The 139703-nt window shown below is 37.5% G+C and overlaps 6 protein-coding genes and 1 long non-coding RNA gene across 7 annotated transcripts; 4 read left to right on the top strand and 3 right to left on the bottom strand.

Moving 5' to 3' along the window:
- The first annotated feature begins 10606 nt into the window (after positions 1 to 10606).
- LOC130091854 (uncharacterized) lies at positions 10607 to 10906 on the top strand. Its single transcript, XR_008807867.1, has 2 exons — positions 10607 to 10754; positions 10839 to 10906. It is a non-coding gene; the product is annotated as an uncharacterized LOC130091854 (long non-coding RNA).
- A 12546-nt stretch (positions 10907 to 23452) lies between these two features.
- si:dkey-85n7.8 (COX8 domain-containing protein) lies at positions 23453 to 24904 on the bottom strand. Its single transcript, XM_056259980.1, has 2 exons — positions 24637 to 24904; positions 23453 to 23617 (listed from the first exon to the last, which is right to left on the bottom strand). The coding sequence occupies exons 1-2, from the start codon at positions 24754 to 24756 to the stop codon at positions 23507 to 23509; spliced, it is 231 nt and encodes a 76-aa protein (XP_056115955.1). The 5' UTR covers positions 24757 to 24904; the 3' UTR covers positions 23453 to 23506.
- A 2169-nt stretch (positions 24905 to 27073) lies between these two features.
- Positions 27074 to 101369, top strand: btbd7 (BTB (POZ) domain containing 7). The gene is made up of 11 exons (XM_056259977.1): positions 27074 to 27492; positions 65738 to 65954; positions 67940 to 69064; positions 85008 to 85216; positions 93454 to 93529; positions 95063 to 95223; positions 96051 to 96194; positions 96475 to 96664; positions 97247 to 97425; positions 98087 to 98494; positions 99335 to 101369. Exons 2-11 carry the CDS (start codon positions 65873 to 65875, stop codon positions 99989 to 99991), a joined length of 3231 nt encoding a protein of 1076 aa, XP_056115952.1. The 5' UTR covers positions 27074 to 27492; positions 65738 to 65872; the 3' UTR covers positions 99992 to 101369.
- Positions 101370 to 107675: 6306 nt separating this feature from the next.
- ubr7 (ubiquitin protein ligase E3 component n-recognin 7) lies at positions 107676 to 113689 on the bottom strand. The gene is made up of 11 exons (XM_056259976.1): positions 113503 to 113689; positions 112999 to 113132; positions 112273 to 112333; positions 112089 to 112184; positions 111424 to 111477; positions 111203 to 111308; positions 110513 to 110628; positions 109887 to 110078; positions 108740 to 108920; positions 108549 to 108610; positions 107676 to 108466 (listed from the first exon to the last, which is right to left on the bottom strand). Exons 1-11 carry the CDS (start codon positions 113632 to 113634, stop codon positions 108374 to 108376), a joined length of 1227 nt encoding a protein of 408 aa, XP_056115951.1. The 5' UTR covers positions 113635 to 113689; the 3' UTR covers positions 107676 to 108373.
- Positions 113690 to 114835: 1146 nt separating this feature from the next.
- On the top strand, positions 114836 to 116579 carry si:dkeyp-55f12.3 (uncharacterized protein LOC568418 homolog). Its single transcript, XM_056259974.1, has 2 exons — positions 114836 to 115044; positions 115580 to 116579. The coding sequence occupies exons 1-2, from the start codon at positions 114849 to 114851 to the stop codon at positions 115687 to 115689; spliced, it is 306 nt and encodes a 101-aa protein (XP_056115949.1). The 5' UTR covers positions 114836 to 114848; the 3' UTR covers positions 115690 to 116579.
- Positions 116018 to 118471, bottom strand: tmem251 (transmembrane protein 251). Its single transcript, XM_056259973.1, has 2 exons — positions 118335 to 118471; positions 116018 to 117867 (listed from the first exon to the last, which is right to left on the bottom strand). The coding sequence occupies exon 2, from the start codon at positions 117850 to 117852 to the stop codon at positions 117424 to 117426; it is 429 nt and encodes a 142-aa protein (XP_056115948.1). The 5' UTR covers positions 117853 to 117867; positions 118335 to 118471; the 3' UTR covers positions 116018 to 117423.
- Positions 118472 to 120126: 1655 nt separating this feature from the next.
- Positions 120127 to 137850, top strand: itpk1a (inositol-tetrakisphosphate 1-kinase a). Its single transcript, XM_056259972.1, has 11 exons — positions 120127 to 120362; positions 120530 to 120626; positions 123030 to 123054; positions 128343 to 128468; positions 128564 to 128681; positions 131798 to 131896; positions 132086 to 132126; positions 134155 to 134320; positions 136250 to 136317; positions 136590 to 136752; positions 137407 to 137850. Exons 2-11 carry the CDS (start codon positions 120532 to 120534, stop codon positions 137706 to 137708), a joined length of 1203 nt encoding a protein of 400 aa, XP_056115947.1. The 5' UTR covers positions 120127 to 120362; positions 120530 to 120531; the 3' UTR covers positions 137709 to 137850.
- The last annotated feature ends 1853 nt before the right edge of the window (positions 137851 to 139703 follow it).

The following is a 139703-nucleotide window of genomic DNA, read 5'->3' as shown; positions in this document are numbered from 1 at the left end:
TGTTATACTAGCTTTATAGGCTAAACTGTTTTTAGAGATAAAACTATTTACATTCGATAATCATGAAAACAAATCTCAGATAACGGTTGACTAGGTAACAATGTGTAATTAGACCAAAGGTTCATTTTGCGCCGGAGTTCTCCTTTAACATGGGGTCTATGGATATTTGCTCCCTTTTGGGACCTCCCTCTAGCGGATTTTCGATGTATTGCAGTTTTTCGCACTACCGGGTAGGCTTCATTTTTCAGATTAGAATGTTGCCGCTTGCTTAAAACAGACGTGCGAGCTGATTCGAACGAGTGATGTTCGATGGCGGCATCCATCTTTGTAATGTAGGCTACAAAATCTGCTTCAAAATCCCAGCGCTGTCGTCATCGTGTAAAGCCCGCCCCCAACATTTCTGATTGGTGCCTCGATTTCGACGGATTGGAAATGGGCTTGAATGAGCTCTTTGCCAGACTCTTTCAGAGCAGAAGTTGTCTGGGTTTTCCCAGGCTACTCAGAAGAGGGTATAGAAGAAAAAAAGTTTCCATTTCAGAATTGCTTTAGGGTAGCAACTGATATCTTGATTAAGACACTTTCTGATGATGATTGTCTTACCTCATTGCATAGGAAGAAGTAGGAACAGGTATCAACGCCCTGAAAATATTATCCATAAAAGCCAATGATGGTAAGGCTACTTACTGTTTGCGGTGCAGCTGCTGTCAGATGATCTGGATCTCAAATCCAATACATTTGGCTGCTTCATCTGTCAACAAAAGAATTTTTGCAAACTCTCCATTTTATTGCGCCTCGTTTTACAAAACAATCTGCAGTCAAATGCTCCGAGCAAACATAATCCTACAACGCGATTCAGGATGCAGTTTAAAATAAACCATCCACTTGTTTCTAACAAGCTGTTGTAGGCCTACAAAACGCGTCAAAGCGAACGTCCCTTTACTCTTCCATTTGTCTTGTTGTCAGCAGACTCAGTCATGTGCAGTACCTCAGAAATTGAGTACTGTATCCAGTGTAAACAGCATCAATGATTATAATGGCTTCTTCCATTTGTTTTTGACGCGACACTCGCATAGTATGCATGCTGCTTCTCCTTCATCTTGCCTCGGCACTGAAGAGAGCAACGGATCACATGCGATCCACTGACTTCACTCCTATTGGTTGTTGCTCCCGAAAGTCGCTCTTCATTTGCATAACTGTACGTTCACACCGCCGCCGACTTGAGCTTCCAAAGCGGCCGGAAGTCATTCATTTTCAATGGAAGCTGGCTTCTCTCAGCTGCAAGGAGCGTCAAATCCCTCGGAGTCGCGTTTTGGGCGTTTTGAGCGTTTTGAGCGTCAATCAGAAAGTTGAAAGAAGCTCAACTTTATGGTAATGAGCTATGACGCGGTTCAGCGGCAAGCAGCGGCAACCAATCGGAATATAGACGTCCTTCGCGCTGGCTGATTCCGGAGAAACATACGATGTAAACGTTCGTTCCTACCAAAACATTAGTTCCGAGAAAACGGAGGAGAAGCTAATTATCGCCGTTGCTGGGTTTCCTATCATTTATAATGACGTTGTTTGCATATAGATAACGGGCCTGGAGGGTGTCATGAACCCAAAATCTCCGAGTCCGACGTCTTCTCCTCAAATACAATAAAGCAGCACCAAACACAACAACTTCGCGATTATCCATAATGATCCAGTGATACACATTTGAGAATGAGCGCAACTTTTATTTGAAACATAAACGAACGCTCGTTTTAAGCGGGAATGCAATTCATTTGTTCACGCGACACCAATTTGACCAATTTGCCTAATGCAAATAATAATAATAGCTAATTATTCTTTTTTTGCCGGCCAAATCGGTTATAAAAATGCTGTCATTATAAAAGGTTTTTTTTTTGCCGGCCAAATCGGTTATAAAAATGCTGTCATTATAAAAGGTTTCCCTCAATGTGTTGCTTGGTTTTTCTGTTTATTACATTTTATGTTGTGACACTTCTCTTCTCCCTGCAACGTCAGAGCGTTCAAAGCGTCAACAAGCTTCCCCGTACTTTTTGACAAGCGTCCTTGACAGGGCGGCCAGAGCTTCTTTGACGCTCAAGTCGGCGGCGGTGTGAACGTACGGTAAGGTTGAACTGGGCTGCGTTCCCCGTACAACGACGACACAACTCGCTGCTTAACTACCAAGATAGTGATGCGTCGTTGAAGAAATCAACTAGATACTATAGTCACGACCATAGATATCCACAGGTTGTACTGAATGTCAGCTTGCTTATTTTGTTCAGGATACGGATTTATTAAGTCCACAGTCCACATGTCATGCAATAAAAACTAGGCCTAGCTCAAGAGCTGTCGTTCCAACCACACAACTTTGCGATGATGTTTGCGAATGGTTCGGGAAACTCGTTGAACTATGCTGATAACGACGGAACTTGCGACCATAAAGTTGCGACCACCGAACGATACTTTCGGGAAACGCACCCCAGTCATTTCAATGCTTTATTTATTATGAAGACGTTTTAAGCTATGAAACTTGTACGATGTTTTAATGGTACAAGTCCTATTATATATTTAATTTTAATATTGGCAGTCTTGCCTTTTGTAAGTTTGCCAAGTTTGTAGTGATAATGAAATGTCAAATCACCAATTGCATTTTATTTTTCAATTTGACAGGGATGATGCATTGTCACCGTGGCGTGAAAATGAATTAATTTCATTTCATTTCCATTTTGGCACATTTAATAGCAACATCGTACAGTTTTCCATAAGGAAATGGTTTGGTATGGTTTTAATTAAAAAAAAAATCATTTAATTGATTTAGGCTATTTAAAATTGGTAAAAAAAAAATGCCTTCCATATTAGTAAAAAGCAAAGTAGACTTATGTCATGATCTCTTTAAATTAGCATGTATTTATATTTTGAAATGTTTATATTTACATGTATTTTATATTTTATAAATATTGGTCACATTGATCCCTATTGCTTTAAAATCTAAGCTGCCTTGTGTTCATGGTTTCATTCACTACCAGTGTTACACCACAAGAGAGCACTAAATCAGTGCACTTAATGTTTGCTATTTTCACTACTTAAACCATACATTTCTGATCTTTCTGATATATTCAGAATATTATTTGTTTGTTAATGTGTTTTTAGTATTTAAATTCCTCACCTGTGTGTGTTTTCTTTGTATTATTGACTGAGCGCATATCTTATATCTTATCCCCTTTCTATAGTGAGTCAAACTGTTGATGTCTTAAAAAAACGTACATATAATTGTATCTGTTTTGATTGTTGATATGTTTTCATTACCAATCTTTTTCAGCTCAAAAATATTACTTTAGCTTTTTAGGTCTTTATGTCATATCAAATAAAATGTGTTTTTTTTTTCACAGATATGTAATATATGTCAACAAAAACAGTGTGGTAAATAGTCTTGTGATGGCAGAACAAATATAATCATGAAAATGTAATTAAATGTCAATTTCCCAGAGTGTGGGAAAGTGTGCGCCTTATGACACCTTAACTGTATGTGCATCCTCATAGCAAACAGATAGAAACACACAACTCAGAGAGCATTTTGCCTTGAGCTCACTTATTTATCATACACACACACACATACTCACACACAACTGGTGTCACACATCTTCAATCTTACTCATCCTCCTTGCCTTAAGGCAACATTGTGCGTGTTTAAAGCTCTGGTCACATTTAACCCTGATCACTTTCTATGTACATTATTGAGAAATAATTTCATGTAGAGTAATGCATGAATGCACAATCCTCTATATGAAATAAATCCAGTCCTTTCACAATTTTTTTATTTATTAGTATTAAACAGAAATGCTGTTAGTCTAAAGCAGACAGCTAGACAGTCCTGCACAGTCTTATTTAGCTGTGACCAGGAGGAAAAGAACATTCTGTCCCGAGTTGTGGGAATATCAGGAAACAATGTTTGCTCTAGAGACAGTATTGCCGCTATTTACATGTTAATCTTTGAGAGATCAGCTGCAGCATGCCAAAAACAGAAGGAAGCATAATTCAAGGGGAGGGGGGTGGGGGGGGGGGGGGGGCTGGGAGGAGGTTCAGTATACATCAGGTGCACATTATCATTAAATCATTCTAAAATTAATTAAATATATACAACAGCATCACTCGTCACAATTTTAATCTTTGTACACTATGGCATCTGAAAAGCAACAGGAAACACATGGGTTAGTGATCATGGGTAATCTGCTAATGATAATAAAGCTCTACTTGACTTTCCATAATCAACAGAGCCTAACAAAATAAGCAGTGTGTTTCTCTGGGGCAATTAGCTACAGGTCTCACAGTACTTGGGGGGTCTGGTTGTTCCACTTCACTGTGGGTCATTTTGGATTTCACTGGATGTAAAATTCTCTCCTAAATGAAGACACTGGGATGAGTGACGCACTATTAAGCCAGGGGTATTGTAATTATACAGTCAAACTGCTGCTTTAAGTAGTTAGCAACACTACTAGGTGGCAGGCGCAGAAAAAAGTTGCAAATTACATTACTAAAGGGGGTAATATTTACATAAATAAAAAATAGGGTATATAGACTATCAAATAATATAATTTAGGCCTATAATTTAATCAGATGCATATTTTTGCTTATTTAACAACAGTTAGGGTAACAGTATAAAACTTGAACGGGGGTGTATTCCCAGTGATGGGAATAACGGCGTTATAAATAAACGGCGTTACTAACGGCGTTATCTTTTTCAGTAACGAGTAATCAAACGAATTACTGTTTCCCCCGTTACAACGCAGTTACCGTTACTGACAAAAAAATGTGGCGTTACTATAATTGAACTCACTGAAGCGGCTTTCATCCGAGTAGGCTCTCTCTCCGCCATAGGACCTGCAAAGTTTTTTTCTCTGGTGTGTGTGTGTGTGTGTTTATGAGGCGCCGGAGTGGACAAAAGCGAAGCGATTGGCGCGAGCGCGCTCAATGCGCGAGAGAGACCGAATGTGTCCGAGAGCGCGCTCAACAGTTGCGCAAGAGAGACCGAGGGTGTCCGAGCATTATATAGTTTGTTTATAAATAAATGACACATATCTGCAACGTTAATTAATTTACATGGTTATACAAATAAAATCTAAAAAATTACCGTCAGGTAACGTTCTGTTTAGGTTATAAAATAAACCCGAAAATAACCTGCAGGGAACATTCACAGAAAACATCTTTGTTTGACCGGTTGTAAACACGTGCGACAAACATGTCTAGAATTTGGCTTAAATAATCTCTGATGATGACGTTCGCTATAGGTTATAAAAATAAACCCCCAAAATATTATATTTTAGTATTATATTTTTTTTGGTAAATTGTTCAGTATTATATTGAGAGAGCACTTGTTAAACTGTTTACTTTTGTTAGGAAGAAAATACTCAGGCTACAGTATGTCTACTAGTTGTGAAGTTGTGTAACAGTTTTATCATTTTAATATGCCCAAAGAGTATGTATATTTTTTATTATTTATTCATTTTTGGTACATTTCTTAAGAAGCATAATTTATTTTTAAACTTATTTGTTGGCCAGTTGGGGTCTGTGCGATATTAAGTAAACCATCTATAATGTTTTATTGTTCTACTATAGTAATGCTAATATTTAGAATAAGATATTGAATTTAATAGGCGTCTCTCACATTGTCCCACAGCAACATTAAAATAGAATAAATTATTATTATAAAACATTGAACACTAATCTACACTATTAAGTGTCCATTTCATTAATTTAACATATTTAATACTGGGGGCATCCAAATTATTTGACATAGGCCTATTTGATTTTTTTTTTTTTTAAGTAACGCAATAGTTACTTTCTCTGGTAATTAGTTACTTTTATAATGATGTAACTCAGTTACTAACTCAGTTACTATTTGTGAGAAGTAACTAGTAACTATAACTAATTACTTTTTTTAAGTAACATGCTCAACACTGTGTATTCCAGAAAGCAAGGTTAACTTACCGTCAGATAAACCTTGAACTCTTGGTTGGTTAACCCCAAACTTGCTTACTCTGGGTATGTCGGTTCCAAAACACCTATGTTGAGTTAGTTTAATCAACCTCCTATTGGTAACCCAGAGTTAATGCGCGCGCACGACGAGTACATAAAGACATTTTCAATGGATCGCCGATTTCAGGAGTCACCATGGAAACCAAGGGAGAAAAAAAGCGAGCTACATACGATACTTCGGTGAAACTGAGTTGGAGGTTTTAATGCTTGCTTATGAAGACTATAGCCTAAGCCCATTATAAAAAAAATAATAAATAAAAAAGCAATATTGCTGCATCAGCTAAAGAAAGTTGGCTTGGCAAATAATAATGGACAGAGTAAATGCTTGAGTTTAGAAAATGATAAATTGGGTATTTTCCCTTTGTGAGTCACAATGAAAGGGGAAAATAGCCTACCCCATTCATAATTTGTGACGCAAAAATTATTTGGGGGCATGTAGTAAAAATAGACAAGTATTTACTTGTTGGCCTCCATACATTTCTTAATATTACAGTAGTAATGCACATAATTGGCTAGTTATATGTTGGCTTCTAGTTTTATCAGGTGTAATCCTTCTGGAGCCAGAAGAAGTGTGAGCCAAGTCAAAATGAAACACAAAAACATTCTCCAGCAAGGTAATATTTTCTAAACTTACTAAACTTGTTACTGACATTTACAGTTTTTCTCGATTGCTTAAACACTATAACCAGGCTTTTGAACTAAAATTTCAAAACCATAATGCCATTTATCAAAAAGTACACCCATTTCACTGAACTATGAACACTATTCCCCTGTTTTGACACATTAGTCAGATTTGTTGAACTGTCACAGCAAAACTCTACACACAAATCCCTTCATTTCTCATTGCCTACACCACGTGGTCATTTAGAAAGCACTAGCATTCAATATTGTTCACTCAAGTCAGCTCAGCTTCAGCTCAGTTAGCACACAATTACCCAGGTGAAAACACTAAGAGTCAAAATTGAACACACATCAGTCAGATCCTTCAATAGATAGATAAAAGGTTATACAATATTTTATAAAAGATAAAAATCAGTTTACTGAGTTTTGGAACAATGGATCCACAGAGAAATTAAGCAATAGGTCGAGGAGGGAGAGGAGGAGGAGGAGGGAGAGGAAGAGGAGGAAGAGGAGGAGGAAGAGGAGGAGGAGGAGGAGGAGGAGGAAGGGCAAGGGCAAGAAGACAAGCAGTCTCGGATGAAATTCAAGCCACTTTAGTTGGCCATGTCCTTGTCCATGGTATGACTATGAGGGAGGCTGGGCAACGAGTACAGCCAAATTTGAGTCGCTTCACCGTCGGATCATCAGAACCTTCAGGGAGGTGTGGTGGCAAACACATTTCTATCACTGAATAAGAGACAAACATTTCCAATTGTCTTTAATGAGGTTTATCTTCTTGCAAGAAAAGGCAGTCGTACAGTCACACAGAGTGGCTGCAGAGTGTGACAGTGAAGGGAGGGCATCCTTTCTCCTTTATCCCCTTACTAGTCGGCCCCAATTTTGGCAAGTGAAGCATTCATGACATACCCACAATAAAAAGGTTGCTGCTCTTAAGTCATTCTGAATAGACACATAACCAACATATATTTAGAAAGCCAACCCTTGAGAGTTTACATTTCAAGACTCAAAATTAATCAGACTGTTATTAATATTGAGATATATAAGCTCAAACATAAAAACAAAAACAACAAATATTAAGAACATATTTATTAAATGTATAAAAATATTATGTGAATTTAGGATAGCAACTTGAAACCACAACTAAAGTGTAGCCACAATTGTGGTCATGCTTCATTTAAAATCTGAGGATGATATTTCTAAAATTATGCATTTTATTAAGCCTATTGTGAAACCATGTCAGGAGAGAGTTTAGAGAAGTTTTATAGGATGCTAATATAAGATTCTCATCAAATATTTTATTGCCCTGTAAACACCCATTTACAGTCTCTGACTAATGTCTGGCGAGGAGAACTGGCCCATTCATGTTCTTTTCATTTAATCGACCAACCTTTCACACCTATGCCGGTATGAGACTTAATCTTCATTATTCTTTTATCCTTATTCTTTTGTTTGAATTCAGCCATTATAGCCTATATTGGCCATCTAAACCTCTCTGATTCCACCCTACATGATCAATCCATCTATTATATTAAGTCTTGTTAGAAAACAAACAATTCTTGGAACTTTAAATGCGAATTATTATTTTTTTTAAATGATTGTATGAAATGGAATAGCTTCTGCAAGCAGGTGCATTAGCACAAGTAGCCTCGAGCTACATGACACAATTTAATGTATTAATATTACACTTTTATTCAAAGTTCACTTTAAAACAACATCTAGTATTTGTATCATATGCCGGTCGCGGATTAAAATGGTTTCAAGTCATGAAAAGATTTTGAAATATGTTATATTTAGCATTTCAGATGAAGCTATGGGGTAGCATTTCCTAGCATATGCATTCTGTAAACATTCTGTATTGATATGAAAACCCCAAATCGCACGAAAATCAAACACAAAACACATAATATTTCAATCGTGCATTTATTAGTTCCTTGTTTCGGGTGAAGAGATGTCAGTTTCGCTTTGTTATCACGGATGTCCAGTATGAGGAAGTGTACACATGACGCGTCATGCAGAAGAGGTCACGCTGGACCACGTGAGATGATTGACAGCTGTACAGCGAATGATATAGCTTTGAGGTCAAATGTGACGCGATTCAGGAAGAGAAGACACACATCTCGCTCCGTTCGCTGTCTGAGCTCTTTAGATCGCACATTTCAGTGGTAAATGAATAGAAATGTTATTCTTTATGAAGAAATATTTTACTAGCATGTGATAATTATTAATCATTTCTCCAAATATGCGCACCATTGGACTAATAGCCCTGGCGGATGCTGTATATTGTATGTATTTGAACACAAATAAACCGGAGAACACGAGAATTAATGTTTTATGAGTGATGATTTCTATTCAAAATAACGAACATTACAGATTAATTATTTTGCACTCCTGGCATAAATTAAGAAATTAATATCACTGCAAACCAGTTAAATCATAAACAGTGGTCAAACATCGAAGCTGTAGACTTCAACCTTTCTTATAATGCTGAGTTCGTCCAGATCAAGTAAGAGTGAGATGTTTTGACAAGTAATGAATTTTGAACAACACTAATCCGGGATCACCAGTGATCCCTGCCTATCAAGGGGTTATAGTCTTGACTCCCAGAATGTTATCTTTCTAGGCAAATGATGGTATTTCAACCATATGTGGAACATTCTTAGACTTGTTCATCATATTGTATCCTTGAGTGGAGGCATGTACCAACACTCTTTACCATTCCAATACAATTCCATATTTGAATAAGGTTTGTGTGTGCTCTTTTACTGTCATATGATGCTCACACACATCTTACGTAAGAGTAGGAGAGAGTAAAAAAAAGCAAGCAACATGACTTACCAGTTTTGGAAATGTTGTTTTGAATTTATAGCACCAGTGTGTAAGACTATGTTGTAGTGTGTGTATTTTTGAGGGCTTGTGTGTGCTGTCTGAGGGCAAAGTTTGGTTTTTCAGCAAGAGTGAATGGTTTTGAGTGTAGAGCTTCATTTTGACCTGAAAATAGGATGTTTGGGGAATTGGGTGAGACGTTATGGATTTGTGTTTACAGTTTTGAGAATACGAGGCATAGTTTCAAGAAATGTGTTTAAGCAATCGAGAAAAACTGTAATACTAATTTAGTATTAAATGTAATTTAGTTTTCTATGTAGCCAATAGAAAGAAGGGAGCTGAGGAGCTGGCACTGTCCCTTAATAAAGGGCGACCTGTGGTCGATGGGATTCCAGGGGGCAGTTCGTCAGACTCAGCTACCAAGACAAGTGGCTTAGTAAAATGTAGGTGTACCATATTAATACTTATGATTTATTGATGTTTACACTGTTTTTGTCAGTGTTTTAATAAATAAAATCATCAACACTGTCACCATTTTAAAAAGGCATTTTGAATGAATTTTACAGTTATTGATTCACTTGTGCAGTGTGCATGCTGCTTTGACTGCATATGCTGTATACTGTAATCTTATTACTAGTACTTAGATGCTCCTAATGTCCTTCTTTATTAGTTGTATTTGCTTAAGAATATACATTGAGAATTGAATATGCATGATTATCATGGTTTAATTATCTTGCAGTTGCTGATGGCCACATTGTATTATTGGATCCTCCTGCAACACCACACTCTGTCACAGTTGTAAGTGATTATTGTCTTTAGTTTTCTGTTTGCTAGACCAAGCATCCTTCCTTATTTTCACCGTAGGATGATGATGAAGAGACCACTTCTGCTGTGACAGAAACAGAAAATGTGGGGAGGCCCATAGAGGTATGATGCATAGAATGCATTCCCCCTTTTTTACACAAGAGAATAAATAAATTGTCATTGTCATTTTACAGAATATGGCAGGAGATTTTAATACAGATGAGGGTCCATCTACCTCCACACAGAATCTTAGCAGTGTAAGAAATGTTCTGCAGTTCTCCTTCCTCATTTAAATATTTGGTTTGTATTACAGACTTTTTCAGTCTTTCTATTTGCCTGCCAAAAAGCTGTATAAGGTCCACCTTTAAAAGCAAATCAGAAAAAGTGACATGGAGATGGACCTTATACAGCTTCAAATGGAGGAGAAAAGGCTTAACCTAAAAAAGGCCAGACTTGAAATTGAATTGCTGGAGCACCAGCTTAAGGTGGGAAACAGCATGTGAACATTAATCTGTCATTTGTTGTTGAATGAAATCTAAAGCAATAAATACAAATGTCTTTTGTTACAGGAAATAAAGAAACAATGAACAACACTTGACTGTTAACTGGTTTTAATTAAAGTGATTTTGGCAAATCATGTCTTGTACCACCCTGCCATCTCTTTGGTCTACTGGGTTCACTGGGGGTTCCTCTTGGCCACATATTACCTAGTTAGTGGGGACCAGTGATGAGGGTGATTTAATGGTTTAAACACCCAAACATTTAGCATCCAAAAAATCTATTGTCACCTGCACATTGATGCTATGCATTGACTTCCTATATACATAGTCTCCTTCATTGATGGAAGGAGCTTTCATGTGAATGTGGGTTCCATCAATGCACCCAATCACATTTGGGAACCCTGAAATTGAAAGTTATATAATTAGAAACATTTAAAATTATTGTGACTGTATAAAGTAGGGTTAGATTAAGTAGTGCTATATGTAACTAAAATGGTCAGGGGACGCCATGCTCTGTCACCTCTCTGAAACAAACTAACCCTGGAACATAACCTGCTCCGGAGCAGGTTAAGTTCAGAGAGTGAGTTGCTATGACTACTAACATACCCTGAAAGTTACCTCCATTTTTGGAACCGAAAGTTGAGGTTATCCGCTTACTTACTCTTAAACATACCCGGGTATGTCACATAACCTGCTTTCTGGAATACACCCCAGGTTTATATAAGGTTTATATTTATAAACACAACAACAACAACCGAGACGAAAACAGTTGTAGAATGAATCATAATTATTGTGAATTGTTGAATCATTTTTGTGAATCTATTCATTGAGAGGACCATTTGGGATTCACTAGAATGTATGGGACTTTCCATTGCTACATATTGAAGAAAAGACCGTTTATCATAAACCGATTCACTAGAATAAATCAGACTTTCCAACGATATGTGAAAAGAGAGATCCATTTAGGATGAACCAATTTACTAAAATGAATAACATTTTCCATTGCTATATTAGAGCCATTTTTAGAAGAATGAATCACACTAGTTAGCCTACTACATATGAGAGAGAAAGAGTTCTGCGTTTGATTATTCCCTTTACTCAATTAAAACAGCGATAACGTAAAGCGGCAAAGCTAAACTGTTATGACAATAGCTGTTTGCTGCCATGCTGCTATTAAATGTAACTAAGATAGCAGCATCTCTAGTTTTAGTTAGTCAATACCGAAGTAGGACCCAGAACATTATATTAAATGATGAAAAATTATGATGTAACAGACCAGAACTGACCAGATTAGGTTATTTTGTTATATATTTATTAAGACTAGAAACGCATCTTGCTTCCCTTATGAAGATTTAAGAAAATAAAGAGTTGTAAGGACTTATTTAAACTAGGTTAGAACATAAAAACATTTATGTTGCCACAATGAGGCTGAATCTCAACATTCCTACTGTTCTGGAAAAATAAACAAACAATGGGGATTCTAAAGTGCTTGAGACAAGGGTCACTAGCCTGTAGAAAATGGATGCATCCTAGCAACTCATTTTAGTGACTAATTGAGTCCCATGTCGAAATCTCCAAGCCCATGTATTCCACATGCTGAAAATTGTTGGTTCTATATCATTGTTCCAGGCCGCCAAAGGCGGTCAATACATGGTGGAAGGAGTCACTTCTCGCGCATCACATCGATAATCTCGTATCAATTCGGTCACACGAGACTTCGACCGATGACATATCAGAAGCTATTTCAGCTTCCGAATACGTCATGGCCGGTCTCTTTGTCATTCTCGTGGAGAGATCTCGCTCGAGGTTGCACAGCTTTTTGGGTTGGCATTTGCTCCTCGCTGTAGCTGTGTCTCGAGAAAACAAAGATACGCAATTTTGCGTTGGACTTTATTGGATTGTTGTCAGACCAATTGGTTGCATGGTCTTTACAAACGCGATGTTCCGGTCAGTGGAGTTGAGGTAAGTGTTGTGAGAACTTATTGGTTAACCAGTGTTCTTTTTTTCACCGCGTGTATTGCACTCAATTTGTGTTAAATCTGCAATCACTGGTAAACCGGGGCGTTAGTTATTGTGTCCGGTTACTATGACAACCACTTAACATGCATAATGCATATCATTGATTGGAGTGCTATATTTATCGCTGATATTAACCCATTGGCTGACCAGGGTTGTTTTCTTAAAGGTATAGAGCTGCCTCATGTTCCACATGCTTTGGTCGTATGGACCTTATGGATACCCATGTGCAATGTTCTGCCTGTCTAGGCATCGAACATCTCAGGGAGGCTTTAACTGACCCTTGCCCGGAATGTAATTTGATGCCTTTGGAGGTTAGGCAACCAAGGTTGGCAAAATTTGAACCTGTAGTAAAAAAAATTTGAACCAAGGTCAGACTGGTAGTAAAACTAAAGGGCCTTCAAGGAAGAAGCAGACCGGATGCAACACTATCCCACCAGGTAGCTAAGCTATCTAATGCTGTGCAGGGCATTCAGGCTTAGTTGGCAATCTGTGCTTAACCACTTGTTGACCAGGTTCAAACCAGCAGCTGAATATATTCTAGGGATGAACTGGACACATTATCTCTGGCAGCCTCAGATTCATTAGTCGCTGATTAGCAGGACCGTTATACACCCTTGGAGGAGACTTCTGCTGTGCATGCTCAGTCTCAGCACTCTCATAGTGATGAGGGTTCAAGGTGCTGGTTCTTTAGTGGCATTTTCATTGCAAGACACAATCAAGATGGCCCTTGCTAAGTTGAATTTGGACCTACCTTCTCCATCACTAGGGCCTTCAAACCTCTTGCATCGTCCAGTTGTTCGACCATAAGGATTTCCTGATACCTAGCTGTCCTGACTTTATTAATGTTGTTTTCTCAGCATTTCGATCTGCCCCTTCTTCCAGACAGGATCGAGTAGCACACACTTCGAGAAGCCCAGGCATACTGATGATTTATTGTTTGTGTGTATAACACTGTGTCAGGATTGACTCGTGTTGGAAATTCAATGACCCATCTTCTGCTGGCACTTCATTCGACCATGTCTACAGCAGCACCAGATAATACTGCATTGGACCTTCTGCAGGCATTGGGATCAATTGCCTTCTCCAGTGGAAAGGCTCTTGGGCTTGTTACGTAGACTAGACGGCAAGTGTGGCTTCCAGAGGTATGTCGCAACAACCTTCGTCAATTACCTCAAGTACCTGGTTGTGTTTTTGGCCCAGCTGCTCAGGAGGCTCTTGAACGCAGGGCACGGGCAGCGGAATCCCGATCCCAGCATATTCTGGGCAGTGTGAGTTACCCTGCACTGGCCGCACAACGGATGTCTGTTCGTCATTCTATTAAGTTCAATTAATGGAATGTTCAGTTCACTTTTTTAGAGCAGGACGTATCAGTTCAGAGTTCTTCCATTCGGCCTCTCTCTTATTCCCCGGGTTTTCACACGCGTTGTGCAGGTGGCACTGGAACCACTTCAGTGAGAGGGCATGCTGATCCTTCCATATCTGGATGATTGGCTGTTGTGCGCCAGGTCACCTCAGCAAGCTATCGACAACACGCACCGTCTGTTGTCTCATGTTGCTGCTCTGGGTCTGAAGGTGAAGTTTCAGAAAAGATGCCTAACTCCAAGCCAGTCAGTGTGCTGTCTGGGCATGCAATTGGATTCCAGGGCAATGAGAACTACCCTCACCGAAGGCAGAAGGCAGGTGTTGCAAACAACCTAAGTAAAGTTTCAGGTTCATTGCAAGCTGCCCTTTATCAGCTTCCTAAGACTGGCAGGTCTTCTCACAGCGGCGTCATCAGTCATTCAGCCAAGTCTGTTCCATCTTCGTCCGTTCCAATGCTGGTTGATAGCCAAACGATTGTCACCAGTTCACAATCGACACACGCTGGTTCAGGTCACGACCAGTAGTGCAGCCTCTCCGAGACTTTGGAGATGGGGCCAATTTCTTCGAAAGGGAGTGCCGATTGGGCTGCCTCCAGCACGCAGGGTGGTGCAAACCACGGATGCCTCCCTCAGTGGGCGCGGAGGACTTTGTCAGCACCGAGGTATTCGGGGCAGTTGGGACCCACAGTTAAGGACTGTTCATATCAATCTGAACTGTGGGCAGTATTTTTCACCCTGAGACATTTCAAGCAGGAACTGTCAAGGAGACACATTCTGGTAAGGATGGTGGACAATACCACAGTGGTATTTTTAAACAATCACTAAGGGGGCACCAGGTCCCTATCCTGTCTCTAGTTGACAAAAAAGGCTTCTGTTGTGGGCAAACAAGTACTTCTTTCAGTTAGAGCAACTCGCATCTCCGGTCGCTGCAACAGTGTGGCACTGTGAGTCAAGGGCACTGTGGCATTCCTTTCCGGACAGGCTGAAGCTGTGCATCTGGCCCCTGGGGTTGAGAGGGTGCTCTCTCAGTGTTCAGCGGGAGTAAGGAATACGGTTATGAGTGCTAGAGCACCTTCAACACGTCGTACTTACGCCAGTAAGTGGAAACTGTTTGTCTCTTGGTGCACAGATCGTCCTCTCAACCCAGTTGATTGTCACATTAGTGTGGTGCTGGACTTCCTGTAGTACTTGTTAGATACTGGACGTTCTCCAGCCACACTTAAAGTATTTCTGGCTGCCCTGTCTGCTTATCGGGATCCTATGGAGCAGGTGTCAATTGGTGCAAATAGGCTAGTGGTGGCTTTTCTTAAAGGTGACATATTATGCCCCTTTTCACAAGATGTAATATAAATCTTTGGTGTCCCCAGAATGTGTCTGTGAAATTTCAGCTCAAAATACCACCCAGATCATTTATTATAACTTGTCAAATTTGCCCCTTTTTGAGATGGTCTTCACTACAGAACACGAAATCCAGGGGGAGGAGTTGGATCCAGATCCAACTCCTCCCACCTTACATATACCTAAACCTACCCATCTCCGCCCCCTGATCCCTAACCCCACCCCTAATCCTACCCATCTCCACCCCCTGATCCCTAACCCCACCCCTAATCCTACCCATCTCCACCCCTTAGATCTGGATCCAACTCCGCCCCCTGGATCTCGTGTACTGCAGTGAGGTGCTACTGCCCTTTTTGGGTGTGAGCAAAAATATTTATTTATTTATTTATTTGTAGTTGTTGTGAGTTACATTAATTCATCTCATCGACTTACATGTATCGTCATGTTTAACTTTTAAACAAGTTGACAGTTCCATGAGCTCTTTATAAGACAGCTGTGACATTTTTTTGGTCAAATAGTGTTCTGTGCTCGTCTGTGCAGCCAACGACAGAACAGTTTGCATGCTTTGCTAGAACTTTTGCCATTTCGTTAGAGCTGGTTGCACTGTTGTCGCTTGAGAAAAGCAAATGGCAGCGCCGTGGTTGGAAACTTAACCCAGATTAAGGGGCGGTAATATTATAATCAGATCCCCTTCCTATGTCAGAAGGGGAGCGAAATCTGATCGGCTTATTTTTTTACATGTTTGCAGAGAAAGGCTTGCCAAAACAAAGTTACTGGGTTGTCACATTTCATCTTTTCTGGGCTGGTAAATGCACTGGGGAACCGATTATAGCACTTAAAAACGGAAAAAGTCAGATTTTCATGATGTGTCCCCTTTAAAGGAGCTGTACGGGTAAAGCCACCAGTACGTGTAGTGTGTACCCAGTGGGATTTATGGGTGGTGTTGGACAGTTTGTGTTCAGCACCTTACAAACTTATTGAACAGGCAGATATTAAAAGCCTTTCTATGAAGATGGCATTTCTGTTAGCCATAACATCAGCCAAAAGGGTCGGTGAGTTACATGCTCTGTAAGTGAGTCCACAGTGTCTCAGGTGGGGGCCAGAGGGCAATCAAGTTACACTTTGGCCGAACCCAGCATTTCAGCCCAAGGTTTTGTCGCCTCAATTCACAAACCAACCCAATCAGCTGGCGGCATTTATACAAGAGGACAAGGCGGCCGTATGTTGAGGCAGTATGTAGTCTATCATAGACTGCCCTATGCGGTACCACTGACCAGCTTTTTGTCTGCTCTGGGCCCGGAAGGAAAGGTGCACCCTTGTCAAAGCAAAGGCTCACTCACTGGGTAGCGGACACTATTGGTGAGGCATATCGTTCAACAGGCCACATATTGCCTACATCTGTTAAAGGGATAGTTCACTCAAAAATTAAAAGTAGCCCATGATTTACTCACCCTGAAGCCATACTAGGTGTATATGACATTCTTCTTTTCAGACAAATACAATCGGAGTTATATTAAAAAATGTCCTGGCTCTTCCAAGCTTTATAATGGGAGTGAATGGGCACTATTTTTTGAAGTCCATATCATATCCATCATAAAAGTGTCCCAAACGGCTCCGAGGGGTTGATAAAGGCCTTCTGAAGCGAAGCGATGCGTTGGTGTAAGAAAAATATTCATATTTAAAACTTTATCGAATAAAATAACTAGCTTCCGGCGGACAGCCATACGCATCGATTTACGGCGAAAGAGTAACTTGAACTTAGGAACAACGTAATGACTAACGCGATTACCCAGCCCTGTTTGTTTGAACTGCGAGAGGCGTCACCTACGTCCTGCGTCATACATCGTCAAGTGTTACTCTTTTGGTGTAAGTCGACTTGTGTACTGCCGTCTGCCGGAAGCTAGTTATTTTAGTCGATAAAGTTTTAAATATGGATATTTTTCTTACACCAACGCATCGCTTCGCTTCAGAAGGCCTTTATTAACCCCTCTGAGCCGTTTGGGACACTTTTATGATGGATATGAATGATGCACTTGTATGGACTTCAAAAAATAGTGCCCATTCTAGACTCCTACTACTTTTACAGGTGAAACTCGAAAAATTATAATATCGTGCAAAAGTTTATTTATTTCAGTAATTCAACTTAAAAGGTGAAACTAATATATTATATAGACTCATTAGGCCTACATGCAAAGTGAGATATTTCAAGCCTTTATTTGATATAATTTTGATGATTATGGCTTACAGTTTATGAAAACCCCAAATTCAAAATTATAATATAGTGAAAACGTTTTCAGCTGTAAGCCATAATCATCAAAATTATAACAAATAAAGGCTTGAAATATCTCACTTTGCATGTAATGAGTCTATATAGGCTAATATATTAGTTTCACCTTTTAAGTTACTGAAATAAACAAACTTTTGCACGATATTATAATTTTTCGAGTTTCACCTGTAACGTTAGTTCTGCTATATTGCCAGAAAACACTTGAGCTTCTTATCCTCGTGACTTGGCTATATTCGTCATCCACCATGTATTTATTGACCGTCTCTGGCGGTCTGGAACAGTGAAATAGAACGCTGTCTCTGTACTCTGTAGACCAGAGACTCTGTACCGCGAGTCTCTGGTCACTCGCATTGAGAATGACCAAGAGACCGGAAGCTGTTATAGTCATATGTGACTGAATTGATACCTATTTTTTTACAGTCTATGATTGATACGAGATTCTCCATGTGATGCGCGGGACGTGACTCCTTCCACCATGTATGTATTGACCGTCGCTGGCGGTCTTCCACCATTCATGGAACCACGGTTACGATCAGTTTAACAGTGAAAAGATACAGGGAATTTTATTTATCCATTTTGCTGAAATAAGTCAATTTCCTGGGTGCAATCCCCATTAATTTCCCCCTTATAGTAGACATGACTGAAACTAAACCCATGCACAGTGTTGGGAAGTTTTTTTTTGGAAATAGGTTACAGATTACAAGTTACCCAAATAATAAGTAGTGTAACTATTTCAATTACTTTATTAAAGTAGTATAACTGTATTGCTGATCCAGAGATGGCGAAGATGAAGACAGGTTGCAAGAATAATTTATTTAACAAGAAACTCCAACAATGCTAAAATAACAAATATTAGAGATGGCATGGTTACCAGAAAAAACGTTAGGTATATATTTTCTGTCAAATGGTTCATAAATAGAAGTGTGGCTGGTATGATGTCTTTAGCAAGCTAGAAGACTAGCTAATTTGTTATGAATGGAGATTAACATTGTTAAATAAACTACTGGACATGCACCAAGCAATACAGAGCTAAAACAAGTCTTGAATACACATTAGCAGCATGGTGTGGCAGGCGGGAGTAGGCAATGCCTTTCCTACTTTATTTAATGACTGCTTACAGTTAAAGGCTAAGTTTCATCCCTGCAGATGCTTCCTCAGGTTCGACATTGAAACCTTTGATGTCAATAGCATTTTAGTTGGCAAACATATTTTGCACTGAACTGTTATATTTGCACCCTTTTCTGATTTCTGGATGAAATGATTTTTACTTTTTCAGCACTTGAACTAATTGTTATCACTCGCCATGGTGGCAACTCTCAGACAGGTTGTAATTCTTCTTCAGGCACTTCAGATAACCAGCTAACAGGGAACGTTCTCACAACGTGGCTAATGTTCTGGCAATGTTCTTTCAAATTTATTAACAAAAATTCTCCAGTAATGTTAATAGAATGTTCTTTCGAAGTTATCTGGTCTTATTGTTGTTGTTGTTGTTTTTTTAGTTGGATGTTCATCTAACATGTTTTAAATGTTAGCCAACTACTTGTTTCCAAATGTTTCTAATGTTTGCAAAATGATCAAATTAAATGTTTCATTAACATTTGCATAACTAAGAACTGGAGGTTTGGAATGTTCAGAGAACATTCAGATTTATTTATTTTTAAACTTAATATGAACATTAGCAAATCATTCTTAGAACAAATTTGTTTTAGTTGTGTGGCTAAATATATCATCATATACTGTATATATCATGATTAAAAAAAAAAAGAAAGAAATACCGTTATGACCGTCCTTAGCCTATCACATAATGAGGTTTCCTTTGCTCCAAAGAGGATTGAAACACTCATGGACAAACATTGACCGTATCATGTTGTTTGGGATGTTATCAAGCACATCAGTGTTCTGTGTAGTTTCCTCAAGTATACAGACCTTTCGAGATGCTCAATGTGGGTGGTAGCTTGCCATTTAGCTGGCAGTTATGACCTTGCAACTCTACTGAAGCAGCAGAGATGAGTCAATACCTGAATGGTAGACTCCTGGGTAAACCTGGGTGTTATTTAGACCAGCAGGGGGTTTCTGCAGATCCCAAAACCCCTAAAATAGTCAGAGGGACACTGTGCTGTAAAAAGATGAAATGTTGAACTGAGGTCCTGACTCTTTGTGCTCATAAAACAAAAATCACAGGGTGTTTCTTAACATTAGTAAGGGTTTAACCTGATGCCCTAGCCAAATTTGCCGACTGGCCAGCTGCAGCTCTGTAAGGGAATGTGGGGCAGTGCCCCACCCAAATATTCATCCAAAACATAGACCTCTATATAAACTTAATCAATAATAAATTGTAAATTCACTCTCAGACAAAAAGGTACAAAAGCTGTCATGGGCCGGTACCCTTTCAAAAGGTACACATTTGCCCCTGCTGTCAAAGACAGTCAAAGACCCAGACCTCTTGTATTAACAGTCAAAGACCCAGACCTCTTGTATTTACAGTCAAAGACCCAGAACCAGAAATGATTAATTAAGACAAGAGTCAAAATTATAGTAAATTAAAGAAACGTTTTACTGAAGATAGTTTGCAGTTTCATCAGCAGAAGTCAGCTTCAAGACTCCCAAGGAGTTTGTAGGCCGCCCCGCTTACAATTACAAAGATCACAGCTGTTATACCCTTCACCAAGGTCGAAGCTACGTCCTTGCTTCAGGTTGAATGATTCTGATTGGCTAAGAAATAGATAAACATAGTAATTTTCCACACATATACAGATAGACTGAAGCATATCTCCATCGATTATACGGCTGACACTCGGACCCTGAAGTTAGGCACGCCGTGACCTTCCAGGTCGCAGATTTGGGTTGCTGGGCGCCAGCCTGTCCAGAACAACAACTCAGTCAATCTCCAATAATGCCAGTGGTTCCTTAACCTGTAACCAAAAAGACCAACACACACACCGACACACAGCTTTTCCAAGGTTGGATTTGGCCAGGCTCTATATAAACAGGAGAGTCAAGATAATAAGTTCTTTCTCTCAAGGATAGGACATACTTTAGTCTAAATGGAAGGCTTTAACTGAGAAATGGTCCCTTAAACTATAGACTTCAATGACCCCTGTATGTTTTAACACGTTGAAGACCTTTCTCAAACACAAAACGAGTCCATATCTCATTTCTGGAAGCCGGGCTAAATAATCAAGCACTGTTACTGCATTCAGATATCAAATACAGACATAAGAGAATACATGAAAAGAACAGTTCAGTAATCACACTGGTAACTTCTATAACAAAGTAAAATCTCAGAGGTCTAACACATTTGATATTTAGAAGAAAAAATATTGATTAATACCTTGATTATAATCACTCATTAGATATACATTTAAGCAGCAATGGATTCCAGATTCTCCCCTTCAGGGCATATTAGTACCTTAAAGGTAGGGAAGGTCATTTTAGAGAGGTTAGCAATAGCAAGCTAGCTTTGAAAGCATAAAGCTGCATCCCAATTCGCATACTATCCATCCTAAATAGTATATTTAAAATTGGAATTGGTGTGTCCCAAATGTAGTATGTTGAAATGAGTATTCCAAAGATACTCGGATGGTCTACTTTTTCCATTTAGAATCCTAAAGTGCAGATCTGTGCATACTCTTAATGGCTAATATTGCCCACGACCCATTGCGCATTGGACGAGGATTCAATTACAACTACAAACTCAAATAAAAAGTGTTAAAAAACTACAAACATGACGGATGTGCGAGTCCGACAGTTAAGTAGAGAGGTTTATAAAGGGGTTCGAGTGATTAATAATCAGTATATAACATGACGAAAAGATATTTATTCAATGTTATCCACATTATATTTCATCTGCAACAGCAACAGTAGTTGAACTTTTGTAAAGATATGTTTGGTCATTAACTTTTAAATGCATTATTATGCTAATTGAAAACACATGAGGAGAGTCTCCACATGAAAGACCTACGACTGGCAGATCAACATGCTACTACATTTCTCTCCGAAATGGTAGGAAATTAAATTAAATTGAACATGGAGGATTTTAACTGCAGTTTCAATGGTGACAGGATGCACGTAACTAAGCGGCAGAGCTGTCCGTTAAAGTTATGACGAAGTAGTATGTCCCAAAGCTCTACTCTTCCGCCACACACTCAAAAGTATGTACTTTTTATTTACAAAAAGAGTACATACTTTTAGGGAGTAGTAGGCTATAAGTAATGGAATTGGGATGCAGCACAAGATCCCACCCTCCCTTCAGAATGTCTCCAAAGCCACGCCTCCTCCAAAAGACATGAACGCTCACAGCAGAGTCTGCAAAGCATCACGAGAGGTGGCGTTAAATTACCTCATGTCTCAAAGCACATAACATTACAATGATAATGAATGTAAACAACTTAAAAAGCTCTTACTTGTACCACCTGACTGCTGCAGATTCATTTTGGTATTGATAGTGTTGATTTTGGTATTGAGTACTGTAATGCTTTATTAGCTGGTTGTCCTGCATCCTCAATAAACAAGCTACAGTTAGGGCAAAATGCAGCTGCTAGAGTTCTTACTAGGTCAAGAAAATATGATATAACACCAATTTTATCATCTCTACACTGGTTACCTATTAAGTTCCGTATCAATTACAAAGTATTACTGCTGACCTATAAAGCCCTAAATGGTCTAGCACCTGTGTATTTAATGGACCTTCTATCGCCCTATCCATCGCGTTCTTTAAGATCACTAAATTCGAGGCTTCTGGTCATTCCTAGGATATCTAAGTCCACTAAAGGAGGGAGGGCGTTCTCACATTTAGCTCCTAAACTCTGGAATAGCCTTCCTGATATTGTTCGAGGCTCAGACTCGCTGTCCCGGTTTAAAACTTTAAAGACGCATCTCTTTAGCCAAGCATTCACATAATGCTTACCTTTTATACCACTGTTGAATCAGATCGAATGCATTAATATTATGAACAGCAGCTATGCTAATTATTTCCCATCTGCTTTTCTGCTGTTATAGCGTTCGTCAGCTCCAGTTTGTATCTAGCCTCTCACGGACACTTCAGATGCCCCAACACCTGCGACGAGATGACTACGGTAAACGCCTGTGAAGAGACGACTCAACGCCGGCGATATGTTATGCCCTAAATTAATACATGATTAACTAACTGTATTTTTCTATGTACATTTCTGAAATGCACTTTCTGTAAAGCTGCTTTGAAACAATATGTATTGTGAAAAGTGCTATACAAATACATTTGAATTGAATTGAATTGAACATAGAAATGCAAAAATCCAAGGACTGATTAAAAGAATTTGCCTACCTTTAAGGCAATTCTATATATTCCGTGTATACTTCTAAACAGTGCCCCCAAGCCAAGAACATTTATCACAGTGAAACACAAGTTAAAAAACAGTTTTAAACAAGTTATCATTCAAAAAAAATTTATTACAGAAAAAAAGCAGTCATTTTGCATGAAGTAAGGGCCACTGCTTACAATGGCATTAAGGGCCACAGTCCTAAGGCATTAAACACCATGAAATTATATTTCTCATTAGATTCAAGTGGGGCCTTTTCTCCCTCTCAAACAATTGTTTAACTGTATTATTTTATTATTGGATAATTTTATTAATGTATTGTTTTACATACTATTATTATATTACTTGTGATGTTGCTCATGATGTTATAAAGATCTGGAGGTGAATAATGCTTTAGAGGCAGCCAGGTCTGTCTGTGGTACACCAGTGCTTTCTTCAGGATGGTGGGGGTTTTGCTCTCTGACGATATTCTGGGATGTGGTGCAGAATCCACCCGGCAGGGGCCAGGAGGGCAACGGCAAACACCGACATAATCAAGAAACTTTGCTGCAGAAAAACACAGGAATAAACGCATGAAATTGAACAGCTTTACATATACTTACAGAATTTGCACCACTATTTAATTAAAAAACAGTAATATTGTGAAATAATATTATTAAACTGTTGTCTATTTAATATATTTTAAAATGTAATTTATACTTGTGATGGCAAAACTGTATTTTCAGCAGCCATTACTCCACACTGTATTTTTTTTTTTTACAATTATCTCAACTTTTGGAAGTAAAATTCAAAAAAGAAACAAAATATAATGAGTTAAGATTTTTTACAGTGCGGTCTTCAGTCTCCCTTGATCCTTCAGAAATTATTCCAATATGTTGATTTGGTGCTCAAGAAAGATTTTACATTATTATCAATGTTGAAAACAGTTGTGCTGCGTGATATTTAGAAAAAGATTCCGGGATTCTTTAAAGAATAGAAAGTTCAAAAGAACAGCGTTTATTTGAAACAGAAATCTTTTTTAACTATATCTGTACTGTCATTTTTTTATTTAAATGCATATGGCTGAATAAGGTAATTTCTTTTTTTTTTTATTGTTTTAAATAGTACTGACCCCATATACAATGCATATATGTCTATCTATATCTAATTATCTGAAATAAATTTGATGTTTTAAATGTTTTAAACTTGATTTGACATTGTAATTATGTTCTTGTCCAAAATCAAGGATTATGTTCTCCAATACAAAGAGTCATCCGAGCTAATCCCACATTCAAAATATTTGTAAGCCTTTTTTCAAAATTTACACAATTCAAGAAAATTTATTTAAATTTAAGTTTACGATTCATAGAAAAAAAAAATGTATTACGTTTTTTTACTCATTTAATATTCTTAATTCATAATATGAACGGATTCTTTATTAATTGATTTTTACTATTAATTGAAATGCATAAATCTTGGAAAAAAGTTTTTTGAGTGCATTATCTCCATTGACCTCAGTTAAACTAACTTTGACTGATCCCATGAATCTTTGCAACCTTTTAGGATTTTGTCATTGTTTCACTCACCCCAGGTCCAATCTTGCTTTTGGGTGGCTTGCTGTAGATGCTGGAGTTCCGTTTCTGGACAATATCCCTCGCCCTGATGACTGTCACTGGCTGCACAGCTCCCCTCAGAAAGGCCAGCATCCCTCCAGCTGTATGGGTCAGCACTAGTAAGTCTAGTTGCGTCTGAGAGAGAGAGAGAGAGAGAGAGAGAGAGAGAGGTTAAGGGAGAAGGAAAGAGGGGATGTTCACTGAGTGCAACTGCTGGGTTTCCTGCCTCAGGACTGCTGAAGAGAAAATAGATGTATCCTGTCATATAATAGACTTTATCTTTCAAAACCAGCCCACTCTTCGGGAGGGGCCTAGACAATACGACCCCCACTAACTTTTCTTTAATGCCCCTTTCAACAAGATGTGAAATGAAACAGTAGCATATAACGTCATTATTTGTCAAAGAACCAAACATGACATATTATTGTCCTTGATTTACATCAACTCGGACCCCTAACCCATAAAATTATAAAAAGTTCTTCTTAACCTAATAGACAAGCAAAGCACATTTGGCTCATAATATATTTCTCCAGATCGTAATGTTTTCTTCTACAATTAATGTCTTGTGTGATTTACACCATGGTTTGCAGCCGCTGTTTGACAGCATGAGTTCACAGGAACATAGGTAGCCGAGAAACACCTGGCTCTCTGCTTAGTGTGGATTTAGGGCTGTGTCCAGTACAAAGAGTTACAAATTACAAGAGATCTGATTAGAGGAGCAGATTAAAGGGAGATAAAAGTGCAGAAAGTAGTGCAGCTGGCTGTGTGTTCTGTCAGCTGTCAGTGTGGCCTGTGGTATTGCACCTCATTCATGCTGGTGATCACATTACAGAGGCTTGTCTTTCATGTTAGAACACCGCTTGCCATTCAACACTTCCACAGTTTGTCCACAGGATACACCCTACTCTTTGTTTGGTTTATGTACTGGGTGTGAGCAATCTTTTTGTGTCCTGTTATTATGCTATTTTGATATCTTCTGTCGAAACAAGAAATTGTGGCTGAGGATTTTTTTTCCTCCCAAAACCATTAAACCTAGTGATCTGAAACATCCTGAAAACAAGGTAGCTTTTTGAAATCATAATCTCCATACCAACCTTTGTTGGTGATAGTGTGTATAAAGTTATTGAAATGACAAATAAGTCTTTTTTTATATTATTTTAAAAATAATTTAATCTACATTCGCATAAATTATGAATGATGTCATGAAGATTTATGAAAAATTAGGCCATCATTTGAAGTCACCTAGTGGACAAAGTTCAATAATGTGATGTTGTCGCCATCCAATGGAAAAAAAGCCTGAGTGAATAAACATATTATATTATATTATATTATATTATATTATATTATATTATATTATATTATATTATATTATATTATATTATATTATATTATATTATATTATATTATATTATATTATATTATATTATATTTAGTACGAATTATTATATTATACACACACACACACACACACACACATGAACATATTAAATGAATTCTATATTATTGGAATATAACAATTCTTAATATATATATATATATATATATATAAAACTAATATAATAGGTTATTATTATTATAAGTTTATATTATAACATATAATATATTATTATTATATGGCTATAATATATTATTATAATACAATGTATAAGAACAGAATTTATTTGTAATAGAACCTTGTCTTTACTGTCTCCTTTGATTGATTTAAGAATTAATAAAAGTAATATATATATATATATATATATATATATATATATATATGTGTAACTAATATAATAGGTTATTATTATTATAAGTTTATATTATAATATATAATATATTATTATTATATAGCTATAATATATTATTGTAATACAATGTATAAGAACAGAATTTATTTGTAATAGAACCTTGTCTTTAATGTCTCCTTTGATTGATTTAAGAATTTATAAAAGTAATATATATATATATATATATATATATATATATATATATATATATATATATATATATATATATATATATATATATATATATATATATATATGTAACTAATATAATAGGTTATTATTATTATTATAAGTTTATATTATAATATATAATATATTATTATTATATAGCTATAATATATTATTGTAATACAATGTATAAGAACAGAATTTATTTGTAATAGAACCTTGTCTTTACTGTCTCCTTTGATTAATTTAAGAATGAATAAAAGTAATAATTTATTGAAAAATTCTTACTAACCCCAAACTTTTAAACAATAATGTATAGATATATAAAAAACTAATCATTTTACTGAAAAATCGCCTTTAATGTATTGCTTCACTACAGTTCGACACTATTGTCTTATTTGGCCCATAGGTCCAACCAACACAGAAGGTTGATTGGACCTTTTTGCAGTGTGCCTCATCTGAGCTCGAGCAGATAGATGGCGTAGCGACATTGCTAACCGAATCCTGAAGCTTAGCCCTCCCCTCATTGTTTTACCGAATAAGAGGAAGATACAACACTACATGTAATATTTGCTCACGGGAAACTGAAAGCGAAGAGCACAGACTCTAATTGAGCTGTTTTGTTGTTGAACGAGGCATTAAAAGCGAGTAATGTAGGACGGATGGTGTAACGTAAAAGTACTAGCAGCCTGCTAGCGCGTCATATATGTGTTTGTATGTGTGTATGTGTGTGTGAACCTGGGACGCGCAGAGGCTTTTTTTTTTACTCAATAACACTACGAAAGAAAAGTGCAAGCGAATTTGCTCGGCTAAGCAAATATCAGAAGTCGCTGGCTTGGATTTTGGCTCGTTTTATGAGCAAGAAGAGAAGAGTGGAGCAGTAAACTTGACTCAGGTAGGGCATTTTTTCTCCTTTTTTGCTTTGCTTGCTAATCTGCCATGGCGAGCTGCTGAATTAGCTACATTTACAGTTATGCCTTGTGTATTAAAACCACTACAGTCTTTGACTGTTTATCCGCAATGTTGGTTATTATAACCTGCTAAAGTTCATATAGTAACCTATTTCACTCTTCGACACAGAACTAGTAAGCAAAGCTTAGTTATTATGGTTAGCTTGCATGCTAAACCAAAAGAAAACATTAACACCACGTAAGTTCTTTAGTTTACTGCACAAAGAGGTTGAAACAACTACAGAATCCGCATTTTGGTAACTTTTTCACCCAAAGGAGCTGTTAAGAACCACCTGAATGCTAAATGCACATAAAGCTAGGCTAGCTGAGAATGCGTAGTTTTCAGTTATTAGAGATGTAATGCCTTCATGTATGCGGACACGTCATTTAATAAAGAGGAAGAATCATACTAGGAATACACTTGCATGCTCAAGTGGAGCTGTCAGTAGCTACCAGCATGCTGTAACCAGTTTGGTTTCAAATATGTGACTTGCTTGATTTAGGAGATAGCCTACTCTTCCAGTTGCCCAGCATAACATTATTGATACTAATGCGATCAAAAAGCTTACTTGGCATGTTAGAGATGTTTCTGCTTGTAAAAAGCTTGTATAGTCCCCACGAGATAGCTTTTTCTGCATCAGGTTCTGCCTCACTGATCTGCCTTTATTTGTTTTTAGAAAAGAGGCAACTGGACTCTGCCTTATTTTGGACCTCTGTAATTGGACAGGGTATTGTTTATGAAAATTAGTGGACAGGGACATATTCCCCTGTCTTTGTCTCGACTGTTTATTTCCTCTGGAATTCTGGAAGTCATCAGAGTCTAATTAAAGCTAAGTTTTAACTGATGACCAAATTGGTTTACCTCAAGTCCCATCCTGTTTGGAGTTCATTCACCTCTACAGTATCTCTCAGTTTCCCACATGGAGCCTTACATTTTGTTGTGAGATTTGCTAATGAAGAATTGTTTTGCAACCCAAATTGCTGGATTTCAAGTTCCTTGGTTATCAGATGTCTCTTACTCTTACCCCCCATGGCCTTGTGCCTGCCCATGAGATTCAAAGATAAACGTTTAATGAAACAAAACCAATCCAATTCTGTGCGGTTTTATCTGCCGCTTCTTTGTTGAGAGAATGTCGTCCTTAATATAGCTCAATCAGCAGCATTGTTGTTCATCTACTTGGGTAATTCAAGAAACAATTGAGTGAAGAGAGCAGTTTGTGGTTTGTGTCCTGCAGTAGCCTATGTTGTAAACGTGTTGTGACTGTGGTCGATGTGTAGGGGTTTCCCCCTCTTTTTTCATCTTCCTGTGATGTAGGCCATCCTTTGCTCTGCTGCTGTGCTGCAATATGTGCTTGTGCCAACAGTTAAGTCAGATTTACGTCTGACGGTGCTGCAGTTCTGTGTTAAAGGGATAGGTGACCTGAAAATGTGAGTTCTGCCATCATTTACTCTCCCTCGTGTTATTTCCAAACCTGTAGGACTTTCTTCATGCGCCAGATATGACATTTTTTTGAAGTATTTTCTTGAAGATCAGTGACCACAGCTCAATTGGAAATATAAAAGTTGTCCATATGACTTGTGTGCTCTAGTCTATACTACAAGTTATATGGTTTTTAAAATCTGCAAGTCATATGATTTTAAAAGTCATTATTCATTGATAATCTTCCCATCCAGAGAGATTGTAAAAACCTGCTGAGATTCAGATCAGTCAGATTTTTTAAAAATTGTTTGAACTAGTTAATAGTTAAAGAACTAGTTAATGAATCAGCTTTTTTTATTCACTGATCCGGTTCCCAATAATTTGCTTGCTGCAGTTTGTGTTAGGACCTCAGTGAATAATGGCTTATATTTTGATCTTTTCCTCATGGCTTAATGCAAGAGTCAGAGGAACTGCTTTTGCTGTGTATTTTTTATGTTGTTTTTGGTGCTTCATTTAGTGCTATAATTGTGTGGAAATGAGCTGAGGAAAGATTCTTCAAAACGTTAATTGTTTTGTTTTTGTGAGCTGTTTTAGCCTAATATACTGCATAGGCTATTCTTTATTGCAAAAAGCACAATTCATAGTGTGCATGGCACTAGATGAAACATATGGGCAGGGCTTAACAATAATTTTTTTTTCTGCTGGTTTATTTGGGCCAGTCAATAAGATTTTTTTGAAGAGTCTTTTATGCTCACCAAGGCTGCATTTGATCAAAAATACTGTTAAAAATGTAACTTATTCCTGTGATTTTCAGCAGTCATTGCCCTAGTCTTCAGTGTCACGATCATTCAGAAATCATTCTGATATGCTGATTTGGTGCTTAAAAACATTTCTTATTTTTATCCATGTTGAAAATATTTGTGCTGCTTAATATTTCTGTGGAAACACTGTTTTTGGGGACAGCATTTTTTGAATCAGAAATCTTTTGTAAAATTATAAAGGTTAACGACTTTTGATTAATGTGTCCTTTTTGAATAAGAGTATTAATTTCTTTAAAAATATATATTTACTGACCCCCAAACCTTTTGGTTTTTAACCCAATCTTCATGGATATTTTCAAGACTATCTCCAGTCATTCTTGCAAACCTAATCTACATAAGTCAGCTGGATATAATGTTAACTTGTCATTAAAAAGCAGATTTTTCAATTCGTCCAATTCGTGACAAATGTTTTAGTTTGCAAGACATGAAAACACATGTACACAATCAGTGAATGCAAGATGTAGTGACAACGCAGCACTGACCTGATAGGACAAGTGACAGTTCGGCCAACTGTCCCGAAACTGTCTCACGTGTGAACCGTCAGGCCATCCTCATCTTGAGTGCTGCCTGTGGGATAAATGCTTCACAGCTGACAGTAGATCTAGTCAGTCCATCAAGAATCCTTATAAAATCTTTTGCTGTTATGAATTAGTTCACTGTCTCTCTGTAGCAATGTGCCAGGGTTTTGCAGACTGACTGTGTTCTGTGTTGTACTTGTGTACAATGTAACATGAGAAGCTTGCCAGTTGTATAACCTTGAAAAGCATCAGACAACTGCAAATCCGTTTGCATCGATTAACCATATCCCAGGTATGATTCAAAAATAAGGTTTTATTGAGCTTTTGTTTACAACGCATCCATAATCTTATCGCAACAAAAATATGATGATGTTATGATAAGATGTGTCCTCATGTTCAGTACAATGATGTTTCAGCTCATTTGGCTTTTGCATTTCAGACAAACAAGGAAATATGCTGCATTATAAGGACTGCATCCTTATTCATTTGGACTTTGCTGACATAATTGCTATAATGGTTTGCTATTTTTTTTTCCAACATTAAGCCAAAAATTGTAGTTGGCTGATGGATGTAGAAATATGAATCAAATATTTTTTTTCCAGTCTGCAGTCTTTGAAGGTCCCTGTAGTTCCACAAGCACACTGGCTTGACCTCTGGCTGCTGTCACTGGAGAGAGAAATTGGATGGGGAAAGGAAAGTGGGACATGTTTTCATTTTCCACTCCCCCTTGTTGTCCTTGGCAACCACTCCCCCTCCCCCTTCTCTTAAAATGACAGGCTGACTCGGGTCCCAATATTTCACCTTGTCCAATGGGTTGTTTGAGCTCTCTCTCTTTCACAAACACACATGGGAATTAAGTGCTCACTTCCTTTGTCTAGCCCTCACCATCATCATCTAATGAAACCTAGTGCTGTTCAAGACCAAGACTTCAGCAGTGGATATATTTCAAATGCTGGAAGTAAGCTTTAATGCCATTTCACTAATTCTCATAGAAATGCCATTCTCTAGATCTGCCATATCTTACAGGAGTGAAGTTGCATCATAAAAAGTAATGGTAAATTAAATTGTAGTGCAGAAGGGGTTTACTATATGAGCTTCTCCTATGCCTGTTAAAGGTAGGGTAGGTCGTTTTTGGTCTAAAAAACTTTTTCCCAAATTTGTTTAAACTTTCTATATATATCAATGCATAATTAAAATGTAAGTACTCTGATAAAAAGAGTATAAAAATCGAGTGACTCTAGACCGTTTAATCTGCACTAAACACAGCTCATTATTTCCTTCCGGGACGAAACAAAGGATTGGCTTAGGCGACTGTCACTCTCTCGCAACCATGGCAACACCCCCGCTGCTACATGCGCTGCCCACATGCGCACACTCGTTTGACTCGAGGAGGGTAAGAGACTAGTAAGAGACACAATTACATGCAAAACACGGCGTATATGTTATGAATCTTACACGAAATTCACCTTCATCACAGTGTAACTGATTGTAATGGGAAAACGTGTATCAATGCAACCTGTTTTTAGCTTTGCTTTATGTTACTAGCTCGTTAACGAATCAAACTCAATATATTTTAAACTTTACCAGTATCGATATGCTAGCTTGATAGTGAGTACTAACAGCCATGTTAGTTGTTTATATTCATAATGATAAAGTTAGGTATTTTATTACATGTGAGTCTGACATGATGTCACTACATGCACTGCTCCTCTCCGCTCGGCGCTGGTAAGCGCGTCCTCCAGCTGTGAGCTGTCGGCATCGCGCGTTCATGTGTTTTGGGGGCGTGGTTTTGGAAGGAGCCCAGAATGGAGGGGGTGGAAGTGAATGGAGATAAGTAGCTGTGTTTATTACAGCCCTGAGAGGACTACAGACACTCGATTTTTATACTCTCTTTTCCAGAGTACTTACATTTTAATTATGCATTGATATATATAGAAAGTTTAAACAAATTTGGCAAAAAGTAAAAAAAAAAATCCTACCTACAATACCTTTAAGTGTTAACTTGCAGGTTGACCATGATCACATGTAGCTATTTTTCATAGATGGGAATATTTTTGACATTTCAGGAAGTTAAACTTCTGTGCCCCACATTCAATAAAACTCTGAACACAGAGCATAGCTGGACATTTTATCTTCTTTTTTCACACACAAAAAAAATTGACTATATTGAGCATCATCAGGCCTGATATGGCAAGCTGTTTTAACATTTAGGCTCTAGGCTCATGCCACTAGTACTTCTTTTTTTAGATACTAGTATCTGTTCTAGTCACAATTGGAATACAATAGGGGTGTAAAGATATTTGAACCGAACCGAAAAACCGCGATACACCACCCACCCACGATACGTATCGCGATACTCTCATGGCGAACCGAACACGCCCCGCCCCCTGCTGCCCCGCCCAGCCCCGGCTCATTGCACCTCATGTGTTATGTGTTCACAACGAATACAGGGCTGTTGCCTAACCACCATTAACCACATATAATCGCAATAAGCTCAGTGTTTTGTTACTTTTGATAATAAGCAAGGTGTAATCTTTCAAATTATGTCTATTTGATCACGAAATGCAAACAATAAATGCCGTTTTGGCGCTCTTATGTGGCGTGACAGATATCACTGTATGCATGCGGCAGCGCGGAGCGCGATCATCTCTTCCTCAGTTACAGAATAAACATGAATGGACACCCGAAGGTATGTTGAAAGATACAGTATACTTACTGAAAGGCATCATAACTCGTGTAAACACTCAATCAGTGTTTCAACAGCGGAAATACGTCAATAAAACGCTTAGTTTTTCACATAGCTTTATATTTACCTCAGGCAAGTCATTCAGTGTCCACAGCTTGCTGGTTTGCTAACTCTTTCACTAAATAAATGCTATATATTAGCCTATATATTATATTTTACTTAACCTGTTTATGATATCTTGATTATTTAATGTATGTTTGAAATAGTTGTCATGAAAATAACAGCAACTGTGTAAATTATTATATAACAATAACAAATTAGAGTAAAAACATGTTAATGCAAAAATTGCCTTCTGTGCAGTTTACATGTTTTCATACAATTTGTTATTTGAGTGTTGATTATTATTATATCATTTAGGCTAAAAGTCTAGGCTCTATTGTTAAGCTTTAATGTTATAGTAATGTGCAAGTAAGGGCTGTAGTTTACAGCATTAGCAGATAATTTTGTTATCCTTGAGAAACGTTTACTTGTAATTGAATTAATTTAAAGACAAGGACACAATTTGTTCATTAAAGCACTGTTTAATAAAAAATAAAAGCAATTTTAGCTTTCTAAACCCCCCCACCCCACCGAAATGAACCGAACCAAACCGAGACCTCAAAACCGTGGGACGAACCGAACCGTCAGTTTTGTGTATCGTTACACCCCTAGAATACAAATACTATCCAAAACTGAATAGTTGATATATCTGAATGCAAGGGCGTAACTTTGGTTTGAGAAGTGGGGGGGGGCACAAAATGGGGGAAAATGTTTTCGATTTGAATCCCATTTAGCTACATTTAGGGACTATGCTGATACAAAAACCAGGAAATAATTTGATTATAATGATAAATTCTGCCAAAAAGAATAGTAGGCTATATGTATAAGAAAAATATGTCTTACTTTCTTTATTGTTTATAGGGACCGATCGCCAAAACTTTAGAGAATCATTTTATAAAGTCAAAATGTTAGCCATTAATGTTTTGTGTGTAAATAAAAATGTAAATAATGTGAGCCTCAATTTCCACTGTAATGTAGAAACAACATAAAGACAGTATAACCCCCCCCCCCTCCCCCCGCAAATTATTTTTTAAACATTTATTAGGCTTCAAAAAAATATAACAACTTATAATTTAAGTGAACTTAAAACAAATCTTACATGAACCCATAATAAACGTCATATTTACCTGTGCCAGGTATGAAATATACAGAAATTGAATAAGGTTATCAAACAGTCCGCAGACTCCGCACTGCATGAATATAAATTAAATATAGATGAATCCTTATTAAAGCTACAAGCATTATTTAGTAAAGAGCAGTTAGAATTTTTTTCTGTTCCCTTTGTTCTTTGGTTAACTTTACTGACAGAGAGAATTTGTGGCTGCTGTCACTTTAAGATCTGCCGCTGCTGACAGGATCTCATGCATCTCATTCTCTCACTACTCTTTACTTTCATTTAAGATTTTATTTAACTCATTTAAGACTGTTCTTGTGAGGATACTCGACAAAACGGACATTTTGGCATACATGTGTGTTTTTGTTCGTTCAAGTGGCGAAATAGAACTCGATACTGGCGCGCTGTCTGTGTGATACTGGCGCGCATCTTTCTGTGCGTCGTGTGTGTGTGTCTGTGTATCAGGAGGACATTCACTGGCAGCACGTTTTCTTTTGTTTTGTCGCGCATAAATGAATAAACATGAATAAGAATAAGAACAGGATCATATGACGCTAGCTTAAAGTCACCTGTTGTTGTTTCTGGCGTTTCATCGCTGACTGTGCCGCAACCGCGGAGGAGCAGGACCGAGCCTGTCGAAGCGCGCGTCCACGTCCAGGAACGTCGCGTGCACACTCTAAAAATAGCTCACTGAAGGTTCTAATGAGCAGGTATCGCGTTTGTGGCACAGTCGGCAATGAAACGACAGAAACAACAGGTGACTTCATTAATTTTAGTTAAAAATCATAACAAAACGAATTTGAAAGTGGGGGGGGGGGGGAATTTACGCCCGTGTCTGAATGACAGATCCCATGGAAGTTAATTGCAAAAATGAACGATAATTGCTGAAGCTTTTATCATCGTATATAGTATCATCACGTATTGAATTAGGTTATAATAAATTGTTGTCCTCCTAACAGGTTTAATAAAAATTCTTGCAATAAAAGAGCTCTATAGATACATTTGTGTATTGTTTTATTGTATTTAAATGTTCAAAGCAAACAAATGTTTCAAGCAGATTAAATAGCAAAAGAACTATAAAGAACAATAGGTAACACTTTACAATAAGGTCCCATTAGTTAGTGTTAGTTTTTGCATTAAGTAGGCATTTCTAAACAAAACAAACAAAAATCCTAAACAGTAAAAATAGTCATCAAAGATGAGTATATTGGACCCTCAAAGCAGTGGCTTCTGATAATTTTTATATTAATTTAATTTTTTTATATTTCAGCAGTTGAGCCCAATTAGATATGAATTAAACCACGAGATCAGATGTTTTATCAAGCTATTGTTATTTTTACATTTATACATTTGCAAGGCAGAAGGCAATGTGAAAGAAATGATACTCTACTATAGTAGTGCTGGGCGGTATGACCAAAAATTTATTTCACGGTATATGACGGTATTTTTCTTTTTTTTTCAAGCATGACTGGGTGTTAACCACATTTTCTACTGATTGAGAGAGGAAATACTGCAGTAGATTGACTTAGAATGCCCTATTTTACTGTGTAAATATTGTAGAAACATTCCCCACTATACAGGTTTAATAGTTGATGCCCCACAAATGATGCTGTTTACAAAGAGGTGCCAGTAGGAGGTGCTTTAGGAGCGGCAGAAATAGCGCTTTCCCCGGTAATGGCTGTACACAAACCAGCAGCGCTCATAAACGCTTTATCAGGAAAGATAAAGAAAGATTAAATGAAAATAACATTGAAGCTTAACTTTTCTAAGTATCATAATCAATCTATATTGTTTCTGCTTCTGTTAAAGTAACAGCGTCATCTGCAGCTTTTAATGTACTTAGAGATCTTGTTCTTACTAATAAATCAACCAGAAGGTATTTTGTTATTAATCTGTTTAGCTCTTTTGTGAGGGAAGCTGTAGGGGGTGAGTGCCTTTTTTCTTTAATACTGTTTTGACCCTGTTTTTGATATAGCGAGGGAGTTGAGGGAAGTTTATGTTGTTCATTTCTTTTTCTTTAATCTTAGGTTATTTAGGATTCCTCCTAAATTAGGTAGAGGGCTGTTTTGTTTGTTATTTTGGGCCTTGCTCTCCCCTGAGCCATTGCTCCCAGTTACCTGTGTTTTGTCTTTTACTTTGCTATTGTAAATAAAATCCTTTCTTTGATTCATATTAGGGATGCACGATATAGGATTTTGGCCGATATTCGATATGCCGATATTTTCAGATTAATTTTGCCCGATGCCGATACCGATATATTTGTGTTTTTTTTAAGTGCAAAAAAAGCTTATTAAAGCTTCTATTAAAGTTCTCAGTCAAGAGCAGTGAGTGATTTCCTCTGTGTTTTGTTGTTTTATTAACATTAACGAGATAGTTCTCCCCAAAATTTAAATTGTCATCATTTACTCTCTCAAGTTTCTTTCTTCTGTTGAAATTATAAAAGTTATTTGGAAGAATGTGGCTAACCAAACAGTTGCTGTACTTCAGTGACTTCCATAGTATATTTAAGCACAAGAAAGAAATGAATACAGGTTTGGAACAACATTAGAGTGAGTAAATAATGACAGAATTTTTATTTCTGGGTGCAGTATCTCTTTAAGGACAAGCGGCAGCATATTATTACTGTCTCTTTAAGAGCTGCACGCGAGTAACGCGACGCGTCTAATATACACGCATTTGACAAGCAGATTTTCTCTGTTTGCTTTCACTTTAGACATAACCAACTTTGTTTATGTAAACCGTGTGTGTATTTGACAGTATCAGCGCAATAAGACTCGAAAGATTAGTCCAGTATGCAGACTCTGTGACAGGCTTTTAGTTCCTGTGAGCGTCGGGTGTAACGCGCTCAGAAAAGCGGATGTTAGAACAGCGCATCAGCACGTGAATGATATGTTTACCTAGCAAGACTTTGACGCACATGCAAATAATGAACTTTTGTGAATTGCGGTGTCCCGTGACCGTGAGTGTAACTCTACCTCTGCGTTTACATGTGATGTGATGTGAATGTATGTCGCGTTGTACAGTATGTTGAAATGAAGGCGCCAGAATTGAACTGATAGAATGCACGATACTATGATTTTTCTTCAAAAGCAGATCGTGGAGACATTCTAATCGTCCACGATCAAAAACCGTGAGACGCACACCCCTAGTTGGAAGTTTAAGTTGCTGGCGCTCATGCTTCGTTCGCGTCACGTGCGCATAGGAAACACGCCACCCTATCGGCAAGGCTCATCGGCAAAAATATTCATATCGGCCGATGCCGATGATGGTCATTTTAAGCTTTTATCGGCCGATACCGATGTTGTCCCGATATCATCGTGCATCCCTAATTCCGATATCATCTAGTGTGGTCTTCACTCTGGGACAGAGGAATTGAAGTGTGTTCTCGCCTTTTTTTTAAATGTAAATTCTACGTTTTCTTTCCTTTGTTACTTCTCCTTCCGAATTTTTTCCAAACAAAATTATTACATTTATCTTGCCTAAATGTTTGCGCTCATTGCATTTTTACAATGGGGTAATATTGTTGTTAAGAATTTACACATCACAAGGAAGCTTGATTTAAATTGTTTAATTAAATGGAAAAAAGTCACAAATAAATACAATAGAATAAAGATACAGATACAAATAAAGACAAATAAAGAGAAGTTTTTGAATAGGTCTAACACTAGTATTCATATTAGGGGTCGACCGATTATCGGCGCCAATATTAAGCATTTTTATGGTTATCGGTATCGGCCATTTTCAAAACCGATTTGCCGATAAAATAATTTTATTTTGAAATGCGCTATATTTGGCTCTGACGCAGCCACCTTTGTCGGAACTCACCACTCTGTAGACTAGACTAATGTCGGCCCGCACATCTGATTTGTTGGGAGTCACGAGTCCGGCCAATCAGCGCGGAAAGCTGAGGCACTGAAAGTGTTGCACTCTCACACCGAGAGAGCACTCGCTGACTAGAGCTGCTTCACTGATCACGCTTCAGTTGTCTCTCAAAGTTAAGGCAGCAGCAGACTTTGCTGAAGAAGCAATAGATTACTACACTGAAGTTGCAAAATACCTCAATATAATAGAGCCCTGTGATTTCCCGCGATGCAGAACAGACGGAGTCGCGGAATCCAGTCATAAAAACGGAATTTACTGTATAAAGCGGAATATCACGGAATTTGTCAACTTTTTGATGAATTAATAAAAAGCAGGTCAGTACAAATCAAACCGCAAGAAGACTATTTAAATGTGAATCCTGCGTGTCTCTAACGTTAAATGAATGGCGCAGAGACGCGTGATTTCAGTTACCACACACACACACACACACACACACACACACTGGAGCACGCGTGACGCTTGCGCTGTTTTCAGCCTCAGCCGCATCATTATATGAGGACATGATTGCATAAACATCATCTCCAGAGCCGCTTAGTCACTTAATGAGCTTTTTAATGCTTCAACTGAGAAAAGTTATCGACATATCATAAACACACAGAAACTCAAAGATCTCCACGGCAACCCGTCAAAATAAAAGTTCGGTTTTTCACAAGGCCCTAAAAATTAAAATTTTGTTAAACTGTAAATAAATTGAATAAGTTTGATTTTAATTCATTAGAAATGCTTTTGATTACTAAAATTTTATTTAAAAATTAAAATAGAGTCTTTAAAGGAGAACTCCGGCGCAAAATGAACCTCGGGTGTAATAACACATTGGTACAGACTAAATCGTTCCCTGAGATTTGTTTTCATGGTAATCGAATATAAAGAGTTTTATCTCTAAAAACAGTTTAGCTTATAACGCTAGTATATTGGGCATCGAGTAAGCAAAAAGAGATCGCTAGTTAATACCATTAACAAGGCTCAAATTAGCCCCACACTAACACGGCAGCATAATGAGTGTCCTTACATGCAAACCGAAGCATTGAGAACTTTGTAAGTGTATAGACAGTTTAAGGCAGGAGCCATCTTGGCAAACAGTCTCGATCAATCGAACCACGAAGGTGAGCGAACAGTACGTGTAGATATTGAAGATAAGATAAATTATATTTATTTTCTTATTTTCTCTGTTGCGTTCAGTGCTTCTCTTATGCGCTCAGTGCTTTCTTCCGGAAACAACGGACCATATGAGATTCCAAGTCACAGTTCAGCTCACGTATCACCGTGTTCGTGGTTTGACTGATCGAGACTGTTTTCCAGGATGGCTCCTGTCTGTATGCGCTAACTGTACTGTCTGTGTAAAGTATCTTCTTATTAAACTGTCTGTACACTTACAAAGTTCTCAATGCTTCAGTTTGCATGTAAGGACACTCATTATGCTGCCGTGTTAGTGTGGGGCTAATTTGAGCCTTGTTAATGGTATTAACTAGCGATCTCTTTTTGCTTACTCGATGCCCAATATACTAGCGTTATAAGCTAAACTGTTTTTAGAGATAAAACTCTTTACATTCGATTATCATGAAAACAAATCTCAGGGAACGATTTAGTCTGTACCAATGTGTTATTACACCCGAGGTTCATTTTGCACCGGAGTTCTCCTTTAAGTTTTACTAAATGTTTACAGAATGCTGCTGGGTGCTCCCTGCACTTTTTACAAGTTATTATTATTATTATTAATAACAGTTCTCAGATTCAAAGATATGTTTAAAATCATTTAAAGAAAGTATTTGTCAAAAAACCCCTTTGTTATTCTTAATTTACATAATTTAATGACATTAATTTACAGTTTTACACCAGACATATATATATATATATCGGTTCAAAATACGGTCTATTTGACCTGTAATAATCGGCATCGGCCCTGAAAATCACATATCGGTCGACCCCTAATTCATATACAGAAACTGAATAAAGTAATCAAATGGAAAATAACACTGGGTAGTATTATAGTCCTGAATAAATTAAATACATAGGCTAGGCTATTAATCCTGATTCCTTTAACTTAAAGCTATCTTTTGTTGTTTTGACAACAAAATTAATGACAGACACATATGGCTGCCGTTACTTTAAGAGCTAGTGCACGGATCCTGTGTTCATTATACTGGGATGCGTTTTATGCGTATTAATAGGGCTGTCGCGGTGAAGGAATTTCCCTTGCGGTAATTTTGAGTGGCTCAATAGCGCGATATGCTGTATTACCGCCATTTATTTATTTATTGCTATATAAACACGTGTTATGATGTGGTCAGCAGACACAAAAACAATGTAACCAATGAAACTGAACAGCGTCTCTGCACATTGAAAGGCTGTCACTCAGCGTGCAGTTACATTGTTACGCCAACGGACTGTCTTTAAGTGAGTCATTAAACCGTTCATTCAACGCAAACGTTCAAAAAAGCTGATTCCTTAAATGATAGATGTAATGAAGGTGTTAATTATTTTTTAACTTTGAACTCCGCTTTTCAAGGCTCAGCTGGCCAGCAATGCTTCACTTTTGGGTAAAGCTGAAGCAATGCTTCACTTAATAATAGAGACCAATGGCATTGATTCAATGCGTGACTCGCTGCTTTCCCCCCACGGCTTCCTCGCGCTGTGTAATGCTGACCAGCGCTGACGCCATTCATGGTAAATACCCTTACACGTTAAAAGGATGATACGACAAATATTTCGCTTTCCTTGGAAACGGCAACCTTTTCATGAACATGACTTGACTTCAAAAGACAGACGCAGGTAATCGAACGCGCTCAGTCGATCACATTCACTGTCTGTTTAGGCTTAAGTCCAAATCCACAAAGCTTCTGTACAAATCACCATGATAAACAGTCTTGTTATCATTATTAACTTACTTAACATTCAATACACATGGTACGAACTACGAAGGGTGGCCTTATGAAAAAAGAAATCGCGGTTGCTGCGGTTACTTGCATTGCTCTGCGGTTGGCCTGTCAGTAGCGCGGTACTGCAATATTGCGGTTATCGTGACAGCCCTACGTATTAAAGACAAAACCGACTGTTTAGAGTATACTCACGAAGACCGAAATTGACCATTTTGCGTGTTAAAGCAATATAATCCGCGAAAAATAACTTTTGTTACTGGCCAGCTGTTTTTGAGGCGGATTTTCTATGAATGTGCGCATAGAAAATCATCTCAGAGAGCGTGCGAGCACTGATTAGTTTAAAATCGCTTGAATGTTTAAACTGGTAAGACTTAAAAAGACGTGCAAATGGTAAACTTCAGTCACGATGCACTGCTGGCCCGATTGTGCAAGTGAATATTTCGTCATGTCCCGACTCCTAAACGCAAGTGTGTATTATCGCCGCAGCGCTTGATGCTTGCCTTGCACAACACATTTTGAGAGAAGAGACGCGGCACCGCTGAACACTCACGCTGTTTGTGAAATTGCGTCTGGCAGAGAGTTGTTAAAATAATGATTTGATTTTATAATCTGTGGATTACGATTGCGGGAATTTCCCGCATTATAAGGCCATCCTTAAAAATATTCTTGTTTGCCGTAACCCGACCGACCCTGTCAAATTAGGACCGACCCAATTATTATAATTTTTTTCCCTTTTAGTCCGACCGACTTGCCGGTTGTAAACTTGCATTAAGACCGACCGATTTTTTTTTTACTCTTCAAACAACTAATACAAATGGATGCAATAAAATAATATACATTTATTATAGTAAGTATTGTGAATATAAATTGCGTAGGCTACGTTCTTTCTTTTAAATAAAAACCCGTGGCGTCATCTATTATGATTATGTTTACACCATTGGTTTACGCATGTCACACTATGGCCTGTGCGTTCGCTTCGTTTCATTCACTGTCAATGGTTCGCGCTCGGTGATGATGGCTGCGGCGCGGCTGCTTGTGAAATACGTCTGTATGAGCCTACATTTAGTCGCTCATTATTCGAAATTCTTAATGGTCAAATAGGGAATCGATGTTAACGGCCTTTTCTCGGAGCGCGTCCAGCTCGTTATGACATCCCCACCGCGAACGCGCGTCACACAGCAACTGCAGGCTCTGACAAATAAACACACATAAGTGTGGGAAGCCAAACACACCGAAAGGGGGACGAAACGGCGCGGTGTGTTACAGAGTTCGCGCTGCGCTGACTTGTAATCTGCGTGGCTCAATGGACCGAGACGCGCGAGCGCGACAGACTCGACAGCGCAGAGAGAAGTGTTTGCTTGCGGCAGCCAATGGTCAGAGCGGCGGGAACTAATCTCACCAGCGCCACGCTGACCAATAAAACAGCACATCCCATACCGAAATGTACTAAATTGTACAAAAGAAAATCGACCATTCCATAATATGTCAGGACTACTTAATCGGCCTATAGTTTCCTACAATGCGCCTAGCTATTTGACCACACTGATTTCCGTTAATAATAGCAGATGTTTATGGGTCAAATCTCTCACTCTCTCCCTGCAACTTTTTGTTACCCTCCTTTCCTGCCCCTAGACCAGAAAGGGGGCTTGTAACAGTATGGGTCAAATGTAAACGAATGGTGCCAAACGCGCTGTTTTATTGGTCGGCGCGGCGCTGGTGAGATTAGTCATTTTAATTTATTTGTTTCCCTCTGAAAATCCACTTTCATTGAAATCTAGTGGCTCCTTTTTTTTTTTTTGATTCTGCCTTTTTTTTTTTTTTAATGAATGCAGTTGGAATTAATGCAATAAATATGTTTTTTTTTTTTTTTTACAAAGATTTCAAATTGTTTGTGGTCTATAACCTGTATCAGAATGAGGTTCGCAATGGTGCGCCCGAAGGCATGGGGGTTGAAGACCCAGTCAGTGACGTCACGATATCCAAATTTGTTTAAATTCATACCGACCTAATCACCATGACCAAAATTATCCTCTTTTTTTTTTTACATTGAATCTTGAAAAAAAAAAATATAGACCTACCTACCGACCCTTTTTTTTTTTTTTTTTTTTGTTACTGCAAACCAAAATATTTTTAAGGATGGCCTAAATGGGAGACCTGCCGGAATGATTAGAATTATGCGCAATACCCGCAATCCCGCGCCGAAATTCGAGCCCTGGTTAGAAACGGTAAAATGGTGCTACCGTTGTCATTATGTCTCGTGGTCCGATTTGGAACCGCTGTCCGCTATTTGAGGATGGCTGCCTAATCTAGTGAATAAGTACTATCTTTTAAAAGGTACTAGTACCTAAAGAATAAGCACTAGTACAAAAAAAAAATAGGCACTAATATCTAAAAACAAATAAGTACTAGTAGCATGTAAATAGATACTAGTACATTTTAAGGATTAAATGTTAAAACTGCTTGCCATATGCCTGAGGGTTGTATCAATCATTCAGGAATATTGCGTTGTGAAGTCACTAAGTTAACTCTCATTCAGCATTACTTCTGTGGCTTGACATCACTCTTGTATAGAGACCTCAGATCTTGCAGGATTTTATTCATTCATTTTAAAGGCATGAAATAGGCAAAAGTGGTTTGTTGGAGTGTGTGTTCAGAAACCACAACTCACTGCTGGAATGCCGTGCTTGGAGAGTTGCGGTCAGGGTATTTAGGTTTTTTTTTTGTTTAGTTTTTTTGGCCTAGTTGACAGACTGGTTATTTACATTTACTCTGATTAAATCGGCTTTTAATTAGGGTAAGTTGTGTTATTGAGATATATATTTTAATTAAGTGTTTATATTTTTAGCACTGATACTTTTAATTGACATGTTGTGTTGTAGTTGTTTGTGTTAGTATGCTTAGTACACTACAGACCCTCTTAGAAAAAAAGCCCTTTAAAACACCGCCAATATAGTAATACATTAACAGATGGGCATCTTTGGCTGTTGCATTGTCTCACAGTATTTGTTTTTTGCAGTCTGATAAATAACTATTTGTTTATTTAACCCTCTGGGGTCGACGGACGCGCCAACGCGTTCTACAGATTTTTAATACTACAACTTACAACAACTTTTTTTTTTTGGTTGGGTTTATACAGAGAAGTGTAAGACATCATTAGAAACTTTAAAATGTGTACTTTTATTTGTGTACACTCACAATTACAACAAAACTTTGTGCTCTTGTACAATAAAGAATCAAACATGGTGCGCTTTTGTCTCTGTGAAAATCTTTCAGAAATGCGCCACAAAAATAAACTGAAACTTAGCGAATACTTGCCACACAGACGAGAGATATGTCTTTAGAAAGCTTGAAGCTTCTACTTTTAAATGAAGCAAGTCATATCAAACAACAAATATTCTGTAATCCGTATTATCCGTATAAACCAACGAGAGGTACAGTTTCTGCTCAGTATCTGTAATGTGTTATTGTTAGCCTACTTAAGGCCATCCTTAAAAATAATTTGGTTTGCAGTAACAGAATCTTTTTTTCAAGATTCTATGTAAAAAAAAAAAAAGGGACAATTTTGGTCATGGTGGTTACGTAGGTATAAATTTAAACAAATTTGCATATCGTGACATCACTGACTGACTCTTCAACCCATGCCTTCGGGCGCTCTTTTGCGAACCTCATTCTGATGCAGGTTATATATAGACCACCACAAACAATTTGAAATCTTTGTCAAAAAACATGTTTATTGCATTAATTCCAGCTGCATTCATTTGAAAAAATGAATCAATAGAAAAAGAAGCCACTAGATTTCAATGAAAGTGGATTTTCAGAGGGAAACAAATAAATGAAAATGACTAATCTCACTAGCGCCGACCAATAAAAGAGCGCATTTGGCACCATTCCTTTAAATTTGAGCATAAACCTCTGCTATTATTATTAACGGAAATTAGTGAGGTCAAATGGCTAGGCGCATTGTAGAAACTATATTAAGTAGTCCTGACATATTATGGAATGGTCGATTTTCTTTAGTACATTGCAATTTAGTACATTTCGTTATGGGATGTGCTGTTTTATTGGTCATCGTGGCGCTGGTGAGATTAGTTTGCGCCGCGCTGACCATTGGGTGGCGCAAGCAAACACTTCCTACCTGCAGTTGCTGTTTGATGCTCGTTCGCGGCATGCGTGATTTATAGGTGAGTTATAGGCTATAACAAATGTGTCTGAAAAAAATAACGAAGCATTTTAATTGTTTATTAATAATAATCAGTGTCGGCTAAAAACATATCTCCATCTCCGCTGTAAAGGCGGATGCACCTTTAGAGAGAAATGCACCTTTCATACGGATTACATAATCAGAAGGTAGTGATGCACCGATGTGAAAATTGTGACCGATAACCGATATTAATATTGCTGTTATGGCCGATACCGATATTTACCGATGTCGATATCGATATATATTGCGATATAAAAACAATTTCACCAGATGACTTGAATAGCTCTATTTGGAAAGAATGAATCATTCTAGAATGACTGGGGTGGTTTTGTCATGGAGTAAATCCGCATAGAAACTAATATTAATAGAATGTTAACTAATGTAGTTAACTAGACTTTAATAAATGGAACCTTATTGTAAAGTGTTTCTGATTTATGTCTCTTGAGTTCAGTGTTGGACAGATCAGTTGTTTTAACCATTCATTAAAGTGAATCGGTTCAAAGGAGTCATTAGTTCGCGAATCGGACGTCATTAACGGACCACAGCACACGTTGTGTGATTATCCAGGCAGTTTAGGACATCGCACAAGATTTGTCTCAACACAGAAAACCTTTCATCACTAGATAGATTTTTTTGTTTATTGAAAGTTTTCAGAGTTGTGAATTGTGCTAAAATAACGTTGCCTTTATTTTAGCACAATTCACAACCAGTGGTAGTTCAGAAAAAAAAACTTTCTTCCAACCTTTTACCATCGTGAAACTAGATTCAACAAATTCATTTAAGACACACTTAATCTTGTTGGTGATTTTGTTTTGTGTTTTTCCCTGTAAACTCAGTTTAAAAATGATTACAGGTAAGTTACTATAATTTGGTGATAAAAATACATTGACCAACCTTTGCGGTGATGATTTAAAAATCCTTCCCCGCTGGCGTCCAAATCAAAGAGTTGCTGACCCATCCGGACTCGTTATACCGATAGCTTTTGTATGCTTTTAATGAAGCTCCGGTGTAGCGTGATGGGAAGTGAATAAGGTAGCTGAATGATGGGTCATTCATGAACGATCCGTTCATTGCGTCTGTCACGTGACAAATGAACGAAAGACTCGGAAGGTAAATTAATTATTTATGTTCCCTGTAAATAATTTTTGACTGCATTATAATGATTTCTTTATTCAGAATATGATCAAGATTAGGTGGATGTGTTCGGGAAATTTGGCGGTTAGAAGTATAACGTTTAAAGCCACTTGAATGAACGAAATGACTCGAAAAAAGATTCGTTCATTTTGGTGAACGACTTCGAACAGGAGAGTCAGTAAAATGATTCGAACTTCCCATCACCTCAATGTCAGGGAGTTTAATGCCTGTAAAAAGAACTTGTGGTGCTTCATATGGATCTATGATTCCTAATTCCTTTATCTTCCTCTTGTATATTTCTTTTTGTGATGCTAATAATAAGTGCGATGACATGACGTGAAGAGTTAGCTGACGGCCACTGCGCTAATAATAGATAGTGGGGGAAAAAAATCTATCCTGTTTAGTATGGAGATATTTTGCGCACGCAAATAAGTATTGCAATATTTAGGCTAATTACACTAATAATTATTTTATTAGTATAATAATTGCTTTCTTGTAATTCAACAATGGCCAAGGTATTTGGCGGGCCAAAACCCCCTGGCCGTTGCTCACGAGGAAGCCCAGAGGAGGCCCAATCAAGCCCCGGAAGTAACAGTAGTTCATGACTGGCTCTGCACTAGCAAGTTCGCTTTTGGCCCGACAGTGGAAATGCGGCTACGGGGGGCAGTCAGAAGTCCCCACCTCCATACAGAGATCGAGTCCTGTGATTAGTATTTCCCCTACTCTAGAATTCAGAGAGCCCCCCAGCACTCCTCTGCTTCACAGAAATTAGGTTTCATGGTCACAATGACTCATCTTAATGAGAACAAAGTCATATGAACAACTTTTGTCTCGCCCAGTAAAGCCTCCTCACTTCCTTTGTTTCATCTGGATTGAAGCGTTTGTTCTGAGAAAGTGAACGCCTAGGCTACCTGTATCTGGACTGGCATATCAGGTCACGCTCAGCACAGAAATACTTCACAAAAGTCTCTCCTCAGGGAGGAAGAAGATCCAGTTTCAACTTCATTCTGGACACACTTTTTAGTTGTCCAATGTCGTTGGAGTTTTTGTTTTCTTATAAATTGCTCTGCTTTTCTAGCATGAAGACCAAAAAAGCTGCCTGCCCAATTTTTCCTGTCTTTGGATCAAGCTCTTAAACTGTGGACATAGTGGATGCAGATGTCAAATACATTATAATGCTGGTCAGTCCTGTGTTGATCTAATTCTCTGTGGTTTTTAAGAATAGCCAAGGTCCTGCTCTATTTAAGTCTTAAAGTCTTGTACAGCAGAGCGGTCTTCAGAAACGGCATGCTGCAGTGTCTGTTGGGTACGATTACATTTATTTATTTGTCTCTTGTACAACAGAAGTATTCTGCCAAGACTGATAGTCCAGTAATAACTTATTCATTTTAGTCAGTAGTACTTCACAAGCTTCAGGTGTCAGAAGTTCACAACTATGGAGGACTAGGAGTAGGGTTGGACATCGAGAACCGGTTCCAACTTGGAACTGTTTAAAAAATAACGATGCCATTGGAATCGTTTAGAAAATTTGTTTTCGATTCCAATCATCGGTTCCAAACGCGCAAGTTTTGGTCCATAGTGGCCACCAGATTTCTGTAAGTGCTTGCCGTGCCCGCTTGTTCTGTTGCAGCCATGGAGCACGGTAAGCGGCGCTCAAAAGTGTGGCTTTATTTCACCTTAAAAAGCCTGGGTCGGCACAGTGATTTTAATTTCACTTGAATAAATATACATATACGATTTGCGTGTGTACGTAATTGGTCCAGTGGCAGAATATTTGCCACGCATGTCACAGGTTCTGGGTTCTAATCCGCACTCGTATAGTTTTTTTTTTTTCTCATCAAAACCGAATATGTTCATCAGTGGTTGTATATCAAGCAGGGAAACATTTGTGTGGAATTTGTTTTGTGATTCCACTGGAACGAATTAGAGTCTCCGCAACGGATTGAAGCGCGCGTTCGAGAGAAGACTGTGCGTGAGCCATAAGAGAATACTGTATCCGCACCACTGATCGCACCGCTAAAAAAGATCTTTAGCGCTAGATCTTATTTTATTTAACAAAAGAACTAAATGAATGCTCTGCTAGTTTACTGGAGATGATTTATTTATTTGTATTGGTACATCCGTGCTGCGAGATGTTTTTGGTGAGGACAATATCAACCCTGGCAAAAAGTAGTGGGGACATGTCCCACCCGCAAATTACGCCTATGCCTGCATGGTGTACAAATTAACAAGGAGTGTAGCGTGTTCGACGTGCTGCGCAGGTCCACTGTCTCGTCCTCCTGGGGCAAGCCTGCGCTAACCAACGTTAGTAACGTTACCTCGTCACAATCAAGTAAGTGATTGTAGTGTAACAAAGCGCTTGACCAAATTGCTAATTGTGGTGAACAACAACAACGTTACTGAAATAATTTTTTCCGTCGTAGATGAATATAGCGTTATGCAAATTCCCCACACTAGTAGCAGTCCTAATATTACTGTTTATACATGTCCAGAGAGTCCAGAGGGTGCAAGTTCTGCAAATCTGTTTTTTGGTCTGGTGCAGAGGCATTCCTAATTTTCTCCCACATGGGCTGCAGCTCCCAAAACTAAAACTCATTATTGAATCAAAATAAAAATGTTCCTCTGTGAAATGAGCCTGTGACTCCACCCCTCAAAGAATCGGAATCGAAAAGAACCGAAATCGATAGGAAGAATCGGAATCGAAAAGAACCGAAATCTAGGGATGCACGATGATATCGGGACAACATCGGTATCGGCCGATAAAAGCTTAAAATGACCATCATCGGCATCGGCCGATATGAATATTTCTGCCGATGATCTTGCCGATAGGGTGGCGTGTTTCCTATGCGCACGTGACGCGAACGAAGCATGAGCGCCAGCAACTTAAACTTCCAACTAGGGGTGTGCGTCTCACGCGGTTTTTGATCGTGGACGATTAAAATGTCTCCAGGATCTGCTTTTGAAGAAAAATCATAGTATCGTGCATTCTATCAGTTCAATTCTGGCGCCTTCATCTCAACATACTGTACAACGCGACGTACATTCACATCACATGTAAACGCAGAGGTAGAGTTACACTCACGGGACACTGCAATTCACAAAAGTTCATTGTTTGCATGTGCGTCAATGTCTTGCTAGGTAAACATGTCATTCACGCGCTGATGCGCTGTTCTAACATCCGCTTTTCTGAGCGCGTTACACCCGACGCTCACAGGAACTAAAAGCCTGTCACAGAGTCTGCATACTGGACTAATCTTTCGAGTCTTATTGCGCTGATACTGTCAAATACACACAAGGTTTTTACATTATGTCTAAAGTGAAAGCAAACAGAGAAAATCTGCTTGTCAAATGCGTGTATATTAGACGCGTCACGTTACTCGCGTGCAGTTCTTAAAGAGACAGTAATAATATTCTGCCGCTTGTCTTTAAAGAGATACTGCACCCAGAAATAAAAATTCTGTCTATCTAATGTTGTTTCAAACCTGGATTCATTTCTTTCTTGTGCTTAAATATACTATGGAAGTCACTGAAGTACACTGTAAACCCCAATGTTATCATTAATAAAGAAATCAAGTTATCATAACTTAACATTACTTACAATAGCAAGTTTTTGCATCAAAAATGAAACAGTTGTGTTTAATGTACTCATTTGGCAGCAACAGTCTTTCAGATTAAGATTTTAAGTGTTATGAACTCAAAATTTCAAGTTATTTAAATGATTCACTATGTGTCGGTTTAATATGATTGGCCGTGCCTGAAATTCTGCCTTGACAACACGCTGATTGGTCGATACACAAGGCAGTATTTTTTTTTGTTCATCGTGAATTTGTTGATGCAGGCAGCAGGCCAGAGGGACTGACTGACACTGCATAAAACAGTCATTTAGGGGTTAAATCGGTCCTGTCCATCACGTACAGACATTTCAGGCCTCGCATTTGGATCAAGACTTTCAATTCCTGACGCCTGTAAATGGAATCTTTTTTTAATCGACGACTGTCTCGAGTCTCGACTCTCGAGCCTGTTCTCCCCCCTCCCCCGCAGCAGCCCCTGACTCACTGTAGTTCTTCTTGCGCGCGCAGAGCGTCCGGTATTTTCTGAGGCTGAGAAAACGTATGGTAAGTGTGAATTCATAAAACTATTTTAAATAACATGTTTGCCAGAACATAACATCACAATTTGTTCAATGTTGTAACAGTTTTTTTAAACTGTATTTTCTAGCCCGACGTTGTTTTCGAGCCGTTTATTCCCGCCCCTGCTCCATTCAAATCTTGCGCGCTGACAGCGCCCGGTATTTTCTGTGAGATTTACATCAGACTAAGGTAAGTGTGAATTAATAAAATCATTGTATAATGTTTACCATAACACAACGGCAAAGTTTTTCAATGTCATATTTTTTTCTGAACTGTATTTTTTGCCCATTGCCTTCAGTTACTGCGTGCACTGACAGCGTCCTGTTTTTCCTTTCCAGACATTTATATCAGACGAAGGTAAGTGCAAATAAAAACTTTTTCATAAAACCTTTTTAAATAGAGTATTTAACAAAAACATAAGATTGAGTGTTGTTGATTTAAATTGAGTGCGTTTATGTTTGAGTTGTTAACGTATTCTCCTTTGACAAATCAGCAGACACTTTCTTCTCAACTGTCCTCAGAGGCTTCAGAAACAGTAACTCACTGAAGGAAGAACTGCAGCTGACTTGATTCATGTGAGGCAAACAAGTTTTTTAGCAACATACTTAAAATGATATCATAATTGTTGAAGTGCAGTGTAAATTTCACTCCTTTTGTTTGTTTCAATGTTCTAGTAAGTGTAGAAATCTACCATGTACTTAGTTTTATTATGATGTAATTTACTGTGTATATATATGATTGTTTTTAGGCCAGGTGGTAAACGCTGCCATTCTTCACGAATAGGCTACTGCTGCTCTTCAAAGATCTGAGTCATCAATAAGGTAAAGCACACAGAAAGAGTTTTTGTTTGAATACAATTCAGTTTCCCAAGTTATCTTGTATTTTATTTAGTTACTGAAACGGCAAGAAAGCACTTTGACTTGCTTTGATTATTTCCATTCTTGTTGCTGTCCAACTAGCAACATTCCTTTGTATTGTTACATTTTTATTATTATATCACTCTAACCTGTGCTTAAACAATGAGTACTGTACGATGTATTAAAAGAAAATGCGTCTTAATTATTTTTTTTATTTTAATCACAGGATCCTTCGATCCCTGCCCCAACCATTCATCTAAAGGACTGCGGCAATGATACCCTTTGGACCAACAGTGGCAGTTTACCCAGGATGAGATCTCGCTGATGTTAGCCTGCAGTACTGACACATTTTTTGGTTTTCCAGCATATTTTGAAATTTTGAACCCATTCTAAAAGTGACTGTATGATGTTGAGATCTATCTATTGACGCCGAGGACAACTGAGGGACACACACAACTATTACAAAGGGTGAAAGATAAGTAGATGACAATATTTACAATAACAGACAATGTCTGTTGTTGTTCATTACACTGTGTTTTTAATTGTTCTGGTCAATTGTTCTGATCTGGTCAATTTCACTTTTCAATTAAAAATTTTAATCAATTGATTTAATTTACTGCAAGTATTGTAATTGTATTTTTTACTGATTAAATGTTAATATACAATGTTCAGTCAGTATGCATTATAGAAGTTAAGATATGTAATGTAAGCCTAATAAAGCTGTTGTGAAAAACAAAACTTGGTTTAATGATTTATAATTTATTTAAAATGTATTTAATAATAAGTAAACAACAAAATATAACCTGGAAAATTTGAGTTTACTCCATTTGCCTTTTAAGTTATCTTTACTTAAACATTTAAGTTAATTCAATGAGAAGACCACATTAGGTCAACTCAATTAATTAAGTTTGAATTTTCCCATTACTCAAAAAAACTTACGCAACCACTTTCCTCAAATCATTTGAGTAGTCTCAACTTATTAGGGTTTACAGTGTACAGCAACTGTTTGGTTAGCCACATTCTTCCAAATAACTTTTATAATTTCAACAGAAGAAAGAAACTTGAGAGAGTAAATGATGACAATTTAAATTTTTGGGAGAACTATCCCGTTAATGTTAATAAAACAACAAAACACAGAGGAAATCACTCACTGCTCTTGACTGAGAACATTAATAGAAGCTTTAATAAGCTTTTTTTGCACTTAAAAAAAAATACAAATATATCGGTATCGGCATCGGGCAAAATTAGTTTGAAAATATCGGCATATCGAATATCGGCCAAAATCCTATATCGTGCATCCCTACCGAAATCGATAGGAAGAATCGGAATCGAAAAGAATCGAAATCGATAGGAAGAATCGGAATCGAAAAGAACCGAAATCGATAGGAAGAATCGGAATCGTTCAAATCAAAACGATGTCCAACCCTAACTAGGAGTGACTTTTAAAAATAAAATGAAGCAATAAAATACCCATTTAATATTTCATAAATCAGGTTTTAAATGGACAAATTAATAGACATATTTAAAACTATTGAATTAATGTTTTAAAATGTGTATTAAAATTATTATTTATCTGCTATAAAGAGTTTAAAATATTTTATATTTAAAAATCATTTAGGCTATTCATTTATTATTTAATCATTTTAACTACATTTTAAAACATGATTTGAATAGTTCTATTTATTTGTCCATTTCTTTATTTCCATTTTTATGTTTGAATTATTAAATCGATAAGTGTCACTCCTAGTCCTCCATACACAACAGTTTGGAGTCATAATATCAACAAGGAGCTTCCAAAGAGATGTATGGTGGCCAAATCACTAAAATTAGTCTGGCTGATTGTGGAAAGTGCAGCTAAAAGCGTAGATGTAATTACATAGAAAGGACACCATTCATTAAGGTAATTGTCTCTATTGCTTGCATTTCTCTCTGACTTGCTGTTCTGGTGCAGAATATGAGTGGAAGGTGAAAAATGGATTTCGATATTGTGAGTTCCACATCTGGTTTAGATTTGGCTAGTGCAAAAGAATCCCACACAGGGTTCATTCATCCCAGGTTTAGTTTAACATTAGGTACGTTTCTTGCACTTCAGAGGTTTGATTTAATTTGGACTAAAGCATTAATTTGTCTTTTTAAAATGTCATATACTTTAGTACAACTGAAGTTCTACCAGTCAGTTTTTTGTGAAGCTGGACTAACAGAACTAGATAATGCAATTGTAGCTCGACTTCATCCCGCAAGACAGGTGATATACAAATATTTTTTCAAATATTAGATTTACGCATTTTCATGTGTATTTGAACAGACAGATGAAGACTGTAGTGTAGCTCAAGGCAAAAAACCTGCTTTAGCTCTATTTACTGCACATGTACATGCTTTCTGTCTCAAGGTTAATGAAATTGAGTCAAATATTTACATTTGGTTATAGATTTTTGCAATGGTTTATTTGCCACTGCCAGGCTGTACCATACTTTGCCTCACCATTCCTGGGTTTTAAGGAAGCACATCTGTCACACAAAAGGTCTGACTTGTGCATAACCGTGTTCTAACCACAGCCAAGCTATCTTCCACTGTCATATCATGTGGCTCAGTCAAACATTTGTATGATCCGGGAATTCCACCACACCATTCTCCTCCTCCTTTCCTTTCTCCTCCTCCTATATTCATTCATGCATCACTGAAAGGGTCATAGGCTGAGTCTACTGGGAGTGCGAGCTGATGAAAGTCCTTTTAAAAATTTAACAGTGGTGGAGTCTTGCCAAGGAAGGGGACAGAAATTGTACCGTTTTTCAGATTCCTGGTTTTACTTTATAATCTATTCTATTCCAGTGGCTTAATTCATTGAAACTATTTGGACACAGTGAAAACTGAATTATGCGACCCAGTATGCTTTGCACTCTCTAACGCACAACAGATATTTATACTAATTAATATTGACAATGATATTCCAGTAGACTCATTCATGTTGTCAGCTAAAATGGCAAGGGGTGATTTTTAAAGCATTAACAATAATGATTGAGTCAGTGAGGTGGTAGATTGCAGTATTGATCAGCTGGCTTCTCATTCGGTCCTTCTGTTCTTATCTGTCAAAGTGTAGCACTACCGTTTACCTCGAACACTGTGATTAGATAATCCCAACACCCTTCAGCTAAGTCCAGCACTTTTCCTTGATGGCTCGGTAACAAAGTGAAAAGATGCACACACAAAAAGAAGAAGAAAAAAAGAATACACCTTTATTTTATTTGATGTATATTTCTAAAAAATGTATATTGTCAAATAGGCCTAAGTAAACAACAAATTTATTTTATGATTGATTGACTCACACAAGATAATAGTGAAGTTTTGTTAAATGCATTTTATTGGGAATAGTTATTTGAAAACTCAAATTTGTGTGTAAATCCAAAAGCTATGTCGTTTTTAATCCGTTTTGAATTTGCTTAGGACACCAAAATGAGCATGAGTCATGATGACAATATATCCAGCCCAAGTTTTATTTATAGTAAAGACATTCTGAATCTCATACTGCCATATGAGTTTGAAGAAATTAATGAAGTCAGCATGGCATTTTTCTTTTTGCGGAGGAGAGAGAGATAAAGATGCTTAGATGAATGGAAAAATAAGCGCAAACAGGAAGCAGGCCAATTTGCCAATAAAAGCATCAAACATGGATACTTGTCCTTCTGACATGTATGTAATATCAGAGGTTGTTAGTGTAAACTAGTGAACCATTCTCACATCAGTGGAACTGTTCTTATGATGGTGCCATTGTGAAAAGTCTCTCTTTGTCATGCAGGCTGTAATTATTTCAAGACAAAGGATTTTAAATATGTTATACCCATAAACCTGAAACTGTACATGATATTCTAGAGCTAATCCCATGAAACCCACAGATCAAATTTCTCCCCGACCCCAACACCAAAAAAGAGAAAAACATATTATTTAGCATAACAAGTAATTTACTATTATAATCCCAGAACTTTTTCCATTGTTACTTTTTATTTATTTATTCAGGGCTCTGAAACCAGATTTTTGACCCCTAATTCTGAATACTGAAATGCATCTGGTATGGTCTTTTATGGTCTTATAATTCATTTATAAATTAAATATTTAAATATTAATTCATATTCATTTTAAACTGTTAATTTAAAATATTATTACAGTAAGCATATGAGAATCATCAAAAAATCATATTTCATGTTATTTGAGCATAGGACTGAATTTTACATTATAATAATGAGAGGCTATTAATAGTAGACTATATTTATGCAAAATATAATTTTTCTTTCTCTCTAGTCATCTTTTTTTAAGCGATGTGGGGGCTGGGGTAAAATGTGACCTGGAAAGCACTTTGTGAGATTTACCCAGTTACATATCACATTTCCATCAATGAATAACCAATAAAACACTGACGCTACGCCTGCGAACAGTGCTGCATTATTTAGAAGTGCTTATCTGACAATGAATGAATGAATGCAAAGAATGATGACAGGGAAAAGCTTTGGCTGATGTGTTTGTCAATTCTTTCCCTGACCGCTGTGGCCAAAGCATTTTGAACATCATCATCAGTCAAGATAAATCCATATTAATTACTTTGAAATTCATGCCAAAGACAGTTCTCGTATATATCCTGTTTATTAACTTTGGAATTTTTGTGCTTTTGCTTTACTTCTTAGTTTTTCTTACTTTTACTTCTTGCTTTACTTAGAACATTTTGTATTTGTCGTCTAAACATTGAAGTGACCCAGTGTTCCTCTGATGCTTTTTAGGCTCCTTGCTATAGCAACAAATCAGACTTGCCAATTCTGGCATCTATAAAAGGCTACTGGAATGTGTCCAATCTCCTTAGAAAACATCTCATTGTCTTGTACTGGTCTGACCTTTTAGGACCTAATTAGATGATGTTTTATGAAATTGTATTTGCTGAATCTCACATTTTGAGGACGGGTTGTGGGCTGATTGCTGTGTGAAGCATTCCTCAAGCTCCCTCCGGAAAAGGGCGAGCCTTGTCTGTCAAGGCACAGTGTCTTCTGATGAAATGTCATGCCTCCTCCTAGGGTGGGGGTGGGGGCGGGGGGTGTGGGTGTGGATGCTGTCCTTTTAAAGGTGCTAGCCTCTTTGTGTTTCGCTCACTGAATATTGTTGGACTTGACGGATAAAATTTGATCGCGTGGCATTTTCACTGTTTCTCTTCTTCGCCAGCTTTGCAAATCTCTCTGGAATTCCAGTAGAAAAGCAGGGCAGGGTGGACCAGACGACCTGCAGCTGGCCTGGTGTGGCTTGGCTGTGTCCACGCTCATTAGTTTCACATGAGCCAGACCGCCACCGCTCACAGGAAACTGCCATGGGGTGCCCGTGACCCCTCCCCACCCCCCATCTCTGTCTCCCCACCTCAGAGAGAACTACAGACACCCTGGAACAGAGAGTCCTTTATACCAGTGATTTTCAATGGACATTGCTTATGCTCAGTGGTCTGGTAAAGTGTTGTACCCCAAACACATTTAACTTTTCTCTCACACAGTCTCTTTACCCTCATGCTACCATGCAAACTGGATGTCATTGGCATTCACGTGTGGCAGTGGAATTGAGTGCATGTTATGGCACAAGAACCTAGGAATATATCCTACAATGTTTGTTGTTATTGGGTCAGGAATTCGCTTTGTGATTTGGAAGAGTAAAGCTTGATTGAAGGAATATTCAGGCTTCAATAAAATAAAGCGAAATCAACAGAATTTGATCTCAAAAAATAATTTGGACCAGTTCTTTGTCTTTTTTTACTGGTTACTGTGAGACACAATTTCGTAAAAATAACTACTTTTTAAAAGTTTGGGGTCAGTAAGATTTTCAAAGAAATAAATTTTATTTAGCAAATAAAAAAAATTAGCAATAAATTGTTCAAAAGTCGCAGTAAAGACATTTATAATGTTACGATATATTTCCATTTCAAATAAAATAATGTTACGATATATTTCTATTTCAAATAAACGCTGTTCTTTTGAACTTTCTATTCATCGAAGAATTTGTTTTCAACATTAAATGGGCTATATGTAAGAATTTATGTATTAATTGCTTTTTTTATTGACAAAGTGTGAATAGGTTGTAAGTAACGAAACTTAAAAAAACAAGACCTTCCCCAAGACCTGTGTTGTCAATGAAAGCCTGTAGACAATTTCCCGAATCCCAATATTACAGTTTTTACTGTATTTTTAATCAAATATATAAATATATCAAATGTGCATAAGAGACTTCTTTTTCAAATAGGCCTACATAAAAAAAAATCTTACCAACCCCAAATTTTTAAGTTTACATTAGTTCTGCTAAATTGTGTATTATTCGGGTGTGTAATTTTTGTGGTTGTTTGTCATCATGTTTGTCATCAAATTGTCAATTGCAACCACAAATGCTGTCGATTGATCTTAATTTGTATTGAACCTGTAATATTTCTTTAAGGCACTGTTGCAATGTCTGATGCCCTTTTTATGGTGTGCTAAGTTGTTTTGTGTAATGTTTTACTGTGTAAGAACATCTTTTTATAAGCATTGCAGTGCTGCTTCATTTCTAACCACAGGGCCTGATTTAATCTGAGTCCACAAACACCCACCATATGGGGCACACCCAGTTGGAGTGATGATGGCAGCCTTTTTCAGGGGAGGATCCACACAGAAAGCCCCTGTCATCAGACATAGTCAAGCTGAAGAACAACAACCGAATCTCTTCTCTCTGCGTAGCATTTACGAATAGCCCAATATGAAGACAAATCACAGTCAAGCACTGGCACTGCTTTTGAAACACTGTTTCAGGTATTAAGCGCCTGTTTAGACAGCCTATCTGAAACAGGTGCTTCTGTTAAAGCTGACCTTTCTATTATCAAGCTTATTGTGATCCTTCTAAACCAGAGAGAAAAAAACATTGATCAAAGATCAATTTCCCTTTTCCACTGAAGTCGATTTAAGGTTGGGAATGAAGCTTGGTCAGAGGCAGCTACAAGGAAAAGCACCTCTTGCAATTGATGAACGAGTATACCGGCTGATTTATGTGACCCAGTTTGAGGTTTGCAGACGCATAGGGCACAAATATCTCCGTTTCACTCTGTGGTCTCTCTCTCTCTCTCTCTCTTTTTTTTTTTTTTTTTAGATTCATAGTTATCCAAATAAAAGAAAACGTTAGCTTTCTGAAGCTTTAAATGTCGTTTTAGGTGGAAGCATACCTAGAAGGCTTGAAAACCTTGAGGTGCATTATTGATACTTTCCCCTGCAGCAACGGTGTAGAGGCTCCCTATTGATTTGCCTAATGTGGCAAAACTGCTCCACTCTCCTGCTTGCTTGCATAACTGTTGTCTGTGTCAGCGCCTGTTCTGGAGCTCTGCAGTATTAAAGAACTGTTCATTTATTCCCTCTCCATTCCTGTCACTCACGTTGAGAGACAGCTGTTGCATCGGACACTGATTATCATTTTTCACTGCAGTGTTTATAATGAGCCTTCTGTCCCTCAATGTAGGCCTTATCTTTGACTAACATTTTCAGTTCTTTAAAGCAACTTTATTCAACACTGCACAATGCAGTGCTACTTCACCTGATGGAGGGTTCGGCTGTTCTTAATGAATACAAATTCAGCAACGCTCGTCAAGTTCACAGTCGCTGTGAATTTGCAGTAATTGTAAATTTGATGTGTTCTCCTCCAGTGGCAGAGTTTGCCTGTTTATGCTTTGCTGAAATGATGAAATATGTAATAAACTGTTGCTCAGCTTTATGCCTCACTCTCTAAAGATTTTATTTTAAGTGGAGCTTGTCATTTTCTTTTTTTAGTTAATGATGTGACATTTAGACTCTTGTTTCAGCTTACAGTACCAGTGAAATAAGCTGTTAGACAGGTGAACACATCAGCTTTTGACCCACGGGATGTCAGAGACCACTCACATATGCAGGGTAAAATATATGAAAAATGCATCAAATTTACTTTTTAATAGCCTTGACATTGAACTTCTCTGATCTACTTTAGTTAGTTAGTTAGTTAGTTGCTTTAATTTTATTGACACTGTTAGGATTTCCTGTTCTTGTTTAATATTATTATTATTAGTTATGTCCTTATTTAATAATAGTAGCTATTAATAATAATAATAATAATAATAGCTATTATTATTATTATTAGGGGTGTGTTCATACACTTATCTCACGAGGCAAGACGATACACAATATTGGGGTCACGAAAACGAGATGAGACTATTTTAACTTTTTTTTTTTTTTTTTTTTTTAAATCTTCAATGAGAAAATATATGACTGGAAAAATGGTCTTTTATTTGACAAAGGCACAAAATGCAAAATAATGTAGGTGCATTTTGAAATGTTTTAACTAAAGGCTGGCCTACACTAAAAGATTGTTTTTTAATTTTCTCAGATTTTCAAAATGTGGGAGACCACAAACATGATGATAAAAACAGAATCATAGATTTAACTGTTTTGTTCTTGTAGTGTGTGGAGTGCTGCGATGTGACCAAGACCGCACACCACACACTAAGATTCCATTCTCAAACAACCATGCAGTCCCGACCGCAAACATGGGGAATCTAGTAAACAAACATGACGGGTGAGAAGAAATGCCTATTGATAGCTGATTCTTACAGAAAATTTATTGAGAAAAAGGTTTGGATGAGGTTGTGTTATGCTTCCGTCAGCTCGCTTTCTGATTGGGTATTGTTTCATTCCACATGACAAGCCACAGAGCGTGCGCACGTTTGTCCTCAGGGTCCCCACACACAACAGGATTTCTGATTCACCAATTTGAGATCAGTTCAGCCCTGACGTTCTTCAGAGCAGATTCAGTCACACTTAATACACCTCACTCCACAGGAAAATATGATAAGATAATCTGTAGAACCATCAAGATAATCGAGACTTTACCTAGTATTGTCGGAAGGGAGTAGTGGGCCCAAAATCATCCTGATTATCTTGTAGTGTGTGGGTGCCTTGATCTAGGGCTGTCATAAACAATTATTTTGTTAATTGAGTAATCCGTTGATTATTTTGACGAGTAGCCTAATCGGATAATCCGATCATAATCTGACTTTGCAGCCTTAAAAAAGGGCCAATAATGCGGTTCATGTATTCTTTTCTGTGGAATGTGCCACTTATGCCGGTTATAAAGGATATTTTTTTAAATTGAGCACTAGGGCTGCACGATTATGGCCAAAATGATAATCACGATTATTTTGATCAATATTGAGATCACGATTAATTATCACGATTATTTGTTGATTTTAACCAAAATAAATGTTATTGTCACATAGGCTAATTATAAATGCTTTCACATCCATATTATGCTAAATTCCTGCTAATGTACAAATATGTGCATCAAAATAAAATAGGTCCTCTTATTCACCAAAATTCAGTGCATCTCCTTAAAGAATAAATAAAACAATAATGAAAATGTAGCAACTTCAACAGGGCACTATTTTCCATTTTTCATTGTGTAAATATATTTTAGGAAGCAAAATATAAACTTGCATTGTACCTGCATAATGGATGTGAATAAAACTCAAAATATACAATCAATAAAAAACAAATATTCCATAACAGAATGTAACCAAATGAGAACATGTCAAGGCAGAACTATGTACTATGTAAGTTCGATTAATGGATACAATTCAGAGTCACTGTTATGACGCTTAAGAAACGTAAAACCTGGTTGTGGTACAGTGTCAGTGATTAGTTGTGAAATCTTAATGCATAAATTGAATCTTATTTAATCCTCTATATGAAAATGTATGTGCTCGAATTATTTCTATTTATTAAACAATAGTTCAAAACAAGACGTTTGTAGTACTGATTATTGGAGTCCATTAATCGAACTTCCATGCCTCTTATATAGTAATTATATATGTAGTATGTACCAATTTACTAATTAATGCAATTTACTAATGCTCGCACACACTCCGTCTCTCGCGCGCACTGTCACTTGCACGCAGACACACTCCGTCTCTCTCGCGCAGACACACTCGTGCTGCGTTCCAGTCCAAAAGCGTCATGCCCTTACTCGCTAACTTCCCTCCGTCTCGTTCACTCGGATGTACGTCATTGCTTACGTAGCACGAGTGCCCACTACTGGAGGAAACTGCAATGGGCTGAATTGGAACTTCCTAAGCCCTTGGTCACTTGGAATTAGCTATGGAGTTGATTTATTATTTAAAAAAAAAATGAGTTTAATGCAGCATCAAAATGTATATAAATCTGTTTGGGTTGTTTAAAAAAAAAAAAAAAAAAAAATCATAATTAATATATCATAGAGTTGTTTGTGGTGGTGGTGATTAGACAAGATTTGCGGTGATGTCACAATCGTGTTGCATTGTGGTATATGGAGCTGCCTGAAGTGTACAAATGAAGTAGACTCGCTCCTTCGGTCAAAATCGAGGGAGCGAGGGTCTGTCCATATAAATTTCACCTCGACGAGAAATATCATGTTTTAATATTGCGAGATCTTGTCGCACAAGATCTCGTCATACCCCTAGTTTTTTTGGATACCCCATTATTATTGTTGTTGTTGTTGTTGTTATTATTAAGATAGGAAAACCAATACATTATTAATTATTAATAATTATTAAAACACAAATTGCTGTAATATTAATAATACATATTATGTCATTGCTTGTCATTATTGTTTTTTTATAGTGTTGTATGAAGACACAAATATTTAGAATCAGGCAATGTCAAAATAAAGTGAACCTGCAGAGCTTTCTTTTCACATGTTATAAATAATCCACAAGGTTCTGTTGACATAAAGCTGAAACCACTGCAACGTCATTTCTTGTCAGTCAATCCAAGATGTTGTTCAGGTCGCCTGCCACAGTGGCTGGCAGATAAGCAAAATTACCTGCCACTTTGCAAAACATAACGTATTGGCTAGGGGCAGGTTTTAACCTTGCACGTCTGCAAAATTGGAAATATTTCAAGGAAAAAGATCAAAATGTTAAATGATAGCCCCTTTTTGCCAAGTTAACTTCTCATTGTTTTTGTTGAAAACTTTGTTGAATGGGAAGTTGTGATAGTCTTTCGAGCTTGAACGAACAATAACACACACAATTATGCCAAAATGTCGTTTTGTCGAGTATCTTCATAACATAAGAGCAGTCTCATGATGGACGAAAATAGTTGTGCTTGTGAGAGAATGAGGCGCGTGTGAGATCCGCGTCTCAGCAACGGCTGCTCTTAAAGGGATAGTTCACTTTGAAATAAATTTTTGGTATGTTTTAGCTTACCTTAAGGGCATCCAAGATGTAGGTGTCTTTGTTTCCGCTGTAGTTTCAATTTAGATATTTTAGGTCAAACCGTTCTTGTCTGTCAGTCATATAATGCAGGTCTATGGTCACCACCTCAAAGAGCATGCACAGAGAAGTCCAAAATAAGCATGATTTAATGACTCGTAAATGTAAGTACACATTGATGGGCTAAGACACGAAACGAGCGGTTTGTGTGAGAAAACGAACAGTATTTATATAGTTTTTACCTCTTGTAAACACAGCCACGTCCAAGTGATCTGAGGGCGCGGGCACTTCGGTCTTTTCCGGCAAGCGCCGGAAGTGATCTCTCGCGCGTGTACGTCACTCATACAATTGTTTTATTTTTTATTTTTTTAAATTGTTTTCTTTTACGACGGTTTAAATATCCCGGATAAGTGCAAATTAGTACCATTTTAATTAGCTGTCTTACCTACAATCTCTGCTCTGTGTAAACAATGAGTGACGTACACGCGCGAGAGATCACTTCCGGCGCTTGCCCGAAAAGACCGAAGCGCCCGCACCCTCAGATCACTTGGACGTGGCTGTGTTTAGAAGAGGTAAAAACGATATAAATACTGTTCGTTTTCTCACACAAACCGCTCGTTTCGTGTCTTAGGCCATCAATGTGTACTTACATTTACGAGTCATTAAATCATGTTTAATTTGGACTTCTCTGTGCATGCTCTTTGAGGAAGTGACCATAGACCTGCATTATATGACTGACAGACAAGAACGGTTTGACCTAAAAATATCAAAATTGAAACTACAGCGGAAACAAAGACACCTACATCTTGGATGCCCTTAAGGTAAGCTAAAACATACCAAAAATTATTTTCAAAGTGAACTATCCCTTTAAAGGGCCAGCAGCGAATAAAGCGTTCTGTCAGTAAAGTTAATCAAAGAATAAAGGGAACATAGAAAATTACTCACTGCTCTTGACTAAAGAACTTTTGTAGCTTTAATAAGGATTAATCTATATATAATTTATAATTCATGCAGCGCAGACTGTTTGATAACTTTATTCAATTTCTGTATATCCTACCTGTTAAGACAGGAAGGGCACAGGTAAATATGGCATTTATTATGGGTTTATGCGAGGATTGTTTGAAGTTCACTTAATTTAAAAGCTGTTATATTTTTTTAAGGCTAATAAATATTTTAAAAGTTGATAGCTTTCAATTGTAATGATGGAATCATTGTAATGTTGGAGGGTTATAATTAACGTTTAAAATGTGGGGGTGTCGTCATTTTTATCCAGACACCAATGGTTTATTGATCATTATAGGTGTTATCAATCATTTAGTTGTTGTTGCTAGTTTGACTTGAGAAATGCACATTAATACACAGAATGATCACTAATCTGTGTGTGCATTTTACTTTAGAACCAAGCAAGTTGACTCATGAAACCATTTGTTTATTAAATCGAAATCGCATATCGCAATCGCAATATTGACCTCAATAATCGCAAAATGACATTTTCCCAAAATCGTGCAGCCCTAATTTATTTCCATCAAGAAGTACAGTATAGGCTATCAATTTTTGGTCAAGATCTTGTATTGACAATGTAAGAGTCAAGCACTCTGTAAAGTCTACTCCAGCACATCCCAAAGTCTTTCGATTAATTTAAATTAATGTGTGAAAATTATTTTTCATGCTCCCTCCCAAACATTCTTTCACAATTTGAGCCTGACGAATCTTGACATTTTCATCCTGAAATATGGACATGATGTGTCTTCCTACATGGTTAAGAAATGAAAAGCTACATCAATTAGGGTTAGAAGAATTGTTGCCAAACATATAACAAGCTAGAAACATAATAATCACTGCAATAAGGATCCAACCATAGACACTTAAGCATTTGCCTATTTAAATCCAAACATCAACTTTTTTTTTTTTTTTGTTCGAGCAGTGTATATCGTTATTGTGGAATAAGAATTTGGTCCTATCGCCCACCCCTAGTAGTCACTTTATGAAGTAGGAAGGCACTGTATTTTAGTCAGACTGGGGAGTGTTGCTTGAGCTGCTGCTGTGCAACTGACCATTTATATGAACTGGATTTCCATCAGCTGAAAGCACATTGCAATGCATTTACCCTGTAGACAGCTTCGTTCACATCCTGTGAGAGGAAAAGAGTCTTGATCGTTCTGACCTCTGGGAATTTCACAAACAACACAGTCCAGCGTTAAGCAAGCAGATAGGGATCTGTGCTTTACGCACATGCAGTGGACATCTGCTTGGTTTATCTGTATAGGTAAAAGTAAAGATGATTATTTCTGGTCTCCTTAGGCTTTCTGCTTGGCTCAGCCTGGAAAAATGCTTCACTTTGCACCCACTCTCAATGTCACAAATTGGGTATGTAAAGCGTTGGTCTCCCCAAACTGTTATGGGCTCCACCATTGAGGAGCTTCCGGCAGTGCAAGTTTGAAATGTAATGTGAAACACAAATATCTGGATGGAGCAATAGCTCTTCATCTGGATAAAGAAACACCCAGTCTTCCACCTCTCCAAGAAAATACATATTTGGCAAGGAATTAACAGCATTCTGTTTGTTGACTGGTCAGTTCAAAGGAAACTGTCTGGTTTTCTAGAAATTGTGTTGTGCTGCCGATTGTGTAAACTTGCAGGCTTGAGTGCTGAAGGCCAAAGCAAGGTCAACAGGCCAAAGTTTGGAGATTACAGAGAACTGAAAAGAGACATGAAGTACTGTAGACATTGTTTAGCTTGAGTAAACAAGCCAGTTGTGCCTCTGTGTCAGATTGCATTAGCATGACATCAGTGGGAGGGTTTGAATAAGTCAGAATCCTCCAGCAGTATTGTAATGGCCTTCAAGAGCAGAAGTAAACATCAAAGCTCTTCCTATGTAGTCTGTTTGATTTGGTTGTATTGTTCATTTTGTTTCTTCTTTTCAGATTTGAACAAGAACAGTTCAATTCCATTTAACCTTTGCGCTTTTCCTTTAAAAAAAATCAAAGAAATATTTTTAGAAATAGGTAATAAGATTTTTATAAATTATTTTATTGTAATTTAATAACAGTTATTATATTATTGCTATAATATAAATAGTTATATATTATATTAAGTGTTAATAATAATCATTTAAAAAAAAAAATTCCTTGCCCAAATTTCATGACTATCTTGTTGACTTTTTATGTATTAACTCTCCCCCTTCCTCTCTCTCTTGCCCAGGAATGACGGACATCGGTGCAGTGTCGCCACATTCATATAGGTCTGTTTGAGTGGAGCGGTGAGCTACTCAGTGCGTCGACGCTCGAACGGAATGATCCAGCAGGGTGACTAAGAGGAGGAAGAAGGGGGGAGAGGATGGGTGTGAATGCCTCCAGCTACCCTCACTCGTGCTCCCCTCGATTCGGGGGTAACCCACAGACCCAGCAGACCTTCATAGGTAAACTCTCATATGAATGCTGTTACAGAGATACTGTATGTGTCCTTCATAGTTTAGTAACTACTGTGATCGATGACAATAGCCGCTTTCCGACCGGAGGGACTTTTGCAGTTCCTAGAACCTAACGTTCCTATAACCCTTTTTTTCGCGTGTTCCGACCGGACTAAGTTGGGGATTTTTTAGTTCCTCAGACCGTAGTTCCTATAACTCTTTCAGTACCTAGTCTAGAGCGAGGACTTTTTTAGTTCCCTTTCCCTAGGTCTACGTTGATTGGTTCAACTTATAAGTCACGCCCACTGTTAACACATTTTCTTCACTGTCTGTTGCAATTCGCCTATGTAGGCTATGCTAACTCATAACTTAAGACAAACATAACGCATTCAACCAGCTAATTGCTAATGCTTGCTAAACTTACCCGTCGTTTTGTTTGCCTCCTGCGCTCTGCTCTTCTATCTTCTTCCATCATATTACTTAAGATCATATTACGCTGGAGCCTTCGTCTTCTGTGTTTCTCTGTACAGAACTCAAGATCTTTCAACGCCGCCGTTCGTACTCCGTTATTAAGGTCCCGGCAAGGCAGAACAGGAACATTCCGATAGCCTCCTCCACGCTGGTTTGTTGTTGTTGTATGTGGCGCCGCCGCCGCCGTGCTTGCGTCACTCCCTTACCCCTCCTACCAGTTCCTATGGCCACTTGGCCAGTGCGAACGCAAACAGCAAAACCGAGTTTGGGGGAGAGTAGTTCTTAGAACTGTTTAGAAGTGGACAGTTCCTATAACTAAGTTCCTGTAACTACTTGGTCGGAAAGCGGCTAATATAAAAGGTCTGACAGCCTGAGCACTATTACATCTTTTTTTGGCTATCTGATTGCATATATCAGTGGGATACAAAACCTAAACTCTTCGAATCACCTCGCAATATGATGATGTGTTTTTCAATTACAAGAAAACGAAATCTCTCTAAAAGACAGAAGATCCTCTTTGACTAGAATATAAAATAGTTCTACATTGTTTTTGTTAAAAAAAAACAACAACAAAAAATTCAATGATCATGTTTAGAAACGTTCAACAGCACAGAGAAAAAGAATCTCATTAAATTATTGACTTCACCAGTCTTCATATTCTTTCACTGTAACATCTTGTCTGTATTCATTTAAAGGCTTGGAAATTGTGTCACAACTGTCAGCAGTTGCTTCGTGTGGTTTTATTTATTTATTTATAAACCCCCCCCCCCCCCCCCCCCCCCCCCCCCTTTCAGGATCCCACAGATTCTGGCTTTAACAGCAAATTCTGATGTGAATATTTTTATGTCTTTGCTGTCTGTGAGATCAGTAAAGTAATGGTGCTTTCAAAACGCTAAGCCATGCATGACAGTAGGCCTACAATGAGAAATGGAACATTGGATTGAGACGTAAAGTGCCGTCAGGGAGATATTAGCCTTGCTGGGGAGGACATTAGATGACTTCATAGTTTCCTTTTTTGGCAGGTGAAAATTTAGAGATTTAGAGGGGGGAAAAGTTAAAAGTAGACATTAAGTGGTTTGGGGATGCATACTTTCCTTTTTTGAAATTGGAATTGTTTATGCAATGCTATGTCAAGTAGTGATCTCTTGCATGCACTATTTAAAAAATTACACTTTTTGAATTTCTTCAAAAAATAGCACAAAAAATATTATTTATTTTTTTTATTTTTTTGTTTAATCCTAATGGATGTCTGTTATAGAGAGACATTTCTCTGAAACGGAGTTCAATTTCAGTTTTTTTCTCTCATTGCATTCAATTTTCTCCATCAGTCTTATGTTATTAAAAGTCAAGTGCATTTCAGAATCGTTCTAAAGCACTTGCAAAAAATCAAAGCTCTGTGGTGTTGCATTTATTTGGAATAAACTTTAATTGTAACATAGGCAGACCTCACACTGCACATTTTCCTTTTGACAAATTTTAGGACATCCTGACTCTTACACGGCGTGTTTCTTTTTTGTCACCAGGCGCCTCCTATGCACCACAGGGTTATGGCGGCGAGTCCAAGCTCTACAGCCTAGAACATGGCCCTGAAAAACCTCAGGACAAGAAGAAAAAGAGCTCCGGTTTGGCTACGCTCAAGAGGAGGTTCATTAAGCGACGCAAGTCCAGTCGTTCGGCCGACCATGCGCGACAGATGCGCGAGCTCCTCTCGGGGTGGGATGTGCGTGATGTCAACGCCCTGGTGGAGGAGTATGAGGGCACGGCGGCACTCAAAGAGCTCAGTCTACAGGGGGGTCTGGCCCGGCCCGAGGCTCGCACACTGCAGCGTGATTTGGCCACCCTTTATCAGCACAAGTACTGCACCGACGTGGACCTGATCTTCCAGGATTCCTGCTTCCCAGCACACCGTGCTGTTCTGGCCGCCCGCTGCCCGTTTTTCAAAACCCTGCTTTCGTCATCACCGGGTTATGGGGCTGAGGTGTTGTTGGATGTTGGGACTGCGGGCATGGATGCGCCCATGTTCTCCTCGTTGCTGCATTACCTCTACACAGGTGAGCTGGGCTCGGAGGACGTGAGGTTGCAGAACGTGGATGTGCTGGTGAGACTGAGCGAGGAGTTTGGTACGCCCAACACTTTAGAAGCCGACATGCGAAACCTCTGTGAGCACATGCCGTATTTTGACTCGCTGCTGAGCTTTTCCTCGGACTCTGAGCTGGTGGAGGCCTTCGGAGCAGGTGGACCCTCTCCTAGCGGCATGGGAAGTGGAAATGCAGGGGTGAGCCACAGCTTGCCTGATGAGGAGCTAAGGGCCCATAAGGCAGTGCTCTCGGCGCGCTCACCCTTCTTCCGCAACCTTCTGCAAAGACGCATCCGCTCGGGTGAGGAGATCACTGAGCGCACTCTACAAACCCCCACCCGTATTATCCTCGACGAATCCATAATTCCCAAGAAATATGCCAGAGTGGTCTTGCACTGCATGTACACAGATGCGGTTGACCTTTCGATGGTGCTGCGCGGGAGCCCTTCCGAAGGCAGTCTTGGTGAAGTTCAGGCGCTGGTGGCTGGGAGAGGATGTATGAGCCGAGCCGAAGAGGCCATGGAGCTCTACCACATTGCCCTCTTCTTGGAGTTCAGCATGCTTGCTCAAGGTAAGTCTTAGCCTCGCTTTTATCCATTATTTCTAGTCTTTCTCTTTTGTTTCCTCTCGTTGCTCCACAATCGCCCAGCTTTGTTTACTGCTTGATTAATTCACAAACTGTCAAGGGACGACCCGAGGAACAGGGCGGGGTTGCTGTAGTTTATTCGCCCTAATGTTGGGATTACTGTTTGTGAGAGACTCCCATATGTACCCAACATCAATGTACTGCAACCTCTGCTCTCCTCTTAATACCCTCATCCAATTCTGCTTATATTAATATTACTTAAGGAAACAGGGTTTCTAAGGAATGTAGAATTGGTCCTATTATAAGTGTATAGTTAATAATGATCAAAGTGACATAAATCCGCTTCAGGGCCGACTTTCTGAAGAAGCCCTATATTAAACACTATTTACTTTGTGTAATTATGGCAGGAGGTAGAATAATAGGTCACCCACCTCAACACTTGCATTTTAGATTTAAATTTCTCATTTCTTATTTTCAATGTTTACTGCAAGGTTCAGCTATTGATTTATGTATAATGTCCCGAGTCTGTAGTTTCTAAAAATGACTGTTTATTAAGCCAGTTCTTATTGGTTGGGCTGTGCTCATTGGTTAGGCTCTGTGATATAGCTAAAGCATCTTGATATTTTCTATGCCTTTTGATGAGATTTGATATGGCTCTAGACATGTTTAAAAGGTGTAGGCCTATGTATAGCCTCGTATTTGTTAAGTACATTCAATATGTTTTATGCTAGAGTAAGTTTGCTGGATTTTTACAGCATAATTTTTCAATAAATGAACTATAATAATATGAAGAATGTTATAGTTGTTTTCATTAATGCTCTAACACAACACTCTATGCACCAGTAACAATATACCTATAATGCTACTGTTCAAAAATTCAGTTTCCATAAAATTATTAAGCAGCACAACTGTTTTAAACCTTGATAATAATAAGACATTTTTCTTGAGCACTAAATCAGCATAAAATGATTTCTGAAGGATGGTAAATGGTAAATGGATTTTAAAATGTATTAAAAATAGAAAACTGTTATTTTAAATTGTAATAATATTTCACAATATTAGGGCTGTCACTAACTATTAGTTTGTTAGAGTAATCAGTCAATTATTTTGACGATTAATCGAGTAATGTAAAAAAAAAAAAATCTGGTAATAAAAATAAACCTAAGCAAACAATAGCCTTTAAAATGACTCAAAATACAAATATAATAACAATGAGGCAATAATAATTGGTTCAAATAAGGCAAGTAATCATTTAGTTTTATTGAACAACACTGTTAAAATACATAATGTTTTGTAACAAATGCCTGCAGAGGGTGCCAATGACCTGGTGATTGTTGTTACACTTTACAGCTCAAATCCTTGTTTAATATTGGCCAAACATTTAACTTATTTGTCCACTTAATCTTTAATATTTGGCTACTTCTTTATGAAAGAAATGCTACAGCCACTCTTATTTCTTAAAGAAGAATATGTGGACATTAAAACTCAAATGGCAAATGGCACATATTGCGTTCCCAGATGAACGTTACAAGCCAACTAAACAGCATGTGCAGAAATTGAGTTCCAGATGCGCTCCGCACGTAAATGATAACAGTTTGTGTGGAGCAGCATTTACTGTCTGAATGGAGCCGCTCTGAAACGCAAAAAACAATTTCAATCAAGTAATTTAACGAAGGAATCCTGACCAGGGCGGTGTTACACAATGTTACTGTTTTACTGTATTTTTGATCAAATAAATGTCAGCCTTGGTGAGCAAGAGACTTCTTTCAAAAACATAAAATCATACTAACCCCAAACCTTCGAACATTAGTGTATGCACCAATATAACCAATATCCATATTAATTTGCATATTAATACATGAAAAATGCCACTCCAGAACCGTTTTTGAGCATTTAAGTGATTTGAGTTCAGTCAGTTTACCTTTTGGGCCATTTTTGATACTTGAAAGTTTGGGAATGTTAATATAACATTTCTGATTTAAAAGTCATGAGACGATGAGTATCACGAATCTACTTTGGTCATTACATGGTCTTTTGGAAACTTAATGATCAAATAAAAAGGCGTTAAAATCATTGCAATATTCACTGTTACTTGAATTTTATTTCACCATCAAATTTCTACTGACGATATAAAATTAGCCCTACTCACTGGAGGAAGAAATAACTTCCTTGAGTGGTATCTAAAGTAGTTTCTCAAAGTAATTTACATCTAATTTATCTCTGCTGCCTTGCCCAAATCTGCCGGTGTATTAGTTCTGAAAAAGGGCCCCCATGTTGCACATTTACTGGCTTGTACATCTCTTGCTTGCGTACTTTGTATCATCAGCCCCTATTGTGAATTAGCCAGTTTATCACTATTTACAGCAGAAAGTGATGGGCTTCAGCTGTGCTATGCAAAAATATGTTTTTCAGAGAGCCACCCATCCTTTCAATTGCTAAATCTACTGCACAGGTCTGCAGCGTCCGTGTCAGCTGATCCTCATGACCCATTGGTCAGCTGTGGTTTGTAACAGATAGCGATCCGATTCAGTCCTGTCAGCATAGCGATGATGAGCTCAGGGGGGCTTGTTTTCTTCCTGAACATGCTGCGCCATTTGCCACATCAATTCTAGATTCTTTTTTCCAGCGACATGAAACATATGGCAATTAAATACAAATTGCTTGTGCAACCCTGACTTTGATTTGATTTGACTTCATTTTTTTACAAACTTATTTGATTATAGTCAGAAAACTTGTCAGCTACTCCTGGTAGTTTTGAACGGCTATTTTTATATGGTACAATGGAATGCATGATATTTTCAACACACAATTTTATGATTCCACATTACTGCATTTGCATTAGTCATTGCATTTGCTTGTTTGTTTTGTAAGGACAAGTCAGTCCTCCATCAGTCAAAGAAAGCCCAAGATGGAGTACTCGGCACTGAAAATAAGCAATCATTGAGGTCATTTCAGTGCATGTGTGTTGATAGCCTCCGGTGGGAGACAAAGGTGGCGATGACCTCTAGGAAATAGAGGCACAGCAGTCATTTTACACCCAGTCAGCAGCCGGCCAGTGGATGGCACATGGCAAAGATAGGCTAATCAATGTGCTGACCAGACAGATACACGTTGATAAAAAGCCACCCATTGGTCTGGAACCGACTCTGCAGAGGAAAATCACTCTTGTTCACACTAACTGCAGGAAATCAGCTCCTGCAGCTGTGGATCTTGTTAACCTCTTTGTTAAACCTAAGCAATTAACTTTAAGTCGACATATGGTGGTGCCAATAACTGGTATGTGGTATCAGTTGTGTATGGAGAGAACTTTCCTAAATGTTTTGTCCTTTCTTGCTTTGTTTGATTTAATTGCTGTGAATTGGTTTGTTTGTCTGTTTAATGGGGAAGATAGACACTTTTACAGAAAAATTACTTTTCTTTGAGAGTAAAGAAGCATAAGAGATGTGCTCGCTTTTTTGGCCTCTGATGTGTGCGATTGACTGCCGTATGTTTACCCAGCTTGCACATGAGTCAATCAAATAAAAGGATCACAATCGTTTTCATAACAGCAAAGAACAAAAGTCATGTGATTGCCCTTCTCATTGCTCTCAAAATTGATGTCAAGAGAAAACGTGAACAGATAGCTGCACTGAAAGTGACAAAGTCTTGCCCAATGTACTATAGAGTGCCGAAGTGATGACGTCACTTTGTAGGACAACTCGGAAGCTAGCGGCGCATGGGTTCCTGCCTCGATCGAAAAGCTATGCATTTTCCCCATAGACTTTTGGAAAATCGCAAAAAATAAGATCTGTGTTTAACAAAGAGTTGTGACCCTTACACGTTTTGTCTATCAAGATAATCTTTACAAGTTAATCCAAAATGTATACATTTTGAAGCCTATATAAAGTTTTTAAAAAACACAAGCAGACACAATAAAGTTTAAAAAACCACAAGCAGGTTATAACTGTGTGTTCTATGTCATAGATCAAAACATGAAAATATTTAGAGGCTTTGTTCACCACAGACCTTATTTCAGGCGATTTAGCAAAAACCCATTCAAAAATCCCATAGACTTTAGAGCGAGGGAACTGGGAGTGCTAAAATGCTAACTCACTTCCGCGTTTTGGCCTACAGAGTGACGTCGTAACTTCAGCACTCTATTGACCTAAAGTTATGCGTTTCATAAACTAAATAACCCGACTTGTATCATTATCTTTGGTATTGTAAGGGGTATACAGTTAAAGACCCAGAACCAGATATGAAGAATGAAGACCCGGAGTCAGAATTATAAAAAATTAAAGAAAAGTTTTACTGAAGATAGTTTGCATTTTCATCAGCAGAAGTCAGCTTCAAGACTCACACAGGAGTTCGTAGGCCGCCCCGCTTACAGTTACAAAGATCACAGCAGTTATACCATTTCCAAGGTCTAAGCTACGTCATTGCTTACAGGTTGAATGATTCTCATTGGCTAAGAAACATGAAAGCCTAAACAATTTAACACATGTGAGGAGATAGGGGTGCCTATCGCCATTAGTAAAGATAGTTGTCGTCCACTCATTGGATTTAGGTCTGTGGTGGCCTCGCAGGTTAGAGAAGGGCGCCGGGGTGTCTGGTCCGACCGTCCAGAACCTACATAGAATGTCATACGCACACACACACAAATAACAGACACTAGCAAATAACAGCTCCCATCAAGGCTGAAGAGAGTCTGAGCTCCTTATTATCAGTTAAGTATACCAAAACATAATGCTAAAACATTCACTCGTTTGGGAGAAAAACAGATCACTGGCATTTACTCCCAAGGAAGGAAATATACTGGAAAGAATACATTTTAATACAACAATTAAAGTTCGATATAGTAACGCTCAATATAGCTTGACCATATGTCCAACGAAGAATCATATGTGCCCACGCTGCCTTTAGGACCCTCTAACCTTTCTACTGATCCCAGAGAAAGAGACAAACGGCTACGTGGGCTTGTGGGTTACGTGGCCTTCGTGTCCTGCGTGTACTACGTGCAATCTCAAAGTAAGATTGGAATGCACCTAAAAGAAACTGGTTACTTGCATCCATGCATTTAAGAAAATATAATTTCACAAGCACAAGGATATAAAAATTATTATGTGATAATGAATATATTTGATTATTGATTTTTATAAAGGAAGTATATAACCATTCAAAATGATATATGATTATATATGTATTTGAAGAGGCAAGGGATTTTGACCAACCCTTCAGTATCTCTTTGGAAATACATTGTAGAAAAGAGTAAATAATGTATTTTGTTTCATGTTACCATGTGGGGCTGCACGATATATTGTTTAAGCATCGATATCATGATGCGCATCCGCAATAGTCCAATATCATGATGTGCGATATCAAGTATAGGGAACGTAGTTGATTAGTGATCCGTACGGGTCAGCTGCCCCCCGGTTCGGAACGCATGTGATTCGCCGATTAATAACAAAGTTTAACCAAATATGATGATTTGATGCTCAAGAAACATTCTGAACATTCTTTTTTCAGGATTCTTGGGTAAATGGAAGAGTCAAAACATTTAGTAATTATTCTTAAACAGAATATTAATTCAACAGAATATTTCAGGTGCATTACGATTACTTTAATGCAACATTCACAATGCAATGCTCCCTTCATAGTCCAGCCAGACCATTTATGTAAGTTGAAAAAATGGGCCACTCAGAAATGGGTATGGTTGTGATGTCACAACCATGTGCAAATTAACATATTAGGCCCGCATTTACATTAACGGCTATTCAGTAACTTGGCACTTGGCCCAACATAATGAATGACATTGGCTAACCTCAGAGTACTGTCACACTCTCAATCGTAACAGAGATCATTTACATATTAGTCTTAAAGTGCATTAGCAAATTAAACAGCCTGTTTAATTCTAATAGTCAGAGAGAGGGTATTAATTGCTCCTGTAAAACTAAATGACTGCTCTTTGGTGCAGGAAACCTAGCTAACTAAGTGGACCTCGGGGTGAAAAATTTGCATCTAATCAGTATCTTACAGGATAGATAAGATGATGCAAAGTGGTGGTACAGAACAGATATTTGACTAGCACATGAGACCGTCATCAAACAGTGTGATGGAAATAGGCCGACTTGAAGTTTTGGTGAGGGTTTGTGCCGTGAATGAACTGATAGACCGAGTGACACAGGGCTGAGCGTGACACTGCACCTGTGACGATAACATTAACTGACAGCTTGGCGTGCCATAGGTCTGTTCTGTAGTGCAAATGAAATGCTGCATCGATGGGCCTGCAGGGTGGGAGCTAGAGAGAGCTGTGCACATTTCTTCCAGTTCTCAGCACCTTTAAAAAATGCATTGCTTCTCATTTGAAAAAGAGACATCTGGGGATAAAGAGAGAAATTATTCACAAACTGAAAACCTTTTGTGTGCTCCAGTATGTGTTCATTTGTATTTTTCATTCTTTGTTCCGCTTGCACTTTTGTGTCACTGGTCATTAAGTTGAATGGTTTTAAAAGGATGCTTTGATATTTCATCATTATCTAACAATGTAAATTGGACTGCAGGAGCATTTCAAAATTCCATAAAGCAAGGTCTTTGTGATCTTGTTTTTTTTATTTTTTAAAGCTTTTTAGACACTCAATTTATACTTTAATTGAATAAAACCATCGAAACAATATATATATATATATATATATATATATATATATATATATATATTCTGTATATTTTGTTTCTATATATATATATTCTGTTTATTTTCAGAATTGTATTAATTGGCCATATATTGGTTAATAGCTAGGCCCTATACGACAAAAAAATATGAGAAAATATCAGTGCATCCCAAGAAATTAAATACCTTTAAATCTAATAAATCTGATTTCTCCATATAAAGTATGCAATATTATCAGAAAGCACAACAATCTTAGTTGTAATAAACAGTTGATTTGTTGTTGTTTTTAGCTCATTCGCAGATAATCACAATATGCGATCACCATTTACACTCTGGAACCATACAAAAAATGTTTTTATATATATAAATACTTATATATAAATACTTTTTTTTTTATATATATAAAAAGTATATAAATACTTAGAATCTGTAGTTTTCATATTTAGTGATTTTCAAAATAAATTACAGAGGAGCCGTAATCTATCAATTTGCAACAAGAATATTTTCATACTCCTAAGGCGTGTTAAGACCTTTATTTTGAAATAGTGATGAACATGAAAATCATGAAAGAATGGTATAAACTTCAGTTTGTTTTCATGCCAAAAGTTCAAAAGATAACATCCATAAAATATTTTTTAGAAAAAAAAGGTCTGAAAATGTTTTAAATATAAAGAAAAAAATTATAGATTCACCATTTGTGATGCGGTGGCGAGCTATAACGCACATGCGTGTTATTTTTATGTGATTATTGAGGTTGAATTCATATCAAAATATGCCAAACTTCCCTTACTACTTCTGAGTAGGATGCCTACTACATATAATTGTATGAAAATTGTGGAAATAATGGTTCAGATCACTCAAAGCACACATGGAAATGGAGGCGCCCTTATATGGGCAGTAATGGAGTCTGGTTGTGACCTAGTGAAAAAGTTTGTTGAACTGCGCCCAAACAAAATCTTATTGAAAGCTCATTTTTTGAGATATCAACCTAAAATTTGAAACACAACTTGTTCAGAGTTTTGGCTTTGATTTTCTTGCAGTTTTAGAGTCCACCAGGTTTTGAAAAAATATATTTTATATAAAATATGATTAATTACATTTTTACATTTTCATAAATAACTCTTTTTCTGTTTCACTTTCTGAATTTATTTAACTTCAACAAAAATCTGCCAAATGTCTTTAAAACGAGACCAATCTTACATCTATATTCCAAAGCATTCTTGAATTACAACCATTTAAGTTCCGATTGTGCATTTTCATGTTTATTCAAAAAAGGGGGCGCAACACTTAAGAGGTTAAAGAATAACTTTAAGGGTTAGATGATGGCATAGGTAATCTAAATGTAAAAATAGACCAAATGAGCATGTACAATTTTGTAAACAATATCGACTATCAATAAATTAAATAAATGTCTAACATTAATATGGTGCATCCCTCAGATTTTTCTAATGGCTTATTCATTATTTAACATCTTCACATTTTGTTCTGATTTAAGGGAAGGGAATAACAAAAATCTTGTGGGTAACAAACACTGTCACCTCATCGGCTCTGTTCCTAGAGAGAACAGGTCTATATCTTTGGAGAGAGAGTACTTTTGAAATGGCAATGCTTTGATGCTTGTGGTTCAGTCAGATGTCCTTTAGAGTGTTTCAAACTCAATACAGAAACCCTTCCTGCCCCCAAGGCACCATTCTGATTAGTATTAACACAGATTGCTAGTGGTGTTTCCATTAAGCCTATGAGAGACTGTCAGCTCTGTAATGATTCTGTCTGTTACAGCTTGTCTGAAAGGTCATGGAGAATTTTAACCTAGCACCTCTCTGGGGCTCCTTCACTCTTCGCTTCTCATTTTCATCTCTGTATCTTTCAGCAATTTCCATCTTTCACATTCAGTCATACAGAACGGGCTAATTTTCCACTATCTCTGTCCTTTTTGACATTTACCCTCCTAATCATTACTCCTTCTCCCATTTTTCTTCCTCTCAGCATGTCGCAGTTTCTCTCCCTGACTGGCTCGCTCTATCTCTCCTCGTCCTCTCTGTCTATTAGCCTGTCTACCCCTTATATCAAGCTCCGGGGCTCTGGCTAGGTAATTGTGGTACTGCACTTGTTCAAGGCTAATAGATACCCTAATGATTAGTCCTTCACTGTGTCTGCTCCCTTCCTGTGTTGCGGTGGTCCTCCAATATCAGGTGTACTCAACTGTAAAATGAGCTCAAGACTACCATTAGGTATTTCACATCACATGGCCTTGTTGTTAGCTTTGAGTCCTTGACAAAATGTGTTTCTTCAGAGAAAAACTATTTTAAATGTATTCTGAATATGTTATAAAACATATTCAGTATGTTTATTACTACACTTGCTTGTGATTTAGTTTTAATTAGTTTTCTGTTGAAATTAGTTTTACTTTTTGCATTGCATCTTTTTATTTGTGTAGTGCAGATCCCACTAATCCATTAACATTTTTAGCAGTTTAGTGTAAATGCAGATTTTGTGCTGTTAATTTGAACAGATGTTTTCATTCCCAATGTTAAGAATCTGCTCAAAGGGATACTCCACCCAAAAATGAAAATTCTGTCATCATTTACTCACCCTCAAGTTGTTGCAAACCTGTATGAGTTTCTTTCTTCTGCTAAACACAAAGGAAGATATTTTGAAGAACGATTGGAACCAAACAGTTGTTTGGCACCATTGACTTCCATAGTAGAAAAAAAAAAATACTATGGAAGTCAATGGTGCCAAACAACTGTTTGGTTCCAATCGTTCTTCAAAATATCTTCCTTTGTGTTCAGCAGAAAAAAGAAACTCATACAGGTTTGCACTTTGCAACAACTTGAGGGTGAGTAAATGATGACAGAATTTTCATTTTTGGGTGGAGTATCCCTTTAAGCAAACATTGAGAGGCTGTTTGAAAAAACGACACTGTTCATCTGCATTTCCCATGTTTATAGATATGGTAAGGAGATACAGAGTCCACAAAATAACATTTGAAGTACTGATGAAATCTGCTGTGTTTGCTCTGGACTCATTACCATCAAATCTTCTGCACTTGGCTTTGCTTTTGAGTGGAAAACACTGTATGTTGTTTGTGCTAGGTCTTCCCTGCCATGCATTGCTATTGTTTTGCAGACTTTTGTTTCTGGTCTCAATTTAGGACACTCATCTCATGTTTGAATAATTATTAACACCTTGGTGCAAGTTCTGCAATCATTCTTGTGGTTTGAATTCGACTCGGACCTAATCATTAACTTTCATTAACTCGCATTGATTTGTTGCTCTGTGTTCATGACCAACGTGAACAATCTACACATTGATCACAAAGTCAATAAAGAATGATGAGATTTTTGGATGCAGGGTGACATCCCCCCTAGAGGCTAATATGATACTGTTTTCAGAAAATGACATGTTTATGGCTCTGTGAGCAGAGATTATAATTAACTGGGACGGGTTTATGAGGGAATACTCTGCACTGCTTTGCTGCTGTATGCTAAATGGTTTCTTGCCATGCAGTGGAACAGATGCAGTCACAGTGCTACTCTTAATCTTCCGTGTGCTCCAGGCTGGAGACGTGTGTGAGCCGCCATCCTCAGGCTATATACCCCACAGTTATATATGTATAACAATACACCTTAGCACTTTGCAGGCTGAATCAATCAGTTAATCCTCCTTTTTTTAGGCATAGTATATATTGTTAAACCAACACTAGTCTCTGTTTATGTTCGTTTACAAATGTTTGGCATAGAAACTTTAAGACATCAAGTGTTTTGTTTAAATTTAGTTGAATTTAAAGTAGCTGTTTGCATGTTTAACCCTCTGGGGACCAAGGGTTTTTTGGGGCCCTTGGGATGTTTTGACATGCACTGACATTTGTGCTTTTTTCAGTTATTTATAAACATGTTAATGGCAAAGGTGTAAATTCACTCTATATAGCACAAACGGGGCTACCATAATATGTTAGCAACATGTATGTACATGTTTGTATTTTTGAGAGAATATTATTTATGCATGGTTATTGAAAAACTTAAAAATAAAAGTTTCTGAAATAAGGCCACAAAACACATTGATTATTTCTTCACAAGACTTTTGAAAATTGTATCACATAGTCTAGAATATTTGCTCCAAAACTATGTGAGAATCATCCTGACTACTCATTCGGATAAGTCAATAAAGTCTTTTAGAATGTGTATGACGTGTTTTGTTTGAGAAAGCTTTATGCGAGGAGGCGTGATCTCTCATTAATATGTATGGCATTTCACACCTGATAAAGACAAAGACCCTCCCATAATGGCCCTATTAGGTGCTATCAGGCCATATCATTACGAGGAGCCTTGCACAAAGAATGAGGAGATTTAAAAAAAGAATGGCTTTTAGATTGTTTGGATTTATTTACAACACAACATAATCCAAAGATACACAACAAAGGACAAAAAAGCACATTAGTAAACACACTGATCTAAAGACAGAGGCTTGCACAGTCACACAGCATGGTCCCATTCCTGAAACATAGTACATACCTGTCATTTCCGAGGTGTTTGATTTTTCATTACAGTCTCCTGTGAATGTTGAACTCAGCAGGACTCATGGCATTTTGTCCCTGTAAAAAAATAAATAAACACCTGTGAACATGCTGATATCAAGAGAAACTATATGGCTGCACGACTTTGGGCATGCATTGTAGATTTTTCTGGTTAAAATAGCTTTTTTAATTATATATATACACACACACACACACACACACACACACACACACACACACACACACACACACACTGCTTAGAATTAGAAGTGAACACACCCATGCTAAAGTTGACTAAAAAGAGGAATACAAAATCTTAATGCCTTAATTTAAAAAATGAGGAAAACTCCAACCTTTAGGGACGTGAATAATGTCCCTGAATTCTTTGTGAATGAATAATGTATCGCAAATAATTAAATGTTCTTCTTTAAAATACAGCAGGGAACTACACTGCGACCAAAATGGTCGCATATGCGACCTTTTGAAATGCCATTGCGACCCTAATTTTTAATGGGTCGCAAATGTATCACCGTTTGATTATTTTTGTACCTATATGTTTTAGGCAATATGCTATGATTTACTATGAGCATTTATTAAAACAGAAATGTGTATTTTAAGAATACGTTTTATAACGTTCTCTGAGCATTCAACACATCAAGTTGGCTTCGCGCTTGTTTAACTGAGAGAGAGTGAAAGCCGCGCGTGCGCACTCTCTCGCCGTCTTCACACTGTCTTGCTCTCTCTCCCGCCCTCACTCATATTAATGAATTGAGTTGACTGAATATCTTTGAGAATACACGATGGTATTTTTTTCCTGAACTACCACTGGTTGTGAATTGTGCTAAAATAACGTTGCCTCATCTTCTCTGAAAAGCTTTCCACACAAATATGACATAAACCACACTTTCAATAAACAAAACAAAAAAATCTATCTAGTGATGAAATGTTTTCTGTGTTGAGAGTGAGACAAATCTTGTGCGATGTCCTAAACTGCCTGGATAATCACACAACGTGTGCCGTGGTCCGTTAATGACACGTCCGATTCGCGAACTAATATGACTCCTTTGAACCGATTCACTTTAATGAATGGTTAAAACAACTGATCTGTCCAACACTGAACTCAAGAGACATAAATCAGAAACACTTTACAATAAGGTTCCATTTATTAAAGTCTAGTTAACTACATTAAAACATTCTATTAATATTAGTTTCTATGTGGATTTACTCCATGACAAAACCACCCCAGTCATTCTAGAATGATTCATTCTTTCCAAATAGAGCTTTTTGTTTGAAATTGTTTTTATATCGCAATATATATCACAGAAAAATCAAATATCGCAATGTCATTTTTTACCAATATCGTGCAGCCCTACTGTAAATTCTGTGGGCCTTCAGGACTGTCCAAATTTGTAACTGCGTCAAAACAATTCAAACACAAATCATTGAAGCTTCACTATGACAGTATGAAGCACGCGAAGTGGATTATATTTATTTTATTTTTCCTTAAGAGTTCAGAAGTCTACCCATCTGTGCCTGCAATAGCATGTTGAAATCCAAAAGAAATTCATTTAGCACTTTATTGTGTAGGCCTACTGTATTTTCTATTGCAGTAAATCTATCCCAACCAATTTTAAAGAAAACAAGAAGGCATTTGGTTTAAAAGATGGCAAGTAAAATAAAAAGCACATCTGTATGCAATACAGTTTCATTATTGGTCATTATTATCCAGAGTAGCTTACTATAAATAATTTGTGCGACCAAATCATGTTTTGCGCTAGTAACTGAAAAAGTAAGTAGCGCAAGTGCCACCAGTGGAAAATGTTAGTGTAATTCCCTGTACAGGGTGCATACGTCTGGACACTTCTATCCCCAGAAACTCCTAACAAAAGCTGATGTCTTTATTTTAAAGCTTATTTGAAGCTTATTTGATGCTTATTTGATTTGAAAAACTTTATCCAAAACTAGTCAACGAAATTGTCTTATTTCATCTGTAACAGTGCGTATCTGTGCGTTCATTCATTCATTCACACACACACACAGAGAGAAACATGATTCACATTTAAACAGTATGCTATTTGTCCGTTTACAGACACTAACGTTATTCTATATCGCGATTAGAACAAAGCACAAGCATAAAACACTTACACTTCTCAGCTGAATCTGTTGGTCCTCCTCGAAGTGAAACCAACACTTGTTCTGTGGTAAATGTCCCAGGATTATTCCTCATAGCCGCGCAAGACGAATCTTAATCTGACTAAAAAATATAGTGTGTTTACAGCATTTGCCTGGGGGCGTTTATCTATTTTGCATATGGCCTCAACACATTATCTTATGAATAGCGCGCTCTGCGAGTGGGTGTGAACAAATTAACGATAATGAGCTGAGACAGGAGAAACTGTACTTCTCTTTAGTTTCAGACAGATTACATTGCAGGAGAATTTTTGTTTTAAATGTGAATAGTTTTATTTAAAAGTAGAAATTTAAAGCGTTCTTTAGACGTATGTTTCATGTTTGTGTGATAAGTATTAGCGGAGTTTCCGTTCATTTTCCAGACATGTTTCAGAAAGATTTTTGCAGAGACAGAGTGAGCTGAAAGCGCACCCTGTTTATTTTATTTATTTAATAAAAAAACACAAGGTTTTGATGTTAATGTGAGTGTACACAAAAAAAGAAGACCCTCTATAGTTTATAATCATGTATTGATTTTATTTATATGACCATAAATGACGGAGTATTTTAAGTCTATGTTGCTGCTATGTGAAAAAAACCCAGCAAAACGTGCCGGCGCGTTCGCCGTCCCCAGAGGGTTAACGATGGCATAGGGGAAAAGTATTATTTTCAGAGCTTGGCCAAGTAACCTTTGGATTCCCAAGTGATCCCATTTTGGTCTGTTATTGTAGCAACAGGTACCTGCTCCTTAACAGGACGTTGAACAAAACAAAACTGTGATTGGTCACTTTACATCTCTATCAGATGGCCTCTTCTTGAATTAGTGGCCGTTCCTTGACCAATTGCTATAGAGCCGACACAACGACCGTGTTACGTGTTATGTTGTTAGGCAAAGGTCTGGCTATGCAAGATGAAATGTGGGGGTACAAAAGACATTTCAAAATGTTTAATAAATAAATAAATAACACTCTCACATAAAACTATGATGACCATATATTTGAAGACATAAGATACAAGTTGTGTTTTTCAACAGGTCAGGTGTTATGGCATAAAAGACTACAAATGCTTGTTGTCTTTATTTGTCTTCCTAAACATCATATGAGTGTTTGCAGGTCTTGAAAAACAGCTTTTACTTACAAAATATGTAGTTTGAAAATATCTCCAGAGCTTTGAGAGAGGCATCTGCTCTGACGCAGGCTGCCATCCAGTTGAATATTTTGGAGTAGTTCACCCAATAATGAAAATGTTGTCATTTACTCACCTCATTCCATCACCATGTTATTTTTTTGACGTGAATTATTAGGCAGAATGTCTGAGCTAATTCCATTAAAGATGTATAATGATTTATACTGCTAAGCTCCAAATACGATGTGTGAGGAAATGACTGAAATTTAAGTTATTTACTGATAAGCTTACCTTTCACCAAAGCTCTTAAAAAAATCATTAACACTTATTAATTTAAAAAATGTCACCTATACACTGGCATTCAAAAGTTTGGGGTCGTAGTTTTTGCTCACCAAGGCTACATTTATTTGATAAACAAATACAGTAAAAACTAATATTGTGAAATACTATTACAATTTAAATATATTCTAACTTTAATTTTTTTCTGTGATGTCAAAGCTGAATTTTCAGCTGTCATTACTCCAGTCTTCAATGTCACTTGATCCTTCAGAAATCATTCTAATATGTTGATTTGATGCTCAAGAGACTTTTCTTATTATCAATATTGAAAATAGTTGCTGCTTAACATTTTTGTGGAAACCAGGATGCAGTTTTTTCCCCAGGAGTCTTTGATAAATTGAAAGTTCAAAAGACCAGCATTTATTTGAAATAGTCTTTACTGTTACTTTTGATTAATGTGTTGCGTCAGGTACGATACAACAAATCTTCACAATTTTGTAAACAAACTATTGTTGGACCTGAACTTATCATAATTCATGTTAGAAAGGGAAAACCAAGCTTGCTCTAGAGATGCTTGGCTTGTATTGCATTGGAGTTTAAATTTCCACTGCTCTATGGGTCTTTGTATCAAGCACAGCAAAAAAAAAAAAAAAAAAAAACGGTGGCATTTACTGATTAAACTGCACTGAATGCCTCTCCTTTGACATTCGGTCTTTGATGACTGGAAAAGGAGACCGAAAGAATTGAATGGAAGAGACAAAACAGATCAAATCAGTAATTCAAGGCACAGTTTGAAGCAGCATAAAGGAGTGTTTTAGTTGTGAATAATTGGCTAAATTATTCATCGGTTCCCACAGTGACATTTAAATGCATACATTTTCATTAATATTTTAGACATATCTGCATATATTGTGATAGAATATATTCTTGGTGTATTTATAGACTCAGTTTTACCTTTTGAAGTGTTATATGTTACAGTCGCGGTGATGAGAAAAATTATTATTTCAGCAATGGGTAAAATGGATAGAGGGCAGATACAGGTAGTGCCCTATTCTAAGAGCATCTCGACCACCCATGTTTTTTGTTTTAAAATCTTGATTAACTATGTTTGGAAACAGATTTGTATGTTTAAGAGCAGCTGAAGCTCTGTTTATACCTAAATAAAATGCGATGTCTTCGTTTATTTGTCTTAGGCTGTGAAGACATTGTGGCAGACAGCATCTCGCTAGACTCTGTGGTGGCCATCCTGAAGTGGAGCTCACAGCCCTATGGCTCCAAATGGGTTCATCGGCAGGCCATGCACTTCCTGTGCGAGGAGTTCAGCCAGGTCATGACCTCCGACGTCCTCTACGAGCTAAGCAAGGAGCACCTGCTGGCGGCCATTCAGTCTGACTATCTGCAGGTGATGACCGTACACCAATTCACCCCGAGTTCTTTTCAGATTTCCCAGTGCAAGATTGTCCAGTTCATGATTTTACAATTTATGGGAGCTGATTGTGTTTCAAATAATCAATCTTTATAAGTGAAAAATTCACTTTTGTTAACTGAAACATGAAGAATAAGGGGTTGTTCACACAGGACATATTTTTGGATCCTCAGACTTGCTCTTGACAAAATATATTCATGTTTGCAAAAAAATCTGGTGCTTTTTTTTTATGGGATATGGGTTGTCAAAAAAAGGTTCCCTGGGAAAAATGTTGGGAAATGTTGGTCCGATTAAATTAAATAGAATTTTCTAGCTTAATCTTACAAAGAACTTCACTAAAACTTCGTCTGTTACATGTGATTTTTGTGCTTTTACGACAAGGTCAAGCTTATTTTCTCTCTGGAAACATACAGTGGTAATTCAGGGTAACTGCACTGCATCATATTGCACTATTGGGAAATTTGTGTTTATTTCAATCCACAAATCAATGCAGGGCTTAAGGCCTATCTATTTCAGACAGCAGAGTGTTAGTATCAGTCTGTTTATCGATCTCTATTGATCAGGGCTCCTGTTCTGTTGAAGGTCACCTGCTTTTGTTTTTGGACAAATTAGTTATCTGTATCAGATGACCCCCTTACGTCTCCTCAGTGAGCTTGTATAGAGAGCTGTAACCCCATCTGGGATTTGGCCTGGCACACAGAAGTCTGTTAGCGCCTTCACACTCATCTGTGCTAGCTCTTCAATGTTTACAAGTCTTTGCTTACTCTACCCCGGGTCAAGCCTGTTGAAATAATCTAATCCCTCTAGTGACTGAGAATTTGTGAACAAACATGAACAGAGACTATAGTGTTGATCTGACAGATATGCTATCCCTCAAAAAAGGGGGATTAACTGATTGATTCATTGCCATGATCATGGAAGACCTGTAAATATCAGTGAATTTTAAGCTTTTTTTTTTTACAGGTCTGGAAATGAGATTGAAGTTAATTAAATCTTTAGTCATTGTAATGTCTAATGAATGTACAATGTTTGTAGTAGTTATGCTCAATTTTACCTTATTTCATTAGCTAGAAATTGCTATTGCTAATCAATCTGAATCAAAATTATTTTTGAAAAGTTCTGTGGGCTTGGTCAAGATAAGAGTTGTTGGTTCACAGAGATCAATGGCTAAATGGATAGTTCACCCAAAAATGAAAATTTGCTGTTAATTTCCTCACCCCCAGGCCATTCAAGATGTGTGTAATTATTTTTTTTTTTCAGTAGAACAGTAAAGAAGTTTTTAACTGAAACCGTGATCCTTGGTGATTCATATAATGCAGCAAGTCAATGGATACCGTCACTTTGAGAGTCAAAAAACAATAAACAGGCAAAACAAAATTAATACCCGTGGCTCCTGGCCATATATTGAGGTCTTATGAAGCGAAACGATTGGTCTCTGCAAGAAACTGAACACTATTTACAACATAATTACCTGTAATACACAGCCTCGGCAAAAGGTCATGAGCGTGTTCATGGCAGTCTGAACTCTGAACCACGAGCTTCGTGTCGCATAATGACATTTGCGCGGGAGCAAACTCAGATGTGAGCTGAAGCTGTTTGTTTATAACAGAGAAGGAAGACGCGCGTGTTGTATTGTTCATCTAAGTGGTACTTATTTGCTTATCCTGGAAGCCGCAACCTATATAAAAAAATTAAGATTTAATTTGCTTGCATGATCTCAATCGGGAAGATTGACTTTTCACAGATTCCCAGTGTCTGAGCTGCTGCGCATACGTCATTATGCGACAGGAAGCTCACGCTCCAGACTGCCATGAATATGCTCAGGACTGTTTGCCGAGGCTGTGGATTACAGATAATAATGTTGTAAAATAATGTTTAGTTTCTTGCACAGACCAATCGTTTCACTTCATAAGACCTCAATATATTGGAGCCACAGGTATTCATTTGTTTCGTATATGGTTTTTGATTCTCAAAGTTACTCTAGCCAAAAATCTTCTTTACTGTTACTGAAGAAAATTTATACCTACATCTTGGATGGCCTGAGGGTGAGGAAATTAACAGCAAATTTTCATTTTTGGGTGAATCATTCCTTTAAGTGAGTTCCCCCTTTCTCTCCCTCGCCCCCAAATTTCCTGTCTGCATTCTCTGTTACCATAAAAAAGGGAAAAAGCCCAAAAAATAAAATTTAGGAAAAAAGGAAAGGACCCTGATATTAAAAAATGTAATTAAGTTTGAGGGATAAACGATGTCCATTAAACCTGGATCGGCTTCTGTCGATGAATGAAATTTTGGCTGTGCAATATTCCCAGTAAGAGATAAGATAGCAAAATCATTTTGCTCAGGTTTCACCTGGCACCTGCAGGACTTGCAGCTATGAAATACATTGGTTTTATATATCCTGGTTTTAGTTTTGAGATTGTTCTGTTGTATTAAATGTGCCATCTTTAAAGGGCATATTGCAGGTTAGAGTACCCAGTGAGTCATTGTATAGGAAAATAATGTAGGAACTAGATTCTCTTTAAATATATACTTATAAAACGCTATTAAAGGGATAGTTCACCCAAAAATTCTGTCAGTAATTACTCACCCTCATGTTGTTTCAACCCTGTTAGACTTTCGTTCATCTTCGGAACACAAATTAAGATATTTTTGATTAAATCTGAGAAGTACAACCAGAAGCGCTGCGCAGTTACGGTATACTACGTGAACTAACTCGAGGCCCACAGAGAAGGAAATTAATAGTTAAATAAAGTTGTTATTTTTCTTTTGTTTTTTTGCGCAAAAAAAGTATTCTCGTCGCTTAATAAACTTAAGATTGAGCCACTGTAGTCTCTTGGCCTATTTTAACTGGGGATGCACCGATACCATCTTTTTCAGAATCGATCCGATACCAAAAATTCTGAGTATCGATCGATACAGATACCGATCCGATACCAGCGCAGTTTTTTTTAAATCAAGTAGAATTTTTATAACTCTGTGTTAAACACAATCTACTTAATACAGACAACTTCATTATAAAGAAAAACAACAAATCAAAAAAATATATGATCATCTATGACAAAAATGATATTATAAACTAGATTAGTGGATAATACACATTGCTCTTTGTATTGTTGTAAAATACATTCATGAAAAACAAGATAACAAAAATCAAATGATAAATTATTTTAGATATAGCCTAGGCTACTATAAAATTGAGACATGTTTTAAATGTATAGCACAGCTGTTTAATGAGGCAGCAACATGCTAGATAGGACAGAACAAGAAAGGCTATTAATAATATGTTATTGCGTCACTGCATTATGATATGAAAGGCTCCAATACAGTGCGGCACAAAGCGCTTATGCGCATCCCGAGCGATGAATGATGTGCTTGAAGCCAGGGAGTCACAGCGCGTCGAGTCCGCATTGAAAAGTTCAAAGCACAAAGGAAATACATATTGATGCGTAGTGTATTATACAGTATCTATCTATGCAATAGTTTGAGCCTTTTCTTTTAAAGTCCCTGTAAAGTCAAAATTAAGTATGTGTTCTGAGTTTGTCACACCACAGAAAAATATGTTATTAGTCACCCAGCCAAATTTGAATGATAAAAAAAGCCAGCAAGTACATAAAATAAGCTATCAAAATCTTGAAAAAATGAGCAGTAATCTCTGCTCTCAAACGCTGGGGCGTGTCCACTGGCTGCGCTGAAACCACGCCCACTCGCGGGAAAGCTGCCGTCGCGCCACACTCAACTCTACAGCCGGAATGGATGCTCGCACGGTGGGCACCAGAGGCGGACAGAGTACAGAGCTTTGTTACTTGAGTAAAAGTACAGATACACCTTGCTAAATTTTACTCAAGTACAAGTAAAAGTACTACATTCAGATGTCTACTTAAGTAAAAGTACTTGTTTTTAAAAGTACTTGAGTATCAAGAGTACAAGAGTAGATTTTCTAAATATTGCATTACTACTGCCACAGTGCTTACATTTATGCACAGAAACGTCCTACATGGAGTTATGAAAAATGTTAATGTTAATACCTTGGAGAATGTAAAAGGAATTAAAAGTAAAATCAAGTCATTTTCATCTTTTTACCATGTTGCTTTATTTAATTTAATTACATTTTTTGGGGGGTCCCATCTTTAAATGCGGGGACAACACACACACACACACACACACACACACACCACATGTAAGGGTGGCGCTACCAATAAAGCACCTAAAAGCTGTCACAAAGAACCGGCAAAAGGAATGATTATGAATATGTAAAATATAGCAAGGAGATATTTTAATTGTTTATTAATAAACACTTGTTTAGTCTTGAGTAGTGATCTTCAGTAGTGAACGCGCCAGAGAGAAATGCACATTTCATACGGATTACATAAGCAGAGAACAGTCTGTAGTCTGTTTTCTTTCGTTTTGAATTTTTCTGTTTAAAAGTAGACATGTCTGTGAGAGGCAAGTAGGCTACCTTATACACTGAGTTTCGGTTCATTTATGAGACGAGATCCAGTTCACGTGCCGGCGCCTCCGTTTCTTATCTATCGTCTGCTATTTACTTCTTATTTATTAAACCCAGGCAATTGGTTGATGAAACATTGATTAAAATTAAGATACAATTAATGCAAAACGAAATTCAGGTTAAAGAAAGGTTTTGTGTTTTCTGTTTGATGTCTCTGTGAAAGTTTTAAAGCATTTTTTATGCCGCTTTCAGAGCGCTCACGTCCGTAACGGAGAACACGTCCATAACATTGTTTTTTCCTCATAAATGCAAACCCGAAAAATAAAATAAAACAAAATTAATATTTTATGTACTGTGGAGACTGAGCGCCAACCCTTCTTCATTCGCTGGGTAGTAGCCTACTTTGGTTTGCGCAGTGTAATTCACATAATCAGTAAAAATATATTTTGCCTCCTAAAGTTTTTTTTTTTTTTTAAAGAAATCAGAAATCCCTCGTGGCTACGCCACTGCCACATTTGAACCTGACTGTGTTAAACACACCACATACTCAAAAACCTCAAACCAAATGCTTGGCTTACATTAATGTGTAATATAAAATCTGACCATGGAGTTGACTTTGGCGGAAAGCTGAAAGTGATTGCTGATAGGCTGTCCCAATCAGTGGCGCCTGTACAATCCAATCACGTTTGAGAGGGAAACAACAAATTGAGGGTTTCCGAGATTTTTCTTTTTTTTTACTTTTTTATTTACTCGGGTACTCACGGTTATGGATAGAAATGTATTGGAGTAAAGAGTACAATATTTGCCTCTCAAATGTACTTGAGTAAAGTCATGAGTACTCCCCAAAAATGATACTCGAGTAAAGTACAGATCCCTCAAAATTGTACTTAAGTACTGTACTCGAGTAAATGTACTCCGTTACTGTCCGGCTCTGGTGGGCACGCACTGCCGATGATGGCACCAGTTGTTGGCGCGACGGGAGGATGAAGGCTGAGGCGGGAGTCGGTTCGGCCCCATTCACCAGTAACAGCGGATTATCAGTGAATCCCAGTTGTCTCCGACGAAAGTTTATAAAACTATCCCGTGAAAAATGATCACTTACAGAGGTGGGTTTTGGCGGTGATCCTCAGCTCTCAATCAAGGTGGCTCTTCACAAAATTAATCCACTTCTTGATGTTGGCCTAATCGTTTTTCGGAAATGTAAATAAGTACACCGATATGTTTTGTACGTGATCCGGTGATCGCATCCAGGTAGTACGCATTTCCGTGACGAAGGCATAGCTAGCTAGCAATCTGTAGGCTGTTACTAATTATAGTACTGACAATAACTCGCGAATGAGCAGCAAACTGATGTGAATGTGCTCTATAATATTGTTAGGAGCGGCCTAGTCTCAGCCTCAGACGTCACGCCCACGGAACGTTGGCTAAACGTCTGATGCATATGGTACACTTAACTGGAAACACTTCAGGAATATCGAAGTCGTCATCTGATTGGTTGAATTTTATCGGATTTCCGGGGGGCGCGAGTGTCGCGTTTATTTTTGGTCCGCCGGGAAACAAAGCGCAGACGTGTGATTGCGGAAGAAAAACTGTTGTGTTTACATTAGTGACAATGAGCATTTATCAAGATCAGCTAAAGGTAGGATTCTCAAAAGTATGCGAGGTTCACGGCATAGACTCTTGAAGTTTTCTTCTCCTTCTTTGATTTTCTATGCTGACTGACTTGTTGCACGCCGGTCTGTTGTTGTGGGGAGATTTCCACGCCCCGAAACGTGACGCTGAACGAAACGAACTGTAATTGGTTGTTTGACATGTCGGTCAAACGGCCTTATGGACGGGCCTTGGCCAAAGAAAGCTGCTATGAATTCCAGACCTTCAGCCGTCAGTCTGAAGGTCTGGCTACGCGAGACTAGGAGCGGCCAGCCTCAGCGGCTCCAGTGCGTCATCAAGTAGGGGCGTGTCTAGGAGCTCAGGGGCTCCAGTGCATCATCGAGCCCTGTTTTAGCCCCGCCCAGAAAATCCGGAAAATAGCAATGGTGAAAAACTGTTTAACGGTCTAACTCCACAATTCAGTACTTCACAGTTCACAGTCTTTGTAATATGTTTAAGCAATACATTTCTAACATTTATAATGTGTTTAGAATTTTTTTTTGAAATTGCCTTTACAGGGACTTTAAAAGTTTTAAATTTCAGTTACTGTGCACGTGAAGAACAATTATAGTGCTCTGACTGTACTCTAGTGTTGTGATCTAACCGACACCTGGTAGAAAGTAACATGATTAAGTTACAGCAATAAAGTCCAGCAAGATAAAGTTGTTTTATGCGAAACCATAGACCTTTATCTACAGATCAAGTATAATAATATTACCATTGAATCATCTTGGAGAGTTTCATCGTTGACTGTAACCGAACGCGACGCCCTGTTTGAATGCTGAATGGAGAATGACTGACAGCCGCAGCGGAGGGAAAAGTTTACGTGATCTTGAATTTAATGACTTAAATATTAATTATAATTTCTATCTCACATAATGGCCTCAGAACACTTATAATAGAGTGCACGAAAACTTTATGTTACTTTAGAATGTTTTTGTGCCTTTTGTGGGGCTTAACAATAACACAGAATAGTATACGCACAATATCGGATTTGGATCGGCCTCGTCTGATCGATACCCGATCCAGGCAAAAATGGCAGTATCGGAGCCGATACTGAGTATCGGATCGGTGCATCCCTAATTTTAACGATGTGTTTAATAACTTTTCTGGGCCGCCAAGTTTCAATCCCTTAGAAGCCTATGGAGGAGTGATCCAGCTCTCAGATTTAATCAAAAATATCTTCATTTGTGTTCCGAAGATGAACGAAAGTCTTTCGCGGTTGGAACAACATGAGGGTGAGTAATTACTGACAGAATAAAATTTTTTGAGTGAACTATCCCTTTAAGGCTTCTGGAGTCGTTTTTTTTGTGAGAATTTTACTTCTGTTTTACAAAATGGCGTTTGTCAGATGCAGATGTACACTAAGTGATCTTTGACAAATCCGTAACCATCATGTTTCCTTCGGCGGCCGAACCACATGCTGACGACGGACCGGGCGGACCCGATGAAGGTGCTGTGACACTGTGCACCGAAGGAACCGCACCAGCCCAGAGTCTCACTTGGTTCTTGCTTCGGCATCCCATGTTGAACTCAATCATATCTCCGGGATTATACTCATCCGGTCTAAAGTGAACGCTACACACTACCGCGTTTTTCGAAGCAGATGCAAAAGTGAAATCCCATCTCTTCACCTGTACAAAACGCACCCAGGCACGGAAGATAGCATTTTTCTTGTTCGGAAACCTGTGGACTCGATGTCCTGACAGGCTATAATTCACAATAATTTACCATGAGGATGGAAAATTGAAATACAATAACTACCAAAACACACTGAACCACGACCGCTCCTACTGAATACCAACCTACTCTGCACTGAGCAAACGCAGAGCCCAGCAAACAACTCCCTCTCATGCAATGTTGAAAAAAAAAGCGCTTTTTCAACACGGTCAAGGAAACTGTCACGTTTTCTACTAAATTTGTACCCTTATGTCTTGCAAAACCATTTTAAATCCTGCATTCATTTTTTAATATGGTATTTTCATACAAGGTTATATATTAATTTTGATAAAAAATAAAACCTGCAATATGCCCTTTAAGCTTGCATACACCAGTTTCCTTCAGCCTTGGCTAAATTCAGTAACAAACTTATACTGTTCTTCTCCCCTCTTCACAGGCCAGTGAACAGGACATCCTCAAGTATGTTGTGAAGTGGGGCGAACACCAGCTCATCAAGAGGATGGCCGATAGAGGTATCACACACAGAAATTTATGTCACTAGATACACATTAAAGGAATAGTTCAACCAAAAACGAAAATTCTGTCATCCATTTACTCACCTTCATATCAAACCTAATATGTTGTTTTGTTTTTTTGTAAAACACAAAAGTATTTATATACTATCATTGAAAAGTTTGGGGTCAGTAAGAATTTTTAAAATGCCTTTGAAAGTCTCTTCTTATGCTCACCAAGACTGCATTTATTTTATCCAAATTATTGGATAAAATAAATATTGCAGTAAAAAGTGCAATATTCTGTTTTCTATTTTAATATATTTTAAAATGTAATCTATTCCTGTGATTTTCAGCATCATTACTCCAGTCTTCAATGTCACATGATCCTTCAGAAATCTGCTAAATGAATAAATGTAAATGTAAAATTCTTTACTGTCACTTTTGATCAATTGCACATTTGATCTTCCTGAATAGATGTATTCATTTCTTTTTTTCTTCTTTTTTTTTTACTTTCTATCCCCAAACTTTTGAATGCTACTGTATATTTCATTACAAGAATTATTACATGGCTCATTCCATGTGTTCATAGTGACCATGTCTGTCATACTGAAAAGACAAAAATATCATGAATGTTGTCCGTATGAAGTTAAAGTGTTGTGTATAAGTTATTGCTTGCTTTTATGGTGATATCCGGAGCTTGATAGCCTGTTATCCCCATCCACATTTGTTGTATGAAAAAAAAAAAAAAAGCAGCTTGGACATTCTGCTAAACTACTTTTGTGTTCCTTGGATGAAAGCAAGTCCATACAGGTTTGGAATGAATAATGTTCAGGCAAAAAATGTAATCCTGACTATTCCTTTAATCCCCATCTACTCCATACACACACACACAATTTTCTCTGGCCCAAACATTTTTCTGTGCCGCTGAATTTGTCCCTGTTTTCACCTCTTGCCATAGATGGTGGTCTAAACTATGCCAGTCTAATGATTTATTCCCCAATCCTCCTAATGTCTAGTAATGACTCTGACTGGCTCAGCAGCACTGAGAAATCAGGCCAAGTGCTCTGCAGTACAGAAGCGTAGCATATGGCTGGCAGCTCCAGACCTGGGTCTGCATTTGCTCTGTGTACCCAACAGAATCAGAAATTCCCAGACTAACACTGTCTTAAATGTTTATAGCTGGTGTCAAACCATAAATACGATCTTTGATTGCTTGATTCCCCAGAACACATTCTAAAGGGAAACAGCAATGCAACAATAAACCTTCATTTTGTCATTAACAATCTTTATACATGATCCTAATTTGGTGTAGATAGTAATTCAGGGTCCATTGCCATGCAGCATTCCTAGAACAGAGGAGCTTTAATTCCTCGCTCAAGGGCACAGCAGCAGCCAGTGGAGCTGCATAGTGATACCGCTAATCCTCTGGAAGCACACACCCTCCCACCCATCAGTAGTCTGAATTATATTGTGGGCTAGAAAAGTTGGGCCACCTTTTCCTCCAACTTAAATATTTGTGTGTGACTGTGTATGTTTCTGTGTTTTCCCCAGAGCCTAACCTGTTAAGTGGTACTGCACATAGTGTGAATAAACGTGGTGTGAAAAGAAGGGATCTGGACCTGGAAGAGCTTAAAGAGATTCTCTCTCTGCTGCTGCCTTTCGTCCGAACTGAGCACATATTACCCACCAACAGTGAGGTCCTCTCTGACACTGTAAGTGTGTTTGTGTCATTGGTTTGTACAGCTTAAACAGGCACATTAAGGGGATGTCACGCTAGATTTTAAACACACAAAATTCCATCCATCCATCCAATATAAATACTGTTGTAATTGTTATAATGAAATTACTCTGTAGTGATAGATGCCCCTTTTTTACATTTTGAGCCCCTGTCCCTGAGAAACGGAACTTTCTATTCATCAATGAATCCTAATAAAAACGGTTTCTACAAAAATATTAAGCAGCACAACTGTTTTCAACATTGATGATAAGGAATGTTTCTTGAGCATCAAATCATCATATTAGAATGATTACTGCTGAAAATTCAGCTTTGCTGTTACAGGAATAACCATTTTCTATTTTAATATGTCTAAAATGTTTATTTTAAATTGTAACAATATAACTATATATAACTTATATAACATAACTGATCAAATAAACACAGCCTTGGTATAAGAGAATAAGACACTACTTTCAAAACCATAAAACAAATTACACACCCCAAACTTTTGAATGATAGTTTGTCCTTTTAAAACTTGTGTTATATAGATCAGGATGATGGGGAACCCACCCATCATCCTCCATAAGAAATTTGTCATGACACTACAAGCCAAATGAGAAACATGTTACTATTGTTTTTCTGTACAGCACACTCTGAATAAAAATGATAAAAATGATAAAAATGTCAGTATTGATGGATGCATGAATGAGTATATACTCTGACTCTCAGTACTGTTCAGTAATAAAGAAAACAGATACACCATTGCTCTTCTTGACTGCTCTCGTCACGTATCGGTAAAGACCTTTCCTCTGCCTTTAACAGATGAAGAGGGGTCTGATCAGCACCCCTCCCTCTGACATGCTGCCCACAGCAGAGGGAGGCAAAGCCAACGCCTGGCTCCGGCAGAAGAGTGCTGGCATTTATGTCCGCCCACGGCTCTTCTCTCCTTATGTGGAGGAGGCCAAGGTAGGATATACTTTCTCACCTCGCATACAGCAGAATATTTAACCACTACATTAAAATGAACAGATGAAGACATGGGAAAAGTTATTGAAAAAAGAGGAAAGAAATACAATTGAACAATTCACTAATTCTTTAATTATATATATTAAAGTCTTCTAGACTGTACTTAAAATCAAATCATTTTGAAAAGGCACTTGGTTTATAGAATAACCTTAGTAAGTGGGTAAGTTACCCATTTCATTATATGACTTGCATTAAACTTTGTGTATGTGTGTTCCTCCAGGCGGTTCTGGAGGAGATGATGGTTGAGCAGACCGATCTGGTTAGGCTGCGCATGGTTCGTATGTCCAATGTACCCGACACACTCTACATGGTGAACAATGCCGTCCCTCAGTGCTGTCACATGATCAACCACCAGCAAATGGCTGGCAGCCAGACAGCTCCGCCGTCTGTGGTTGCTAATGAGATACCAGGTGGGTTAAGCACTCATTCATGCCTTGTAATGATGCATTGTTTTAGCCAATCTACAATTTCAGTCCCATCATTATGTCTACTATATATCTGTGTGATACTCGTTTATACTTGATAAAATTAATCACTCAAACACCACAATCAAGTCATTTTAGAGAGATATTTCACAGAGGCCAAATATATTGTCCTAATCTAGATGTAGTTGTGACTCCCATAAATCAAACCATGAGACATTGTTTTTCTCAAGTTAATTTTGCAGTTTGTTTTCAAGAAGCAATTCAGTGTTTTTATATATATATATATATATAATGTATATATATATATATATATATATGTGTGTAATGTGAGTGGGAACATTGGCCTTGTATATTGGCAAGCTTTGTGATGCTGTGGGTGTTATATAAAACAAAATTCAACACCAATTTAAAAAAAATAAACTTTTTGTTGTCAATATACCCATCTTTTATAAATCTCTATTTATGACCTGGTATGCAATATTATTAATTGATGCATTTATTCATCTGTATTTACACATTTATTCTAACTTAAGTCATGTGTTTTCCTTTTCTCACCCTGTCTTTCAGTGCCCAGGTTGGCAGTAGTGAAGGAAATGATCCGTAGGCTGCAGGAGCTGCGTCACACAGACCAGGTGCAGCGAGCGTATGCTCTGAACTGTGGTGAGGGCGCAACAGTCAGTTACGAGCTGCAGATCCGTGTGCTCCGAGAGTTTGGCCTACCTGACGGGGCTGCAGAACTCCTACAGGTAACCCAGCACATCCTGTTTGAGTGAAGGCACTGACAAGTTGCTATGGCTACTGTAAATCTCACTCTGACTTTCACGTTAGTTAGTTTTACCCCAGCCTCTGATGAATACAATTATGTTTTCTAGGGATTGCAGGCACTCATACTGATTTTGTAAAAAAAAAAAAAAAAAAAAGGATTTAAAAAAAGAGATTCACACATGTGACAGTCTATATTACTAAAATATTGTTAAAATTTAAATAACTGTTTTCTATTTTGATATATTTTAAAAAGTAATTTATTGCTTTGATGTCAAAGCTGAATTTTCAGCAACCATTACTCCAGTCTTCAGTGTCACATGATCCTTCAGAAATCATTCTAAATTAATTCAAATTGCATTCACGTACTTGCGTAGAGTATTTTTCGGGCCTTCGTGTGTTCTGCGTCACTCTATGTTGCTTTGACTAGCATGTTTCTCCAGTTACTGTGCTCTTGGTTTAGAAGTGCTCTGAGCCCTTGAACTACTGTGATGTCTTGTTATTCTCACCATTAAGTGACAACCTATGTTGGAAAACTTTGAAGGAGTCAAAACTTCTTCAGCATACCAGACAGCCCATTAACTCTCATTTTTGAAGCATGTCTAGCACAAACATGCCCTTACATTGATGTGTGCTGTGTTTTAGAATCCACACAAATTCTTTCCTGAGGAGCGTTTCGGAGACGAGAGTCCCGTTCTGGCCTTGCGCCAGTCAGGTCGCTGCCGGGTCAACAGTACACCAGCTGTGGAGAGTATGTTCACTGACCTGGAGGCTCTGGTGGGCTTCCACCCCCCTCTGCCCCCACCTCCTCCACCCTACCATCCTCCGACCACCCCGGGCCATGGCCAGCAGCAGTTTAAAGCAGGCTGGAGACCACGGGTCCCCAGCCAACCTCCCTCCAGATCTTTCTCCTACCCCTGCAATCATGCACTCCTTCATAGGCAGACCTCTACAAAAATGGGCAGCCCAGTCTACCCACCAGGAGCCAAGCCCCTGCCCCCAGACTGCACTAACGCACAGGGGGGAAGGAATCTTCATCCTGACAAGCAAATGGTTATTAATAGCAATATATTATTCTTTATTATTATTATTATTTTTTTTTATTTATTTTTTTTTTCCAATTTTTTAAATATACTGTTGTTTACATTTTTAAATATATATTTCAAATAACATTTAACAGTGTTATTAAATTGTTAAGTGTTTTTAAATAATCTAAATGGGAAAAATGGGACAATTAGCATCTATACATACAACATTGACATACAGATTAAATTAAATTAAATGTTTTTATGGGGTGTAATATATCGTTTCACAATATATCACAATACAAAAATGCAACTATGTATCGTGGATAGTGACAATATGTATTGTGTATAAAATGATAATTACTGTGTGTGAAAAATGTCAATTTTATAGAGTTTTAGTGTCAGTACTACATTAAACTAATATATATAATGTTGAATATATGCAATGGGGGAATATTTGTGTCCTGATAATGTCAAATGTCTTATGTTACCAGTAAAAAGTGGCCTACATTAATTATTTTCGTCTAAAAAAAATAATTCTGTTTTCAGCTTCAGAATCATGAATATTTTTATTCTGGTGTCACTATTGTCCCTGTGCATTGGCTTACCAGCACCAAGCCTATTCATTTACACCCACAATGTAACACCAAATTTAGCATTTTAATCAACAGTTTTTTAACCTTTTACCATATGTCTTGGAGCATCACAATAATATTGTATCGTGATATGTATCGAATCGTGACTTGAGGGTATCGTTACACCCCTATTAAATAATAATAATAATAATAATAATGGATGATAGCCAATATGGTACTGGTATATCATGCTTCCCTAGAGATAACAGTTGTATTTTAACTTATTCTTGCAGAACATGGAGCCTGTCATCAACGAGTTCATGCCAGACATTGCCATGGGTGTTTCGGCAATGAGCCTAAAGGAACGGCGACTTCCGGAGGTCTCTATGGAGGTGGAGAGTCACGAAGCCCACCCTCACATTTCTACAGCTCCTCCCATGTCCCACAGCTACTCCAGCCGTCACCTGCACTCCTCCCGCAAGCGGCATGCAGCCGAACCCAAGCCCGAGGGCCCGCAGCCTGACTTCCCAGATCTCTACGAATTCCCGGGCCGCCACGTGCCTCCCTACTGTGGACCAGACCTCTACATCCACGGCCGTCAGGCAGGCGGAGGGGCGCCGCCTCCGTCCTACTCAGAGGCTTCAGAATCCCTCCGCCTGGATGTGCTGGAACAGCCTCCACAGAGACTAGACTTGGCAATTGTCTCGCAAGGGGGCGTTGCGCAAGCCGTGCTGAGGTCACGGCCCGTAAATGAGACGGACCTCACCTGTGGCCTCGGCCCCTCCACAGAACAGTATGAGGAATGGCCCACAGGCCGCCGGCCTGCTCCAGAGGGAATTGGGCTGGGCTTAGGTGCGAATGTAGGGACTGGGGACGAGGGAGGGTTGGGGGCCCGAGACCGCAGGTCACCCAACAAACCCGACTACCCCTACAGGAAGTCTGCTCTCTGACCCCTGATTAAAAAAGAGACTGAGGACTAATTTAAATGCTACGTGTAAGCAAACAGGTGAGGCACCAGCAGTCCTGCACTTTGTATTCTTTCAAGGGACGACAGTATCTTGAAGTGATGAACGCCCATAAGCTACGCGAGTGGCTGCTTTTCTGATGGGAGATGCTAAAGGGAGATGTCACTTAAACCGCTCCAGATAGGTTTGAAACCTAGTATAGATTTGAGGAGAGCTTGGTTTGGTTGTGTGCACCCTGAAAAGAGGTCAAAATTGATTTAGTCTGATTCATTATGGTTCTCATATTTTCCTCACATGCTGCATATTAATGTACAGGTATCACAGTATATTTTATTTACTTTAATTTCCTTGAACATACTAGGATGACTGGAGAAAATATATATTTATCTAGATGCACAGATTTAGTTCCTTAGGAGTAAATTTAAAAAATATGAAGGCAATAAGTTGCAAACTCATTACTTTGTCTAGTCCTTGAAAAACGGCTCCTCCTCCTTTTGAGGGCAGAGTGGCAGTAATAGCTTGTGTAATCCGCTGCATTTGCCGGCTTTTACATTAGCCTGGGCAATTTAAGAGCCGAGATGGAACATAAAAGGGAAAACAAATGAAATCCCCTGTCTCCTATGAGGCAACATATCAGGCATAACAATGGCACAGATGCGCCATTAAATCAAAATGTGAATGGAGCTTTGTTTTACCGTGTTTCACAACTCAGATCTGCAGATTCATTCTAGTGTATTTAACTTAAAAAACTATCTGTCCTCTCGAACAAAAATTTGGCACCCACTTTTGCATTCAGATTCTCTTTCCAAGGCTGCGGTTGCTGGCATTCCTGAGAGATGGCAAAAGCGGGTTGATCATTATCAGCCTCGTCCTCCAGAAATGTACAGGAATCTCAATCAAACCAACCTCACGCCACATCCTCAGTCCTCTAGTTTGGTGGGACAGCAGACCTTCATTAGCTTTTCTGCGCTAGTTCTGTCAGCAGACGACCAATAATTATGATGTCATGAACAGGCTTTGCAAAAAAGAAAAGAAATCTTAGAAAGTGTCATGTACACAAAGATTTAGAGGATTTACTTTTGATTTGTTACACAACACTTTAAGAAACAATATCCCACACACTGCTACACACCCTATCTATAAAAGTGACTTACTTTAAGCTTTTTTTTTTTACCATCTGAAATACCTGTATTCTGTACTCTATAATAACTGCAATAGGCAGCCTTTTTTATTTTAAATACTCATTTTGCTCTCTTCTCCCTACAATAAAAATATTTCTCGATTATCATACTGACACAAATATGCAGGCTAGTTCACCCAAAAATGTAATTTGTCACCATTCATGTTGTTCCAAAGCTGTATGACTTAGAGAACACAAAGAGATTTTGTCCATACAATAAAAGGCAGTGGGATCCAAAAACAACAGCATTGGACCCTATTGACTTTCACTGTATGGACAAAAAACAAACAAACAAAAAGCCTTGAGACATTCTTCAAATTATATTTTGTGTTCTGCAGAAAGCCAGAAACTCGTACAGGTTTGGGACAACATGAGGGTAAGTAAATGATGACAGAATTAGCATTTTTGGGTGAACTATCCCTTTAAGATAATCAACAATAGTCTTTCCCCACAAGTAATGGTACTGTATTTTCACATACTCTCAAATACTATTATATAAGCATCTCTGGTTTTATTAGACCAGGTGGGACCTCTGTTGAATATCCAAACAATCCTCAGTCATATCCATCCCACGTTCCTAACTTTGAGTGCTTTCATTGGAGCACAATAACTGTTTTGTTGGTTGAAAGCACAAACGTACTGAGAAATACTGAGAATGTCATTTATTTCTTGTCAGACAAAAGTGCTCAAATATTTTATACTCTAGTAAAAGGCTTGAGGTTTGGTTGGATGGTCGATCAGATTGTTTTTTTGTTGTTTTTTGGACTGTTAAGAACTCACAGTTAGACCAAAGATGGGTTGGGGAGGATGTTTGTGTTGCTTGTTGAATCTCGAAAGCATTTTATTTACCAGGTTTCTGTCTCTCTTTATCAGCTGAATTGAAACTGTTGGCTTGAGATTCATGTTAGTTACACAGACTCTTTGATGACTGTGATCATAGAAGGAACATTTATCATCGATTGATTTTGTTGATCCCTCCCCAGGTATTTTGACCTATAAAGATAGCCTTAAGAGTTGATGTTGGGGTTAGTACTGCTGTATCTGCAGTTACGGCCTTAAGACCTCACCTTGGGTAACGCAGTTCTCCATCTTAAATCACGTAAGGTATTCTGTGCCAGAGAGACTTTCTACCTCTGACCAGCTTCTCTCAACATGTACTTCAGTCAATTTGATTTTCCTTCTTTATATTCTTATCAACTTATTTAGACATCTAGAGCCTCACCTTGAACATTTATCTCTGAGGGACCAGAACCAACAGCCAGAAATACAATTTTCTCCACTTTCTTGCATATTTCTACGGTTCCTCTCCTCCTCTCCTTACACTTGCTGTTTTATTAGATTCAGCATAACAGCTCATTCTTGTGTAGAAAGTGAGGACTGTGCCATCTTACGTGATAATGAACTCAATCAGGTGTTATGGCGGTAAGCTTGTGTTATTGTTCATCTACTCTTAGTTGTTCAGAAATGTTAGCCGGCTGATTCGGTTGCAGTGCAACAAATGGGTCCTTCTGGACTCCTACTGCAGTGCACTTCTGAGTCAAGCCTCAAAGAGTCATGAACCCTGAGTGGGAGCGCTCCAGTTTGCCATCCCGCAAAGCCTCAGAGGGTCAAATCCAAAAATAGATCCAGCATAGACCCTGGCTGGGGTACAAGTGATCTCCTCAGAGAGGTGAAGTCGACTGAGATTGGTAGGAGGCTGCTCATCTCCTCTTAATGTCAAGGACGTAGTTCTACAGTTCTCTTTACGCCAGGCTTATCGGATTCCTGAAAATCTTCAGTCACTGATGCACATGGTTAAACCTTTCCTTTGGAATATGAGCAAACTTGATAATACACTAGTTTCAGCTTTCAGTAAGCAATGTGTCGCAGCCTACTTAATCCTACCTTCCCTGACCTCATTCTGCAGCAAAAAGAGGAGGAGTTGAACCAATTTATTAAGCACTTTTATTCCGAATAAATAAATGTTTTACCCTAGATTTGTTTCACAGAGCAGGTGTCTTCATTTTACCTTGCAGATCCTCCAGGCTTCATGTCATCATGACGATAATGATTCGATCTACCTGGCATGCGAATTGTTTTACCAGCAGCTTGCATGTTCTCCTTTTGATGTGCTGTAAGCTCTTGTCAAAAGTGCAGTCATTTAAATTCTCAGTGTTTCTGGTTTGTAACTCAGTATTTTTGAACTGTGGGTCCATCCCTCTGTACCAATGCCATTTTGAATTCATCTGAGGTCTGATGAGCAAAGACTTCTCGGTATGACATTTCTCTCCCTCCCTCTCTCTCTCTTTTTTTTTTTTAAATGTAACAGTTGCATTTTTAGTTTGCTATTTTTTAGGTGACTGTTACCTGTAACTCTAAGCATTGAGTAATTGGCATCAGCACTTCCCTTGGAGGCAGCCTAGTGGAGATCTGAGGTTTGTCATGTCATTCTAGTGAATCACACTCGCTGCGTAACCATGACCCAAAATTGACAGATGGATATTTAGGCCTACTGCTGCTACTCAGAGGTTTTCCTGCCAGCGGAGAACATTATTTCTTGAGGTCAATGCCGTTCCCAGCGATCTAGTCCCGGATAGACCCAGCCATGCCTTAATATTAAGGGGGAGGTTAGGAAAACTCCTTAGATCACCTTCGCCTCTGCTATACTCAGGCCATTTCGAAGATGCTGAGAAGTCTTTTTATTTATTTCATGTTATAAAACACCAATCAGATCATTTTGAGGGTGGGTTCTGATTGCTGCAAAAGTCAATGCACACAGTTGAAGGTATTATTTCACGTTTGAGATGCACACTGACCTCATAATTAATACATTTCTATCACAAATGCTATTTATTGTCATTTGGGTTTAGTCTGGTTTGTGGGCTGCTTGCCTGAGGCTGTTAAGAGAATGAATTGGAAATGCATTTGAGCTCCCAGATGAGAAGCTTGCATCATTGTTTAGTCTGTGTTGTAAAACTCAAACTAGCCATTGTTTGACGTCTAATTGTCATTGTCTAAAATGATTGGCTTCGTTGACCATCTTAAACCAAGGAATAAAAGCTAAAACAGATGAAGGTACCCATTGCACTAAATTTTTGATGGCGGTATGTGTAACACTTGTTGTGGAATAGTGCCCTCTGTTGGCTCTATTGATTTATTTTTGACTGAAGTGTCTGTTTATTCAGTTCTAGATTCACAGCTGAGTCATTTTTCTTAAACATTCATTCCTAATCCTTTTAGTATATTTGCATGGCGTTGCGTTATTTATCTCCAAAGTGCCGCAAGGCTGAACTGAACCGAAGGTTTGTGTTTTGGATGTGTGAGGGGCAAGGGAAGTTGTGTTTGAAGACTTACAAGTCAAGATCTCCAGGTTCTCTCTTGTGCTATCTCTCTTTTGGAGACGATTTAGTGCCTTCCCTGCCTGAGGCTGGGCTTCCTCCGCACCCCTTTTGTCTTATGCAAGCCCTTTCTACAAACCTCTGTTAAACCGTCTCTTTGTAATACTGTAGCCAACGCTTAGTGTGCATAATGTTTATTTTGTCTTCTTTTTTTCTTTCAGAAAAAAATATTTTTCAAGATTTTTGGTACCTTTGATCACAGGCCTCAGAAATATGGTGTTTTGTTGTATGTAAAGTGTAAAGTTTTTATAAATATATATAAAACATGCGATATCTATTTGAGACTTTGTGTGTGTTTGTGTGTATACATATATTTGTGTGTGTATATATATATATATATATATAAACACACACACACACACACATACATACAAAAAAAAGCATTCTTTTGTGGAGTTGTGGAAAGTGTCTATTTTTCTATTCTTTTCTTTGGCCGGTGTAGTTATGAACTTTACTCTGCAATTAGGTGACTAATGTCTTGGAAATAAATAGTTTTGAGTTATAATGCTTGTGTGTTGTTGTTTTCATTCATTGGAACTGCCAGATAAGCAGTGAGTAACACCTTGCCATTAGTGGGAAATGGGAGGGTAAAATACTGGGTCTCCATTCACTAACAACATACAAACATTTTCATGCAGAAGTTATAATTCATCTCGTACTGAAATTAACGTTTAAATTTAGAACCAACTGGAGCCACACTTACGCAAAATCACATACTTATTGTAATTTATCAAGGTATATATAAAGTTGATTTAGAAATTAATTATTTCAGAGTACAAGAGGTCCGAAACACGTTCACATGTAGTCTAGGCCTGATTGTGTTTTAACTAATTTTGAGAAGTAAATGTTTGGCTTTAGTTGAAATATGAGCGCTGCGCGAGCATGAATGCAAACAAGCTAGAAAAGTGAGGTTGTCTGAAAAGCCCTTATAAGGACATTGTTTGGGCGCATTTATGTAAATGACTATAGCTACAGGGACTCTCCCTCATGCAACAGTAACAGGGTTTTCAATTGCGGTGGCAAACGAGAAGCAAAATTAGAAAAAAATATAGTTTTTTAAAAGATAAATAAAATGTATTGCTATGTATTTAAAATATGCCATGTCCAGTCAAATTAAAGCTTGATTTTTTTTTTAAATCAAAATTAAATACTAAGTGACAACCACTTATGCCTGTGGTACCAGTATTTGAAGTAAATTTCTAGTTTATTTCTAGTTAATTAGTAGAAATATGCAACTTTAAAGAAAAATTAAGAATTTACAGTTCTTAAGAAAAAGTGTTTAATTTTTCATCTTTGCCCCTATTCCACCGAGGGAGAATAGTTTTCTCTATTCTATGTCTGTTGGGTTACCATGAAAGACTAACATCACCGACAAATTAGCACAAATCTAGATTTATCTAAAATGGAGGCTGTATTTATCAAAAATTAGATGAAAATGTAAAAAAAAATTAAAAAAAATCTGAGTTATCAGTAGGCCTATAACACCTGACTCTTAATAAAGTGCGACACATGAAATTGATAGAAATTTAGTCAAATGAATGCGAATCCACCCCTCAGATCCGCAGTCATGCAATGACATACACAAAGAAAACGGTCTAAACACAATTCCCCTTTTTCTTAAATGGGCAACATCCATTACTGTAACTCCACAGCCATGACGTTTATGTTTACGTAAATTTTTTCTTTAAATATAGCTAAATTTTTTAAACAATTTAATTACATTTGTTAAATTACATCTTAATCACAATATAACATTTTGTTACACATGAAATCTCTCAAACTCGATTAAATGTTTTTTTTTTTTTATTAACTTTTAACAGTGCACAAATGGTTTCACCCTACAGAATATACATGTAAGCGCATTTCGATTTTTTTTTTTTTTTAACCCTCAGGTGCTCTTCGCTAATGGAGTCACACTTGTTATCTTCCCGGTCAGAAGTGAAAACACCTAAAAATGAAACTTTCTCCATCCCAGTAAAACCAATGCAATTTATTTTTGTTCAATAATATTTTTTCTTTTTAATTTTGTATTTTGAGAGAATTTGATGTTACTTATTAATATTTATGCAATATTTATGGTCCATTTTTGCCATAAAAAAAAAAGTTCCTATTTTTTTTAACATATTTTTTTCAATTATTGCAGTATTTCAGATTAATACAGAGACCAGACCTTTTAAATCCAATTTTTGAAGTCAGATTAGCGCCATCTGTTGAGAGAAAATAAAATAAAACATGTTGTTTCATGGTGTAACCACTGTATAGCCTGTATAGCTCTCTATGGAGAGGCTTGTGAATTCTCTAATTGTTTTTGGACAAAATTACTTACTTTTAAGATGTGGATTTGAATGTATTTTTTTGAAATTCTCAAATAATACTTTTTGCTATGGTTTATCAAAAAAAAAAAAAAATTGGTGTGAAGTGTACACGTTTTTGCATTATTACTACAGTCAAACCTGAATACAGAGAAAGCATTTTGTTACAGGTAACATTACAATTCAATAAAAAAAAATAAACGGTAATGCTTTTTTCACAGCTTATTATTATTTATATTATTATTGTTATTTTTAAATAAAATTGACTTTAATCAAACCACGGACCCGTGATAAGTTTTGTGATCCGTCTCGCCACTAGTGTAGTAGCACTGATCACTTTGAGGGGGGGATACATTTTTTTTTTTTGCATTGTGGCCGATTTGTAGAGAATTTGTGTTTGTCAATTTCCCATTCATTTCCTATGGTCGGTCATTTTTGAGCACAAGTGTTTTTTTACGACCACTTAGCCTGCTCGGATCATGACCTAAATTTTTTTTTGTATTCACATACCCAATGCCATAAAAGTCACTAAGTTTCGTAACATTCCGATGAAGCTGTGATTTTTAACATTTCGAAACAGAAAAATTTTCGGCCACAAATGACCGAAGAGCACCTGAGGGACTGGCCTTGATTAGTTTTACCCTTTTGGAATGGTGTATAAAGCTTGATCGGTTATTTACAAAACTTTAAATTCGATTTAGAAATCCTAGAGGCTTTACTGACTTGTTCAACTAAATCTCATCGGCTATTTCACCCTAATGGAGAGTTTCTGGGATAAACTGAGACATACATCACAGGGCCCAAATGTATTACCATGTTTATTTCTCAAAGGTAGGACATTAAAAAGTAACAGAATCTACACATGAAACAGGTTAAAACAAGATCAAATAAAAAGGGTTAATAGATCTCAACAATGACTGAAATGAATAACCTGAAAAAGCACTTACATAGGTTTGTGTTTCCTAAACAGATTTCTCTAATAGGCTGTAGCACTATTTACCCTGACATACATGAACGTGAATATTAGCCATCTCTTCAGAACAATTAATACTGAATGCAGTCATGTGATTGTGACTTTCCTAATAGCCTTCTTCAGTATGTAACGACACCATTTTAAATTGCTTAAAAGAGAGAGCTCCTGAGGATTGACTGCAATTGCTGTTTTATGACATTATAGAAGTGCCTTTCCATAATGTATCTTTCTGGACACTGAGAGCCACTTGTGACATGTTGAGCTGAACGTCATTGCAAATTCAACCCCCTATTTGGAATGGCAGGATTACAAGAAAAGTAATACAGCTATATCTTTGGGAACACAGAACCTGTCATACATCACTAATATAGAAGGTCAAAATCATACAAGCTTATGAGGGCCTGAATTTAAACTGCGTGTTTATTTTATAAAACCAGGAATGGCCTTGGAAAAAAAGCTGGAGAAAAAGAAACATGAAAGGTTGGATGTAGCTGGTATGCTTGAAGTGTCAGGGTGAAAGACGGTTTAACTGCAGTAGTACTGGCCTGCGTTGGCTCTTCGTCTCTTGCGGCTTTGTTGCTGTTCAAAAAACTGGCGGATGTCCTCAGGTGTCACCACCTAAACAAGGAAATTTAACACTAGATTGTACAAACTCATCTTCAACTCAACAACATTAAAAATATAAATATTGAAAGCCTACCTTTCCTTCTGCTGCAAATCTCTGCAGATAGTCCTTCAGTTCTGTCTTCATGTCATTATATTCTGAAGAAAAATGTAATGGGAACGTCACAGTTGAATTGATAGCATATTGGGAGTAGTTCAATTTGAAATCTCACATCATGAATTAGTTTTGCTTTCACACAGATAAAGTTGTCAGTAAACCCTACTAACCATGGATGATCTCCAGCTGCTGAACCCGATTCAGGTTGTTTAAGGCCGACATCAAGGGGTCACGACCCTCGGCTCCACCCGCTTGTTCAGCCTGTTCTGTGGACTTGCCCTTGTTCTCATACGCCAGGACGGTGTCCATCTCATCCGTGAGGAAAGACACTCCTGTGTCTGCATAGAGGATCTAAGCAAACAAAGCCAATTAACGTGAGACCAGGAACAAATAAGATTAAAAAAAAGTCAGTAAATCATTATATACATATTTATCTATCTATTTATATGGTTAAAAATATAGTAATAAATAAATATATATATATATATATAATATATTAGTGCTGTCAAACGATTAAAATATTTAATCGCGATTAATGTAATAGTTAACTCACGATCAATGGAACCATTTGGCAACTTTTTAAAAGTAAACTTTACATTCAGAATCTTATTGGCATCCATTTCGGCGTCTCGCACTCGTCATCCACTCAAAACGTAACATTAACCAACTATTTGGCCGGCTCGCAAGCCCAAACAAGTGTGTGCGGCGTGCCTGTTGTTTTGTTTCCGGTCTAGATAGACCATTGAAATGAATGGGTTTCAAGCGCAGCGCCGCGCATGCCGCGTCCTGTTGCAAAAGCATGTGAAAAAAACTAAAGTTTGCTAGGCCAAAAAGACCGTTAATCGCGCGATAAAAAAAACGACGCCGTTGAAATGGGTTTGCGTTAACGCCGTTAATAACGCGTTTAACTGACAGCCCTAATATATATATATATATATATATATTTATTTTTGGTCATTTATTCCTGTGATGGCAAAGCTGAATTATAAGCATCATTACTCCAGTCTTCAGTGTCACGTGATCCTTCAGAAATCATTCTAATATGCTGATTCGGTGCTCAAGACATTTCTTATTATTATCAATGTTGAAAACAGTTGTGCTGCTTAATATTTTTGTGGACACCATGATAATTTTTTTTCCAGAAACCTTTAATGAATGAAGTTCAAAAGAACAGCATTTATTTGAAATAAGTAAAAGAGAGAGAGAAAATTGTCATTATAATAATAATTATTACAATTTATAATCCAATTCTAATTGAATTGCACCTGTTAACGAAGGGTGAAAGCAGAGATGGTGAGTAAATGTGGTCTGTAATACCTTGCAGTCGGTGCAGGTGCAGAGTTTGGTGCGCCAGGCAGACGGCCAGAACACGGCACCCTGAGGAGCCCGGCTCCTCCCCGAAGCCTTCATCTCTCTCAGCCTGCACCCGGAGCACGAGCCCTCCTCGGAGGAACCTTCAGCTTCCTCCTGGTGTTTACGCTTACAGGCGGATGTCCCGTTGACCTGCACCTGTCAGCAGAGAGAAGGTCATCAAATCTTGATCACTCATTCCTCTCTTGCTGTGTAGATTGTTCAAATAATTTAATATTCCCCAGTCATACAGCTGGGTTAGCATAATTTCTATTCAATTTAGCTTGATTCCTTCAAATTATGGCTTGAGACAGATGACGCATGAGATGCGTTAATTCCCCAATGAAAACACTCTTTCTGATAACTACCGCCATCTTGTGGTGAGACAAAGGCAAAACTGTGTCTTAAATCCTTAATGCATCTAGTATCTTGAAACACTTGTTCACTGCATATCTGTTGTTTAAAGGAGATTTAAGTTAGGCTGTCAGCAATAAAACAGACTGAACAGGAATGAATGGAAAAGTTGCCATTTCACGAATCAGCCTCCTACTCCGAGACAAGACGACAGACATTACACAGCAGACAGCAAGTACCTTCTCATCTACAGGGTTCTTCAGGTTCTCGTTTTTTATCTTCTCTTCATCATTTTCTACCTCCACCTTCACATCCCCTTCTTCTTTGGATGGGCTTACTTTTGTTATGGGTGTAACTGATGCAAACAAGACAAAATAAGCCTTCACAAATGTAGAAATGTTTAGTGAAAGATGCTAACTGACAAATGATATGTTAATGTACATTACCAGTCAAAAGTTTGGGCTCGATAAGATTTTTTTTTACATATTTTTGAAAGTCTATTATGTCCATCTATGCTGAATTTATTTGATTAAAAAATAAAACATATTGTGAAAATTACTGTTTCCTATTTTTGGATATTTTAAAATGCATTTCTGTGATGGCCAAGAAAAATTAAGTAGCCATTACCCCACTCTTCAGTGTCACCTGATCCTTCAGAAATCATTCTAATATGCTGATTATTATTATCTCCGTTGAATACAGTTGTGCTGCTAATATTTTTGTGGAAACTGTGATACATTTCTACTGCCACTTTTGATCAATTTATTGCGTCTTTGCTGAATAAAAGCAATAATTAAAAATAAAATAAAAATCTTAATCCAAATGTTGAACGGTGGTAGTGTACAATTAAATTCTCTCCCCAAAAAACTTTGCAGTCATTCTAAATATCTGTAAATGCAAAATGGAAGCAGATAACAGTATAACATTACCTGCAATATGTGCAGCATAGTTCCAAAGGAAAGGTGTTTTATTCATGCATGACTCGCAGATCATCTCTTGTAGTTCCACACAGTCTGGCACTACACAGCCTAAATGCTGATAGAGACACACATAGATGTTTTCCGACATTTCACCAGAATAAGTTCCTTATCTACACACACACTAAACCATGTTCAGGTCCTGCCAGAGTACAATCTGATTTGAAACTAACCCGACCATGGAGCCAGTCTTCACACACGATACACTGGATCATCTCATCTGCAACCTGGAGAGAGCAATTCACTCTAAATTTGTACATGTATATAATCTGTATAAAATATACTCTGTGTATAGGCCTATAATTTGAGGGCATCAGCAAGTAGATATAGCTGCAGGCCAGAGAAATCCAAAATGGGGTGTAAACTGACAAAGTGGGCGGTACCGGTACCTCCAAAAAGGGACTTTTAACTAATGTAGTTGACTTACATTTCAAAATAAAGGTTCGTAAATTAAACATTTTGTCGCTGAAATATATTAATTAAGCTTACATAATTTAAGCATATGTTAAATTAAGTTAGCTTCTTAGCATCAGGGAGCCGCAATCTATGGCGCTATCTCTTTTGAACGCGCACTCGCTTTATTGGTCTTTGGCTACGACAGTTAACAGTTTAATTACTTCCAGTAGCTGTTGCTTAAAGTCCCTAATGTCATCAGTGTACATCTGAACAGAGTGCAACACCTGTAAAACCAACACGCCTACTCCAAACATACAGTCCAGTTACAAGCAGAATTCAAATTGGAATACGGATTAATAATTTTAAAAAGTATGCAATACAGTACATGATCAGACAACAGAAAAACATTATAGAAAGCAACTCAAACTAAAATGCACATTACCTCGTCTTCTGGATCTGGGTAGGGTCTGTCACATGTGCAATACAAGCCAAAAAAATTGTGGCTGTATTTGTTCCCTGAATTCACTTTCTCTTTATCCTGCATAACAGAAAATCTTAAATAATCACCATCACTACAGTTGAAACTGAAAGACACAAACTCAAACTAATGGTAAAACATAACTTACCGCAAATAGCTTGCACTCCATTTCCCCAAACTTGTCGTTTCCACAATCACATCGAAAATTCCTGTAATATTAATAAGGTTTATATAATGAATGCAGCTTAACATAACCTTTGCAAGTGATTTAAAGTAAGGTCTGTGCGCAATTAAATCCAAACTATCAACTAAGTTAACTTTTTTTCTCCAGATCTCCATGTGGAATTTTCTTTGCATTAAAGTCAGCATGAAACGCAAGTTGTGATAGTCTTTACTTCTTTATTGTGACGTATATCCGAGTGAAACGGCTTCTTAAACAAGAAAAACAATGTAGGGCAGGACTTGACTGGATCCTTTGCTGTGATCTCATGTGAGTGACAGGTTGTTCTGCCTTTAATCAAAGTTTATTTGGTTAAATATAATGAGGGCACATTAATTAAAGAAATAATAATGGTGTGCATTGATAATTCATTTATAATAAATACTGCAATATTACATAAAAAAAAACAAGAATTGTCCATTTTGATTTCTTGCTAATTTTAAACCTATTTTTCTTGTGACACGTCAAGGTTTCACTTGTATTGCCTATGATGCTGCCCGTGACAAATATGTGAATATGTAAACTGCTAAATAATCTCACTGCCATAATGACAAAAATATTATGAATAAAAATATCAAAATAAGCATTTCAGCTTTGCTTAAATGGGTTAGAGCACCATCAAAAATTACAGCTGTTTATTGTAGCAATATCCACCTCTTAGTATACAGCTCAAAAAGGTCATGGCCTTCATGGCACTTGTAGGAACATGCCAGACAGATGCCAGCTGGCTCTCCTCCCTTTGGTGTACAGGTGTTGCAGGCATACAGAGCCTGACGCTTCACATGTCCCTGTGAGGACAAAAAGAAAATCACCTTGTTTTTAGGACATATAGCTTATTTTCATCCTAAGAAATTAAGAATATAAATGTAAATGCAGAGCATCTGCTGAAAACTACTGTTAGATGTTTAACTGTACTAAAAAGGATTCTTATTCCTGCTACTATGTGTTCATGCAGTAAGGTTTATTTCCAATCAAATAGATGCTGCATCGACGAATTAAGCATAAGGTATTATGCTAACCCCAAACCAAAACAATCCAACAAACACTTTATAAGAACAACGTTAATCAGTAAGATAAAAAAAGGCTGTGTCAAGTTATAATCAGCATGCTAAAAACAATATTATACGACAAGGCTGTGTTCATATAAACACGTCAAACCTCTGGATACGAGCATTTCTCTGAATCACTCCCTCCCAGCACCGCGGAGGCTTCGTTCTCCAGTTCTTCATCCTCCTCTAGGACGTCCACCAGAGATACAGTAGCCTCCTCCGCTCCATCATTTGCCGCCATCCTTGAAGAGACGAGCGCAAAAAAAAAAAATATTTCCAGTTCCTGTTCCAGGGCACGAAACGAGACACGAACTGGCCACAGAACTAACTGGCCTGCCAACGAGATCAAGTTTAATTTGCGACAGAGATTCCACTGTAATATTAAAAAAGAAAATATGTGTGAATGTGTCATGCGGTTTGACATAACCTGAAGAATTTATAGGGATTAACTGTGACAATAACAAAACCAATGCTGCTTCCGGTTTATGCAAATACATGGTGTTTTGGCGGGAGAGTTGCAGGGATCATAAACAGTTTTTAGAGTTATTTTTTCTCACTAACGTGTATTAAAACATTATACCACATAATATCACTGGTTCTGGGTAAACAGGAACATTTTGAATTTTCGCGAAGCCAATTCGATGGGTCAGGGTTCAAAGGGTAAATCAATGTTGCCATGTCCACTTATACTACTTATAATTAATAGTCTTAATTATTAATAGTATGGGTGTGTGATTTTTGGAGGCTTTGGCCTATGTCTAAAATACAGTCACGTTTTAGGGTTTAACCTACTTGTGCTTCAGTCTGTAGTCTTAAAACCTGAAAGGGCATTTCTTAACCCTATCTGAAAGTTTTTAAAATGGTTTCAGTGAATGTACAGTCTGCACACTCAAGAAAGAGATTTGCTTCTTTTATTTAGATGGCCAGTGTATGTGAAATATTTTAACTTTTTAAAAGGGTGTAATTGCTAATATTATTATTTTTTGCAGAATGTTGCAATTTAGCCTAGCTTCTGTTTTATATCATCTATTCTATTTTAGATTCTATCCCATTCCATTGTTATATTTTCTGTGTTGATTAATGAAATGAACTCCCGGTTTGACAGAAAAGGCTAAGCCCTCAGACTAAAATGTATATTTGAGCTGTTTTAGCTGAAAGCAACTTCCACTGACCTATAGTAAAATGTCAGTGCCATTGTTTTCAAGATGCACACCAGTAATGTTTTTTTTTCTAAGGTATGTTTATGAAAGCTACTTAGATTTCCTAATTAAACTAACCCTGGCTTAATCTAAACCCTGTCTGTAAAACCAAGCATAAGCGTTTCGTTTCTCCATAATTCTTAATTCAGAAATAACGTCTCCCCCATAGGTCTCCCCCGAACAAGTTTAGGTATAGCCCATGTTGCGTGTATTTCTTGAAAGATCTGGCAACCGAGTTACCGTGTGCATCTTCAATATGGCAGCGTGCGAGCTGAAAGGAGAGTTGAAGTACAGAGATGGACAGACAAACCAGTTCACAGTACAAGTAGATGGCGATTTGAAATCACTATTAACTGGCGTCAAGAAATTAAATGCCGATGTATCGGTAGTCTTGACGGCTCTGGTTGAACAAGAAAAGGGTTCAACGGACAATAGCAGAGGGGTTCTGGATGGTAAGATGCTAAAATGAAGACTGAGTCGTTCGTGGGAAACAAACCAACAAACATAAACAAATAAAAAACAACACTTGCAAAGTGACTAAAACCTTATATGTGTGTATTGTTGTGTACTGATTGCACTGCAGGTGTCAGCGAGCTCCTTTCTTCTGTCGCTTAACAGAAAATGTTCGTGACCTAACAGGCTACTATTTTTTATTTACTTTACGTTACTTAGGATAATACTTTATTACTTCCTTATTCTTATTACAATTAAGACATTTAACGGTCAGTGTCCCGGTAGCAAGACACTGCACGCTTTTTATTTATTGCCTTTTCCCCCTCTATTACATTACAACAACAATCACTCGAAAACTTAAACATTCAAAATTCCCCCTTTGAAACCCGTTTTGAAATTGGTTATTGCGTTATGATGGAAACGGTGCAATAATCTGCTGAATGTCTTCTTGTCTGTGCTCAAAAAAGGGGTGACAGTTCACAAATTCAGTAATTATTTGTAACTTTTCTTTCTCTTTTTGAACCCATGTTATAGATGATGAGGACGAGGACAGTGACGAAGAGGATAGTACCACAGGAATGACCACCAAAAAAAGGTCAAAGTCAGAACCTCCAAACAAGCGGATAAAGACCTTACGGCCATGATCTTCAGAACTGTCATTCTTCTGTAATGGCCTTTGGTGCATAAAAAGGTGTTTGTACATAAGTGCTCTCCTTTTAACTTTTGTGACAGCCGTGAGTTTAAGACAGTGTTGGGATTTTGCCTTATTTTGTTTCCATTAAAATGATGTTATTTTTGATAACTTCAGTTTTCTATAAATGGAAAAACATAATAGTGCTAAGGCGAAATTGTTTTATCATTACACTTTTCCTGTTATAAAATGTTACAAATTGACATTGGTTATCAGTACTTAAGTTTCTTCAGCTAACGGGTAATAATAAACCATTGCGCAATAAATTGCCAGTGTATCCATTTCAAAAGAATTTGCACTGCACATTTCATTTCTTTATTGATCTTTGTCAGAATCCAGAGTTGTTTCAAACCACAGTGTATTAAGATTGCAATGGAAAGTAATTAATAGGTACCATTAAACATTATAAATTCACAGTCAAGCCCTTTTAGACAAAAACAATTTGCCTTTTTTTTTAGCATTTCAACAAATGAATAAAACATTCCACATGTAACCAAAGGCATTGTAACCACAAAAGAAGTGATTTTAAAGATCGGAACACTTGGGTCTGTGGCACAGGCTCATCTAATGTTGAGACCCATGATCAGACTCATTACAACCTACCACACCCATAACCTTTGCATTTTTTATGCAAGATAAGATTATTCACGGTGTAAAATGATACTGATATCCCTCAACAATAAGACATGAGATTGAGTACACTATTTCACAAGACATGATTATGAACTTATTTCAGAAACACACTTTTCACTGAGGACACTTGAATATCACTATGATACAGAATTAGTATTTGTCAAATAAACCTAAATTAAGAAATAAAAGGAAAATATTATCTTTCCATGACTAGAGCTGACAAGAAATCATACTTGGAACAAAATACTGATATTAAAATGTATTCATCACAGATTGTTTTTTTAATACAAAAGTTTTTTATTACAAATTCTTTCATTGTTCTCTCGAGTGCATTTTATTTTCAAAACAAGTAAAAAGATGGACACTTATAAACGAATGGGAAACGTGGTACCACTGTCAGTAGTTTTCTTATTTTCCTCTAATACAGTGTCCACTGGAGTTGAGAACAAACAGCTGGAGCATTAAATTGACAATAAAAATCCATTGGCCTCATACTATGGAAACATTTACACTCCTTGATTCATTTTGATTTATAGGAAATCTACCCATCTTTAGAAGTGTAATTCAAGTAGTTCATGCAGCCCCAACAACAATCTCCACATCTTGGACTATGGCTTAATTGCCTCCATTTAGGCTACTTAAAGTTCATATATCAAATTTAATTTAATTTCTTTGTTTCAGCTAAATCAAGATGAAACTTCTAGAAAAGGTACTTTAAGACTGAGCCGACATGGAAAATACGTCTGGATCCAGTTATAAATCTACTTTGATTAAAATGCAGACCAAATTTGACATTCAGTGTGAAAGAGTATGAAACCTTGTTAGACTATATTCCTTTTTGTTTTTGCTAAAAAAAATACACAAAAACTGGCGTGGAACTGCAGGTGACTCAAACAGAAAAAGAAAAAAATCCCAAGCACTGTCCTCATTTAATTCCTACAACAAAAGAAGTCAGGGCCAAGTCTTAAAAATTAATAATCTTATTTATGAATGCACTTTTGTATCACCCAACTGTATGGCACCAAGATCTGATCCCACATCTTTAACCATCACTTCAAGTGTCAATCAGCTGCAGCCTGCTGATCTGATTGGAGGCCTTGGCAAAGGTTTGGTGACGGTTGCAGAGAACAGCAAGGCAGATGGGCAGAATACAGTATCCTACAGTCTTGGGGTCTGCCCTTGTGCAGGAGTATAGAAAGAGAAACACCTGGAGGTAGGGGATGAGGAAAATGGTGGCCCACACCCAGAAGGGCAGAAGGAGAAGTCTCGTTTTCAGAGTCACTGTCCATGAGGTTGAAGAAGGGGAAGAGGAAGAAGCATCTCCCGACCATTTTGTCTGAGCTCCAGAAGCCTTTTCTACGTGTGCCAGTGCAAGTCGGTTGTATGTTTGGCTGATCTCAAATATATAATACACTGCAGCGACACTGGCCAACAAGTACAGTCCGACACCTATCCACCCCATCCGCTGGCGGAAATTCATCATTCTCCATGCTCTTCTCTGGAAAAACAAAGTCAGAGAATGCATTCAGTGCAACTGCTGACAAGAAACCAAACACTTACATGGTTGTGAACCCATGTGATCAATGGTGTGATTACTGCTTAGGTTTCAGGAAATAAATGAAAGGAGCTCAATTTAAACTGTAAACCACCATTAAAAATTGTTTTTAAATAATTATTAAATATAAAACATGTACAGTTAATAATAAAATGTTTATTTTTCAAAACATTTTCCTAAACCATTAGCTTATTTGACGTTGTACGAAACACATTACTAATCTAATTATTAAATTAAATTAAATATAACACTGAAGAAACAAACATGAAGTCTTTTAAACACAAGAAGGCTCACACACCATATGGAGATTTCTTAAAGCTGTTGACTAGTAACGTTACTGGTGTGTCATTTTATAGCAATAGGCCCCCATCATATCTACTAAACACATGATTTCGATGAGTGTTACTTACTGTGATCACACGATCAATCCATTTTGCGCGATTTTCAGGGCAATACGTTTCTCAATCCAAAACACACAACCCTGTCACAGGATTGTTGTCATAGGACCCACTTCCTGGAATGGCAAACATCCGGGAAGTTTCTGTGAATCTTCGGAGACTTTATTGTTAACCTCACAAAGGACTCTACTGCCCCCTAGAGCCTTCCTCTCACACATGCAATGATTTAATTTTTTTGCTTATAATTTGAGTTGATTTGTGTTTATTAACTGACAGAACTGGTATAATCTGAATCAGCAGGTCATCTTGTTTTTAATTTTAATTTTAATTATCCTCAACAACTTTTTATCTTTGTTGCCCTTCTACAGGAACTACAAACATTGCACAAAGATTTTTAGAATTGCTGGTGGTAATGGGGGTAGAATAACAATTATTTTGAAAAATAAGAATAATCATTTTAGGCTCTAAACACAGGATGCTTGTGGTGGGTCTGGTCTTGTGCCAAATATACATTTTTCAGCATTCTCACGTTTGTCAGGCGGGAAAGGTAATGTTTGCTGCTGAGAGGAAATCAGCAATGGTGAACGTGTGGGAAGTATGTCGACAAAGCTTGAAAATACTGTCAATAGTGCTGGGTAGTAACAGATTATTATGTAATCTGGATTACGTAATCCGATTCCAAAAATTAAGTACTCGTTTTAGATTATATTATGTTTTAAAATAGGCCTACTCGTAATTACATGATTATCTACATGTTATTCTCACAATTATCACAACCTTTTGGTCAGCTGAACCTCTTTGACTTAATATATTTGATTGAAGTACCCACTGAGATTTTAAGGTAATAAGATACAGGTCAATGATAAAATTAAGATGATGATAAATAATAATCTAATTAAGTTCACTGTTCTCTGATGTCAGTTAATGGTCACATGACATGCAGGTAAACAAATAAAATATAGCCTATTTTAATCTTTTTAGTACGTTTTTTTTTATTTATTTTTTTATTTTTTTTATTTTTTATATATATATTATGATTTGATTACTCTCTCACAAAACTACAGTTCCACCATGAACCCCATGGAGTCTGGGATGTAATATGCACGTGTTGTTGATAACAAAGAATGGAATATATATTTTCTTTCTCTTTGTATTTTTATATCAATGCGGTACAAGATTATCCTATTCAAATCAATGTGATTAACTATAGTTAGGTCAAAAGTAATCTAAAAGTGGTCAGATATAGGCTACCTTAAATGTGTAATGTAATGGATTACGTTAACTACAATTTTTGTAATCAGTAGGCTAACATAGCTACTAGGCTACAATTTGTTATCTACCCAACTTTACTATAAATTATATAGTCTATCACAAAAACTATAGTGTTTTGTTTACAAATGTTTTAGATAATTGGGGTTACCTCGTCTACAGAAATGACTTTAAAAACTCCGACCAGTTAAAATCACTGTGTTTAGCCTACATATCTCTACCACTCACGGCACCTTTTTTTTTTAATTTCCTCATTTCTTATTTTGAGAGATTTGAACTTTAGTACGTACAACCAAATATAAATGAATCAATCCTGGAGCAGTTGTCTCACAAAACCATGCAAGTTTTACCCGTGAACAAGCCCTCTGCGGCTGCCCGCCTCTGAAAGAGGGTGTGTCTGGGCAAACAAGTTTCGTCGCTGTCCTCCAAATGGCCAATCAACATTACATCGCTAATCGACAGCATTGCTAGCTAAGTAATGGACAGACCATTTGGATATATAACGTTAGGGTTTTCACTTCTGAAGTTAGACAATTGGGACATATAGCTACGCGCCGGTTTCATACTCTGATGTGTCATGATGTGTGTGTTATGTCGATACGTGTTGCTGTCATATAAATAATGTGACGAAGTTGTCATAAAATTGAACTATTTAGACAGAGGGACACGCATTCTGGAGGGCACTAGCAAATCTGGATGGACTACTGAGGACAGTCTAAACCTGTGACTTTACGAGACTCGTAACTGATCAGAGCTCATTGATTCTGTCAGGTAAAGTTAGGTTCAGACATGCCGTCATGACATTTTCTGTATTTTTTACATTAACCACTCAAAGTTGCTTCTCGTTTAGTTCACAATACTAAACACCTGCTGTTCGATTTCTTTATTAATACACTCTGCATATTATGGACTGACATAGCCTATCTCTCTCTCCTCAGAGATGCAGACGTTCGTAAAAGGAAAGAGAGTTGGATACTGGCTCAGCGAGAAGAAGATTAAAAAACTCAGTTTCCAGACCTTCGTGGATTTGTGCAGGTGCGTAAAGCGCATCTCAGCGCGAGTCAACCGGACATATCAGTCTATCCAAAATACCTGTGGCAAGTTGTTTTAATATTTGTTCCTTTAAACTAACTAATATTTAGTTATGTTACTAAAATAAATTTTTCGATAGAGCAGTAGGCTAAGTTATGCAAAAGGTAGGCTTTTTCAATTTCACCAGTGAGTTTAATTAACGTTAGATAATAGCACTTCGGACTAATGTGTGTTCCAGTCGCTGGTACCTATTTACGTTTTAACTATCCAAGAGATGCTAGTTCCTTATGAGATACCATATCTATCCCAAGTGTGACCGGTAACGTTTCTTATCTCGCTAGTTTCAAGTGCTTTTTACTTGTCATAAGTAAAATTGTAACTAAGAGTAAAATGGTACTGGTAACAATGTGAATACATACAAATGTAGCCTATATTAAAAAGCTACTAGCACCTGTTTCATTGCTGATATGAAAACTGGGATACTTTTGAAATACATATAGTTGAAATGAGTAGTAGTTGACATCTGAATCTCTTAAACACAAAAAGTTGCAAGTATGGAATGGTTACTTGGCACCATTGGAAAGTAGCAAAGAAATAAGAACTATAGTTTCTAGCCTAGTGATTGAAAAAGGGTCAGTTTGGATTGCTTAATACTACAAAAAATTTACAATATATACTTTTTAAGGAATAAACATATATATACTATTTATTTTTAAGCAATACACATTCAAACTGCTTGCTATTTAGTATTAGTAAAATTAGATATTTATTTCTGGGAGGAGCTATCTGGAAAAGTGTCAAATCATGAGTGCATAGAGTTTATATTTACTACTACTTACAAATTTAGTTATAGATAACTGAAACAAGTGGGGTGTGTAGAAATATAGTGTTAAAGGATATAGGAAACATGATTCATCACACCTCCTCATGTCCTCTTTTCTCATCAGCCATCAACACAGTCACTTCACTCACTTTACTGTAACAAAAATTCATTACGCTATTTCCTCACTATTTCTCACTGTCATCTGTTCTAGTTTTTACTTCTCTTAACAATCAGAGAACTCTCAACAGAACTCTCTTCCTGCAACTCTCTACCCTCCCCCTAATAAACCACTACTCTAATGTAAGTCAGTATAGATTTGAAATGTACCTACACTCTCACTGTACCCATCATATGAAATTTTCAACCATAAAACATGGATATCAACGTAGTCAATCTACCTGTCAGTCCCTGCTTCTGACATTTTGTGAGATTGCTTATTAAAAAAAATAGAACTTATAACACTGTCCCGGTATTCTCATAATTAGTTGGCTATAAAACTATCTGTGGAATTTTTGGTCATAAAAAGACAAAGGCTTGGACAAAGTTCACTGGCGGTTACCTGGATAAGCACCAGGCAGTTAGGCAGTCTTCAATTCCACAGACTTAAAAGTAGCATTGTTTGCATATCTGTTTAGACTCCATGCATTCCTAAGAGTCGGCAGCAAGATTGTGCTTGTTACTTAACTGATTCAAAGCTTAATTATGTTACCTAGGTTATTCAGTTCTGCACTGCATTTTCATCAATATGACTGTAGAGCCATAAATGTTCTGTTTGCTGAGGGAGGCATTGGACATACCTTAGATGCATATCTGTGTGGATGATATATTGTGCGTAGGCCACATGGCGTTTCTGAACGAACGTTACGTGTTTTTGAGCTAATGTAATGTGATCTCTTTTCTTTTATGAGCATGTTTTAGCCTACAGATAACCGGTTTGCAATGGGATTTTACCTAAGCTTGTGCAACATGTTCAGTGATTTGTTATTCTTTTTGACTGGTGTATTTGCCTTGGGACTTGGGATGATTTCACCTATAGCTCTGAGGATTTAGAAACAAACTTCTGGCTCGGCACTTGTCATTCATTAAATCACAACAGGTTTGTCAGCTGTTGAAAACAATGTGCACTTAGTTATTTTCAGGGACTTGACAACCTAAAGCTGCCCAACTCATGAATTTGCAAAAATACAGATATTCTCACATCACAAGAACTGATCAATCAGACTCATTGTTAAATAAATGCACCATCTGGAAATGGCTGGAATTGGATAGGAAGGAATCCTAATTTTAACCATGTGCGTGTATTTGTTTTTGGAGAGGGAACTCTGAGAATCCTGTCCTATTTGTGTGAGACACAGCAATCCAAACCTAAAGAGCAACTGCTTTTGGGTTGCCAAGTAACAGTATTTTTTTCTGTCTTGTTGAGCGTTGTCTCCCTAATAATTTGTCTCATTGTGAAGTTCTCATTATTCCAAATTCAATTAAATGTTGTTTATTATGCAAGACAACAATGCTCTGACTGCATGTCACATGGAATTTATATAAAACATTCATAGTTTGTTTTTCCTCTTTTTTTTGTTTTCCAGGAAACAAGGCATAGAGATGATCCAGGTAAGATACCCTTTTGACCTTTTTTTTTTCTTTTAAATGAATTTTCCATGGCACAAAAAAAGCCTGTCCATTAATGTGAAGTCGGTGCAACAATACGCTTGTCAGCAGCTGTTCTAAACATTACAAACGTGCCTTTCATTAAATGTAAATGAAGCTATTATGCCTGGGGACACTTCAATTGAAAATATCACCATCAGAGTATTACGTACTATTACTGTTTCTTGCATTGCATTACTAGACAAATAGTCACCTATACATGCAGGTGGAATTCTACATTTATTGTATAATAATAATGCCATATTGTTAATGCTCATACTGTTATTGCATGAACTTTTTTGTGGCTGTTTGCCATTGAATAAATGCCAGTAAACTGCTTATAGAGACTTTTTTTTTGCGTCAAAAGGTTCTCAGCCAGTGCCTAATATAGCCTAACATAACAGAAACATAAGTTTGCCTTTATAAAATTGCATGGAAATTGCACTGATTAGCCTTTTCTTGGCTAATAGTTTGTATCAGGCTGATCAGTCTAAGCTAAAGCATTGCCTTAATAGATTGTACTGTATGTTATTTTTCCGCTTATCAAGTAATTCTAAGGACATGCTGAGGACATTAGTGCAGTGGGATAGCAGAGTACACAGAGGTCTTTAAGTCTGGCATTTGTTCCTGTTTAATCTAGCATACTTGGCTTCAGTCAAGAGGATGATTTTTTGGAGAGTAGATTAAACCCAAACAATGCAGTGTTAATTATGTTGATGAATAATTTTCGTCGTAAGTTTCATCAACGACATAAATAAAAACAACTTATGAATGACAAACTTCTATGATGAAAATCGATTGACATTTTCGTCAACGAATAAAAACAAGACGAAATCTTAGGGAGGGACGATTTGGGAAGAGATCCGTTTAGAATTATGTCCTGCGCGGTAGATGCGCACATTTGAACTGCAACATGCTCGTCTACCCGGCGGGACATAAGTTAGCATATGCTGCATGTCTCATAAAACGTTCACAAATGTAAACGTCTTGGAGAAAGAGAAGAGCAAACATGGATAAATCTGAAAAAGCGTGACAAAGTTTCTCAGGCAGCGCACGAGTACAAATACACACAAAATTATGTCAAAATGTCCATTTTGGCGAGTATTCACATAAACACAGTTGGTTATGTCTTAGGTGAATGTAAACCATCGGATGTGTATCAGTGTATTTGATATGTGCATTCAGCCTTAAAGTGACAGCAGTCAAATAACCTGCTGCTGTCCGTCATTTATGTTAATCAAATAACAAAAGAAAAAGAGAAAATCACTCAATGTTCTTGACTGAATAACCTTAACAGCTTTAATAAGGATTGATCTATATTAAATGTATATGAAAAAACATATCTTCTTGAAATAATGTAGAATGCTGTATGGAAGTTGTTATAAAGAATGCATATATCATTAATTAAAAAGAAGGCTATGTTATTGTTCATTTATGAGAAGTGGTTTTATTTAATTTTTTAAGATAAATAAAGACATGTTATATGTCACAGGATTTAGGCTAAATCTGTGTCTGGATTGCATACTCAAATAATAATATCATTTATATTAACAGGTTAATAGATGTTTTCTCCAAGAGTATATTGGTATTACAATTAAACTAAACCCATTAGATATTAGTCGACTAAATGTACTGTAGATAAAATCTTATAATATTCAGTCGACTAAAATAGACTAAAACTTAATCAATTCAGATGACTAAAATATGACTAAAACTAAATGGCATTTTAGTCAAAAGACTATGACTAAAATGGAATCAAAATGTGCTGTCAAAATGAACGTTGTAACAATGGCACTGTAAAAAAACAACCTAGGAAAGAACACCTGGCTTTGTCAGGGACGAGAGCGTTGTATTTTTGTCTTCTATAGATGTCCTTGGTCTCTAATACTTACAAAAACAATTAGTACCCCATTTTAAGTGCTGATGAACTGTTCTTGCCTGACTTTTTTCAAGTTAGGCTATCACCATGATTGCTCAAGGATAGAGAGTTAACAGCATTATGGGTATTTGTTGAATGATATTGCATTTGTGGCACCTTTCCTTTGCTTCACCTTGGCACTGATAAATCATTAGACGCATGACTCACAGAGATGTAAAAGCCATTAGAATGTATAAATGTATGTGTCAAGTTTAAGACATTAAGATTTTGTGTGAGACCACAATGAAAATCTGTGATTTAAAAATCTACTTAAACCTGCAGGTTTAAAAGAGACATAAAATGAAGAATAAATATTTAATATTAATTTTCAAAAACGTAAAACTAGAAAAATATGAAGCTAAAAAAAGTATTAAATTATAAAAATGCTAAATAAAAACATTTCACTAGTGGTTTCAGATTTTTGGATCTAATGCTTTATCCTGGAGTAAATGACTGGCTCTTTGTGGTAATGTTTTTAACAGACATATGAAGACAGTATTTGCACATTCCAGTTGGACATGCCCTTGTCAACCATGTTTATATTGTGGTGGCCCTGAGATACGTAAGGGTCTCTTATAGCAAACTAAGCTGGTTGAAGTGAAGATTTGCTTGCAAGGAACTCAATTATGTTTATGGACAAACATTGGTCTTTACTGTTTTGCCACGAAAGTGTATAGTTATGATAAAAATTCTGGGAACACAGTCACCTTGTTTTATTTTGGGACTTGCCTGTGAAGGCTGCAAGACTAAACCAAGGTCCTTGTTCCTTCATTCTGGTCCTTTACTAGAGTCAGACCCTTATCAGTGAAACTGTCTGGATGAGTGAAACACTGAGGGCTTTTCTCCACTCCCAGGATGCATAATAAACACCTTTTTGCTAACCAGCATGTAGGGCGTGGATACCAAAGAGAGTAAAGAATGGACTTTGACCTGTTTACACATCATACAATAGGCTACCCAGCTGCACCCAGTCATAGATTTTATATGGTCCCTAAAGTACTTCACAATCTAGCAATCAGTCCATGGGTTTATCACTTTAGACAGGGGGAGTGTCATTAATTTGATTAAGATAATGTGATCATTAAATCATTAAGTCACTAAAAACGATGGAGAGACTGCTGAATTTCATCACTTCATGTCATCACTTCATTAATGTTTTGAATATCTCAAATGATTTATGGCTTTGGTAGTGTATTTTCTGTGGGCAACAATAAAAGTTAAAAAGTATTTGTCGGCCATCTTGTCAGCCTGTCCTACTTTGTTTATTAAACTATTTTATAGGTTCATAGTACATTTATATATAAGTGCAGTTTCAGCATGTCACAGAGATAAGATAATTACACTTTCTCAAGAACATATACCCACACTTGTTTTAAAAATATAAAAGCCAGAGGGTCAGGAGAGTGACAACATATTATCCTCATAAACGTATATATTTTTATCAAACATTTGGGGTCGGTATGTTTTGAATGAAATCTCTTATGTTCATCAAGGCAGCATTTATTTAATATTGTGAAATATTAACGATATTTAATCATTTTAACTTTTCTATTTTTATAAATTTCTTCAGTGTCACAGGGTTCTTCTGGAATTATTCTAATAGGCTGATTTGGTTTGTTCAGAAGAATATAATTTATTTGAAATAGAAATCTTTTGTAATATTATAAATGTCTTTACTGTCATTTTTGATCAATGTAATGCTTCCTTGCTAACAAAAGTATTAATTTCTTTTAAAAAATCTTACTGACCCCAAACCTTTGAATGGCAGTATATAACATATTGATTAAATTTTCTTTTTTCATTCCTGCCTACTCTCGTAATTGATTAAGCCACCCAGTAATCAATTGTGCAGAAGCCAAGAAAATGACATACTTAGATGGACTTTTTGTTTGCCATCACCTCCTTCGTTTAACACTTAACTTGGTGTAATGTTATCATGCCCCTCACTGTTTAACAGAAGTTAACAGCAAGTTATATATTTAGTTCTGTTTTTCAGGAAGACGTCTGTTAGATGAGGAGTGGAAATAGAAGAATGATAATAGCAAAGCAAATTAGGCCTCAATTTCCAAGAATCAATAAAGCTCTTTGCCTGTTTAAAAAGCTACTTTAAAACGCTAAGACAACATTAATTTGATGTAACACATGGCTGTGTCATGCTTTATATCCGATGATGTGTGTATCAGCTGAGTATCCTCTACAAAAAGGAAGTGGAGGGGGGTCGTCTCTCTGAACTGTCATGATGTGTCTGTGTGGAATCTGTGTGTCACTTTCTCTTTGTCATCTTCTTCGTTCTTTATGTCTGTTTTCGCAAATTGTTTGTCACACATCAGCGCTGGCTATTATAATGTTTCCAGACATTGTCATAGGAAACAGAATCATTTAGGGAATAAGCTAATACGCCCCTTAGGATTGCCACTTTCTCTGTTTCTGGTGGTCCCCACAGCCCATAGTCCTTTATTTGGTGCTGCCTTTGAAAGAGGAAATCTGGACTAGGTCAAAGTATTTTAAATAAAAGTGCACTGAGGGGATGCCGCCGTCCCCTTTTAACTGCCTAGGTCATGTACAAATGCCTCTGACGTTTGACGAGAACCGTTGTGGTCTGATCCAAAATAAATATTTTCACATCCCCAAAGGTTAAACCCATGGTAAAGGAACCACATGTTTTTTTGTGTGCCCCAAGCAGCCTTTCTTCATGTTGACGACATGTAAAGCCTTCAGAACACATTGCACTGTCTATCATACACTGGATACTATATTGTTTCTGTACCATTTTACAAATCTACATTGCTGTGAATTTAGCTTTCTAATGTCAATGTCAGAGTTTGGTAAATGAAAACAGGCTGAAAGTACACAGGCACTTTCCCCTTCCCTTGTTGTGATGTGTTAATCTGAGTCACAACCATGGCATGTACCTATAGGGGTTGTGTCTAATAAACAGAAAATAATCCACAAATTGGATTTGACTAACATAGAATTCACTTTGTTTTCAGAGTTTAGCAGTCAGTTTAGTCTGAGTGACAGTACAGATCACACCTTTACAATTAGCGTCACAGCGTAAACGTCTGTTCTTTAAAACATCCCCCTTGAGCAAACTGAATTTTGTGGTAAAACTGGAATTTCAAAGTATATCAATGCTGTTTCAACCTGTTCAACTGAATTTGCTAACACTTATTATCATACTTATTTTCTTACAAATAATGCTCACAGGTGCATTTGCAGAAAAATACATCGTTTGCCTATTTATATATTGACATACGAGTGCTCCCAGAGGGTTATTGCTGAAAAATGTCTCGTGGATGTTTACTGAGCTCCTGACCTTGTTCTCCCGGTCTAGCTGGATCTGAGCCAGCCAATAGAGAAGCAGGGACCATTTGATGTCATCATCCACAAGCTGACCGACCACATTGTTGATGCTGACCAGAATGTCACAGAGTCGATGCTACTTGTTCAGGGTGTTCAGGTAACTAAGCAAATCCACTCAAGTAGCCATAAATTTGTCATGCTTCAATCATACACTGTATTATGAATCGTTGAATTTTCCATTTCTTTTTCCAGGACTACATAGATGCTCACCCTGAAACAGTGATTCTGGACCCTCTTCCAGCCATTCGTACCCTGCTGGACCGCTGCAAGTCATACACTCTAATCCATAAACTTGAAGACTGCATGCAAGGTCTGTCTACAGCACAGATACACAAAAGTACATGAATGTGACGTAATCACGCAAAGTACAGCTGTGCTAAATACAATTATTAAAGATGGGCAACCCAATTACAGTGGTATCCCCCATTTCAGATAAGCCCGCCCTAGTGTGCAGGAATAAATTGAATATGGACTTAGACCGTTTACAGCATTTCCAGTAATTCTAAATGTTGTAAAGGGTTCTATAAACCAGGCCTTTAGATCCTCCTTTGTTCTTCAGGGGTGAACCATCACGAGGAGGGCAGGTTTTTGCCTTTGCGCAGGGGAAGTGTGAGGCTTATGGAGGGCTTATGTCCTAAAGCTGCTGAGTCGTTCATTCTTTGTGCTGCTTGCGCGCTGCATTCACTGGCCACAGAAAGAACAGGAGGCCCGCCGGCTAACTACAGGCCAACAGAATCACCAGCTGTGAGAATGTCATAGTGCCTAAGGAATTCCATCACAATCTGCACTCTTATTCAAAATATTCAACCTAAACATTCACACACATTGGTATTTACAAATATACTACCATTCAAAATTTTGGGGACTGTAAGAAGCTTTTAAAATAAGTCTTTTCTGCTTACCAAGCTTGCATTTATTTGATAAAAAATACAGTAAAACAGTAATATTATGAAATATTGTTACATAACTGTTTTCTATTTGAATATATTTTAAAATGTCATTTATTTCTGTGACGGCAAAGCTGAATTTTTGTGAAAATTGCGAACATATTTTGCAGGATTTTTTGATGAATAGAAACTTCAAAACTGCATTTATGTGAATAGAATTTTTTTGTAGCATTCTAAAGGTCTCTTCTGTCACTTTTAATCAATTTAATGTGTCCTTACTAAATAAAAGTATTCATTCATTCAAAATAACAAAACAAAAAACCCCAAACATTTGATTGGTACTAGTGTACAGTGGGGTTTCAATTTGCATTCTTTTAGAATTTAGTACAACTTTTTTATTACAAATTATAATATCAGGATCCCATTTTGAGTCAATAAATTAAAATTACCATGAATTATAGGATATCTACTTTGTTTTGTCCCTCTTTTGCTTTCATGACAGCCACACTCAAGCTGCATAAACTCCACGTGTTTATTATAGAAATGGCTTTCAAAATTGTTCAGGGAAAAATCTCTTGTATTCAGATCAGAGAAGCCGATGTTGGCCTATTAAAACCATATCATCAATGTTCTCCCGAGAGACGTGTGGGTAAAGGAGTGTCAGCTGAGGGTTAGTGTGAAGTTAACCATCCGCCTTGGTGCTTCCCCTGTCTCTAAGAAAGAGACGACTCTGTTTAGGATACAAAGGGAGTGACTATTTTCTCGGGCCCATTCACCAGGCAACCGGCTCTATGGCTATTAGCTTATGAAACAACACTGCAAGGGATTCTGGAAAAAGAAAGATAACATAGCCCATACCCTCTGTATTACTCAAGATCCCTTTTGAAATAACTCAATTGCTCAATACATGAATACCTCTATCAGCAATTGTCATCAATGACTGACTTTGTTAAATGAGACCATTTTTTCCATGAGCTAATCGAACGTGAGTCCATATGAATAGAGGACAACAAGCTGTCTTGGTAATGTTTGAATGTAAAACAAGTACTGCGTTACGTGACTTACATTTATGTTCTTACTCATGGGATTTGCAGGAAAGCTCAACACTATTTTGGAAGAGTTAATCTTGTGTCAGTTAACTTAGTTGTGTAAATTGGTGCTCATCATGTGACTTCATAATGAATCATAATCAACCCATACCCCTATATCAACCCATATCCACATCCAAATCCACTTTATCTCATACATAATTGTCACACATCTGTGTTCAGCGTTTGTGGCTGCTTTAAAGGTTACTGCTTGTTTGATCAAATGGATTCATGTTCCTTGTCTAATGTGAAATGAGATGCTTTATATCACTGAGTTGCATTGAGCCACTCAACATAGAAATAGACTGTTTTGAGGGGCTATAAATAGTCTGCACTTTGGCTCTTGGAAAAGAAGCTGTTTATAAGATTTAATTGATGGTTGCAGATCAAAAGCAGGCTGAAAATTCACAGATTCCCCAGCGGTTTAGTTTTAAATGTTTCCATGGATCCGGTAGTAATATTATCCTGTAGAAAGTGTAGTCATCACTTAAAATGTGTGCAGGCTACACATCATTACAATCCCCATCTAAACTTGGTGTCTACCAGGAGTTATGCTCAGGGTGTGCTGGTTAATCTTGTCAAGATGTTGTCGCCTGGCCTGTTAGAGAGAGAATGTGAGATGAAATCAAAACACATTGAAGAAAATAACTGAAAATACACCACCTTGTATTTCTGCCAGATCTTTACAAACTAAATCAGAGTGTGGCCAAACATGATCAGGTCCATGAAGAAGATGTTGTCAAAGCTTTCTTAACATTGACATTGAGTTTCTGTGTTTAAAGTGATAGCTCACCCAAAAATTCAAATTATATCATCATTTACTCACCAACAAGTTGTTTCAAACCTGTATGAGTTTCTTTCTTCTGCTGAACACAAAAGAAGAATAATGTCGGTAACCAAACAGTTGATGGACCCCATCGACTTCCATAGTATTAAAAATATTGTATGGAATTTTTTTATTATTATTATTATTATTTTAAAACATAGTGACTAACTTAATCCTAAAAATCATTTTCAGAAAAGTGTTTAATACTTCCAAGGTAAAAAGTATTATTTATTTTTGACAAATATCATGAATCATTAATTCATAAATATTATACTGTACATTTTTGGAGAGTCACACCATGTGACATTTTATAACCTGAACCACCCTTCCCTTGTCAAAATATCTGATATTGTTATATTTGGTTGGTCCAAAAAAGTTTTTCAAACATTAAGCAGTTAAGTTTGTTTTAAAAATAATAGTAATACAATTTCACAGTAAACACATATAATAAAAGTTTATGCCAAACTAAGAATAACTAAGAATTGCATGATTTAAATAATTATTTTTTCTTCAGTATGACATCAGGGAAGTTGTATCCCTGATGTCATACTGTCATACAACATACAAGTTGTATCACCCTGTCACTGTATGTATGAAATGCATTTTTAATGTGTGTTTTCTGTAGATGACAGAATCTGCTCACCTCCATTCATAGTTCTCAAGAGTGAATGTGGCACTGAGACTCTGGAGCAACTCCACAAACATGGAATCACATTTCCTTTCAGTAAGTTTGCCATTTAAAATCAGCAGTAATCTTCGTGACAATTTATACATGGATTTGCACACATGCCTCTCATTCAGAGCAGGGGTTTCTCTCAACAGTCCATTTGACTTCAAATGAACTGTTTCTTATATTTTTGCTCATGTGTACTGGAGCGACACACATTTTCACACTATTTCTGTTTGATTGCAGTTTGCAAAACCCAGGTAGCTCATGGCATTAACTCCCATGAGGTAAGAAGACACACACTCCAGACTTTACTCTTCTGTAACCTGCACTATTTTTCATATCTCTTACGTAATAAGCTACAGGTACTGTAGACCACTGTGTTATTCAGATCTTTTACATAAGAGATGCTACATGATGTTAGTTAATCATTCATATCTAACGTTAAATGGTGTCTCATTAAAGTGATTAATTTTGGGCTTGGGTATCACAACTTTTTATGCAGGATTTACAATTTAGTAAAGTTACAGAACCGAAGAAAGGCCTATTTTTGACAATTAAAAAATAATCGTTTAAACTCTATATTTTCTTTGCTTATCTTAACAGCAACTTCCGCCTCATAAAATCCACCAAGTGAAAAAATGTCTATTTAAAATACATTTATTTTATACCAAGTATAGTTCAAATTACTGACATATCGCTTGAGACTTACTGATATAAATATTATAATGAAACTTTATTTGGAGGACTTCAATATTGCACAATGCACATTTCTTAATATAAAGCCTAACATTTGTTTTATTATCACTATTAGTCAGGATAGTATGATCTCTGTATAATATCAGTCTTTAAATGCAAGATATTTAAAGTGTACCTTAAGTATACTATTAATAGTTCCACTTTAGCACAATTAAATATACTTAAGTATATCTTTAGTTGGACCTCAAGCACTATTTACAGATAACTGAAGGTTGTATCAGCAATTTCAGGCCCAAAAAAGGCCCAAACATAAATGATCACATAACATTCATCTAATATTTCCTAACGATCCGCTAGCTGCCCGCCCCATAAGCAGGCCGTCAAAAAATGAACATGGGTTTGTTGATAGACGCTGGCTTCTTCTTCAGCTCCGACTTCGCGTGCAGCCGTGCACGAGCGCAAAACCTCACAACACCCATTGACCCCTTTTCAGTTGGTAAACATGGTGACTAATTCCTCGAGACCTGTTTTCAATTGTGTGGCGATTTGTACAGCCCCAAGCAGCACACAAAACAGGCATTTTTCTCAATTCTCGTTATGAGAAGGATGAGAAAGTTGCCCTCCGCAATATGGCGGCGCCGTTGACGTACGCTCCAGCAGCCAATGTATTTATTATGTCTACGACAACACCCACCCCCTGTCGTTGATTGGTTGGAACACTATTTATTTTGGTTTTGAGTGGTTGGTGAAACCAATTGTTTTTGTGTGCAGATCTCAGAGCCTAGGCTGCCTACAGAGACGCGGTTTTTTGACGGCCTGCTTATGGGGCGGGCAGCTAGCGGATCGTTAGGAAAGATTAGATGAATGTGATCATTAATGTTTGGGCCTGAAATCGCTGATACAACCTTTAAGTACAAGATTAGTGGTTCCAATTTAGCAGACTTTAAGTATATCAATTTAGTATACCAAAAGTACAATGGCAGGGTATTTATATTAAGTACATAGGCCTAAATATGTAAATGTATTTATAGTGTATACTTAGCATAAAATACATGTATTTCAAATGCATTTTGGTATATTTATTTTTCACTACTAAAAATTCAATATAAAGACAGTGTAATCCCAGAGCTCTCATTGCACCGATTCCCAAGAAACCCTTTTGTCCTCGTGGATGATTAACAGGGGTGCAGCCTCCGTCACTATGGTCACCATATCTTTAATTCACAGTGACTAATGTACAGGCAAAGTCTCCGATCCCTCGCATTCCTTCAGAATACTGCTTGAAGACACTAGTAACTCTGTTTTACGGTGTTGACAGTGAGGGGTGTACTAGATTAATGTGTCACCACCGACTGCTGAATGACTGTGTTTGTGCAAACAGGTTGATGGTCATGTGTTTTATGACAGTGAGCAAATAGGTTTACTTAGCTAAAGGAGATAAAAGGTACAAGCATGGATCGACAGGGGTTTTGGTGTGGCTCTTTTAGTGTCGTGAAAGTACACTTTTCTCGTTTGCTTCTTTCATTTCAAGATCACAACAAGAATTTATGTATCACATCATGTTAATTTATAAGCAACCTGCTCTGCAATGTGTTGATTTGGTTTCTGCTCAATAGATGGCCATCATATTTAGTGAGGAAGATCTGAAAGACATAAAGCCCCCATGTGTCCTCCAGAGCTTCATCAACCATAATGCAGTGCTGTACAAGGTGTTTGTAGTGGGAGAGGCCTACAGCGTGGTGCATCGGCCCTCCATTAGGAACTTCCCATCAGGACCCACAGGTCAGTTGAGTCACTCCGACATCCCTATGATGGACGATTCAAAGTATTTGATGTATTTTACTGGATAAGTGAATCAGAAGGCAAACTAAGAATCAAATCATTGTTTTTTTTTTAAAGAAATTAATACTTTTATTCAGCAAGGATGCAAAGTTACAGTAAATCTGTATATTAGAATGATTTCTGAAGGATCATGTGACACTGAAGACTGGAGTAATGATGCTGAAAATCCAGCTTTACGATCACAGGATTAAATCATATTTTAACATATGTTATTTAACAATTTTACTGTTTTCACTTTTTTTATACCGTGGTGAGCATTAAAACCTTTTGAAAGGTAGTGTATACAGTTATATAATAAATTACTTTGTATTCATCAAGGTTTAAGTTCTTTTCATGTCGAAATCAGCAAATTGCACTCTGTGTGTGTCACAGATGGGACACAAGTTCACTGGGCGGCATCAAAGCCAATAAAAACACTTTATAGGGTGCCAGGTCGAGAAATTTAGACATCGGGTCTCTTTCGGCTAGTTTTAACCATCCACACAGGCATGTATGCTAACAAACCTTCTTAGTCTGGAACTTTTTATAAGGTTACCTTATGTTTGAAAGCTGTATCAGAACAAAGTGAGATTGACATTAATGGCACTCGTGAGCAACTCTGTGTGATGGCGAGGCCTCTCAGCCTGTCTCGACCTTTCTGTCAACATATGTTGCTGATGTTTAGACCCTTTCCCTCGCTACAGAAAAGTGGTTTATTTTGTCTTTGACGTGGTATTCGTTAAATAAGCAACTCAAAGCTTTTCTTCTCAGATGTCAGTGAGGTTTGGTGAATGATGCCCCTGATGGACAATCAAATTCACCGTTGCCCAGATTTAGTCATTTTTGTTGCATAAACTTTACACACAATGAAGGATTTGGGATTTGTCTTCGATGAATAAATGTAGCTTAAAAGGACAAAAAAAATCAATTAAAAAATGTAAAAATCAAATACGTTTGATTAAAAGTATAGTAAAAACTGTAGTATTACATTTAATTTGTTACTTTGGCAAAAAAGAATTTTCAGCAGCCATTACTCCAGTCTTCAGTGTCATATTTGGTGCTCAGGAAACATTTTTTTATTATTATTAATGTTGAAAGCAAAGCAGTTGTGCTGCCTACTATTTTTTTTATATATTTTTTTCAGGATTATTTGATGAATAGAAATTATTTTAAACAGAAATATTGTGTTACAGCATAAATATCTTTACGGTCTCTTTTGATCAATTTAATGTGTCCTTGCTGAATAAAAGTATTCATTTCTTTCAAAATACACTACCGTTCAAAAGTTTGGGGTCAGTGAGAATTTTATTTTTATTTTTTGGAGGAAAGAAATCAATACTTTTATTTATCAAGGACAGTAAAGACATTTATAATGTTACAAAAGATTTCAAACAAATGCTGTTCTTTTGAACTTCCTATTCATCAAAGAATCCAAAAAAAATAAAATAAAATAAAAACTGTACAACTGACAGACCAACAACTGTTTCAACATTGATAATAATAATAAATGTTTCTTGAGCATCAAATCCTCATATTATACTGATTTGTGAAGGATCATTTGACACTGAAGACACTGACAGTGGTGATGCTGAAAATTCAGCTTTGATCACAGGAATAAATTACACTTTACTATATATTCACACAGAAAACAGCTGATTTACACTGGAATAATATTTAATACTATAACTGATTTTTGTTGTATTTTTAATCAAATAAGCACAGCCATGGTTAGCAGAAGAGAATTCTTTTAAAAGTATTTAAAATCGTACCGACCCCAAACTTTTGAACGGTAGTGTAAATCTTGATGACCCCAAAGTTTTGAACAGTAGTGTAAAAAGTTTATAGTCTGTATTTGAAAACTGAACAAGTTGTGTGGTTTTTATCCTCTAGACAGGAGAGCAATATCTTTTAACAGTCATCATGTGTCCAAACCAGAGTCCTCGTCTCACCTGACCTTCGTAAGTCAACATGCCTTATATTTATTACTAAAGTAATGCTAAGCTTTCCTTCAATTAAACTCTTCTGGAAACATTGAGCGAAATCCTTCAATTTAGACATTTTAGTTTTAATCTAAAAAACAGTCCTGTTAACATTTAAATGAATATCTCAAATGTTTATATATTATTAAAAAGCACATATAAAAAGTTTTGGCTTTCGTATTGAATAATAACCATACATGTTCAACAAACAGGCATTTCATACTTTTTGTCCCATTTCTGGTTTCTTCAAGAGGGACAACATGGAGGGCCAGTACTGGGCACCCAGAAATGATGTCATTCAGAAGATTTCCAGAAGGTTACGACAGGCCCTCGGCATTTCTCTGTTCGGAATTGACATCATTATCAACAACCAGACCGGCCAGCACGCCGTCATCGATATCAACGCATTCCCAGGTACGTGTAGTTCCTCACAATCTTTGGAGTGGGTTATACATGTTATTTTTATGCACTGAACTATATTCCCACTTTCAAAACCAGCAATGCAATAACAGACCACATGGTGTCAGTATGGAATAATAAAGAGGCCTTTTCGTGTATTGTAATGTATGTATATATATATATATATATATATATATATGTATGTGTGTATGTATATATATATGTATGTGTATATATATATATATAGTATAAGATTTTGTGACTAAATTAATTAGACTCTTCACTCTATAAAGCTATTTTGCTTTCAGCTTTATGTCATTATTCAGCTAAAGTCCCAAAGGAAAGTGTAGAACATTTTGAAAGGATGGGAAAAGTACATTTGAAGGCCTTCATTTAAGAACTCTAATCGTATCTGCTGCAGGCACAGCTGTGTTTGTCGGCTTGCAGTATATTTGAAAGCCACCTGGCCTTCCCTCCGCTTGTTGCCATGGTGATCTTGTGTATGTAGCAGGGAACGGCACTTTGAAATCTCTCAGTGGTGCATCCCACGAGTCCCGTGACACCGCAGGAGTGAGACAACAGATGATATCTTCCATTTTTTGATCTGCCTCTCAGAGCATTCACCCGTTAACGACTGAAATCTGAAACGACCTTTATTTTTCCCCCCAGGTTACGAGGGAGTGCCCGAGTTTTTCGATGACCTGTTGAGTCATATCACCAGCGTCCTGCAAGGTCAGGCATCTATCGGAGTGGCATGCGGTCACCTGAGAGTGAACGGGATGGCGCAGAGCCCGTCAGTTGCCTGCGGGATGCACTGTGGCTTGCTGGGAAATGAAAGCAGTTGGTTGATGGACAGCGAGGGGATAAAGAAGGGTCCCCATCAAGGACTGAGTTGTGGCGGTGCTTGCATGGCTCCAAACTTTCACCAGCATGGCAGGTCCAATTTAGCAGCGGAGACGTCTTCACAGTGACACGGAGAGCCAAAGCAATATGAATATTTCATTACCGTTCACATACCAAAAAAACCCTTATTAAAGGGTAGGTGTAGTATAGAAAAGTCATTTGTGCCAAATGTGAATTGTGTTAGAAATGATTAAATGTGTATTGATTGTCTTCTCATTTATTTAATGTTTAAAACGGGCAACCTGATCCTGAAAATGTATGTGATTTTTTGTTAATTTTTTTTATGAATGTTGCACTGAACATGATTTTCAGAAAAAAGGGCTTTGTGGAGGATCTGACAATATTATTAATGTTAATATAATAATGAGATACTTGAAAGGAAAATAGGTGTCATGATTTGGGTGTAAGGCATTGCACTATTAAAATAAGTGTCCAGCTGGCACTAAGGCTTCTCTTCTTGGGTATATGTTAAATTCTGGCCCATTAAGAAAGCTTGAAGTCCATACGTGCTCTAATCTGCTGGCAGGTCATCTGTTAAAAGCCAGCAGGAGAAGTTCTGCCTGTTTTTTAAAAGATTCAAGGTAAGATTTTTTAAGGCTAATCATTTTACATCTAGAGGGCCATGAAACGTTGTCCTTTCCACGCTGGCAGGTGCTCTGAGATTGTATAGGGGTCATGCATTGATTGCAAATAGAAAACAAACAAACTCACCCCAAAATGAAAACTCTTTCATGAATTTATTTCAAACCTGTATGACTTTCTTTCTTCTGTGGAACATATTTCAACTGTTTTTGTTCACATAGTCAAAGTCAATGGGGTTCAAAACAACACTGAAACTTTCACTGAACAACACTATCATTCTATGGACAAAAAAGCAAAAAAAAATATATATATACACTCACCGGCCACTTTATTAGGTACACCTGTCCAACTGCTCGTTAACACTTAATTTCTAAGCAGCCAATCACATGGCGGCAACTCAGTGCATTTAGGCATGTAGACATGGTCAAGACAATCTCCTGCAGTTCAAACCGAGCATCAGTATGGGGAAGAAAGTTGATTTGAGTGACTTTGAACGTGGCATGATTGTTGGTGCCAGAAGGGCTGGTCTGAGTATTTCAGAAACTGCTAATCTACTGGGATTTTCACGCACAACCATCTCTAGGGTTTACAGAGAATGGTCCGAAAAAGAAAAAACATCCAGTGAGCGGCAGTTCTGTGGGCGGAAATGCCTTGTTGATGCCAGAGGTCAGAGGAGAATGGCCAGACTGGTTCGAGCTGATAGAAGGGCAACAGTGACTGAAATAACCACTCGTTATAACCGAGGTATGCAGCAAAGCATTTGTGAAGCCACAACACGCACAACCTTGAGGCGGATGGGCTACAACAGCAGAAGACCCCACCGGGTACCACTCATCTCCACTACAAATAGGAAAAAGAGGCTACAATTTGCAAGAGCTCACCAAAATTGAACAGTTGAAGACTGGAAAAATGTTGCCTGGTCTGATGAGTCTCGATTTCTGTTGAGACATTCAGATGTTAGAGTCAGAATTTGGCGTAAACAGAATGAGAACATGGAACCATCATGCCTTGTTACCACTGTGCAGGCTGGTGGTGGTGGTGTAATGGTGTGGGGGATGTTTTCCTGGCACACTTTAGGCCCCTTAGTGCCAATTGGGCATCGTTTAAATGCCACGGCCTACCTGAGCATTTTTTCTGACCATGTCCATCCCTTTATGGCCACCATGTACCCATCCTCTGATGGCTACTTCCACCATGTCACAAAGCTCTAATCATTTCAAATTGGTTTCTTGAACATGACAATGAGTTCACTGTACTAAAATGGCCTCCACAGTCACCAGATCTCAACCCAATAGAGCATCTTTGGGATGTGGTGGAACGGGAGATTCGCATCATGGATGTGCAGCCGACAAATCTGCGGCAACTGTGTGATGCCATCATGTCAATATGGACCAAACTCCCTGAGGAATGCTTCCAGCACCTTGTTGAATCTATGCCACGAAGAATTGAGGCAGTTCTGAAGGCAAAAGGGGGTCCAACCC

This window comes from Rhinichthys klamathensis, unplaced genomic scaffold, assembly GCF_029890125.1.
Source record: "Rhinichthys klamathensis goyatoka isolate OS25496 unplaced genomic scaffold, OSU_Roscu_1.1 h1tg000170l_1, whole genome shotgun sequence".
NCBI classification, from domain to species: domain Eukaryota; kingdom Metazoa; phylum Chordata; class Actinopteri; order Cypriniformes; family Leuciscidae; genus Rhinichthys; species Rhinichthys klamathensis.
Note: the sequence above shows the minus strand (reverse complement) of the source record. Positions and strands in the feature narration are given on the sequence as shown.

What these genes read in the sequence shown, in the direction of transcription:
- si:dkey-85n7.8 (XM_056259980.1), bottom strand. Translation starts at nt 24,756, where the DNA reads ATGCTGGCCTTTCTGAGGGGAGCTGTGCAGCCAGTGACAGTCATCAGG. An exon ending in AAAGCAAGATTGGACCTGGG is followed by an intron (nt 23,618 to 24,636) that starts GTGAGTGAAACA and finishes GTTTTTCTGCAG; the next exon opens with CAAAGTTTCTTGATTATGTC.
- btbd7 (XM_056259977.1), top strand. Translation starts at nt 65,873, where the DNA reads ATGGGTGTGAATGCCTCCAGCTACCCTCACTCGTGCTCCCCTCGATTC. An exon ending in GGGCTGCAGAACTCCTACAG is followed by an intron (nt 97,426 to 98,086) that starts GTAACCCAGCAC and finishes GCTGTGTTTTAG; the next exon opens with AATCCACACAAATTCTTTCC. An exon ending in TTCATCCTGACAAGCAAATG is followed by an intron (nt 98,495 to 99,334) that starts GTTATTAATAGC and finishes TTATTCTTGCAG; the next exon opens with AACATGGAGCCTGTCATCAA.
- ubr7 (XM_056259976.1), bottom strand. Translation starts at nt 113,634, where the DNA reads ATGGCGGCAAATGATGGAGCGGAGGAGGCTACTGTATCTCTGGTGGAC. An exon ending in ACCCAGATCCAGAAGACGAG is followed by an intron (nt 111,478 to 112,088) that starts GTAATGTGCATT and finishes TGCTCTCTCCAG; the next exon opens with GTTGCAGATGAGATGATCCA. An exon ending in GATTTGCAGCAGAAGGAAAG is followed by an intron (nt 108,467 to 108,548) that starts GTAGGCTTTCAA and finishes TTCCTTGTTTAG; the next exon opens with GTGGTGACACCTGAGGACAT.
- si:dkeyp-55f12.3 (XM_056259974.1), top strand. Translation starts at nt 114,849, where the DNA reads ATGGCAGCGTGCGAGCTGAAAGGAGAGTTGAAGTACAGAGATGGACAG. An exon ending in TAGCAGAGGGGTTCTGGATG is followed by an intron (nt 115,045 to 115,579) that starts GTAAGATGCTAA and finishes CCCATGTTATAG; the next exon opens with ATGATGAGGACGAGGACAGT.
- tmem251 (XM_056259973.1), bottom strand. Translation starts at nt 117,852, where the DNA reads ATGATGAATTTCCGCCAGCGGATGGGGTGGATAGGTGTCGGACTGTAC.
- itpk1a (XM_056259972.1), top strand. Translation starts at nt 120,532, where the DNA reads ATGCAGACGTTCGTAAAAGGAAAGAGAGTTGGATACTGGCTCAGCGAG. An exon ending in TACTTGTTCAGGGTGTTCAG is followed by an intron (nt 128,469 to 128,563) that starts GTAACTAAGCAA and finishes TTCTTTTTCCAG; the next exon opens with GACTACATAGATGCTCACCC. An exon ending in CGATATCAACGCATTCCCAG is followed by an intron (nt 136,753 to 137,406) that starts GTACGTGTAGTT and finishes TTTTCCCCCCAG; the next exon opens with GTTACGAGGGAGTGCCCGAG.